This window comes from Pongo pygmaeus, chromosome 23 (assembly GCF_028885625.2).
Source record: "Pongo pygmaeus isolate AG05252 chromosome 23, NHGRI_mPonPyg2-v2.0_pri, whole genome shotgun sequence".
Lineage (NCBI taxonomy): Eukaryota > Metazoa > Chordata > Mammalia > Primates > Hominidae > Pongo > Pongo pygmaeus.
The window spans coordinates 17,812,262-17,956,440 of record NC_085931.1 but is presented as its reverse complement, the minus strand read 5'-3'; positions in this window follow the sequence as shown (position 1 = coordinate 17,956,440).

Below are 144,179 nucleotides of genomic sequence, written 5' to 3'. Positions count from 1 at the left end.
GTTCCATTCCACGATCCTTTCCATTGCATTCCACGTTCTATTCCACGTTCCACTCTTGATTTCATGCCACTTTTCATTAAACATTCCGTTCCACATTCCATTCCATATTGCATTCCATTGCAGTCCACATTCCATTCCATTTCATTCAAACATTCAAATCTATTCCATTCCAAATTCCATTCCACCTTCCTTTCCATTCAACTTTACATTCCACATTCCATTCCACAATCCATTCCAGACTCCATTCCATACCATATTACATTCCATATTTCATTCCATATTCCACATTCCATTCCATATTCCATTCCTCATTCTGTTCCATTCAATTTCACATTCTATTCCACATTCAATTTCACTTTCCTTTCCACTTTCCATTCCATTCCACATTCCATTCCACATTCCATTCCATTGCATTCCACATTCTATTCCACTTTCAAATCCACATTCCATTGCACATTCCATTTCATTCCATTCCACGTGCCGTTCCATTCCATTCAATTCCACGTGCCATTCCACTTTCCACTCCCCATTCCATTCCACTTTCCGTTCAACTTCCCATTCCATTCCATTCCACTTTCCATTCCACATTCCTTTGTACATTCCATTCCAAGTTCCATTCCACATTCCATTCCATCTTCCATTCCACTTTCCATTATATTCAAGTTCCTTTTCACATTCCATTTCATTCCATTCCATTCCACGTTCCATTCCAAGTTCCATTCCACATTCCATTCCACGTTACATTCCACATTCCATGGCCCATTCCATAACGTGTTCCTTTTCACATTCCATTCCATGTTTCATTACACATTCCACTCCATGTTCCATTCCATTCCATTCCACCTTCCATTCCCCCTTGCATTCCATTCCATTCCAATTTCCATTCCATATTCCATTCCATTGCATTACACATTCCATTCCACATTCAATTCCTTTTCATTCCACACTCATTTCCATTCCATTCCACATTCCTTTCCATATTCCGTTCTATTCAATTCCACATTCCTGTCCACATTCCATTCCATTCCATTCCATTCCACATTCCATTCGACATTTCATTCCATTCCATTCCACATTCCAATCAATTCCTTTGCATATTTCATTCAGTAATCCTTTCCACAATCTATTCCATTCCATTCCATATTCCATTCCATTCCATTCCACATTCCGTTTAACATTGCATTCCATTCAATTCCACATTGCCTTCCACTCCATTCAAAATTCCATGTTCCATTCCACGTTCCATTCCATTCCATTCTATGCTGCATTCCACATTCCGTTCCATTCCATTTCACGTTGAATTCTACATTCCTTTCCACATTCCATTCCAGATTCCATTCATCATTGCATTCCACATTCCATTACATATTCTATTTCGTTCCATTCCACATTCCACTCCACATTCCCTTCCATTCCACGATCCATTCCATTCCATATTCCATTCCATTCCACATTCCATTCCATTCCACATTCCATTGCACATTCCTTTCCATTGCGCATTCCATTCCATTCCACATTCCATTCCATTCCATTCCACATTCCATCCTGTTCCATTTCATATTCCATTCAATTACACTCCAATTTCCATTCCATTCCAGATTCCTCTGCATTCCATTCCACATTACATTCCATTCCATTCCACATTCCATTCCAAATTCCACTCCATTAAGTTGCACATTCCGTTCCACATTCCATTCCATTCCATTGCACTTTGAATTCCACATTCCATTCCTTTCCATTCCACATTAGATTCCATTTCAATCCATTCCATACCACATTCCATTCTATGCCAACAAATTCCACATTTCATTCCATTCCATTTCACATTCCAATCCATTCCATTCGATTCCATTCCATTGCACATTCAATTGCATTCCACGTTCCATTCCTTTCCATTCCATTACACATTCCATTACACATTCCATTCCATTCCATTCCACATTCCACTCCGTATTCCAGTCAAAATTCCATTTCATTCCACTCCACATTCCTTCCACATTCCATTCCTTTCAATTACACATTCCATTCCACATTCCCTTCCACATTCCATTCCATTCCATTCCATGATCCTTCCACAATCCATTCCATTCCCTTCCACATTCTGTACCACATTTCATTCCATTACATTCCACATTCCATTCCACATTCCACATTACATTCCGTTCCATTCCACATTCCATTCCACTTTCCATTCCACGTTTCATTCCACGATCCATTCCATTCCTTTCAACATTCCATACCATTGGATTCCATTCCATTCCGTATTCCATTCCATTCCATTCGACATACTATTCACTTTCCATTCCATTCCAGTCCACATTCCATTCCTTTCCATTCTATATTCCATTTCATTCAATTCCACATTTCATTCCAAATTCCATTCCACGTTCCATTCCATCCCATTCCATGCTCAATTCCACTTTCCATTGGATGTTCCATTCCACTTTCCATTCCGTGTTTCATTCCATTCCATTCCACGTTGCATTCCACATTCCTTTCCATTCCATTCAACGTTCCCTTCTTTTCCATTCCACATTGCATTCCACGTTCCATTCCACGATCCATTCTACGTTCCATTCCATGCCATTCTACATACCATTCCATTCCATTGCACATTCCATTCCATGCCATTCCATTTTCCACTTCATTCTATTCCACGTTCCATTTGACATTCCATTTCACTTTCCATTCCACCTTCAGTCCCATTCCATTCCTTCCATTCCACTACCCATTCCATTCCATTCCACTTCCCATTCCATTCAAATCCACCTTCCATTCCATTCAATATTCCATTCCATTCCATTCCGTTACATATTCAATTCCATTCCTTTCTAAATTTCATTCCATTCCATTCCACATTCCATTCTATTCCATTCCATTCCATTCCACATTCCATACCATTCAATTCCATTCCACATTCCATTCCACATTCCATTCCCTTCCATTGCACATTCCATTCCATTCGATTCCACATTCCATTCCACGTTCCATTCCATTTTCCATTCCAGGTTCCATTCCATTTCATTCCACGTTTCATTCCTCATTCCATTCCTCATTCCTTTCCATTCCATTCCACATACCATTCCACATTCCATTCCATTCCATTCCATTCCATTCCATTCCATTCCACATTCCAATCCACATTCTCTTCCACATTTCATTCCACACTCTGTTCCACAATCCATTCCACATTCCATGCCATTCTATTCCACATTCCATTCCATTACATTCCACATTCCATTACATTCCATTCCACGTTGCATTCCACCATCCATTCCACATTGCCTTCCTTTCCATTCCACATTCCTTTCCTCATTCCATTCCATTCAAATCCACATTTCATTCCACATTTCATTCCATTATTTGCCACATTATATTCCACATTCCATTACACATTCCATTCCACATTCCCTTCCACATTCCCTTCCATTCCATTCCACATTCCATTCCACATTCCATTTGATTCAATTCTACATTCCATTCCATTCCTTTCCATTCCACTCCATTCCACTCCTTCCATTCCACGTTCCATTCCACATTCTATCCCATTTCACTCCACGTTCCTTTCCACACTCAATTCCTCATTCCATTCCACATTCCATTACATTCCGTTACACAGACCATTCCACATTCATTTCCATTCCATTCCATATTAGATTCCCCATTCCATTTCTTATTCCCTTCCACGTTCCATTCCATTCCATTCCACATTCCATTCCATATTCCATTCCATTCTATTCCAAATTACATTCCATTCCACTTCAGATTCCATTCCATTCCATTCCATATTCCATTCCATTCCATTCCACATTCCATTCCATTCCATTCACATTCCATTCCATTCTACTCCAGGTTTCATTCCATTCCACATACCATTCCATTTCACTCCAGATTCCATTCCACTTCACATTCCATTACATTCCATTCGACCTTCCATTACAGTCCATTGCATTCAGTTGCGCATTCCATTCCACATTCCATTTCATTCAAATGCACATTCCATTCCATATTCCATTCCCTTCCATTCCACGTTCTATTCCATTCCAATCCATTCCATACCACATTCTATTCTATTCCATTACATACCACATTCCATTCCATTCCATATTCGATCCCACATTCCATTCAATTCCACATTCCATTCCAATCCATTCCAGATTCCTTTACTTTTCATTCAACATTCTGTTCCATGTTCCATTCAATCCCATTCCATTCCACATCCCTTTCCAAATTCCTTTCCATTCCTTTCCATTCCACTTTCCATTCCATTCCTTTCCACATTCCATTGCACATTCCATTTCATTCCATTCCACATTGTATTCCATTCCATGCCACATTCCATTCCTTTCCATTCCATATTCCATTCCACATTCCATTCCATTCCATTCCACATTACATTGCACACTCCATTCAATTCCATTCCATTCCATTCCACATTACATTCCATTCCATTCCACATTCCATTTCTTTCCTTTCCACTTTCCATTCCACGTTCCATTCCAAATTCAATTCCACGTTCCATTTCACGTTGCATTCCACGTTCCATTCCAAGTTCCATTCTACGTTCCACTCCATTCCATTCCACGTTCCATTCCATTCCATGCCACGTTCCATTCCACTTTCCATTAGACGTACCATTGCGTTCTATTCCACGTTCCATTCTACCTTCCATTAGAGGTTCCATTCCACGTTCCATTTCATTCCATTCCTAGTTACATTCCATATTGCATACCATTGCATTGAACATTCCATTCCATTCCATTCAACATTCCATTCCACATTCCATTCCAATCCATTGCATTTAACATTCCATTCCATTCCATTCAACATTCCATTCAATTCAATTCCACGTTCCTTTCCACTTTCCATTCCGCGTTGAATTACACGTACCATTCCACGTTGCATTCCTTTCCATTGCATGTTCCATTCCACGTTCCATTCCATTCCATTCCACATCCCATTCCATAGCATTCCACATTCCATTTCATTCCATTCCACTTTCCTGTCCACATTCCATTTCACATTCCATTCCACCTTCCATTTCATTCCATTCCTTTCCATTCCACATTCCATATCTTTCCAATCCTCCTTCCATTCCATTCAATTCCACATCCCATTCCATTCCATTACATTCCATTCCACATTCCACTGCATAAATTTCTGCATTCCCTTCCATTCCATTTAATTCTACATTCGATTCCATTCCATTCAAATTTGCATTCCATTCCATTCCACATTCCATTCCATTCCATTACGTTCCAAATTCCATACCATTCCATTAAATTCCACATTCCATTGCACATTCCATTACACATTCCATTCCATTGCATTCCGTTCCTTTCCATTCCATTCCATTACACATTCCATTCCAAATTCCATTCCCTGTCCATTCCACATTCCATACCATTACATATTCCATTCAACATTACATTGCACATTCCATTCCATTCCATTGATACATTCCGTTCCATTCCATTCCATGTTCCATTCCATTTCACATTTCATTCAGCATTCTATTCCACATTCCATTCCACGTTCCATTCCACATTCCGTTCCATTCCATTCCACGTTCCTTTCCACATTTAATTCCACATTCCATTCCATTCCACTCCACGTTCCTTTGCACTTTCCATACCAAATTCCATTCCACGTTACTTTCCACTTTCCAATCCATTCCACTTTCCATTCCACTTTCCATTCCATTCCATTCCACGTTCCTTTCCACATTCCGTTGTACACTCCATTCCAAGTTCAATTCCACATTCCAATCTACATTCCATTGCATGTTTCATTCCACATTCCATGCCATTCAAGTTCCATTCCACATTTCATTTCACATTCCATTGCACGTTCCATTCCACATTCCATTGCACATTGCATTTCACGTTCTATTCCACATTTCATTCCACGTTCCATTTCACTTTCCAATTCACGTTCCATTTCATTCCATTTCATGATCCATTCCTCATTCCATTCCATTCCATTCCACTTTGCATTCCACATTCCATTCAACATCCCATTCCACGTTCCATTCCACGTTCCATTCCATTACATTCAACGCTCCATTCCACGTTCCATTCCACAGTCCTTTCCACCTTCCTTTTCACTTTCCATTGCAGGTTCTTTTCATTCCATTTCACGATCCTATCCTTATTCCGTTCCATTCCATTCCACTTTCCATTCCACGTTTCATTTCAAGTTCCTTTCCACGTTCCATTCCAAGTTCCTTTCCACGTTCCATTCCATTCCATTCCGTGTTCCATTCCACACTGCATTCCATTACACGTTCCATTGTACTTTCCATTCCACATTCCATTCCATTGCATTCCACATTCCATTCCACATTCCATTCCACATTTCTTTCCAATTTCCATTCAACGTTCCATTCCACATTCCATTCCATTCCCTTCCACTCCATTCCATTCCACATGCCATTTCTCATTCCATTCCATTCCATTCCACATTTCATTCCATTCCATTCCATTCCACGTTTTATTCCACACTGCATTCCACATTGCATTCGACATTCCCTTTCACATTCCATTAAACATCCCATTCCACATTCAATTCCACATTCCATTCCACGTTCCATTGCATTCCATTCCACGTTCCATTCTACATTCCATTAGACGTTTCAATCCATTCCATTCCACTTTCCATTCTACGTTTGGTTAGAGGTTCCATTCTGAATTCCATTCCACGTTACATTCCATTAAATTCCACGTTACATTCCATATTCTATTCCATTCCATTCCACATTCCAATCCACTCCGTTCAACATTCCATTCCATTGCATTCCACGTTCCATTCTACTTTCCATTCCATGTTCCATTCCAGGTTCCATTCTTTTCCATTCCACGTTCCATTCTATTCCATTCCACGTTCAATTTCATTGCATTCCAGGTTCCATTCCACATTATATTTCACATTCCATTCCACCTTACATTCCAATAGATTCCGTTCCACATTCTATTCCTCTCCATTCCACATTCCATTCCATTCCATTACACATTCCATTCCACATTCTATTCCCTTCCAATCCATATTCCATTCCATTCCATTCCACATTCCATTCCACATTCCACTCCACTTTCCATTCCACGTTCCATTCCATTCAATTCCATTCTATTCCGTTCTGGATTCTTTTCATTCCATTCCAAATTATATTCGACATTCCATTCCATTCCATTCCACATTCTATTCCCTTCCATTCCACATTCCATTCCTTTCCATTCCACATTACATTCCACTTTACATTCTATGCTCCATTCCACATTCCATTCCTCGTTCCATTCTACGTTCCATTCCATTCCATTCCACGATCCGTTACTTTCCATTCCATTTCCATTACCTTCCATTCCACAATTTTTCCGTTCCATTCCACATTCCATTCCACATTCCCTGACCATCCATTCCACATTATTTTCCATTCCATTACACATTGCATTCCATTCCATTCCACTTTCCATTCCACATTCCATTACCTTCCCTTCTCATTCTTTTGCATTCCATTTCACTTTCCATTCCACGTTCCATTCCACGTTCCATTTCGCGTTGCATTCCATTCCATTCCATTCCATTCCACATTGTATTCTACATTCCATTCCATTCCATTCCACATTCCATTCAATTCCATTCCATATACCACTGCATTCCATTCCACATTCCATTCCATTCCATTCCACATTCCATTCCACATTCCATTGCATGTTCCATTCCATTCCATTCCATTACATTCCATTACATTCCACATTCCATTCCCTCCAATCCACATTCCATTCCATTCCATTCCACATTCCTTTCCATTCCATTCTATATTCCATTCCATATACCATTCCATTCCATTCTACATTCCGTTCCATTTCAGCCCACATTTGATTGCATTCCATTCAACATTCCATTCCATTCCATTCCACATTGCATTCCACATTAAATGCCATTCCATTCCTATCCATTCCAAAGTCCATTCCATTCCATTGCACATTCCATTCCACATTGTATCCCATTCCATTCCATATTCCTTTCCGCAATACTTTCCACTCCATTACAGGTTCCATTCCATTCCATTCCATACCACATTCCATTCCATTCCATTCCAGAATCCATACCATTACATTCCATTCCACATTGCATTCCGCATTCCAATCAATTTCTTTCCATTCCATTCCACTTTCCATTCCTCATTCCAATCCATTTCATTCCACATTCCATTCCACATTCCATTCAATTCTGTTTCTCATTCTTTTCCTCATTCCATTCCACATTCCAATCCATTCCATTCCACATTCCATTCCACATTGCATCCCATTCCATTCAATACCCCATTCGACAATCCTTTCCATTCCATTCCACATTCCATTCAACACCATTGCATTTCACATTCCATTCCATTCCACTGAACATTCCTATCCACATTCCTTTCCACTGAATTCAGCAATCCATTACACATTGCATTAAAGTCTTGTCCACATTCCGTTCCACATTCCATTCCACATTCCATTCAATTCCATTACACATTGCTTTCCATTCCATTTGATTGCATTCCACATTACATTCTACTTTCCGTTCCATTCCATTCCACGTTCCATTCTACGTTCCACTCCATTCCATTGCACATTCCATTCCATTCCATTCCACATTCCTTTCCACATTCCATTCCATAATCCATTCCACACTGCCCTCAAAGTTCCATTCCATTCCATTCCGTGTTCAATAATACGTTCCAATCAATTCCATTACACGTTCCATTCCACATTCCATTCCTTTGAATTCCACGTTCCATTCCACATTCAATTCCTCATTCCATTCCACAGTGCATTCCATTCCATTGCATATTCTATTCTTCAATCCATTCCACTCCATTCCACAATACATTCCACATTCCATTCCACATTCCATTCCGCTTCCCATTTCATTCCATTCCGCATTCCATTCCACATTCCATTCCATTCCATTCCACATTCCATTCCATATTCCATTCCATTCCACATTCCATTACGTTCCATTCCAGAGTCCATTACACAATGCATCCCATTCCATTCCAAATTCCATTCCACAATCCTTTCCATTACATTCCGCATTCTATTCCATTCCATTCCATTCAACATTCCATTCCATTACATTGAATTCCACATTCCATTCCATTCCACATTCCATTCCATTCCATTTCATTCCACAATCCATTGCACATTCCAATTCATTGCATTCCACATTCCCTTCCACATTCCATTCCTTTCAATTTCTCATTCCATACCACATTCCATTGAATTTCTTTCGACATTCCATTCCACATTCCATTTCACATTCCATTCCAGACTCCATTCCACATTCCATTCCATTTCATTTCACAATCCTTTCCATTCCGTTCTATATTCCATTCCACATTCCATTCCGTTCCATTCCACATTCCACTCCATTCCATTCAGCATTCCTTTCAATTCAATTCCATTCCAAATTCCATACCAATCCATTCCACATTCCATTCCTTTCCATTCCACATTCCTTTGCCTTCCATTCCACATTCCATTGCATTCCATTCCACATTCCAAAACATTCCCTTCCATTCCACATTCCATTATATTGCATTCCACTTTCCATTCCATTGCATTCCATTCCACATTGCATTCCATTGTATTGCACATTCCATTCCACATTCCATTCGACATTCCATTCCATTTCATTCCAATCTTCATTCCATTCCATTCCATTCCACATTCCATTCCATTCCATTCCACATTCCATTCCATTTCATTCCACTTTCCATTCCATTCCATTACACATTGCATTCCATTCCATTACACATTCCATTCTACGGTCTATTGCATTCGTTTCCACATTCCATTCCTTGTTCCTTTCCATTAGTTTCCACATTCCGTTCCACTTTGCATTGCAGATTCCATTCCACATTCCATTCCACATTCCATTCCAGACTCCATTCCACATTCCATTCCATTCTATTCCACATTCCATTCCACATTTCACTCCACATTCCATTCCATTACATTCCATTCCAATTTCCATTCCACTTTCCATTCCACATTCCATTCCACATACCATTCCATTCCACTCCACGTTACATTTCACGTTCCATTCCATTCCATTCCACTTTTGATTCCACATTCCTTTCCACATACCTTTACATTCCACATTCCATTCCAAATTCCATTGCATTCCTGTCCACATTCCATTCCACTTTCCATTCCATTCCTTTCCAGATTCCCCTCCATTCCAATCCACATTCTTTTCCACATTCCATTCAATGGCATTGCTCATTCCATTCCACATTCGATTCTGTTCCATTCCACGTTTCATAACACACTCCATTCCATTGCATTCCACATTCCATTCCACGACCAATTCCACATTCCATTACACGTTCCTTTCCATTCTATTCCACGATCAATTCCACGTTCCTTTCCATTACATTCCACGTTCCATTGCTCATTCCGTTGCACATTCCTTTCCACCTTCCATTCCACCTTCCATTCTATGTCCCATTTCATGTCAATCCACGTTCCATTCCATTCCATTCACGTTCCATTTCATTCAATTCCACATTCCGTTCATCATTCCATTTCACATTCCATTCCACATTCCATTTCACCTTCCATTCCATTCCATTCCATTCCATTACACATTCCATTGCATTTAATTCGACTTTCCCTTCCATTCCATTCCACATTCCATTCCACGTTACATTCCATATTCCATGCCACTTTCCATTCCACGTTCCATTTCACTTTCCATTCCATTCCATTCCACATTGCATTCCACATTCAATCAAATTCCATTCCTCATTCCATACAAACCAATTCCATTCCATTCCACATTCCATTGCATTCCATTCCACATTCCATTCCACATTCCAATCCATTCCATTCCACATTGCATTTCTCTTTACATTCCACAATCCATTGCATTCAATTTCCATTCCAAATTCCATGCCATTCCATCCCTCATTGCGTTCCACATTCCATTCCATTCCTTTCCACTTTCCTTTCCATTCCATTCCACTTTCCCTTCCACATTTCATTGCATTCCATTCCACTTTCCATTTCACATTCCATTCCATTCCGTTCCACAATCCATTCTATTCCTTTCCACGATCCATTCTACGTTCCTTTCCACATTCCATTCTACCGTCCATGCCACATTCCATTCCATTCAGTTCCATGATCCATTAAATATCATTCCACGATCCACTTCATTCCATTCCACATTCCAATCCACTTTCCATTTCACATTCCATTACACATTCCTATTCTCATGCAATTTCATTCCATTCTATTCCATTGCACATTACATTAAATTCCATTGCACATTCCATTCCAAATACCATTCAATTCCATTCCACAATCCATTCCATTTCATTCCACATTTCATTCCATTCCATTCCACATTTCATTCCATTCCATTCCAAATTCCATTCCATTCCATTCCACATTCCCTTTCATTCCATTCTATTCCACATTCCATTCCATTCCGTTCCACATTCCACTCCATTCCATTCCACTTTCCATTCCATTTTCAATTCCATTCCACATTGCACTCCACGTTCCATTCCACATTCCATTCCACGTTGCATTCCATTCCATTCCACGTTCAATTCCATGTTCTATTCCATTCCATTCCACATTCGATTCCACATTCTATTCCATTCCATTCAACATTCCATTCGACATTCCTTTCCATTCCACTCCACATTCCATTCCACATAGCATTCAATTCCATTCCACATTCCATTCCATTTCATTCCACATTTCATTCCCTTTCATTCCACATTCCATTCCACGTTCCAATCCACATTCCATTGCATTCCTTTCCACGTTCCACTGCCCTCCATTCCACGTTCCAATTCATTGCATTGCATATTCGTTTCCACATTCCATTACACATTCCATTTCACATTCCATTCCATTCCATTCTAATCCACATTGCATTCAATTCCAATCCACATTCCATTCACTTCCATTCCACATTCCATTCCATTCCACATTCCATTCCATTCCACATTCCATTCCATTCCACATTCCATTCCATTCCATATTCCATTCCATTCCACATTCCATTCCATTCCATATTCCATTCCGTTACATTCCACATTCCATTCATTTCCATTCAACATTCAATTCCAAATTCCAATCCACATTCCATTCCATTCCATTGTATTCCATATTCCATTCCATTCCATTTCACTTTCCATTCCATCCTATTCCACATTCCATTCCATATTCCATTTCACATTCCATTCCACGTTCCATTCCTTTCCATTCTACATTGCATTCCATTCAATTCCACATTGATTTCCCTTCCATTCCATTCCTCGTTCCATTCCATTCCATTCCATTGCATTCCATTCTATTCCATTCCACGTTCCATTCCACATTCCTTTCCACGTTATATTCCACGTTCCATTCCACGTTCCATTTCAAGTTCCATTCCACATTACATTCCGTTCCATTCCACATTACATACCATTCCATTCCATAGTCCATTCCACGTTTCATTCCATTACATTCCACGATCCGTTCCATCTTCCTTTCCACATTCAATTTCACATTCCATTCAATTCCATTCCACTTTCCATTCCTTTCCATTATTCATTCCATTTCACTTTCCATTCCATTCCATTCAATATTCCATTTCTCGTTCCATTCCATTAAATTCCACATTCCATTCCACCTTCCATTCCACATTCCATTTCACATTCCATTCCACTCCACTACAGATTCCATTCCATTCCCTTCCACTTTCCATTCCACATTTCATTCCACATTCCATTCAACATTCCATTCCATTCCATTCCACATTCCATTGCACATTCCATCAAATTCCATTCAGCATTCCATTCCACGTTCCATTCCACGTTAAATTCCATTCCGTTCCATTACATTCCACTTTCCATTTCCTTCCATTCCACATTCCATTCCACATTCCATTTCACATTCCATTCCATTCCATTACACATTCCATTTATCATTGCATTCCACATTCCATTTCACGTTCCTTTCCACCTTCCATTTCACATTCGATTCCATTCATTTCTATTCCACATTCCATTCCACTTTCGATTCCTTTCCATACCACATTCCAGAAGACATTCATTTCCATTTCATTCCACATTGCATTCCACCTTCCCTTCTATGTTCCATTACCTGCTGTAGTCCATTCCATTCCACGTTCCATTCCTTTCCATTCCACATTGCATTTCATTCCATTCCACATTGCATTCCACATTACGTTTCACATTGCATTACAAATTCCAATTCACATTTCATTTCACATTCCATTACATTATATTCCATTACAATCCACATTCCTTTACATTCCAATGCACTTTCCATTCCTTTCCATTCCACGTTACATTTCATTTCACATTCCATTCCATTTCATTCTACATTCCATTCCATTACATTCCACATTCCTTTCCACATTCCATTCCATGTTATATTCTATGCCATTCCACATTCCACTCCATTCCATACCACATCCTATTCTATTCAATTCCACATTCCCTTCCATTCCATTCCAATCCGAATTCCATTCTAGATTCTATTCCACGTTGCATTCCATTTCATTCCACATTCTAATGCAGTCCATTTAACAATCCAGTCAATTCAATTCCACATTCCATTCCATTCCATTCCATTCTATTCCATTCCGCAATGCATTCCACTCCATTGCGCATTGCATTCCATTCCATTCCATTCCATTCCATTCCAAATTCCATTCCATTCCTTTCTATTCTATTCCATTCCACATTCCATTCCATTCCATTCCACATTGCATTCCATTCCGTTCCACATTGCATTCCATTCCATTCCACATTCCATTCCATTCCATTTCACATTCCATTTCCTTCCGTTCCATTCCATTCTGCATTCCATTCTATTCCATTCTGCATTGCACTTCAATCCATTCCATTCCATTCTAAATTCCGTTCCTTTCCATTCCATTCCACAGTCCATTCCATTACATTAAACATTCCACATCATTCCATTCCACAATTCATTCCATTTCTTTCCAAGTTCCATTCAACATTCCATTCCATTTCATTTCATTCTATTCTACATTCCATACCATTCCATTCCATTCCATATTCTATTCCTTTCCATTCCACATTCCATTCCGTTCCATTCCACATACCTTTCAAATCCACTGCACATTCCATTCCACTTTCCTTCCCGCATTCCATTGCACTTTCCATTCCACGTTCCATTCCGCGTTGTATTCCATTTCATTCCACATTCCATAACATTCCATTCCATTCCATTCCAAATTCCATTCCAATTTCCATTCCATTCCATTCCATTCCTTTCCACATTCTATTCCTTTCCATTCCACATTCCATTCCACATTCCACTTAACGTTCCATTCCAAATTCCATTCCACATTCCATTCCACGTTCCATTCCATTCCTTTCCATGTTCCACTCAACGTTCCATTCCGCTTTGAATTCCAGTTTGGATTCCACGTTCCATTCCATTCCATTCCACGTTCCATTCCATCTTCCATTCCATTACTTTTCATTCCAGATTCCATTCCGTATTCCATTCCACGTTCAATTCCTCATTCCATTCCACGATCTTTTCCACTTTCCATTCCACATTACATTTCACTTTCCATTCCATTTCATTCCACATTCCATTCCACAGACTATTCCACATACCATTCCACATTCCATTCCATTCCCTTCAATATTCCATTCCACATTCCATTCCATTCCACATTCCATTCCATTCTATTCAATATTCCATTCCACATTCCATTCCATTCCATTCCAATTTCCTTTCCACTTTCCATTACACTTTCCTTTCCACATAACATTCCGTTCCATTTCACATTACATTCCACGTCCCATTCTATTCCATTCCACTTTCGATTCCACATTCCACTCCACATTGCTTTCCATTCCACATACAATTCCAAATTCCATTGCATTCCTGTCCACATTCCATTCCTAGTTGCATTCCATTCCATTCCACATTCCCCTGCATTCCAATCCACATTCCATTCCACATTCCATTCGATTCTGTTGCTCATTCTATTCCACATTCCATTCCATTCCATTATGCATTCAATTCCACATTCCATTCCATTCCTTTCCACATTCAATTCCACATTCCATTCCATTCAATTTCACTTTCCATTCCACGATCACTTCCATATTCCATGCCTTTCCATTCGACATTCCATTCCGCATTCCATTGCACATTCCATTCCACGTTCCATTCCAACATCCATTCCACATCTCATTTCATTCCATTCCACATCTCATTTCATTCCATTCCACATTTCATTCCATTCCATTCTACATTCTGTGTCATTCAATTCAACATTCCAATCTACATTGCATTTCACATTCCATTCCACATTCCATTTCACATTCCATTTCACATTCCATTCAATTCCATTCCAATTTCCTTTCCACATTCCATTCTATTCCATCCCACATTGCATTCCACATTCCGTTCCATTCCTTTCCGCATTCCATTCCATTCTATTCCACTTTCCATTCCACATTCCTTTGCATTTCCTTTCACTTTCCATTCCACATTCCATTCCATTCCTTTCCACGTACCATTCTGCGTTCTATTCCATGTTCCATTCCACAATCCATTCCATTCAATTCCACATTCCTTTCCATACCATTCCACGACCCACTTCATTCCATGCCACATTCCAATCCACGTTACATTACATATTCCATTCCACATTTCATTTTGCATACCAGTTCATTCCATTCTATTTCATTGCACATTCCATTCAATTCCATTCCACATTCCATTCCAAATAACATTCAATTCCATTCCACATTCCATTGCATTACATTGCACATTCCATTCCATTTCATTCCACATTTCTTTCCATTCCATTCCACTTTCCATTCCACATTCAATTCCATTCCATACCACATTCCCTTCCACATTGCACTCCACGTTCCATTACACATTCCATTCCAAGTTTCATTCTATTCCATTCCACGTTCCATTCCATTCCATACCACGTTCCATTCCATGTTCTATTCCATTCCATGTTCTATTCCATTCCATTCCACTTTTGATTCCACTTTCCATTCCCTTCCATTACACATTCCATTCGACATTCCATTCCATTCCACTCCACATTCTATTTCACATTCCATTCCATTCCACAGTCCATTCCACATTACATTCCACGTTCCAATCCACATTCCATTACATTCCATTCCACGTTCCACTACACTCCATTCCACGTTCCACTACACTCCATTCCACGTTCCAATTCATTCCATTGCACATTCGTTTTCACATTCAATTACATATTCCGTTACACTCCATTCTAATCCACATTGAATTCATTTAAAATCCACTTTCCATTCCATTCCTTTCCACGTTTCACTCCATTCCACATTCCATTCCACATTCCATTCTCTTCCATTCCACATTCCATTCCATTCCATTCCCCCTTCCATTCCACATTCCATTCCACATTCCATTCCATTCCATTCTATTCCACATTCCATTCCATTCCATTTCACTTTCTATTCCATTCTATTCCACATTCCATTCCACATATCATTTCACATACCATTCCACGTTCCATTCCATTCCATTCTACATTCCATTCCATTCAATTATACTTTCTTTTCCATTCCATTCCATTCCTCATTCCATTCCATTCCATTCCGCATTCCTTTCCATTCCATTCCATTCCACGTTCCATTCCACATTCCATTCCATGTTCCATTCCACGTTCCATGCCACGTTCCTTTCCACGTTCAATTCCACATTCCATTCCATTCCCTTCCAGGTTTCATAAAATTCCATTCCATAGTCCATTCCACGTTTCATTCCATTCCATTCCACGTTCCATTCCACCTTGCTTTCCACATTCCTTTTACATTCCATTCGATTCCATTACAAATTCCATTCCTTTCCATTATACATTCCATTCCACATTCCATTGCATTAAACATTCCATTCCTTTCTATTATACATTGCATTCCACATTCCATTCCATTGCATTCCATATTCCATTCTTCGTTCCATTCCATTCCATTCCACATTCCATTCCACCTTCTTTTCCACATTCCATTTCACACTCCAATCAATTCCATTCCACATGCCATTGCATTCCATTCCACATTCCATTCCACGTTCCATTCCATGTTCTATTCCATTCCATTCCACATTCCTTTCCACATTCCATTCCATTCCATTTTACATTCCACTCGACATTCCATTCCATTCCACTCCACATTCCATTTCACACTACATTCCATTCCATTCCACATTCCATTCCACGTTCCAATCCATGTTCCATTGCATTCCATTCCACGTTCCACTGCACTCCGTTCCACGTTACAATTCATTCCATTCCACATTCGTTTACACATTCCTTTACGCATTCAATTTCACATTCCATTCCATTCCATTCTATTCCACATTGCATTCAATTCCAATCCACATTCCATTCCATTCAATTTCACGATCTATTCCATTCCACATTCCATTCCATTCCCTTCCACCTACCATTCCGTTCCATTCCACATTCCATTACAATCTATTCCACATTCCATTCCATTCCATTCTATACCACATTCCATTCCTTTCCATTCCACTTTCCATTCCCTTCTTTTCCAACTACCATTCCACATTGCTTTTCACATTGCATTCCACGTTCCATTCCATTCAATTCCACATTCCATTCTATTCCATTCAATTCCTCATTCCATCCCATTGCATTCCGCGTTGCATTCCATTGCATTTCAATCCATTCGACATTCCATTCCATTCCATTCCACGTTCCATTCCAAATTCCATTCCGCTTTCCATTCCGCTTTCCATTCCACGTTCCATTCCATGATCTATTCCACATTCCATTCTATTCCATTCCACATTACATACCACATTCTATTCCACATTCCATTTCACATTCCCTTTAATTCCATTCCTCATTCCGTTCCATTCCATTCCGCATTCCATTCCACATTCCATTCCATTCCGTTCCACATTCCATTCAGCATTCCATTCCACATTCTATTTCATATTCCTTTCCTCACTCCATTTCACATTCGATTCCATTCCATTCCATTCCCCATTCAATTCCACATTCCATTCCACTTTCCATTCCACATTCCATTCCACGTTCCATTCTATGTTCCATTACATGTTGCATTCCATTCCATTCCACGTTCCATTAAATTGCATTCCATGTTGCATTTCTTTCGTTTCCACGTTTCATTAAACATTCAGTTTCACATTCCATTCCATATTCCATTTCACATTCCCTTACACATTCCATTCCATTACATTGCATTACAATCCACATTCATTTACATTCCAATCCACTTTCCATTGCTTTCCATTACAAGTTACATTCCATTCCACATTCCATTCAATTCCATTCCACATTCCATTCCATTCCATTCCACATTCTTTTCCACAGTCCATTCCACCTTCCATTCTACGATCCATTCTATTCCATTCCACATAGCATTCCTTTCCTTTACACATTCCATTCTGTTAAATTCCACATTCCTTTCCATTACATTCCATTCCGAATTCCATTCCACATTCCATTCTACATTCCATTCCATTTCATTCCATATTCCATTCCATTCCATTCCACATTCCGTTCCATTCTATTCCATTCCACATTCCATTCCAATCCATTCCACTTTCCTTTCCACATTCCATTCCACATTCCATTCCAAGATCCATTCTATTCCATTCCACATTCCATTCCATTCCATTCCACATTCCATTCCATTTCATTACACACTCCTTTCTATTAAATTCCACATTCCTTTCCATTCCATTGCATTCCGAATTCCATTCCACATTCCGTTCTACGTTCCATTCCATTTCATTCCACATTCCATTCAGTTCCTTTCCACATTCCATTCAATTCAATTCCACATTCCATTCCATTCCATTCCACTCCGCATTCCGTTACATTCCATTACGCTTTGCATTCCATTCCATTCCATTCCTTTCCATTCCAAATTCCATTCCATTCAATTCCATTCCATTCCATTCCATTCCACAGTCCATTCCATTCCATTCCGCATTCCATTCCATTCCATTCCATTCCAAATTCCATTCCAAATTCCATTCCTCTTTCCATTCCATTCCATTCCACATTCCTTTCCATTCAATTCCAAATTCCATTCCTTTCCATTCCAGTCCATTCCATTCCACATTCCATTCCATTCAATTCCAAATTCCATTCCTTTCCAATGCATTCCATTCCGCATTCTTTTCCTTTCCATTCTGCATTCCATTCCATTCAATTCCACAATCCATTCCATTTCATTTCACATTCCATTCCATTCCATTTAATTCTATTCTATATTCCATACCATTCCATTCCATTCCTCATTCCTTTCCTTTCCATTCCACATTACATACCATTCCATTTCACATTCCATTTCAATGCACTCCACATTCCATTCCACGTTCATTTCCACAATCCATTGCACGTTCCATTCCACGTTCCATTCCACGTTCTATTCCATTCCATTCCACATTCCCTTCCACATTCCATTACGTTTCATTCCATATTCCATTCCACATTCCATTCCATTCCTTTCATCATGCCATTCCACATTCCATGACATTCCATTCCATTCCACATTCCATTTCACTTTCCTTTCCACATACCATTTCACATTTCATTCCATTCCATTCCACATTCCATTCCACATTCCATTCTACATTCCAATCCATGTTCCACTCCATACAATTCCACGTTCCATTCCGTTCCATTCCACATTGTATTTCATTCTATTCCATGTTCCATTCCACATTCCATTCCACATTCCATTTCGCATTCCATTTTGCTTTCTATTGCTTTCCATTCCATTCCATTCCACATTCCATTCAATTCCAACCCACATTCCTTTCCATTCCATTCCACGTTCCCTTCCATTCCACATTGCATTCCATTCCATTCCACATTCCATTTCACATTCCCTTCCTTTCAATTCCACAGTCCATTCCATTCCATTCCATACCATTCCATATTACATTCCACGTTCAATTCCATTCCATTCAACATTGCTTTCCACGTTCCTTTCCACATTCCATTACACGTTCCATTCCACTTTCCATTTGACATTCCATTCCATTCCATTCCACGTTCCACTCCTTTTCATTCCACATTCCAATCCTTTTCATTCCACGTTCCATTTCATTCCACTCCACATTCAATTTCATTCCATTCCACTTTCCATACCTCATTCCATTTCACTTTCCATGCTACATTCCATTTCGCATTCCTTTCTGTTCCAATTCATATTCCATTGCATTCCATTCAACCTTGTATTCCATTCCACATTCCATTGCATTCCACATCCCATACCATTCCATTCCACATTCCATTCCATTCCATTCCACATTCCATTCTACATTCCATTCCATTCCATTCTATTCCACATTCTATTCCACATTCCCTTCCACATTCCATTCCATTTTCGATCCACGTTCCACTCCATATTCCATTCCATGTTCCAATCCATTCCATTCCATTCCATTCCGCATACCACATTCCATTCTATTACATTCCATTCCACATTCTATTCCACATTCCATTCCATTGCATTCCACATTCCATTCCACATTCCATTCCATTACATTCCCCATTCCACAACATTGCATTCCACATTCCATTCCATTCAATTTCACGTTCCATTCCACGTTCCACTGCACGTTCCATTTCACTTTCCATTAAAAGTTCCATTCCACTTTCCGTTCCACCTTCCATTCCATTCCATTCCATTCCATTGCACATTCCATTCCATTCCATTCCACTTTCCATTCAATTACATTCCACATTCCATTCCACATTCCATTCCACATTCCATTCCGTTACATTCCACATTTCATTCCACACTTCATTCCATATTCCATTCCACATTCCATTCTGTTCCATTCCACATTCCATTCCACATTTCATTCCACATTCCATTCCACATTCTATTTCACACTCCATTCCACATTATATTTCATATTCCATTCCATTCCATTCCCCATTCCATTCCATTCCATTCCACATTGCATTCCATTCCTTTCCACATTTCATTCCACATTCCATTTCACTTTCCATTTCATCACATTCCACATTCTATTAAACATTCCATTCCATGTCCCATTACTTTCCATTCCACGTTGAATTCCACGTTCAATTCCATTTCATTTCACTTTCCATTCTACATTCCATTCCACATTCCATTCCGGTCCATTCAACATTCCATCCCACACTCCAATCCGTTCCATTCCACATTGCGTTCCAAACTCCATTCTTCGTTCCATTCCACATTCAATTACACAATTCATTCTGTTCAATTCCACATTCTATTCCACACTCCTTTCCACATTCCATTCCACATTCCATTCCTTTGCATTTCTCATTCCTTTCCGCATTCCATTCCACAATCCATTCCCCATCCATTCCACATTCCTTTCCATTCCATTCCATTCCTTTCCACATTCCATTCGATTCCATTCCACATTCCTTTCCACATTGCATTCCACGTTTCATTCCAATTTCCATTCCGCATTCCATTTCATTCCATTCCACATTCCATTCCATTCCATTCCACTTTCCATTCCATTCCATTCCATATTCCTTTCCAAATTCCATTCCATTCCATTCCACATTCCATTCCACATTCCTTTCCACGTTCCATTCCATATACTATTACATTCTATTCCACATTCTGTTCAATTCCATTACATATTCCATTTCATTCCATTCCGCATTTCACTCCGCATTCCATTCCATTCTGTTCCACATTCCATTCCATTCCATTCCATTTCAGTCCACATTGCATTCAATTACATTACATTGAACATTCCATTTCATTCCATTGCACATTCCATTTCATTCCATTCTATTCAACATTCCATTCGATTATCTTCCACATTCCATTCCATTCCATTCTATTCCACATTCCATACCATTCCATTTCACATTCTCTTCCATTCCATTCCACATTCCATTCCTCATTCCATTATATTCCATTCCACCTCCTATTACACTTTCCACTCCACGTTCCATTCCGCGTTCCAATCCATGATTCATTCCACTTTGCTTTCCACATTCCATTCCATCCCTTTCCATTCCATTCCACATTCCATTCCATTCCATTACACATTCCATTCCATTCCTTTTCACATTCCATTCCATTCCACATTCCATTCCAGATTCCATTCCATTCCATTATACTCCTTTCCATTCTATTCTATTCCTTTCCATTCCATTCCACATTGCATTTCATTCCATTACACCTTCCCTTCCATTCCACTGCATTCCAGTCCTCATTCCATTTTGTACTCCATTCCAAGTTCCTTTCCACGTTCCATTCCCCATTGCATTCCATTGCCTTCCATTCCACTCCATTCCATTCCGCAATCCATTCTACATTCCATTCCATTCCATTCCATTCCATTCCACTACATTCCACTTCACATTCCTTTCCGCATTCCATTCCATTCCATTCCACCTTTCTTTCTACACCTTTCCACATTCCATTCCATTCCATTCCCTTCCATTCCACATTCCATTCCACTTTCCATTCCACATTCCGTTCCATATTCCATTCCATTTTGCATTCCACATTCCATTCCACATTCCATTCCATTCCATTCCATTCCACATTCCATTCCACATGGCATTACATTTTTATTCCACATTCCATTCCACATTCCGTTCCATTCCATTCCACATTCCATTCCACGTTCCATTCCATTTCACTCCACATTCGATTCCACGTTGCATTACACTTTCCATTGAACGTTCCTTTCCACTTTCCATTTGACATTCCATTCCATTCCATTCCACGTTCCACTACTGTGCATTCCACCTTATATTTCATTGCATTCCACATTCCATACCACATTCCATTTCACATTTCATTCCACATTCCATTTCGCCTTCCATTCCATTCCATTCCATTCTACATTCCTTTCCTTTCCAATCCATATTCCATTCCATGCCATTCCACATTGCATTTCATTCCCGATTTCATTCCATTCCACATCCCATTCCATTCCGTTCCACATTCCATTCCTGTCCAGTTCACATTCCATTCCACATTCCTTTCCATTCCATTCTATTACACATTCCATTCCTCAATGCTAGTTTCATTCCATTCCATTCCACGTTCCATTCCATTCTACTCCGCATTCCAGTCCATTCTATTCCATATTCCATTCCAAGTTCCATTCCACGTTCCATTGCTCCTTCAATTCCAAGTTCCGTTCCACGTTCCTTTCAATGAACCATTCCAAGTTTCATTCCATTCCATTCCACATCGCATTCCATTCCATTCCAAATTCCATTCCACATTCCAATCCATTCCATTCCGCACTCCATTCCACATTACATTACATTCCATTCCACCTTCCTTTCCACTTTCCTCTCCATTTCATTCCATTCCACATTGCATACCATTCTAATTCACGATCCATACCACATTCCAGTCCATTCCATTCCACCTTCCTTTCCACATTCCATTCTTTTCCATTCCAAATTCAATTCCACATTCCACTACATTACATTATATTCCACATTCCATACCGCATTCCATTCAATTCCATTAAACATAGCATTCCATTCCATTTCACATTCCATTCCATTCGATTACATTCCATTCCAACTTCTTTTCCACATTCCATTCCATACCATTCCATTCCACATGCCATTCCATATTCAATTCCTTTCCATTCCACATTCCATTCCATTCCATTGCACATTCCATTCCACAATTCATTGCACATTTCATTCCACGTTCCAATTCACATTCCCTTCCACATTCCATACCACATTCCATTGCATTCCATTAAACATACCATTGCATTCCATTCCATTCCACATTCGATTCCGTTCCATTCCATTGCACACCAACTTCTATTCCACATTCCATTCCATACCTTTCCATTACACATGCCATTCCACATTCCATTCCTTTCCATTCCACATTCCATTCCATTCCATTTCACATTCTGTTCCTCTTTCCATTCCACATTCCATTCCTTTCTATTCCACATTCCATTCCATTGCATTCCACATTCCATTCCATTCCATTCCACTTTCCATTTGACGTTCCATGGCATTCCAATCCCCATTCCATCCCACATTCAATTCCATTCCGCATTCCATTCCACATTTACACCCACATTCCGTTCCATTACATTTCACATTCCATTTTACTTTCCATTCCATTCCACTCCAAATTCCATTCCACATTCTATTACATTCCTTTCCAAATTATATTTCACTGCATTCCACATTCCAATCCCCATTGCTTTCCATCTTCTATTTCATCCCATTCCACGTTTCATTCCAACTTCCATTCCACATTCCATTCCATTCCATGCCACACATCATTCCACATTCCATTCCATATTCCATTCCACATTCAATTCCGCATTGCATTCGGCATTTAATTCCTTTCCATTCCATTCCATTCCACATTCCATTCCATTCCATTCCACATTCCATTCCACATTCCATTCCACATTCCATTCCGTTTCATTCATGTCCATTCCACATTAAATTCCACATTCCACATTCCATCCATGTTCCACTCCTTTCCATTCCACATTACATTCCATTTATTTCCACATTCCTTACCACTCCATTCTGCATTCAATTCCATTCCATTCCGCATTCAAATCCAGATTCCATTCCATTCCACACTGCATTAAATTCCAAATTCCATTGCATTCCTTTCCACATTCCATTCCATTCCTTTCCATTCCACATTCCATTCCATTGCATTCCACATTCTATTCCTCATTCCATTCCATTTCATTCCACATTCAATTCCACATTCCTTTCCTTTCCACTCCACATTCCATTCCATTCCATTGAACGTTCCATTCATTTCCATTCCACATTACATTCCACATTCAATTCCATTCCTTTCCACATTTCATTCCACATTCCATTCAACATTCCACTTCACATTCTATTCAACATTCCATTCCGCATTCCATTCTACTACATTCCATTCCATTTCACATTCCATTCCACACTCCATTCTGTTCTGTTCCACATTCCGCATTCCATTCCACTCCATTCCATTCCATTTCACATTCCATTCCACACTCCATTCTGTTCTGTTCCACATTCCATAACACATTCCTTTCCACATTCCTTTCCACATTCCATTCCATTCCATTCCATTTCACATTCCATTCCACCTTCCATTCCACATTCCATTCCATTCCATTCCAAGTTTCATTCCACTTTCCATTCCACGTTACATTCCACATTGCATTCCATTCCACATTCCATTCCACGTTCCATTCCACATTCCTTTTCATTACTTAACACATTCCATTCCATATTCCATTCCACATTCCTTTCCATGATCCATTCCTTTGAATTCCACATGACACTCCACATTGCATTCCACATTCAATTCCACATTCTCTTCCACATTCCAGTCCACATTCCATTATATTCCATTCCACATTCCATTCCATTCCTCATTCTTTACAACATTCCATTCCACATTCCATTCCATTCCATTCCAGATTCCTTTCCACATTCCTTTCCATTCCAGTCCACATTCTATTCAACTTTCCATTCCATTCCATTCCAAATTCCATTCCACATTCCATTCCACATTCCCTTCCACTTTCCATTCCATTCCGTTCCACTTTCCATTCCACATTCCATTCCATTCCATTCCACATTCTATTTCACATTCCATTCCAGAATCCATTCCACTCCATTCCACATTCCATTCCATTGCATTTCACATATCATTACATTCCATTTCACATTCCATTCGACATTCCATTGCATTCCAATCCACATTACATTCCACATTCCTTTCAATTCCATTCCCAATTTCATTCCACATTCCATTCCACATTCCATTCCATTCCATTCCGCATTCGATTCCACATTCCACTCCACATTCCTTTTCACATTCCATTCAATTCCATTCCACATCCCATTCCACATTCCACTCCACATTCCATTCCACATTTTATGACATTCCTTTCCACATTCCATTCCATCCCATTCCACATTCCATTCCACATTGCATTCCACTCCACATTACATTCCACCTTCTATTCCATTCCATTCCACGTTTCATTCCACCTTCCCTTCCAGGTTCCATTCCACTTTCCATTCGACGTTCCATTGCGTTCCATTCCTCGTTCCATTCCAACATTCAGAAAACGTTCCATTCCATTCCACCTTCCATTCCACATTCCATTCCATTCCGTTACACTTTCCATTCCACATTCCATACCACGTTCCATTCCACTTTCCATTATGTTCCATTCCACATTAAATTCCACATTCCATTTCACATTCTATTCCACTTTCCATACCACATTCCATTCGATTCTATTCCACATTCCATTACACTTTCCTTTCCACAGTTCATTCCACATTCTATTCCATTACATTCCATTCCACATTCCATTCTATGTTGCATTCCACGTTCCTTTCCATTCCGTTCCACGTTCCGTCCCACATTCCATTCCACATTCCATTCCACATTCCATTCCACATTCCTTTCCGTTCCATTCCACGTTCCACCCAAATTTGCATTCAATTCCATTGTACGTTCCATTCCACGTTCCATTCCTCATTCCATACCACACTCCATTCCATTCCTTTCCATATTCCATTCCATTCCACATTCCAAAACATTCCATTCCACATTCCGTTCCACCTTCCTTTCCATTCCATTCTATTGCACATTCCATTCCTATCCTTTCTATTAGACATTCCATTCCAGTCCATTACACATTCCTTTCTATTCCATTCCATATTCCATTCCACATTCCATTCCACGTTCCACTCCACGATCCATTGCTTTCCATTCCACATTCCATTGCATTCCATTCCACGTTGCATTCCATATTCCATTCCATTCCTTTTGACATTCATTTCCATTCCATTCCACATACTATTCCACATTCCATTGCACATCCCTTTCCATTCCACATTACATTCCCCATTCCATTCCATTCCATTCCATATTCCATTCCACTTTCCCTTCCATTCCATTCGTCATTCCATTCCATTCCGTTGCACATTCCATGTTCCATTCCACGTTCCATTCCAAGTTCCATTCCAAGTTCCATTCCATTCAATTCCACATTCCATTCCACAATTCATTCCATTCTATTTCACATTCCATTCCACATTCCATTCCACGTTCCGTTCATCATTCCATTCCTCATTCCGTTCCATAATACATTACATTCCATTCCACATTGCATTCCTTATTCCAATGAATTCCACATTCCATTCCATTCCATTCCACGTTCCATTCCACATTCCATTCCATTCCACATTGCATTACACATTCGTTTCCACACTCTATTCCACATTCCATTCCATTCCATTCCACATTCCATTCCACATTCCAATCCATTACATTCTAGTCAATTCCACATGCCATTCCACATTCCAATCCATTCCATTCCACATTCCATTCCACATTCGATTGCATTCCTTTCCACATTCCATGCCATTCCATTCCACTGTCCATTCCACCTTCTATTCCATTCCATTCCACATTTCATTCCACCTTCCACTGCACGTTCCTTTCCACTTTCCATTCTACGTTCCATTGCTTTCCATTCCACGTTCCATTCCAACTTCGGTTCCACATTCCGATCCTTTCCATGCCATTCTGGTCTACATTCCATTCCATTCCATTCCACATTCCATTCCATTCCTTTCCACATTCCTTTCCTTTCCATTGAACATTCCATTCCACATTCCATTTCACTTTCTATTCCACATTCCCTTCCATATTCAAATCCACTTTCCATTTCATTCCATTCCACTTTCCATTCAATGATCCTTTCCCCATTCCATTCCACCTTCCATTCCATTCCATTCCATGTTCCATTCCACGTTCCATTCCACATTCCTTTCCACCTTCCATTTGCTGTTGCATTCCAAGTTCCATTCCAAGTTCCATTCCATTCCACCTTCTATTCCACATTCCATTCCTTTCCATTACACTTTCCGTTCCACATTCCATACAACATTCCATTCCACTTTCCGTTACTTTCCATTCCACATTAAATTCCACATTCCATTTCACATTCTATTCCACATTCCATTCCACGTTCAATTCCGTTCTATTCCACGTTCCATTACACATTCCTTTCCACATTCCATTCCACATTCTATTCCATTACATTCCATTGTACATTCCTTTCCACATTACATTCAACATTCCATTGCATTCCATACCGCGTTTCATTCCACATTCCATTTCACTTTCCATTCCACCTTCCATTACATTCCATTTCATGTTCCATTTCATTCCATTCCACATTTCATTCCACATTCCATTTCATATTCCATTCCACCTTCCATTCTATTCCATGCGTTTCCAATCCTCATTCCATTCCATTCAATTCCACTTCCCATTCCATTCAATTCCTCATTCCATTCCATTCCTTTCCACTTCCATTCCATTCCATTCCTCATTCCACAGCATTCCATTCCTTTCCAATTTTAATTCCACATTCCATTCACATTCCATTCCCTTCCATTCCACATTCCATTCTCCGTTCCATTCCATTCCACTCCAAATTCCTTACCACTCAATTCCATTCCATTCCATTCCATTCGACTTTCCATTCCACATTCCATTCCATTCCATTACAAATTCCATACTATTCCCTTCCATTCCATTCGAAATTCCATACCATTCCATTCCATTCCATTCCTGATTGCTTTCCACTATGTTTCACCTTCTATTCCACATTCCATTCCATTCCTTTCCATTCCACATTCCATTCTACATTCCATTTCCTTCCATTTCACATTCCATTCCTTTATATTCCACATTCCATTCCATTCCATCCCACATTCCATTCCACATTCCATTCCATTACATTCTGTTCACATTCTGTTCCATTCCACATTCCATTCCTCATTCCATTACACATTCCGTTGTATTCCACTTCACATTCCATTCCACAATGCAATCTATTCCATTCCACGTTCCGTTCCACATTGCATACCACATTCCATTCCATTCCGTTCCACATTCCATTCCGTTCCAATGCACATGCCATTCCATTCCATTCCACATTCCATTCCACTTTCTATTCCTCCTACCATTCCGTTCCATTCCACGTTCCGTTCCACATTCCATTCCAAATTCCATTCCGGTCGATTCCACATTCCATTGCATTCAATTTGACATTGCTTTCCACATTCCATTCCATTCCATTCCACATTCCATTCCATTCAATTCCACATTCCACTCCACATTCTATTCCACATTCCATTCCACATTCCATTCCATTCCATTCCACATTCTATTCCATTCCATTCCACATTCCATTCCACATTATATTCCACACTTCTTTCCATATTCCATTCCATTAAATCCAAATTTCATTCAACTTTCTATTCCACTTTCCATTCCACAATGCATTCCATTCCATACCACTTTCCTTCCTCATTACATTCCACATTCCAGTCCACATTATATTCCATTCTATTCCACATTCCATTGCAGATTCCATTCCACATTCCTTGCCATTCCATTCCACATTCCATTCCACGTTCCATTCAACATTCCATAGCACATTCCATTCCATTCCATTCCACATTATATTCCACAAGGAACTCCATTACTTTTCACATTCCATGCCACATTCTTTTCAACATTCCAATCCATTCAATTCCACTTTCCAATGCAAGTTACATTCCATACCATTCCACGTTCCATTCCACGATCCATTCCACATTCCATTCCACATTCCATTTCACATTCCTTTCCATTCCATTTCACATTCCATTCCATATACCATTCCACTATATTGCATATTCCATTCCACATTCCATTCCTCTTTGCATTCCTTTCCATCCCACATTACATTCCACATTCCATTCGTTTCCCTTCCACGTATCAATCCACGTTCCATTCCACTTTCCATTCCACATTCCATTACACTCTATTCCACATTCCTTACCATTCCATTCCATTCCATTCCACAATCAATTCCATTCCATTCCACATTCCGTTCCACATTCCATTCCACATTCCATTCCATTCCAATCCACATTCCATTGCATTCCATTGCACATTCCTTTCCACTTTCCATTCCCTTCCATTCCACATTCCATTCCATTCCATGTTCCCTTCCAAATTCCATTCCACATTGCATTCCTCATTCCATTCCATTCCATTCCACATTCCACTCCATTACTTTCCATTCCATTTCAAATACCATTCCACTTTCCATTAATTTCTATTCCTTTTCATTCCACATTCCAATGCATTCCATTCCACATTCCATTCCATTCCAATCCACATTTCATTCCACATTTTATTCCATTCCATTCCACATTCCATTCCACATTCCATTCCACGTTTCCTTCCACATTCCATTCCATTCCTCATTCCATTTCACATTCCATTCCACATTCCATTCCATTCCTTTCCACATTCCTTTTCACTTTCCATTCCACTTTCCATTCCACAATCCATTCCACATTCCCTTCCATTCCATTCCACACTGTATTGCAAGTTCCATTCCATTCAATTACACGATACATTCCATGTTTCATTCCACATTCCATTCCACATTCCATTCCACCTTCCAATGCATTATATTACACATTCGTTTCCACTTTCCATTCCATTCCATTGCACATTTTGTTCCACATTGCATTACACATTGCATTCCACATTCCGTTCCACATTCCATTCCATTCCATTCCACATTCCATTCCGCATTGTATTCCATTCCATTCCATTCCATTTCACATTCCATTCCACCCTGCATTCCACATTCCAATCTATTGAATTCCACATTCCATTCCACATTCCATTACTTTCAATTCCACATTTCGTTTCACATTCCATTCCGCATTCCAGTCCACATTCCATTCCATTCCATTCCACATTCCATTCCATTCCTTTATATTCCTTTCCATTCCATTCCACGTGCCAGTCCACATTCCATTGATTCCATTCTACGTTCCATTGCAGATATCATTCCATGCCACTCCACGTTGCATTCCACATTCCATTGCATTCCATTTCAAGTTCCATTCCACACTCCATTCCACATTCCATTGCACATTCCTTTCCCTTCCTTTCCACATTCAATTCCACATTCCATTTAACATTCCGTTACATTCCACCTCACATTCCATTCCAGAATCCAATCCATTCCATTCCACATTCCATTCCACATTGCACGCCACATTCCATTCCATTCCATTCCACTTTCCATTCCACATTCCATTCCTTTCCTTCCCACATTCCATTCCACATTCCAATCAATTCCATTCCGCGTTGCATTCCACGTTCAATTCCAGGTTGCATTCCACGTTCCATTCCACTTTCCATTCCATTCAAATCCACATTCCATTCCATTCCATTGCACGTTCCTTTCCACTTTCCATTCCTCATACCACTCCGTTCCATTCCACATTCCATTCCACATTCCATTCCGTTCCATTCCACATTCCATTGCATTCCATTTGACATTGCTTTCCACATTACATTACATTCCATTACACTTTCAATTCCATTCAATTCCAGATTCAACTACACATTCTATTCCACATTCCATTCCACATTACATTCCATTCCATTCCACATTCTATTCCATTCCATTCCACATAACATTCCACATTATATTCCACACTTCTTTCAACATTCCATTCCATTCCCTTCCACGTGGCATTCCACATTCCATTCCATGTTCCATTCCACATTCCATTACATTCCATTCCACATTCCATTCCACATTATATTCCACACTTCTTTCCATATTCCATTCCATTAAATCCAAATTTCATTCAACTTTCTATTCCACTTTCCATTCCACAATGCATTCCATTCCATACCACTTTCCTTCCTCATTACATTCCACATTCCAGTCCACATTATATTCCATTCTATTCCACATTCCATTGCAGATTCCATTCCACATTCCTTGCCATTCCATTCCACATTCCATTCCACGTTCCATTCAACATTCCATAGCACATTCCATTCCATTCCATTCCACATTATATTCCACAAGGAACTCCATTACTTTTCACATTCCATGCCACATTCTTTTCAACATTCCAATCCATTCAATTCCACTTTCCAATGCAAGTTACATTCCATACCATTCCACGTTCCATTCCACGATCCATTCCACATTCCATTCCACATTCCATTTCACATTCCTTTCCATTCCATTTCACATTCCATTCCATATACCATTCCACTATATTGCATATTCCATTCCACATTCCATTCCTCTTTGCATTCCTTTCCATCCCACATTACATTCCACATTCCATTCGTTTCCCTTCCACGTATCAATCCACGTTCCATTCCACTTTCCATTCCACATTCCATTACACTCTATTCCACATTCCTTACCATTCCATTCCATTCCATTCCACAATCAATTCCATTCCATTCCACATTCCGTTCCACATTCCATTCCACATTCCATTCCATTCCAATCCACATTCCATTGCATTCCATTGCACATTCCTTTCCACTTTCCATTCCCTTCCATTCCACATTCCATTCCATTCCATGTTCCCTTCCAAATTCCATTCCACATTGCATTCCTCATTCCATTCCATTCCATTCCACATTCCACTCCATTACTTTCCATTCCATTTCAAATACCATTCCACTTTCCATTAATTTCTATTCCTTTTCATTCCACATTCCAATGCATTCCATTCCACATTCCATTCCATTCCAATCCACATTTCATTCCACATTTTATTCCATTCCATTCCACATTCCATTCCACATTCCATTCCACGTTTCCTTCCACATTCCATTCCATTCCTCATTCCATTTCACATTCCATTCCACATTCCATTCCATTCCTTTCCACATTCCTTTTCACTTTCCATTCCACTCCATTCCTTTCCACATTCCTTTTCACTTTCCATTCCACTTTCCATTCCACAATCCATTCCACATTCCCTTCCATTCCATTCCACACTGTATTGCAAGTTCCATTCCATTCAATTACACGATACATTCCATGTTTCATTCCACATTCCATTCCACATTCCATTCCACCTTCCAATGCATTATATTACACATTCGTTTCCACTTTCCATTCCATTCCATTGCACATTTTGTTCCACATTGCATTACACATTGCATTCCACATTCCGTTCCACATTCCATTCCATTCCATTCCACATTCCATTCCGCATTGTATTCCATTCCATTCCATTCCATTTCACATTCCATTCCACCCTGCATTCCACATTCCAATCTATTGAATTCCACATTCCATTCCACATTCCATTACTTTCAATTCCACATTTCGTTTCACATTCCATTCCGCATTCCAGTCCACATTCCATTCCATTCCATTCCACATTCCATTCCATTCCTTTATATTCCTTTCCATTCCATTCCACGTGCCAGTCCACATTCCATTGATTCCATTCTACGTTCCATTGCAGATATCATTCCATGCCACTCCACGTTGCATTCCACATTCCATTGCATTCCATTTCAAGTTCCATTCCACACTCCATTCCACATTCCATTGCACATTCCTTTCCCTTCCTTTCCACATTCAATTCCACATTCCATTTAACATTCCGTTACATTCCACCTCACATTCCATTCCAGAATCCAATCCATTCCATTCCACATTCCATTCCACATTGCACGCCACATTCCATTCCATTCCATTCCACTTTCCATTCCACATTCCATTCCTTTCCTTCCCACATTCCATTCCACATTCCAATCAATTCCATTCCGCGTTGCATTCCACGTTCAATTCCAGGTTGCATTCCACGTTCCATTCCACTTTCCATTCCATTCAAATCCACATTCCATTCCATTCCATTGCACGTTCCTTTCCACTTTCCATTCCTCATACCATTCCGTTCCATTCCACATTCCATTCCACATTCCATTCCGTTCCATTCCACATTCCATTGCATTCCATTTGACATTGCTTTCCACATTACATTACATTCCATTACACACTTCTTTCAACATTCCATTCCATTCCCTTCCACGTGGCATTCCACATTCCATTCCATGTTCCATTCCACATTCCATTACATTCCATTCCACATTCCATTCCGTTCCTTTCCACATTCCATTCTTTTCCGCATTCCATTCCACAACTTTTTCCATTCCATTACACATTCCATTCCATTCAATTCCACATTCCTTTACACATTCCATTCCACATTCCATTGCACGTTCCATTCCATTCCATTCCACATTGCTTTCCATTCCATTCCACGTTCCATTCCACTCAATTCCACATGTCATTCCATTGCACTGCATTCCACATTCCACTCCATTCCATTCGGCATTCCATTCCATTCCATTCCATTCTATTCCACTTTCCATTCCATTCCATTCCACATTCCATTCCATTCCATTCCACATTCCACACCACATTCCATTCCACATTCTGTTACACTTTCCATTCGATTTCATTCCTCGGTCTATTCCACTCCATTTGACATTCCATTGTACGTTCCATTCCATTCCATTCCACATTCCTTTCCATTCAATGCCTCATTTCTTTCCATTCCATTGCATTCCACATACCATTCCATTCCATTCCCATTCCATTCAATTCCTTTCCATTCCATTCCACATTCCATTTCATTCCATTCCACATTCCATTCCATTCCATTCCACATTCCATTCCATATTCTTTTGCACGCGCCATTCAGTTCACGATCCATTCCATACTACATTCCAGATTTCATTCCACATACCATTACACGTTCCATTCGAGCGTCCATTCCACTTTCCATTGCTCGTTGCATTCCATTCCATTTTGCGATCCATTTCACATTCCATTCCACGCTCCATTCCACATTCCATTCCGCATTCCATTCCACATTCAGTTCCATTCCATTACACATTCCATTCCAGATTCCATTACACATTCCATTCCATTCCATTTCTCATTCCATTCGGCATTCCATTCGACATTCCATTCCACATTCCATTCCACACTCTATTCCATTCCATTCCACATTTCATTTCCATTACATACCATTCCATACCACATTCCATTGCATTCCATTCTATTCCACATTCCATTTCTAATTGCATTACATTACATTCCTTATTCCATTCCACATTGCATTCCACATTCCATTCCACGTTCCATTCGATTCCATTCCATTTCACTTTCCATACCATTCCATTCCACATTCCATTCCACTCAGTTCCATATTCGATTTTAGATGGCATTCCATTCCATTCCATTCCACATTCCATTTCACAATCTATTCCATTGCATTCCACATTGCATTCCACATTCCTTTCCACATTCCATTCCACATTCCATTCCATGTTCCATTCCACATTTCGTTCCATGCTCCTTTCCAAGTTCCATTCCATTCCATTCCATTGCATTCCACGTTCCATTTTGCATTCCATTCCCCATTCCATTCCACGTTCCATTTCAGAATCCATTCCACATTCCATTCCATTCCACATTCCATTCCACATTCCTTTCCATTCCATTCCAGATTCAATTCCTCATTACAATCCATTCCATTCCACATTCCATTACACGTTCCATTCCACAATCCACTCCACATTCCATTTCACGTTCCATTCCATTCCATTCCACCTTCCATTCCACTTTCCATTCCATTCCATTCCCCATTCAATTCCATGTTCCATTCCACATTCCATTACAAATTCCATTCCATTGCATTACACATTCCATTCCACATTCTATTCCATTCTATTCCACATTCTATTCCATTCCATTCCACGTTGCATTCCATTCCATTTCATTCCACATTTCATTCCATTCCATTCCGCACTCCATTCCATTCCATATTCCATTCTAATCCATTCCATTCCATTCCACATTTCTTTTCATTTCATTCCATTCCACATCATATTCCATTCCATTCCATGTTCCATTTCTTTCCATTCCACATTCAATTCCATTCCATTCCTCATTCCATTTCACAGTCCATTCCATTCCATTCCACATTCCATTCCATTCCCCATTCTTTCAACATTACATTCCACGTTCCATTCAAAGTTCCATTCCACGTTCCATTCCATTTTCCATTCCATTGCATTCCATCTTCCATTCCTTTCAATTCCATATTCCATTCCATTTCGTTTCACTTTCCATTCCACTTTCAATTTCACATTCCATTCCACATTACATTCCACATTTCATTCCATTCCATTCCATTCCTTTCCATTCCACATTCCATTCCATTCCAATCCACATTCCATTCCATTCCATTCCACATTCCTTTCCATTTCATGTGACATTCCATTTCATTTTCCATTCCACATTCCTTTACATTCCATTCCACTTTCCATTCCATTCCATTCCACATTCGATTCCACATTCTGTTCCACGTTCTATTACTTTCCATTCCTTTCCAAATTCCATTCAATTCCATTCCTCATACCATTCCATTCCACATTCCATTCCATTCCATTCCATTCTACATTCCGTTCCACATTCCATTCCATTTCATTCCACAGTCCATTTCAAATTCCATTGCATTCTATTCCACATTCCATTCCACATTCCATTCCATTGCATTCCACATTCCATTCCATTTCGTTCCACATTGCTTTCCATTCCATTTCATTCCATTCCATTCCATTTCATTGCACATTAGATTCCTTTCCATTCCGTTCCACATTCCCTTCCATTCCATACTGATAACCATTCCATTCCATTCCACATTCCATTCCACATTGCATTCTTTTCCATTCCAGATTCCGTTGCACATTCCATTCCACATTCCATTCCACAATCCCTTCCGTTCCATTGCACATTCCTTTCCATTCGATTCCACTTTCCATTCCACATTCCATTCCATTCCTTTACACATTCTATTCCATTCCATGCCACATTCCATTCCATTGCACGTTCCATTCTAAAAGCCATTGCATTCCATACCACATTCCATTCCACATTCCATTCCGTTCCATTCCACATTCCATTTCACATTCCATACCATTCCATTTCACGTTCCATTCCACAGTCCATTCCATTCCATTCCACATTCCATTCCATTCCCTTCCACATTCCATTCCATTTCTTTCCATTCCATGACATTCCATATTCCATTCCACATTCTGTTCCATTCCACATTCCATTCCATTCCAATCCGTTCCACATTCAGTTCCGTTCCGCATTCCATTCCATTCCATTGCACATTCCATTCTGCATTCCATTCCATTCCGCATTCCATACACTTTTCCATTCCATTCCATTGCACATTCCATTCCATTGAATTCCGCTTTCCATTCTAATCCATTCTACGTTCCATTCCACTTTCCATTCCAATATCTATTACACTGCCATTCCATTCCATTTCATGTTCCATTACACTTTCTATTACAATACTTTCCACATTGCAGTCCACTTTCCATTCCACATTCCAGTCCACATTCCATTCCATTCCATTTAATTTCACATGCCATTCCATTCCATTCCACTTTCCATTCCATTCCATTTCACATTCCATTCCACTTCATTCCATTCCACATTCTATACCATTCCACATTCCATTCCATTCCTTTCCACATTCCATTCATATCCATTCCGTTGCATTCCATTCCACATTCCATTCCATTCCATTTCCTTCCACTTTCTAATCCATTCCACATTCCATTCCATTCCATTCCAGATTTCATTTCATTCCATTCTACATTGCATTCCATTTCAATCCATTCCACATTCTATTCCATTACACAGTACATTCCATTCCACATTCCACACCACATTCCATTCCACATTCCATTACATTACATTCCACCTTCCAATCGATTCCACATTCCATTTCATTACATTAAAGATTCCACTCCACATTCCATTCCATTCCCTTCCATTCAATCCCACATTCGATTCCATTGCATTCCACATTCCATTTCACATTCAATTCCATGTTCCTTTCCACATTCCATTCCTCGTTCTGCTCCACATTCCATTTCACATTCCATTCCATTTTCCTTTCCATTCAATTCCGTGTTTCATTCCACATTCCATTCCATTCCATTCCACTTTCTTTTCCACATTCCATTCCACATTCCATTTCACATTGCATTCTGTTCCATTCCACAATTCGTTACACAATCCATTCCATTCCATTCCACTTTCCGTTCCACATGCCATTCAACATTCCCTTCCACATTCCATTCCGTTCCACATTGCATTCCACATTCCTTTCCATTCCATTCAATTCCACATTGCATTCCACATTTCTTTCCATTCCATTTCACATTCCATTCCACATTTGATTCCACTCCATTCAACTTTCCATTCCACGTTTCATTCCACATTCCTTCCCACATTCCATTCCACTTTCCATTCCTTTCCATTCCACGTTCCATTCCACGTTCCATTAGACATTCCATTCCACGTTCCATTCCATGTTCCATTCCATTACATTCCACTTTCCCTTTCATTCCACATTCCATTCATTTCCATTCCACATTCCATTCCACAATACATTGCATTCCATTCCACATTCCATTCCGTATTCCATTCCATTCCATTCCATTCCACATTTCTTTGCACACTAAATGCCATTCCATTCCACATTCCATTGCACATTCCTTTCCACGTTCTGTTCCATGTTCCATTCCAGGTTCCATTGAACGATCCATTCCATGCCATTCCACCTTCCATTCCATTCCATTCCGCGTTCCATTTCATTCCCTTCCAAATTCCATTCCACATTCCGTATCACATTCCTTTCCACATTCCATTTAACCTTCTATTCCATTCCATTCCATTCCACTTTCCTTTCCCTTCCATTCCACATTCCATTCCATTCCACTACACATTCCATTCCACATTATATTCCACATTCCATTCCATTCCATTCTATTCCACGTTCCATTCCATTCCATTCCATTCAACATTGCAAACTTTTCCATTCTACATTCCATTCCATTCCACATTCTATTCCATTGCTTTCCACATTCCATTCCACATTCCATTCAACATCCATTCCATGTTCCATTCCATTCCATTCCACGTTCCTTTCCACTTTCCATTCCATTCCATTCCACTTTCCATTCTACATTCCATTGCACATTCAATTCCACTTTCCATTGCACAATCCATTCCACGTTTCAATCCAGGTTCCATTCCAAGTTGCATTACACATTCAATTCAATTCCATTCCACTTTCCAGTCCAAGTTCTATTCCAGTATACATTCCACATTCCATTCCACATTCCATACCCCATTGCATTCCATTCCATTCCACATTCCATTGCACATTCCCTTCCACATTTCACTCCATTCCATTCCACATTCCATTCCATTCCATTCCACATGATATTCCATTTCATTCCACATTGCATTACTCATTCAATTCCACTTTCCCTTCCACATTCCATTCCATTCCATTCCACCTTCCATTCCATTCCATTCCACGTTACATTTCATTCCGTTCCACATTCCATTCCACATTCCATTTCACATTCCATTCCACATTCTGTTTCAGATTCCATTCCATTCCATTCCATTCCACATTCCATTCCATTCTATACCGCATTCCATTTCATTCCATTTCACATTCCATTGCTTTCCATTCCACATTCCATTCCACATTCCATTCCACATTCCATTCCACATTCCATTCCATGTTCCTTTCCAGTCCATTCCATTCCACATTCCTTACCATTCCATTCCACATTCCATTCCACGTTCAATTGCATTCCATTCCACTTTCCATACCGTTCCATTCCACATTCCATTCCATTCCATTCCATCCATTGCATATTCCGTTCCATTCCACTCCATTCCACCTTCCATTCCACATTCTTTTCCATTGCATTCCACATTCCATTCCATATACCTTTCCACATTCCCTTCCACATTCCATTCCACGTTATATTCCACATTCTATTCCACATTCCATTAAATGTTCCTTACCATTTCCTTTCACTTTCCATTCCCTTATATTACACTTTCCATTTCATTCTATTCCATGTTCCATTCCAGATTGCATTTCACATTGCATTCCACCTTCCATTCCTTTCCATTCCCCAATCTATTCCCCATTGCATTGCATTCCACTCCACTTCAAAATTCCATTCAATTCCACATTCCTTTCCATTTCATTACTTTCCATTCCACATTCCATTCCATTCCACTTCACATTCCATTCTATTCCATTCCATTCCACATTCCATTAAATTTCATTCCACATTACACTACATTGCATTAGACATTCCATTCCATTCCATTCCACATTCCATATCATTCCATTCCTTTCCACATTATATTAAATTCCATTCCATATTCCATTCCATTCCAAATCATTCCATACCATTCCACATTCCATTCCACCTTCCGTTCCCTTCCATTACACATTCCATTTCATTCCATTACACATTCCATTCAGCGTTCCATTCCACGTTCCATTCCACGTTCCATTCCATTCCATTCCACATTCCATAAATTTCCATACCATTCCACATTCCATACCTTTCCATTCCATTTCATTCCCAATTCCATTCCATTCCATTACACATTCTATTCTAAATACCATTCCATTACTTTCTACATTCCATTCCACATTCCATTCCATTCCATTCCACATAACATTCATTTCAATTGCACATTCCGTTCCTTTCCAATCCACATTAAATTCCACATTCGATTCCATATTCCCTTCCACATTCCATTCCACGTTCCATTCCACTTTCCATTCCACGCTCCATCCCATTCCATTCCACGTTCCATTCCACGCTCCATTCCACATTCAATTCCAAGTTCCATTCTACGTTGCATTCCATTCCATTACCCTTTCCATTCCCAGTTGCATTCAATTCCATCCCACATTCCACACCACATTCCATTCATTTCCATTCCACATTCCATTCCACAATTTCCATTCCACACTGCATTCCACATTGCATTCCATATTCCATTCCATTCCATTCCACATTCCATTTCACATTCCATTCCGTTCCATTCCACGTTCATTCCGTTCCATTCCACATTCCATTCCACAATTTCCATTCCACATTGCATTCCACATTGCATTCCATTTTCCATTCCATTCCATTCCACATTCCATTCCACATGCATTCCATTCCAGTCCACATTCGATTCCACATTCCATTCCATTCCATTCCACATTCCAATCCATTCCATTCCACATTCCATTACATTCCATTCCTCATTCCATTGCATTCCATTTTACATTCCATTCCATACCACGTTCCATTTAATTCCATTCCATTACCTTCAATTCCTTTCCACATTCCATTCCTTTCCATTCCATTCCAATCCATTCCGCTTTCCATTCCATTCCACATTCCATTCCATTCCATTCCATTCCACATTCCATTCCATTGCATTCCACATTCCATTCCATTCCATTCCACATTCCATTTTTTGCATTGCATTCTACATTCCATTTCACATTCCATTCCACTCGATTTCAAATTGCATTCCATTCCATTCAACATTCCTTTCCACATTCCATTCCATTCTGTTCCACATTCCTTTCCACCTTCCATTGCATTCCATACCACATTCAATTACATTCCATTCCTTATTCCTTTCCATTCTATTTCACATTCCATTCCATTCGAAGTCCTATTTAATTCCAATCCTTTCCATTCCATTCCATTACACATTCCATTCCCTTCCACATTCCAACTCATTACATTCCACGTTCCATTCCACATTCCATTTCACATTCTTGTCTACTTTGCAGTACACCTTTCATTCCACATTATACTACATTCTATTCCACATTTCATTCCACTCCGTTCCACATTCCATTCCTTATTCCATTCCATTCGATTCCACATTCCATTCCATTCCATTCCACATTCCATTCCACTTTCCATTCCATTCCAGTCCACATTCCAGTCCACATTCCATCAGATTCCATTTAACATTTCATTCCACATTCCATTCCATTCCATTCCAATCCACTATCCATTCCTTTCCACATTCCATTCCTCATTCCATTCCATTCCATACCAGATTCCATTCCGTTCCAAATCCTGTTCAATTCCATTCCATTCCACGTTCCATTCAATTTTATTCCACGTTTGATTCCACTCCATTGCGCGTTCCATTTCATTCTACATTCCATTCCCGTTTGCATTCCATTCCATTCCACATTCCATTCCATTCCATTCGTCATTCCATTCCAGTCCATTTCACATTCCATTTCATTCCACGTTCCATTTAATTTAATAACATTACATTACATTGCTTTCCTCATTCAATTCCATTCCATTCCAAATTCCATTCCATTCCATTCCATTGCATTCCATTCTACATTCCATTCCATTCCATTCAACATTTCATTCCATTCCATTACATTCCATTCCACATTCCTTTCCAATCCATCCCACATTTCATTCCATTCCGCATTCCATTCCTTTACACATTCTATTCCACATTCTGTTCCATTTCACATTCCATTCCATTGCTTTCCATTCCACATTACATTCAATTCCATTCCATTCCACATTCCATTCCATCCCATTCCACATTCCAATCCATTCCATTACACTTTCCTTACCATTCCATTCTACATTCCATTCCACATTCCATTCCACTCCATATTCCATTCCACATAAGATTCCACATTCCTTTCCATTCGTTTCTATTCCATTCCGCATTGAATTCCACATTCCTTTCCATCCCATTCCACATTCCAATCCATTCCATTACACTTTCCTTACCATTCCATTCTACATTCCATTCCACATTCCATTCCACTCCATATTCCATTCCACATACCATTCCACATTCCTTTCCATTCGTTTCTATTCCATTCCGCATTGCATTCCACATTCCTTTCCACTCCATTTGACATTCTATTCCACATTCCATTCCATTCCATTCCACATTGCATTCTTCATTTCATTAAACTTTCCAGTCCACGTTCCTTTCCATTTTCCATTGCACGTTCCTTCCCATTACATTCCACGTTCCATTGCATTCGAAATTCCATTCCATTCCATTCCACTTTCAATGCCATTCCATTCCACATTTCTTTCCATTCAATTCCATTGTACATTCCGTTCCACATTGCATTCCATTCCATTCCACTTTCCATTCCATTCCATTCCACATTCCATTCCATTCCATTCCACTCCACGTTCCATTCCATTCCATTCCATTCCACATTCCATTCCATTCCGTTCCATTCCACATTCCATTACATACCATTCCATTCCACATTCCATTCCATTCCAATAAACATTCCACTCCACGTTCCATTCCATGTTCCTTTCCATTCCGTTTCGCGTTATATTACACATTCAATTCCATTTTATTTCACGTTCCATTGCAGATTCCATTATACATTCCATTCAACATCCCATTTCATTCCGTTTCACATTCCATTCCACATTCCATTCCATTCCACATTCCGTTCCACATTCCATACTATTCCACATTCCACTCCATCTCCCATTCAATATTCCATTCCACTCCTTTTCATATTCCATTCCACATTCCATTTCATTCCATTATAGATTGCATTCCTCATTCCATTCCACGTTGCTTTCCACATTCTATTGCATGTTCCATCTCTTTGCATTCCACGTTCCATTCCATTTCATTCTCCGTTCCATTCCATTCCATTCCACCTTCAATTCCATTCAATTCCACGTTGCACTCCACGTTCCATTCTACGTTTCTTTCCATTCCATTCCACGTTCCTTTCCATTCCATTCCACGTTCCATTACACATTGCCTTCCATTACATTGCCTTTCCTTTCCAGATTCCATTCCACATTCCATTCCACATCCCTTTCCAATCCATTCCACATCCCTTTCCATTCCATTCCACATTCCATTCCCTTCCATTCCACATTCCACTCAAATCCATTCCACATTCCATTCCACATTCTCTTCAATTCCATTCCACTCCATTCTACATTCCATTACACATTCCATTCCTCATTCCAATCCATTCGATTCCACATTACATTACATTTCATTCCACAATCCATTACATTCCATTCTTTATTCCATTGCATTGCATTTTACATTCCATTCCATTCCACGTTCCATTTAATTCCATTGCATTCCATTCATTTCCTTTCCTCATTCCATTCCTTTCCATTCCACATTCCAATCCATTGCACTCCATTCCAATCCATTCCACATTCCATTCCATTCCATTCATCATTCCATTCCACTCCATTCAACGTTCCATTCCACATTCCGTTCCAAATTCTAATCCACGTTCCTTTCTACATTCCATTCCACTTCCTACTACATTATATTTCACATTCCATTACAATCCGTTCCACTTTCCATTCTGTATTCCATTCCATTCAATTCCACATCCCATTGCATTCCATTCCACATTCCATTCCATTCCATTCTGCATTCCATTCCACATTCCATCAGATTCCATCACACATTCCATTCCACATTCCATCCAATTCCATTCCATTCCACATATCATTCGTCTCCATTCCACATTCCATTCCATTCCATTCCATTCCATTCACCGTTCCATTCCATTCCATTCCATTCCAAATTCCATTCCATTCCATTCCACATTCCATTCCGTTGCATTCCTTTCCATATTGCATTCCGTTCCACATTCCATACCATTGCATTTCACTTTGCATTCCATTCAATTCCATTCCTCATTCCATTCCACTTTGCATTCCATTCCATTCCACTTTCCATTTCATTCCATTCCACTTTCCATTCCATTCCATTCCATTCCACATTCCATTCCTTTCCACATTCCATTCCACTTTCCATTCCACATTCCCCTCCATTCCTTTCCACGTTCCATTAAACATTCTATTGCACATTCCATTCCATTCCATTCCACAATCTTTCAACATTCCATTCCACATTGCTTTCCATTCCATTCCACACACCATTCCACATTCCTTTCAACAATCCCTTCAACATTCGATTCCATTCCATTCCACAATCCATTCCACATTCCATTGCATTCCACTCCACATACCATTCCATTCCTTTCGACATTCCATTCCACATTTCATTCTATTCCATTCCACATTCCATTCCACATTCCATTCCACATTCCTTTCCACATTCCTATCCATTCCATTCCACACTCCATTCCACATTGAAATCCATTCCATTCCACATTCCATTTCACGTTCAACTGCACGTTCCATTGCACGTACCATTCCATTCCATTCCACGTTCCATTGCATTACATTCCATCTTCTCTGCCATTCCGTTCGACGTTCCATTCCACTTTCCATTCAACGTTCCGTTTTATATTGCATTCCACATTGCTTTCCACGTTCCATTCCATTCCATTCCATTTTCCATTGCACTTTCCACTGCGTTCCATTCCACATTCCATTTCTCGTTCCATTCACTTTCCATTCCATTCCATTCCATATTCCATTCCACATTCCATTACACATTCCATTCCATTCCATTCCACATTCCATTCCACGTTCCATTCCATTCCATTCCGCATTCAGTTGCATTCCATTCCACATTCCATTCCATTCTATTCCACATTCCATTGCATTCCTTTTAACAATCCATTCCACTTTCCATTCCATTCCACTTTCCATTCCACAATCAATTCCACTTTCCAATCCACGTTCCATTCCAATCAATATTCCATTCCATTCCATTCCACATTGTATTTCGTTCCACATTCCATTGCATTCCATGTCCCCTTCCATTCCATTCCACATTCCATTCCATTCCTTTCCACAATCCATTCCACTTTCCATTCCATTCCATTCTATTCTACAATCCATTCCACTTTCCATTCCATTCCATTCTATTCCACATTCTATTCCACATTGCATTCCACGTTCCATTCCATGTTCGATTCCACGTTCTACTCCATATTCCATTCCACGTTCCAATCCATTCCAATCCATTCCGGATTCCTTTCCTTTCCATTCCACATTCCACATTCCATTCCATTCCATTCCATTCCGCATTCTATTCCACATTCCAATCCAATCCATTCCACATTCCATTCCACATTCCATTCCATTCCATTCCACATTCCACACCATTGCATTCCACCTTCCATTCCATTCCATTCCACGTTCCATTCCACGTTCCACTCCACGTTCCATTCCACGTACCATTCCATGTTCCATTCCACTTTCCTTTCCATCTTTCATTCCATTCCATTAAATTACATTACACATTCCATTCCATTGCATTCCACATTCCATTCCACATTCCATTCCACATTCCATTCCGTTACATTCCACATTCCTTTCAACACTCCATTCCACATTTCATTCTACATTCCATTCCGTTCCATTCCACATTCTATTCCACATTCCATTCCATTACATTCCACATTCCGTTCCACATTCCATTCCATTCTATTAAACATTCCATTGCATTCCATTCCACTTTTCATTCCACATTCCATTCCACTTTACCTTTCACACTCCTTCCACATTACATGTCATATTCTATTCAATTCCATTCCCCATTCCATTCCATTCCATTCCACATTCCATTCCACATTGCATTCCTTTCCTTTCCACATTCCATTTCACTTTCCATTTCATCACATTCCACTCGCCATTCCATGTTCCAATCCAAGCCCCATTACATTCCATTCCACGTTCAATTCCATATTCAATTCCATTTAATTTCACGTTCCATTCTACGTTCCATTCTACATTCCATTCCGTTGCATTCCACATTCCATCCCACACTCCAATCCGTTCCATTCCACATTGCGTTCCAAACTCCATTCCACATTCCATTCCACATTCATTTACAAATTCCATTCTGTTCCATTCCACATTCCATTCCCCACTCCTTTCCTCATTCCATTCCACATTCTACCCCGTTGCATTCCTCATTCCTTTGCACATTCTGTTCCATGTTACATTCCATATTCCTTTCCATTCCATTGCATTCCACAGTCCTTTCCACATTGCATTCCACGTTTCATTCCACTTTCCATTCCACGTTCCATTTCATTCCATTCCACATTCCATTTCACAATCCTTTCCTCATTCCATTCCACATTCCATTCCATTGCATTCCTCATTCCTTTGCACATTCTATTCCATATTACATTCCATATTCCTTTCCATTCCATTCCACTTCTTTCCACATATCATTCCATTCCATTCCACATTCCTTTCCACATTGCATTCCACGTTTCATTCCACCTTCCATTCCACGTTCCATTTCATTCCATTCCACATTCCATTCCATTCCATTCCACATTCCATTCCATTCCATTCCACATTCCATTCCATTCCATTCCACATTCCATTCCACATTCCATTCCTCATACAATTACATTCCATTCCATTCCACGTTCAATTCAATTCATTTCCATATTCCATTTCATTCCATTCCGCATTTCACTCCACATTCCATTCCATTCCATTCCACATTCCATTCCATTCCATTCCATTCCAGTACACATTCCATTCAATTCCATTACATTGCCCATTCCATTTCATTCCATTCCATTCATCATTCCATTCCATTACATTCCACATTCCATTCCACTGCATTCCATTCCACATTCCATTCCATTCCATTCCACATTCCATTCCATTCCATTCCACATTCCATACCATTCCATTTCATAATAGCTTCCATTCCATTCCACATTCCATTCCATTCCATTTCTCATTCCATTCCTTTCCATTCCACGTTCTGTTCCACGTTCCACTCCACATTCCATTCCAGGTTCCATTCTTTGTTCCATTCCACCTTCTTTTCCACATTCCATTTGATTCCATTCCATTCCATTCCACTTTCCATTCCATTCCATTCCACATTTCATTCCACATGCCATTCCACATTCCATTCCATTCCACGTTCCATTCCACATTCCATTGCATTCCATATTCCATTCAATTCCATTTCATTCCACATTCCATTCCATTCCATTCCGCATTCGATTCCATTCCATTCCACATTCCATACCATTCCATTCCATTTCATTCTGTATTGCATTCTATTCGATTCCACATTCTATTCCACATACCTTTCCACTCCACTCCACATTCCATTCCATTCATTTCCACATTCCATTCCTTTCCAAACCACATTATATTTCACATTCCATTCTGTGTTCCATTTCACGATCTACTCCACGTTCCATTCCATTTCATTCCACGTTCCATTCCATCTTCCATTCCACTTTCCATTCCACATTCCATGACACGTTCCATTCCATTCCATTCCGTGTTTCATTCCACTTTCCATTCCATTCTATTTCACGTTCCATTCCACATTGCATTCCATTCCATTCCACATTCCATTCCAAATTCCATTCCTTTACATTCCACTTTCCATTCCACATTCCATTCCACATTCCATTCCATATTCCATTACATTCCATTCCAAATTGCATTTCACATTCCATTCCACATTCAATTCCATTCCATTCCACTTTCCTTTCCATATTGCATTCCATTCCAGACCACATTCCATTCCACATTCCATTCCATTCCATTCCTCTTTCCAATCCCTTCCATTCCACATTCCTTTCCACATTCCATTCCATTGGATTCCAGATTCCATTCTTCATTCCAATCCATTCCATTCCAAGTTCCACTCCATGTTCTATTCCACAATCCATTCCACATTCCATTCCACATTCCAATCCATTCCTTTCCACTTTCCATTCCACTTTCCATTCCATTTAAATTCCACTTTCCATTCCACATTCCATTGCCCATTGAATTCCACATTCCATTGCACATTCCATTCCACGTTCCATTCAACGTTCCATTCAACGTTCCGTTTCACGTTCCATTCCACTTTCCATTCCATTCCATTCCACGTTCCATTCCACATTCCATTGCCCATTCCATTCTACGATCCATTCGACATTCCATTCCACTTTCCATTCCATTCCGTTCCCCAATCCATTCCACATTATATTCCAATTCATTCCACGTTCCATTCCACATTCCATTGCACATTCCATTCCATTCCATTGCACATTCCATACCATTCCATTCCATTCCATTCCACAATCAATTTCATAACTTTCCACATTCCATTCCAGATTGCATTCCATTCCATTCCACATTCCGTTCCATTCCATTCCATATTGCATTCCATTCTATTCCACATTCCATTCCACTTCCCTTTCCACATTCCTTTCCTCATTACATTCCACGGTTCATTTCACTTTCCATTCCACGTTCAATTCCATTCAACTCCAAGTTCCATTCCTCATGCTATTCCATTACATTCCACTTTCCTTTTCACATTCCATTCCACATTCCATTCCACATTCCATTCAACCTTCCATTCCACATTCCATTCCATTCCATTCCACTTTCGATTCCAAATTCCATTCCATTCCGCATTGCATTAAACATTCCATTCCATTCCATTCGAAATTGCTTTGCACATTGCATTCGATTCCATTCTACACTCCATTCCACATTAGATTCCATTCCAATCCTCGTTCCATTCCACGTTACATTCCACATTACATTCCACGTTCCATTCCACATCACATTCCACATTCCATTCCACGTTCCACTACATTCTATTCCACGTTGTATTCAACATTCTATTCCAATCAATTTCATGATCCATTCCATACTACATTCTACATTCCATTCCACATACAATTCCACGTTCCATTCAACGATCCATTCCACGTTGCATTCCATTCCATTTCGTGTTCCATTCCACATTCCATTCGATGCTTCTTTCCACACTCCATTCCACATTCCATTCCGTTTCATTCCACATTCCATTCCACTTTCCATTCCATTCCATTTCTCATTCCATTCGACATTCCATTCCACCTTCCACTGCACATTCCATTCCACATTCTATTCCATTCCATTACACATTTCATTCTACATCCCATTCCATTCAATTCGACATTCCATTCCATTCCATTCTATTCCACATTCCATTCCTCATTTCATTACATTCCATTCCACATTCCATTCCATATTGCATTCGATTATATTCCATTCCCCATTCCGTACCATTCCATTCCACTTTCCATTCCATTCCATTCCATGTTCCATTGAACATTCCATTCCATTCCGTTCCATGTTCCATTGTACATTCCATTCCATTCCATTCCATTCCACATTCCATTTCACAGTCCATTCCATTGCATGCCACATTCAATTCCACATTCCATTCCACAATCCATTCCACGTTCCATTCCACATTACATTCCACATTCCATTCCACGTTCCATTCCATGTTTCATTCCATTCTATTCCACGTTGCATTCCACGTTCCATACCATTCCCTTCCACGTACCATTCCATTGCATTCCACGTTCCATTTCATTCCATTCCATCTTTCATTTCGCCTTCGATTTCACATTCCTTTCAACCTTCCATTCCTTTCCAGTCCCCATTCTATTCCCCATTCCATTCCTTTCCTTTCCACTTCCCATTCCATCCAGTTCCACATTCCTTTCTATTACATTACATTCCAGACCACATTGCATTCCATTCAATTCCGCATTCCATTCCATTCCATTCCAAATTCCATTAAGTTCCATTCCACTTTCCATTCCATTCCATTACATATTCCTTTCCATTACATTCCCTTCCATTTTCCATAACATTCCATTCAATTCCAGATTTTATTCCATTCCATTCCACTTTCCATTCCATTCCAATCCATTCCTTTCCATTCCACTTTCCATTCCATTCCATTCCGCGTTCCATTCCATTCGACATTTAATTCCAGCCCACTCTATTCCATGTTCCATTTCATTCCATTCCACTTTCCATTCCATTCCATTGCAAGTTCCACTCCATTCCATTCCAAGTTCCATTCCATTCCATTCCACTTTCCATTCCATTCCATTCCAAACCATTCCACATTCCATTTCATTCCACATTCCATTACACTCCAATTCATTATACGTCCCATTCCATTCCATTCCATTCCATTCCTGATTCCATTTCATTCCACATTCCATTCCACTCCACTTTCCATTCCATTCCACGTTCCATTCCATTCCAACTTCCATACCATTCAATTCAACTTTCCATTCCACATGCGATTCCATTGCAACTTCCATTCCATTCCATGTTCAATTCCATTCCACATTCCATTCCATTCCATTCAATTCCACATTCCATTCCATTCCACATTCCAATCCATTCCATTCCACATTCCATTCCACATTCCATTCCACATTCCATTCCATTGCATTCCAGTTTCCATTCCACATTCCAATCCATTCCATTCCACATTCCACTCCATGTTCTATTCCACAATCCATACCACATTCCAATCCACGTTCCATTCCATTCCATTCCACTTTCCATTCCACTTTCCATTCCTTTCCATTCCACGTTAAATTCCACAATCCATTGCCCATTGCATTCCAAGTTCCATTGTACATTCCATTCCACATTCCATTCAACGTTCCATTCCACGTTCCATTCCGCGTTCCATTCCACTTTCCATTCCATTCCATTCCACCTTCCATTCCACATTCCATTGCCCATTCCATTCCACGATCCATTCCACATTCCATAACACTTTCCATTCCATTTCGTTCCCCATTGCATTCCACATTATATTCCATTTCATTCCACGTTCCATTCCACATTCCATTCCACATTCCATTCCATTCCATTGCACATTCCACAACATTCCATTCCATTCCATTCCACAATCCATTCCATATATTTCCACATTCCAATGCATATTGCATTCCATTCCATTCCACATTCTGTTCCATTCCTTTCCACATTCCATTCCATTCCACTTTCCAATCCATTCCATTCCACATTCCATTCCACATTCCATTCCATTGCATTCCAGATTCCATTCCACATTCCAATCCATTCCATTCCACATTCCACTCCGTGTTCTATTCCACAATCCATCCCACATTCCCACCCACGTTCCATTCCATTTCATTCCACTTTCCATTCCACTTTCCATTCCTTTCCATTCCACATTCCATTCCACAATCCATTGCCCATTGCATTCCATGTTCCATTGCACATTCCATTCCACATTCCATTCAACGTTCCATTCCACATTTCATTCCGCGTTCCATTCCACTTTCCATTCCATTCCATTCCACTTTCTATTCCACATTACATTGCCCATTCCATTCCACGATCCATTCCACATTCCATAACACTTTCCATTCCATTCCGTTCCGCATTCCATTCCACATTATATTCCAATACATTCCACGTTCCATTCCACATTCTATTCCATTCCATTGCACATTATATAACATTCCATTCCATTCCATTCCACAATCCATTCCATAAATTTCCACATTCCATTCCAGATTGCCTTCCATTCCATTCCACATTCTGTTCCATTCCATTCCACATTCCATTCCATTCTATTCCTCATTCCATTCCACATTCCATTCAAGGTCCCTTTCCACATTTCTTTCCTCGTTACATTCCACCATCCATTCCACATTCCATTCCACGTTCAATTCCTTTCAATTCCAAGTTGCAATACTCATTCTATTTCATTCCATTCCACATACCTTTTCACATTCCATTGCACATTACATTGCACGTTATATTCTGTTCCAGTCAACATTCCATTCCACGTTCCATTCCACATTCCATTTAATCTTCCCTTCCACATTCCATTCCATTGCATTCCACTTTCGATTCCAAATTCCATTCCATTCCATTACGCATTGCATTAAGCATTCCATTCCATTCCATTCCAAATTGATTTGCACATTCCATTCCATTCCATTCTACACTCAATTCCACATTAGATTCCATTCCAATCCTCGTTCCATTCCATGTTCCTTTCCACATTAGATTCCACATTCCATTCCACGTTCCACTCCATTCCATTCCACGTTGCATTCAACATTCCATTCCATTCAATTTCCCGATCCATTCCATACTACATTCCACAATCCATTCCACGTTCCATTCGACGATCCATTCCACGTTGCACTCCATTGCATTTCGCTTTCCTTTCCACATTCCATTCCATGCTTCATTCCGCATTCCATTCCACATTCCATTCCATTTCATTCTACATTCCATTCCACATTCCATTCCATTCCATTTCTCATTCCATTCGACATTCAATTTCACATTCCATTCCACATTCCATTCCACATTCTATTCCATTCCATTCCACATTTCATTCTACATTCCATTCCATACTATTCCGCATTCCATCCATTCAATTCTGCATTCCATTCCACATTCTTTTCCACATTCCATTCCATTTCATTCTATTCCACATTCCATTACATTCCATTCCTCTTTGCATTACATTCCATTCCACATTCCATTCCACGTTCCATTCGATTACATTCCATTCCCCATTCCGTACCATTCCATTCCACATACCATTCCACTCCATTCCACATTCCATTGTACATTCCTTTCCATTCCATTCCATTCCACATTCCATTTCACAATCCTTTCCTTTGCATTCCACATTCATTTCCACATTCCATTCCACATTCCATTCCACGTTCCATTCCACATTCCATTCCACATTCCATTCCACGTTCCGTTCCAAGTTCCATTCCATTCCATTCCACATTACATTCCACGTTCCATACCATTCCCTTCCACGTTCTGTTCCATTGCATTCCACCTTCCATTTCACCTTCCTTTCCACCTTCCATTCCTTTCCAGTCCCCTTTCTATTCCCCATTCCATTCCATTCCTTTCCACTTCCCATTCCATCCAATTCCGCATTCCTTTCCATTGCATTTCATTAAATACTACATTGTATTCCATTCAATTCCGCATTCCATTCCATTCCATTCCATTCCAAATTCCATTAATTTCCATTCCACTTTCCATTCCATTTCATTACAGATTCCATTCCATTCCATTCCAAATTCCATACCATTCCATTCCATTCCACATTCCATACCATTCCATTCAATTCCACATTCTCTTCCATTCCATTCCGCGTTCCATTCCATTCCAATCCATTCCATTCCATTCCACTTTCCATTCAATTCCATTCCACGTTCCATTCCATTCGACATTTAATTCCAACCCATTCCATTCCACGTTCCATTCCATTCCATTCCACTTTCCCTTCCATTCCATTGCACTTTCCATTCCATTCCATTCCAAGTTCCATTCCATGCCATTCCACTTTCCATTCCATTCCATTCCAAACCATTCCACATTCCATTTCTTTCCACATTCCATTCCATTCCATTTCATTCATCGTTCCATTCCATTCCATTCCTGATTCCATTTCATTCCACATTCCATTCCATTACACTTTCCATCCCATTGCACGTTCCATTCCATTCCATGTCCCATTCCATTCAACTCAACTTTCCATTCCACGTACCATTACATTGCAGCTTCCATTCCTTTCCACCTTCTATTCCATTCCACATTCCATTCCATTCCATTCCATTCCACATTCCATTCCATTCCACATTCCCTTCCTCTTTCCATTCAATTACTTACCACAATTCATTCCATTGCATTACACGTTCCATTCCATTCCATTCCACGTTTCATTCCACATTCCATTCCATATTCCATTCCACGTTGTAATTGACGATCCATTCCACTTTCCATTACACATTCAATTCCACAACATTTCAGATTCCATTGAACATGCCACTCCATCCCATTCCTCTTTCCATTCCACTCTATTCCACACTAAAGACCACATTCCATTCCATTCCATGCCACATTTCATTCAACTTTCCAGTGCATTGCATTCCATTCGATTCCATTCCATTGAATTCCATTCCACATTATATTCAATTCCACAATCCATTCCTCATTCTGTTCCATTCCATTCTACATTCTATTCCATTCCATTAAACATTCAATTCCATTCCATTCAACATTCCATTCCATTCCACATTCCATTTCATTCCATTCCAAATTGCATTCAACATTCTTTCCCACATTCCATTCCATTCAGTTCCACATTACATTCCCGATTCCATTCCATTCAATTCCAGATTCCATTCCCCATTCCATTCCACATTCCATTCCCCATTCCATTCCATTCCATTCCACATTCCATTCCATAATCCATTCCACATTCCATTCCATTCAATTCCACATTCCATTCCCCATTACATTCGACATTTCTTTCCCCATTCCATTCCATTACATTCCACATTCCATTCCACAATCCATTCCACAATCCATTCCATTCCACTCCACGTTCCATTCCACAATTCATTCCACTTTCCATTCCTTTCTATTCGACATTCCATTCCACATTCCATTCCATTCCATTCCACATTCCATTCCATTCCATTCAACATTCGATTCCACTTTCCATTCCACTCCACTCCATATTCCATTGCATTGCATTCCAGATTCCATTCAACGTTCCATTCCGCGTTACATTCGACTTTCCATTGCACATTTCATTCCTTTCCATTCCACTTTCCATTCGACATTCCATTCCATTCCACTCAACTTTCAATTTAACATTCCATTCCACCATTCATTCCATTCCATTCCACATTTCTTTCCACATTCCATTCAACATTCCATTCCACATTCCATCCCATTCCATTCCACATTCCATTCAGCAGTCCATTCCATTCCTTTCCGCATTCCATTCCACATTCCTTTCCATTCCTTTCCACATTCCTTCCACGTTACATACCTCGTTCCATTCGACGTTCCATTCCCCATTCCATTCTATGTTCTATTCCATTGCATTCCAAGTTCCATTCCATTCCATTCCACGTTCCTTTTCATTCCGTTTCACATTCCATTCCACATTCCATTTCAGATTCCATTCCACATTCCATTTCACATTCCATTGCATTCCATTCCATTCCATTCCGCATTCCATTGCATTCCAATCCACATTCCATTCCATTGCTTTCCAAATTCAATTACATTCCTTTCCACATTCAATTCCATTCCATATCACATTCCATTCCATTCCAATCCATTAGATTCCACATTCCATAGCATTCCATTCCATTCCACATTCCATAATATTCGATTACATTCCACATTCCATTCTTTCCATTCCACTTTCCATTCCATTCCATTCCACATTCCATTGTGTTCCATTCTATTCCACATTCCATTAAACATACCTTTCCCTTGCCTTCCAGATTCCTTTTAATGCCGTTAGATTGCACTCTGCGTTGCATTCCATGTTCCATTACACTTTTCATTACACGTTGCATTCCACATTGTATTCCACGTTCCATTCCATTCCATTACAAATTCCAATCCACATTCCATTCCACTTGGCATTCCACATTCCATTCCATTCCATTCCACATTGCATTCCATTCCATTTCACATACCCATCAATTCCATTCCACATTCCACTCCATTCCATTCTACATTCTATTCCATTCCATTCCAGATTCCATTCCATTCCATTCCACGTTGCATTGAATTCCATTCCACATTCCATTCCATTCCATATTCCTTTCCATTCCATTCCATTCCATTCCAAATTCCATTCTATTTCATTCCATTCCATTCCACATTCCATTCCACTTTCCATTCCATTCCATTCCACTATCCATTCCATTCCATTCCATTTCACGTTTCATTTCATTCCATTACACAATCCATTCCATTCAATTCCGCAATCCATTCCATTATATTAGGCTCCAATCCATTCCAGATTTCATTCCATTCCATTGCATTCCGTTCCAATCCATTCCACATTGCATTCCATTCCATTCCATTCCACTTTCAATTCCATTTCATTCCATTCAATTTCACATTCCATTCCACATTACATTCCAATCCATTGCACAATCAATTACACATTACTTTTCTTTGCATTCCAATCCATTCCACATCCATTCCACATTCCATTCTATTCCAGTCCACATTCAATTCCAGATTCCATTCCAGTCCATTCAGCATTCCATTCGAAGTTCCATTCAATTGCATTCCACATTCCATTTCATTCCTTTCCGAATTCATTTCCATTATTTTACAAGTTCTATACCATTCCGTTCCACATTCCATTCCATTCCAATCCACTTTCCATTCCGTTTCAAATTCCATTCCTTTCCATTCAATATTCCATTCCATTCCATTCCACATTCCATTCTATTCCATTCCACATTCCATTCCATTCTATTTCACATACCCATCAATTCCATTCCACATTCCACTCCATTCCATTCTACATTCTACTCCATTCCATTCCAGATTCCATTCCATTCCATTCCATTCCATTCCACGTTGCATTGAATTCCATTCCACATTCCATTCCATTCCATATTCCTTTCCATTCCATTCCAATCCATTCCAAATTCCATTCCATTTCATTCCATTCCATTCCACATTCCATTCCTCTTTCCATTCCATTCCATTCCACTATCCATTCCATTCCATTCCGTTCCATTCCATTCCATTCCATTCCACGTTTCATTTCATTCCATTCCACAATCCATTCCATTCCATTCCACATTCCACTCCATTATATTAGGCTGCAATGCATTCCAGATTTCATTCCATTCCATTCCATTCCATTCCGTTCCAATCTATTCCACATTGCATTCAATTCCATTCCATTCCACTTTCAATTCCATTCCATTCCATTCAATTTCATATTCCATTCCACATTCCATTCCAATCCATTGCACAATCAATTCCATATTACTTTTCTTTCCATTCCAATCCATTCCACATCCATTCCACATTCCATTCTATTCCATTCCACATTCAATTCCAGATTCCATTCCAATCCATTCGGCATTCCATTCGAAGTTCCATTCAATTGCATTCCACATTCTATTTCATTCCTTTCCGAATTCTATTCCATTATTTTACGAATTCTATGCCATTCCATTCCAAATTCCATTCCATTCCAATCCACTTTCCATTCCATTTCACATTCCATTCCTTTCCATTACACATTCCATTCCATTCCATTCCACATTCCATTCCATTCCATTCCACATTGCATTCCATTCCATTACACATTCCATTCCATTACAAATTCCATTCCATTCCTTTCCATTAAATTCCAAATTCCAATCAACATTCCATTCCATTCCACTCCACATTCCATTCCATTGCGTTCCATATTCCATTCCATTCCATTCCATTCCATTTAATTCCATTGCATTCCAATCTAAGTTACATTCCAATTCCATTTCATATTCCATTCCATTCCATTCCACGTTCCGTTCCATTCCGTTACACCTTCTATTCCATTCCATTCCACATTCCTTTCCATTCCATTCCACCTTCCATTCCATTCCATTCCACTCCAATCCATATTCCATTCCCCATTCCATTCCATTCCACATTCCATTCCGCATTCCAGTCCATTCCATTCCACATTCCATTCCACTTTCCACTCCATTCCATTCCACATTTTCTTCCACATTTTTTTCCATTCTATTCCACATTGCATTCCATTCCATTCCATTCGGCATTTCATTCCATTCCATTCCACATTGCATTCCATTCCATTCCATTCCATTCCATTCCAATCCTCGTTCCATTCCATTCCATTCCAAGTTATATTTCATTCCATTGCACGACGCATTTTATTCCATTTCCCGTTCCATTCCATTCCATTCCATTCCCTTCCACATTCCATTCCATTCCATTCCCTTCCACATTCCATTCCATTCCATTCCACATTCCATTCCATTCCATTCCACATTCCATTCCATTCCCTTCCACATTCCATTCCACTCCATTCCATTCCATTACACATTCCTTTCCTTTCCTTTCCATTCTGCTTTCCATACCATTCCATTCCATTCCACATTCCATTTTTTCAATTCCACATTCCATTCCATTCCGTTCCACATTCTATTGCATTCCATTAAATTCCACATTCCATTCCACATTCCTTTCTCTTCCATTCCACATTCCATTCCATTCCATTCCATTCCACGTTCCATTCCACGTTCCATTCCACTTTCCATTCCAAGTTCTATTCCATTCCATTCCATTACACGTTCCATTCCACATTCCATTCCATTCCATTACGCTTTCCATTCCACATTTCATTCCACATTACATTCCGTTCCATTCCACGTTGCATTCAACATTGTATTCCACATTGCATTCCATTCCATTCCTCATTCCATTCCATATTCCATTCCTCATTCCATTCTATTGCATTCCACATTCCATTCCAAATTCCGTTCCATTCTATTCCACATTCCATTTAATTCCTTTCCACTTTCCATTCCATTCAATTTCGTTGCATATATCATTCCACTCCATTCTGCATTCCATTCCATTGCATTCTATTCCATTCCACATTCCATTCAAATCCATTCCACATTCCTTTTCATCCCATTCCACGTTCCATTCCGTTCCATTCCAAGGTCCATTCAATTCCATTCCAGATTCCATTCCATTCCATTCCTTTCCACATTCCATAGTATTGCATTCCATTCCGTGTTCCATTATTTCCATTCTGCGTTCCGTTCCGTTCCATTCCATTCTGCATTCCATTCCATTGTGTTCCACATTCCATTCCACATCCCTTTCCATTCCAGTCCGCATTCCATTTCGCGTTCCCCTCTATGTTCCATTCCACATTCAATTCCACGTTCCATTGTGCTTTCCATTCCACTTTCCATTACATATTCCATTCCATTCCTTTCCGCATTACATACCATGCCATTGCATTCTATTCCAGTTTCCATTCCATTCCATTCCACATTGCATTCTATTCCACATTCCCTACAATTCCTTTGCATTCAAAACCAAATTCCGTTGCACCTTCCATTCCATTCCATTCCACATTCCATTCCATTCCATTCCACATTCCATTCCATTCCATTCCACACTCAATTCTATTACATTCCACTTTCCATTCCATTTCATTACATTTCACATTTATTTCATTTATTCCACATTGCATTCCATTCCACTCTATTCTACGTTCAATTCCATTCCATTCCACATTCAATTCCATTCCATTCCGCATTGCATTCTATTGCATTCCACTCCATTCCATATTACATTCCATTCCATTCCACATTCCCTTCCACTCCATTCCTTTCCAATCCAGATTCCATTCCACATTCCATTCCTTTCCATTCCTTTCCTTTCCACGTTCCATACCACGTTCCATTCCAGATTCCATTCCATTCCATTCCATTCCAACTTCCATTCCATTCAATTCCATATTCCATTCCATTCCATTCCACTTTCCATTCCATTCGACATTCCATTCCAACCCATTCCATTCCACTTTCCATTCCATTCCATTCCACTCCACTTTCCATTCCTTTCCATTCCGCGTACCATTCCACTCCATTCCAGGTACCATTCCATTCCATTCCAAATGGCATTCCTTTCCATTCCATGTTCCATTCCATTCCATTTAAATCCTTTCCACGTTTCATTCCATTCCACATTCCATTCCATTCCATTCCATTCAATGTTCCATTCCATTCCATTTCATTCCACATTCCATGTCATTCCTCATTCCATTCCATTCAACGTTCCACTCCATTCCGTTCCATTCCAGATTCCATTCCTTTCCCCATTCCATTCCATTCCACGTTCCATTCCATTCAATTCCACATTGAATTCCACATTCCATTCCATTCCACCTTCCATTCCGTTCCACATTCCATTCCACTCCATTCCATTCCACATTCCATTCCATTCCACATTCCCTTCCTTTTTCCATTCCATTCCTTACCACATTCCATTCCATCCATTCCATTCCACATTCCATTCCATTCAATTCCACGTTGCATTCCACATTCAATTCCATTCCAACTTCCATTCCATTCCACATTCCATTCCATTCCAAGTTCCCTTCTTCTTTCCAATCCATTCCTTACCACATTCCATTTTTTTCCATTCCACGTTCCATTCCATTCCATTCCACTTTCCTTTTCACATTCCATTCCATGTTGAAGTCCAGGTTCCATTCCACTTTCCATTATACATTCCATTCCATTTCTTTTCACATTCCATTACACATTCCACTCTATTCCATTCGACTTTCCATTCCATTATTGTCCGCATTAGATTCCACATTCCATTCCATTCCATTCCACATTCCGTTCTGCATTCCATTCCATTTCATTCCATTTCATTGCATTCCAATATATTCCATTCTATTTTCCATTCCATTCCACCAACCATTTCTCATTCCATTCCATTCCATTCTACATTCCATCCCATTCCATTCCATATTCCATTCCATTCCACTTTCCCTTCCTCATTCCATTCCGTTCTATTCAACATTCCATTCAATTCCACTTTCCATTCCATTCCACATTCCGTTCTACATTCCTTTCCATTCCATTCCAGATTGAATTGTACATTCCTTTCCACATTCCTTTCCATTCAATTCCTCATTACATTCCCCATTCCATTCCATTCAGTTCCACACTCCATTCCCCATTCCATTCCACATTCCATTCCCCATTCCATTCCATTCCATTCCACATTCCATTCCTTTCCATACCATTGCATTCCAAATTCCATTGCACATTCCATTCCATTGCACCCAACATTTCATTCTATTCCACTCCATATTTCATTTCATTCCACTCCAGATTCCATTTCATTCCAATCCACATTGCAGTCCATTCCCCATTACATTCCACCTTCCATTCCATTCCATTCCTCATTTCATTCCACTCCATTCCATTCCACATTGAATTCCCTTCCATTCCATTCCATTCCATTGCATTACACATTCCATTCCATTCCAATCCACATTCAATTCCATTCCATTCCACGCTACATTCCGTTCCACATTCCATTCAATTCCGTTCACAGTGCATTCCATTCCATTCCACATTCCTTTCCGTTACATTCCACATTCCATTCCATATTCCATTCCATTCCATTCCATTCCACATTTCATTCGATTCCACATTCCATTCGATTCCAATCCATATTCCACTCCATTCCACATTTCATTCCACCTTCCATTCCATTCCATTCCATTCCACATCTATTTCATTCCACTCCACATTCCATTACATTCCATTCCACATTGCATTCCATTCCATTCCACATTCCATTCCATTCCACATTCCATTCCATTCCATTCCATTCCATATTCCATTCCACATTCCATTCCATTCCACTCCACATTACATTCCACTCCATTCCACATTCCATTCCATTCCATTCCATTCCACATTCCATTCCATTCCATTCCATTCCATAACATTCCATTCCGCGTTCCATTACATGTTCCATTCCACGTTCCTTTCCATTCCATTCCACGTTCCATTGAACTTTCCATTCCACGATCCTCTCTTTTGAATATCACATACCATTCCCTTCCATTCCACATTAAATTCCATTCAGTTCCACATTCCAATCCATTCCATTCCATATTCCTTTACATTCCATTCCACATTCCATTCCATTCCGTTCCATATTCCGTTCCCTTCCATTCCATATTCCGTTATATTCCGTTCCACATTAAATTCCATTGCATTCCATTCCATTCCACGTTCCATTCCACATTCTATTCCTCATTCCATTATATTCCATTCCACATTCCCTTACATTCCATTTCACATTCCACTCCATATTCCATTCCACATTCCTTCCATTGCATTCCACATTCCATTCCATTCTATTCAACATTCCATTCCATAACTTTCCACGTTTCATTTCATTCCATTTCATACCACATTCCATTCCTTTCCATTCCACATTCCATTGAATTTCATTCCACGTACCATTACATTCCACATTCCATTCCACATACATTTCCTTCCATTACAGATTACATTCCAATCCCTCCCAGATTCCATTCAACGTTGCATTATACATTCCATTCCACGTGCCATTCCTTTCCATTCCATTCCAGTCCACATTCCATTCCAGATTCCATTCCATTCCATTCCACATTCCACACTATTCCATTCCATTGCGTATTCCTTTCCATTCCATTCCAGATTGTATTCCACAGTCCATTCCATTCCATTCAACGTTGCTTACCACATTACATTCTATTCCATCCCACATTGCATTTCAAATTCCATTCCACATTCCATTCCACATTCCATTCAATTCCATTCCAAATTCCGTTCCACATTCCATCCCACATTCCATTCCATTCCATTCCACATTCCATTCCACATTCCTTTGCACATTCCATTCCATTCCATTCCTCATTCCATTCCACATTCGATTATGTTCCACATATCATTCCATTCCATTCCACTTACCATTCCATTCCATTCCACATTCAATTCCATATTCCATTCCATTCCACTCAACATTCCATTCCACATTCCATTCCACGTTCCATTAAATTCCATTGTGTTACTTTCCACGTTCCATTTCATTCCATTCCACATTCCTTTCCAAGTTCCATTAAACATTCCATTTCACATTCCATTCCATTTCATTCCACATTCCATTCTTTATTCCATTCCACATTCCATTGCATTCCTTTCCACATTCCACTCCATGTTCCTTTCAATTCCATTCCTCGTTCCATTCCACGTTCCATTCCACATTCCATTCCACATTTCATTCCGTTACATTCCACGTTCCATTGCACAATCCATTCCTCATTCAATTCCATTCAATTCCACATTCAATTCCATTCCTTTCCACACTCCATTCCTCATTCCATTGAATTCCCTTCCACATTCTATTCCACATTCCATTCCATACTATTCCACGTTGCATTCCATTCCATTTCACATTCCATTCCATTCCATTCCATATTCCACTCCACGTTCCATTCCACATTACATTTCACATTCCATTCCACATTCGATTCCATTCCAAATTCCTTCCTTTCCATTCCACATTCCATTAAACATTGCTCTCCACGTTCCATTCCACATTACACTCCACGTTTCATTCCCTTCCATTCCACCTTCCGTTGCATTCCATTTCACGTTCTGTTTCATCTTCCCTTCCATTCCATTCCACATTACATTCCACATTCTATTCTGCATTACATTCTATTCCATTCCACATTCCATTCCACGTTCCATTCCACATTCCATTCCACGTTACATTCCACATTCCATTCCTTTCCTTTCAACATTCCATTCCACATTCCATTCCATTCAATTCCACATTCCATTCCACATTCCATTCCCCGTTTCATTCCATACCATTCCACGTTCCATTCCATTCCATTCCATGTTGCATTTCATTCTATTCAACGTTTCAATCCACATTGCATTTCACATACCTTTTCGCATTCCATTTCGCATTCCATTGCTTTCCATTCCATTCCATTCCACATTCCTTTCACTTCCAATCCACATTCCATTCCATTCCATTCCACGTTCCTTTCCATTCCACGTTTCATTCCATTCCATTCCACTTTCCATTTCACATTGCCTTCCTTTCAATTTTACAGTCCATTCCATTCCATTCCATACGATTCCATATTACATTCCACGTTCAATTCCATTCCAATCCACTTTCCTTTCCACGTTCCATTCCACATTCCATTCCACGATCCATTCCACTTTCTATTTGACATTCCTTTCCATTCCATTCCAAGTTCCACTCCTTTTCATTCCACGTTCCATTTCCTTCCATTCCACATTTCATACCACATTCCATTTCACATTCCATCCCACATTCCATTTCACATTCTCTTCCATTTCATTACATTCCACTTTGCTTTCCATTCCAATCCATATTCCATTCCATTCCACATTGTATATCATTCCACCTTCCATTGAATTCCACATCCCATTACATTCCATTCCACATTCCATTCCATTCCACATTACATTCCACATTCATTTCCATTTCATTCTATTCCACATTACATTCCACATTCCATTCCATGTTCAATTCCACGTTCCACTCCATATTCCATTGCACGTTCCAATCTGTTCCATTCCATTCCACATTCCATTCCATTACATTCCGCATTCCACATTCCATTCCATTCCATTCCACATTCTATTCCACACACCATTCAATTCTATTCCACTTTCCATTCCACATTCCATTCCATTCCATTCCACATTCCACACCGTTGCATTCCACATTCCATTCCATTCCATTCCACGTTCCATTCCATATTCCATTTCACTTTCCCTTCCAACTTCCATTCCCATCCATTCCATTCCATTACAAATTCCATTCCATTCCATTCCACGTTCCATTCCATGTTCCATTCCACTTTCCCTTCCACCTTCCATTCCAATCCATTCCATTCCATTACACATTCCATTCCATTCCATTCCACAATCCATTCCATTCCATTCCACATTCAGTTCCTTTCCATTCCATTGCATTCCATTCCACATTCCATTCCACATTCCATTGCATTCAATTTCACATTTCTCTTCATTCTATTCCATTCCACTCCACATTCCATTCCATTCAATTCCATTCCACATTACATTCCATTCCATTCCAACTTCCATTCCACTTTCCATTCCACATTCCATTTCACATTCCATTCCATTCGATTCCACATTCCATTCCATTCCCTTCTATTCCATTCCACATTCCATTCCACATTCCATTTGAAATTCCATTCCATTCGATTCCACATTCCATTCCATTCCCTTCCAACACATTCCACATTCCATTCCACATTTCATTCCACATTCCATTTCACATTCCATTCCATTCCATTCCAATTTTCCATTCCACTTTCGATTCCAATCCATTCCATTCCACATTCCATTCCATTATATTCCACATTCCATTCCACTTTTCAACCCATTCCATTCCTCGTTCTGTTCGATTCCATTCCACATTCCATTCCATTCCACTCGTTTCCACATTCCTTTCCACTCCATTCCGTTCGTTTCCACATTTCTTTCGGCATTCCATTCAATTCCACGTTCCATTCGGCATTCCATTCTATTCCACGTTCCATTCCACATTCCCTTCCATCCCATTCCACATTCCATTCCATTGCATTCCACGTTCCATTCTAATCCATTCCACGTTCCATTCCACGTTGCATTCCTCGTTCCCTTCTAGGTTCTATTTCGCATGCCATTCCATTCCGCTCCAAGTTCCATTACACTTTCAATTCTAATCCACTCTACATTGCAGTCCACATTCCATTCCACAATGCAGTCCACATTCGGTTACATTCCGTTCCATTCCACATGCCATTTGATTCCGTTCCACGTGCCATTCCATTCCATTCCACACTACTTTCAATTCCATTTCACCTTCCATTCGATTTCATTCCATTCCACATTCTATTCCATTCCACATTCCCTTCCATTCCATTCCATTCCACATTCCATTTCATTCCATTCCAATCCATTCCATTCCACATTCCGTTCCATTCCATTTCGTTCCAATTTCTATTCCATTGCACATTCCGTTCCATTCCACTCCACATTCCATTCCATTCCATTACATTACACATTCCATTCCACATTCCTTTCAACATTCCATTCCAAATTTCATTCTTTCCATTACACATTCCTTTCCACATTCCATTGCATTCCGTTCCACATTCTATTACTTAATCCATTTCATTCCATAACACATTCCATTCCACTCGACATTCGGTTCCACATTCCATTCCAAATTCCATTCCACATTCCATTCCACGTTCCATTCCATTAGTTTCCACGTTCCATTCAACGTTTCATTCCACATTCCATTCCACATTCCATTCCGATCTATTCCACCTTCCATTCCACAGTCAATTCCACATTCCATTTCACATTCCATTCCATTCTATTCCACATTCCATTCCACAGTGCATTCCGTTTCATTAAACATTCAATTACACATTCCATTCCATTTAATTCCGCATTCCTAGCACATTACATTCCACGTTCCATTCCAACTTCCCTTCCACGTTCCATTCCGTGTTCCATTCCATTGTGTTCCATGATCCATTCCATTAAATTCCATATTCTATTCCATTCCGTTTTACATTCCATTCCACATTACATTTCACATTCCATTCCACATTCCATTGCGCATTCCATTCCATTCAATTCCAGATTACATTCAATTCCAATCCACATTCCATTCCATTCCATTCCACATTCCATTCCATTCCATTCCACATTCCATTCCATTCCATTCCACATTCCATTCCATTCCCTTGCACATTCCATTCCATTCCATTCCGTTACATTCCATTCCACATTCCATACATTTTCCTTCCATTCCACATTCCATACCATTCCATTCCATTCCACATTCCATACCTTTTCATTCCATTCCACATTCCATACTATTCCATTCCATTCCAGATTCCATTTTTTCAATTCAACATTCCATTCCACATTCCATTGCATTCATTCCATTCCATTGCATTCATTCCATTCCACATTTCTTTCCCTTATATTCCACATTCCGTTGCATTCCTTTCCGTTCCTTTACATATTCTATAGCATTTTATTCGATTCCACATTCCATTGCCTTCCGTTATGCATTCCATTCCATTCCATTCCGCATTCCATTCCATTGCATTCCACATTCCATTCCACATCCCTTTCGATTTCATTCCACATTCCATTCCATGTTCCACTCCACATTCCATTCCACGTTCCTTTTTACGTTCCCTTCCACATTTCAATACATATTCCATTGCATTCCTTTCCACACTACATACCATTGCATTGCCTTCTGTCCCACATTCCATTCCATTTCAATCCACATTCCATTCCAAATTCCATTCAATTCTATTCTACATTCAATTACATTCCATTCCACATTCCATTCCATTCAATTCCAAATTCCATTCCATTCCATTCCAAATTCCATTCCATTCCATTTCGCATTCCATTCTATTCCACATTCCCTTCCATTCCTTTTCATTCAATTCCAAATTCCATTCCATTCCATTCCAAATTCCATTCCATTCCATTTCGCATTCCATTCTATTCCACATTCCCTTCCATTCCTTTTCATTCAAATCCAAATTCCATTCCACATTCCACTCCATTCCATTCCACATTCCATTCCATTCCTTTCCACTTTCAATTCTATTCTATTGCTCATTCCATTCCATTCCATTCCACATTCTATTTCATTTAATCCAGATTGCATTCCATTGCATTCCACATTGCATTCCATTCCATTCTATTCCACTTTCTATTCCATTCTATTACAAATTCCATTCCATTGCATGCCATTCCAGTCCGTATTACATTCCATTCCATTCCACATTCCATTCCATTCTATTCCATTCCATTCCACATTTCATTGCTTTCCATTCCATTCCTTTCCACGTTCCATTCCACATACCATTCCACATTCCCTTCCATTCCATTTCATTCAATTCAACGTTCCATTCCATTCCACATTCCCTTCTACATTCCATTCCGTTTCATTCCACTTTGCATTCAACATTCCATTCCACATTCCATTCCTTTCAATTGCACATTTCTTTTCCCATTCCATTCCATTCAATTCCACATTCCATTCCCCATTCCATTCCCCATTCCATTCCTCATTCCATTACATTCCATTCCACGTTTCATTCCACAATCCATTCCAAGTTCCATTCCATTCCATTCCTCATTCCATTCTATTCAATTCCGCGTTGCATTCCACTTTCCACTCCACATTCCATTCCATGTTACATTCTACATTCCATTCAATGTTCCATTGCACGTTCCATTCCTCTCAATTCCATGTTCAATTCTACATTCCATTCCCTTACATTCTTTTTTCCACTCCACATTCCATTTCAAATTCCGTTCCCTGTTCCATTCCACATTCCATTCCACTTTCCATTCCACATTCCATTGCCCATTCCATTCCAAGTTCCATTCCACTTTCCATTAAACGTTCCATTCCATGATCCATTGCATTCTATTCCACGTTCCATTCCACATTCTACTGCATTCCATTGTACATTCCATTCAAGATTCCATTCCACATTCCAATAAATTCCATTCCACATTCCATTCCATTCCATTATACATAAAATTCCACATTCCATTCCATTCCATACCACATTCTATTCCACATTCCATTCCATTCCATACCACATTCCATGCCATTACATTCCACATTCCAGTCCACATTTCATTCCACATTCCATTCCATTCCATTCCACATTCCATTCAACATTCCATTCCAAATTCCATTCCATTCCACTCGACATTCAATTGCAAACTCCATTCCACATTCCATTCCGTTCCATTCCGCTTGCCGTTCCACATTCCATTCCATTCTATTCCATTCCATTCCAGATTCCATTCCACATTTCATTCCACATTCCCTTGCACATTCCATTCCATTCCATTTCACATTTCATTCCACATTCCATTCCGGTCAATTTTACATACCATTCCATTCCATTCCACATTCCATTCCATTCCATTCCACATTCCATTCCATTCCATTCCACATTCCATTCCATTCCATTCCACATTCCATTCTATGTTCCTTTCCACTTTCCGTTAAATTCCATTGCATTATATTCCACTTTCCATTTCATTCCATTCCACATCCCTTTCCGCATTCCTTTTCACATTCCATTGCACATTACATTTCACTTTCCACTCCATTCCATTCCACATTCCAATCCACATTCCATTCCACGTTCCCTTCCACGTTCCATTCCACGTTCCATTCCATAACATTCCACGATCCATTCCATTCCATTCCCTTCCACGTTCCATTTCATACTATTCAACGTTCCATTCCACATTCCATTCCACATTCAATTCCATTGAATTCCACATTCCATTCCACATGCCATTCCATTTCACATTCCATTCCACATTCCATTGCTTTCCATTCCACGTTACCTTCCACATTCCATTCTACGTTCCATTCCATAACATTCCACGTTCCATTCCATTCACTTCCTCTTTCCATTTCGTTTTATTCCATGTTCCTTTCCACTCTATTCCATGTTCCATTCCACATTCCTTTCCACATTCCACTTCGCATTCCATTTCCCATTCCATTGCATTCCATTCCATTCCACTCCACATTCCATTCCATTTCAATCTGCGTTCCATTCCATTCCTTTCCACTTTCCACTCCATTCCACATTCCATTCCATTCCATTCCACGTTCCCTTACTTACCATTCCGCATTCCATTCTATTCCATTCCATTCCATAAAATTCCACATAACCTACCAGATTCCATTCCATTCCATTCTACATTCCATTGCACGTTCCATTCCACATTCCATTCCAATTTCCATTCCACTTTCCATTTGACTATCCATTCTTTTAAATTCAACGTTCCACTCCTTTGCATTCCACGTTCCATTTCATTCCATTAAACATAACATTCCTCATTCCATTGCACATTCCATTCCACATTCCATTTCGCATTCCATTCCATTCCATTCCATTCCACTTTGTTTTCCATTCCATTCCAATTTCCATTCCATTTTATACATAAAATTCCATTTTATACATAAAATACATTTTCTACATAAAATACATTTTATACATAAAATTCCACATTCCATTCCATTCCATACCACATTCCATTCCACATTCCATTCCATTCTATAACACATTCTATGCAATTACATTCCACATTCCAGTCTACATTTCATTCCACATTCCATTCCATTGCATTCCACGTTCCATTCCACATTCCATTCCTCATTCCATTGCACATTCCATTCCATTCCATTCCATTCCATTCTACATTCCATTCCATTCCACTTTCCTTCCCATTCGACGTTCCATTCCATTCAATTCCATGTTCCGTTCCACATTCCATTCCATTCCACATTCTATTCCATTCCTCATTCCTTTTCTTTCCATTCCATTCCACTTTGCATTCCTTTCCGTATTCCCTTCCACGTTCCATTCCATTCCTTACCAGATTCCATTCCATTCCTTTCCACTTTTCATTCCATTCCATTCCACATTCCATCCCACATGGTATTCCATATTCCATTCCACGTTCTAGTCCACGTTGCTTTCCACTTTCCATTACAGATTCCACTGCATTCCATTCCATTGCATTCCGTTTGATTCCATTCCATTATATTACATTCCACATTCCATTCCTTTCCACATTCCTTTTCTCATTCCATTCCATTTCATTCCACATTCCATTCCATTCCATTCCACATTCATTTCTATTCCAAATTCCCTTTCTCATTCCATTCCATTCCATATTCAATTTCACGTTCTAGTCCACGTTCCATTCCTCTTTCCATTACACATTTCATTCCATTCCGTTTCACAATCCATTACACATTCCAATCCATTCCATTCCGCATTCCTTTCCACATTCCATTCCATTTTATTCCACATTCCATTCCACATTCCATTCCATTGCATTGCACTTTCCATACCACATTCCATCCCATTCCATTCCATTAAATTCCATTCCACATTCCATTTCATTCCACATTCCATTCCTCGTTGCATTCCATTCCATTCCAGATTCCATTCCATTCCACTCCACATTCCATTCCAAATTCATTTCCATTCCTTTCCACATTGCATTCCATTTTCCTTTCCACATTCCATTCCTTTCATTTCCACATTGCATTCCATTTTCCTTTCCACATTCCATTCCTTTCATTTCCACATTACTTTCCCCGTTTCATTCCAGTAAATTCAACATTCCGTTACCAAATGCATTCGACATTCCTTTCCCCATTGCATTCCCTTCCATTCCACATTCCATTCCACAATCCATTCCAAATTCCATTCCATTCAATTTCACATTTCATTCCCCTTTACATTACACATTCCATTCCTCATTACATTCCATTGCAGTCCACATTCCACTCCCAATCCATTCCGCAATCCGTTACATTCCATTCCACGTTCTATTCCACTTTCCATTCCATGTTCCATTCCACAATCCATTCCACATTCCATTCCATCACATTACACATTCCATTCCTTTCCATTCCACATTTCATTGTACGTTTCATTCCCTTACATTCCACATTCCATTCCATTCCATTCCAAGTTCAATTCCATGTTCCATTACATTTCTTTCCACATTCCATTACACATTCCATTCCATTTCTTTCCACATTCCATTCCACATTCCATTGCTTTCCATTCCACCTTACCTTCCACATTCCATTCCCCATTCCATTCCATAACATTCCACGTTCCATTCCATTCACTTCCACGTTCCATTTCATTCTATTCCATGTTCCATTCCACATTCCGTTCCACATTCCACTTCCCATTCCATTTCACATTTCATTGCATTCCATTCCATTCCACTCCACATTCCTTTCCATTTCAATCCACATTCCATTCCATTCCTTTCCACTTTCCTCTCCATTGCACATTCCATTCCATTCCATTCCACATTCCCTTACTTACCATTCCACATTCCATTCTATTCCATTCCATTCCATAAAATTCCACATAACATTCCATGTTCCATTCCATTCCATTCTACATTCCATTGCACGTTCCATTCAACATTCCATTCCACGTTCCATTTCACTTTCCATTTGACTTTCCATTCTTTTGAATTCGACATGCTGCTCCTTTGCATTCCACGTTCCATTTCATTCCATTAAACATAACATTCCTCATTCCGTTTCACATTCCATTCCACATTCCATTTCGCATTCTATTCCATTCCTTTCCATTCCATTCCATTCGACTTTCCATTCCATTCGACATTACATTGCAATGCATTCCATTCCATGTTATGTTCTATTCCATTCCAAGGTCCATTCAATTCCATTCCAATCCATTCCACTTTCCATTCTGTTCCATTTCATTCCACGTTCCATTCCATTCCATTCCATTCCATATTACATTCCATTCCACTTTCCATTCCATTCTACATTCCATTGCATTCCACTTTCCTTCCCATTTGACGTTCCAATCCATTCAATTACACATTCCATTGAATATTCCATTCCATTCCACATTCTATTCTGTTCCACATTCCTTTCCATTCCATTCCATTCCACATTGCATTCCATTCCACATTCCTTCCACATTCCATTCCATTCCTTACCAGATTCCATTCCATTCCATTCCACGATACATTCCATTCCATTCCACATTCCATTCCACATGGCATTCCGTATTCCATTCCACGTTCTATTCCACGTTCCATTCCACTTTCCATTACAGATTCCAATCCATTCCATCTCACATTCCATTACACATTCGGCTCCATTGAATTCCACATTCCATTCCACCTTCCATTCCATTCCGTTCAAAGTTCAATTCCATGTTCCATTACATTCCATTCCACATTGCATTCCACATTCCATTCCATTTCTTTCCACATTCCATTCCGCATTCCATTGCATTCCATTCCACATTGCATTCCAAGTTCCATTCCACGTTCCATTCCATTCCATTCCACTTTCCATTCCAGGTTCCCTTCCACGTTCCAATAGACGATCCATTCCAGGTTCCTTTCCACTCCATTCCAGGTTTCATTGCTTTGCATTCCACATTCCATTAAACATTCCATTTCACATTCCATTCCAAATTCCATTGCACTTTAGATTGCAATCCATTCCACTTTATATTCCATTCCATTCCACATTCCCTTCTACATTCCAATCCATTCCTTTCCCCGTTTCGTTCCACATTCCATTCCACATCCCATTCCATTCCATTCCACATTCCATTCCACAATCCATTCCATTCGATTCCACATTCCATTCAATTCCACATTCCATTCCATTCCATTCCACATTCCATTCCATTGCATTCCACATTCCATTCCATTGCATTCCACATTCCATTCGTCATTTGGTTGCATTCCAATCCACATTACATTCCACAATCCTTTCCATTCCACATTCCATTCGTCATTTGGTTGCATTCCAATCCACATTACATTCCACATTCCTTTCCATTCCACTTTCCATTCAATTCCAAGTTCCATTCCACATTCCATACCATTCCATTCCAAATTCCATTCCACATTTCCTTCGATTTTCTGTTCCATTCCATTCCACATCCCATTCCAGTTTCCATTCCATTCCATTCCACATTCCATTCCATGTTCGATTACATTCCTTTCCACATTCAATTCCATTGCATTCCACATTCCATTCCACATTCCATTCCATCTTCTATTACATCCCATTCCACGTTTCATTCCAACTTCCATTCCACGTTCCATTCCACTTCCCATTCGACGTTCCATTCCATTCCATTCCACTAACCATTCTAACATCCATTCCACATTCCATTCCATTCCATGCCACACTTCATTCCACATTCCATTCCACATTCCATTCCACATTCCGTTCCACATTTAATTCCACTCCATTCGATTCCATTCCACATTCCATTCCATTCCAGATTCCATTCCATTCCACATTTTATTCCATTCCTTTCCACATTCCATACCATTCCATTCCCTATTCCATTCCATTCCATTCCACATTCAAATCCAGATTCCATTACATTCCACTCCACATTCATTGCACATTCATTCATTGCACATTGCACATTCCATTGGACATTCCATTCAATATTCCATTCCACGTTGCATTCCATGTTCCATTCCTAATTCTATTCCATCCCATTCCACGTTCCATTCCATTCCATTAAACGTTCCATTCCACAGTCCATTCCACATTCCATTCCACAATCCATTTCTTTCCATTCCATTCCATTCCACATTCCATTCCACAGTTCACTCCGTTCCATTCCACATTCCATTCTATTCCATTCCCTTCCATTCCACATTCCATTACATTCCATTCCGCATTCAATTCCATTCCATTTCATTCCACATTTCATTCCATTCCGTTAAATTTCACATTCCATCAACTCCATTACACATTCCATTCCACTCCACATTCCATTCCATTCCATTCCATTCCACATTGCATACCTTTTCATTCTATTCCACATTCCATTCCTTTCCATTCCACATTCCATAACATTCCATTACATTCCACATTCCATTCCTTTCCATTATACATTCTATTCCATTCCATTCCACATTCCATTCCATTCCATTCCACATTCCATTCCATTTCACTCCACTTTCAATTTCACATACCTCTCCACGTTACATTCCATTCCATTCCACCTTACATTCCATTCCATACCACATTCCGTTCCATTCCTTTCCACATTCCATTCCATTCCACATTCCATTCCACTTTCTCTTAATCGTTCTATTCCACATTCCATTCCACGTTTGATTCCAATCCATTCCATGTTCCATTCTATGTTCCAAACCACGTTCGTTTCCATTTCATTCCACTTTCCTTACCACTGTCCATTCCATTCCATTCCACTCTCCATTCCATATTCCTTTCCATTCCATTCAACGTTCCTCTCCACATTCAATTCCATATTCCATTCCACATTGCATTCCATTTTATTCAACATTCCATTACACACTCCATTCCACATTCCGTTCCATGCCACTCCATTCCATTCCACTTTCCTTTCCACATTCCATTGCATGTCCCATTCCATGTTCCGTTCCATGTTCGATTCCACGTTCCATTCCACGTTCCATTGCACGTTCCATTCCACATTGCATACCATTCCATTCCACATTTCATTCCACGTTCCATTCCACATTATATTCCACATTCCATTCCATTCCATTCAACATTCCATTCCACATTCCATTCTCATTTCGTTGCATTTCATTCCACATTCTTTTACACATTCCTTTGCTTTCCAATTCAAATTCCATTCCAAAATCCATTGCATTCCATTCCATTCCACATTCAATTCCACATTCGATTTCGCAGTACATTCCACATTCCATTCCGCATTCCATTCCACATTGCATTCTCATTCCATTGCAATTCATTTCACATTCCATTCCACGTTCCATTGCATTCCAATTCACATGCCAATACACTTTCCATTCCATTCCATTCCAGATTCCATTCTACATTCCATTCCACATTCCATTCCGCAGTCCATACCATTCCATTCCACATTCCATTGCATTCCAGTACACATTCCATTCCATATTTCATTCCATTCTTTTCCACATTCCATTCCAAATTCCATTCCACATTCCATTCCATTCCATACCACATTCCATTCCATTCCATACCACATTCCATTATTTCCATTCCATTACATTCCATTCCACGCTCCATTCCTCTTTCCATTAAATTCTGTTGAACATTGCATTCCTTTCCATTCCACATTCCATTCCATTCTATACCACATTCCATTGCATTCAATTCCATTCCACGTTCCATTCCACTTTCCATTAAATTCTAATCCATATTCCATTCCATTCCTTTCCACTTTCCATTCCATTCCTTTCCATTCCGCATTCCATTCCACTGCATTCCACATTCTATTCCTCATTCCATTCCATTCCTTTCCACATTCAATTCCACATTCCATTCCACATTCAATTCCACATTCCATATCATTCCATTCCACATTCCATTCCATTCCACTCAACATTCCATTAATTTCCATTAGACATTCCAGTCCCAATTCCATTCCATTGCTTGACACATTTCATTCAACATTCTATTCAACATTCCACTCCGCATTCCATTCCACATTCCATTCCTCATTCCATTTTGTTCTATTCAACATTCCATAACACATTCCTTTCCACATTCCATTCCACATTCCATTCCATTCCACATTCCATTCCACATTCCATTCCATTCTATTCCACGTTTCATTCTACTTTCCATTCCGTGATCCATTCCACATTCCATTCCATTCCATTCCACATTACATTCCACCATCTATTCCATGCCATTACAAGTTCCACTCCAACATCTATTCCACATTCCATTCCATCACATGCCACACTTCTTTCCACATTCCATTCCACATTCCATTCCTCATTCCGTTCCACATTCCTTTCCACATTCCATTCTGCATTCCATTCCATTCCATTCCACATTCCATCCCATTCCATTATATTCCACATTGCATTCAATTCCATTCCATTCCACTTTCCATTCCACATTCAATTCCATTAAATTCCTGTCCATTCTACTTTAAATTCCACTTTCCGCATTCCATTCCACATTCCATTCCATGTTCCATTCCATTCCAGTCCACATTGCATTCCATTCCTTTCCACATTCCATACCATTCCATTCCGTATTCCATTCTTGTCCGCATTCTATTCCAGATTCCAATCCATTACACTCCACTTTCAATTCCAAATTCCTTTCCACTCCTTTCCACTTTCCATTCCATTCCTTTCCATTTGGCACTCCATTCCATTGCATTCCGCATTCTACTCCTCATTCCATTCCATTCCATTCCACATTCAGTTACATTCCATTCTATTCCATTCCACATTCCATTCCATTCCATTCCAGATTCAATTCGTTTCCATTCAACATTCCATTCCACGTTCCATTGCCTTCCAATCCATATTATATTCCACATTCCTTTCCATTCCATTCCACATTCCATTCCACATTATATTCCACATTCCATTTAACATTCCCCTCCACATTCCATTCCATTCCATTCCACATCCCATTCCACATTCCATTCCATTGCATTCCACATTGCATTCCACATGCCGTACTACATTCCATTCCCTCCCATTGCACATTCCATTACATTCCATTCCACGTTCCATTCCACATTCCATTCCATTTTCCATTCCATTCCATTCCACGTTCCATTCCACGTTCCATTGGACGTTCCCTTCCACGTTCCATCCCGCGTTCCATTCCACATTCCATTCCTTTGCTTTCCACGTTGCATTCTGTGTTCCATTCCATTCCACTCTATATTCCATTCCATTCCCTTCCACATTCCATTCCATTCCTTTCCACATTCCATTCCATTCCATTCGATGTTCCTTTACACTTTGCATTCCACGTTCCATTCCACGTTCCATTCCGTTCCATACCACTTCCCATTCCATTCCATTCCACATTCCGTTTCATTCCATTCCACGTTCCATTCCACACTGCATTTCACATTCCGTTAAACGTTCCATTCCATTCCATTCCATATTCCATGCCATTCCATTCCACTTCCCATTCCATTCAATTCCACATTCAATTCCATTCCATTATATTCCACTCCAAATTCCATTCCACACCAATCCGCATTCCATTCCATTCCATTCCATTCCACATTCCATTCCATTCCATTCCACATTCCATTCTGTTCCATTCCACATTGCATTCTATTTAATTCCACATTCCATTCCATTCCATTCCTTTTCATTCCACATTCCATACCATTCCATTCCATTCCAAATTACATTCCTTTCGATTCCATTCCATAGTCCTCACCACATTCTATTCCCTTCCATTCCACATTGCATTCCATTCCATTCCACATTCCATTCCATTCCATTCCATCCCATTCCACATTCTATTCCAAATTCTGTTCCCTTGAATTCCACATTCAATTCCATTCCATTCCACTTTCCATTCCTCCTTCCATTTTACGATCCATTCCATTCAATTCCATTCCACATTCCATACCATTCCATTCCATTCCATTACGAATTCCATTACATTCCATTCCGCATTCTATTCCACATTCCATTGCATTCCATTACACGTTCCATTCCACATTCCAATCCATTCCATTCCACATTCAATTCCATTCCTTTACAGATTCCATTCATTTCCATTCCACATTTCATTCCACATTCCATTCCACGTTCCATTACACATTCCATTCCACGTTCCATTCCACATTCCATTCCATTACATTCCACATTCCATTCTACTTTCCATTACATTCCATTTCCTGTTCCATTCCGCTTTCCATTGGACGTTCCATTCCACGTTCCATTCCATGTTCCATTCCATTCCATTCCATGTTGCATTCCATGATCCGTTCCACTCCATTCCACATTCCATTCCATTACTTTCCACGTTCCATTACATTCCATTCCACATTCTCTTCCACTTTGCATTACATGTTCCATTTCATTCCATTCCACGTTCCATTCGACATTCCGTTTCACATTCCACTAAATATGCCATACCATTCCACATTCCGTTCCATTCTAAACCACATTCCATTCAATTCCACTCCATATTCCATTCCATTCCACGTTCCATTCCATCCATTCCAAATTCCAATCCATTCCATTCCATTCAGTAGCACATTCCAATCCACATTCCTTTGCATTCAATTGCACTTTCCATTCCACTTTCCATTCCCTTCCAATCCACTTTCCATTCCATTCCAATCCATTCCATACCACATTCCATTATCTTCCATTCCATTCCGCATTCTACTCCATTTCATATTCGATTCCACATTCCACTCAATTCCATTCCATTCCATTTTTCATTCCATTTCATTCCATACAATTCCATTCCACATTCCATTCCATTCCATTCCATTCCACATTCCATTCCTTTCCATTCCATTCCACATTCCATTCCTTTCCATTCCATTCCACATTCCATTCCACAATCCATTCCATTCCATTCCACATTCCCCTACACATTCCATTCCACTTTCCACTCCATTCTATTCCACATTCCTTTGCACATTCCATTCCATTCCATTCCACATTCCATTCCACATTCCATACTACATTCCTTTCCTTTCCATTGCACATTCCATGCCATTCCATTCCACGTTCCATTCCACATTCCATTCCACTTTCCATTCCATTCCATTACACGTTCCATTCCACGTTCCATTGGATGTTCACTTCCACGTTCCATTCCGCGTTCCATTACACATTCCATTCCCTTGCTTTCCACGTTGCATTCCGTGTTCCATTCCATTCCATTCCACATTCCATTCCATTCCTTTCCACATTCCATTCCATTCCATTCCATGTTCCTTTCCACTTTGCATTCCACGTTCCATTCCACGTTACATTCCGTTCCAAACCACTTCCCATTCCATTCCTTTCCACGTTCCGTTTCATTCCATTCCACGTTCCATTCCACACTGCATTTCACATTCCGTTCCATGTTCCATTCCATTCCATTCCATTCCATTCCATATTCCATGCCATTCCATTCCACTTCCCATTCCATTCAATTCCACATTCCATTCCATTCCATTATATTCCACTCCAAATTCCATTCCATACCAATCCATATTCCATTCCATTCCATTGCATTCCACATTCCATTCTATTCCATTCCACATTCCATTCTGTTCCATTCCACATTGCATTCTATTCCATTCCACATTCCATTCCATTCCATTCCTTTTCATTCCACATTCCATTCCATTCCATTCCTTTTCATTCCACATTCCATAACATTCCATTCCATTCCAAATTCCATTCCTTTCCATTTGACATTGCATTTCTTTTTATTCCACATTCCATTCCATTGCATTGCACATTCCATTCCATTCTTTTCGGTTCCATTCCATATTCCTCACCACATTCTATTCCCTTCCATTCCACATTGCATTCCATTCCATTCCACATTCCATTCCATTCCATTCCATCCCATTCCACATTCCATTCCAAATTCTATTACCTTGAATTCCACATTCAATTCCATTCCATTCCACATTCCATTCCACTTTCCATTCCTCCTTCCATTTTACGATCCATTCCATTGAATTCCATTCCACATTCCACACCACTCCATTCCATTCCATTACGGATTCCATTACATTCCATTCTGCATTCTTTTCCACATTCCATTCCATTCCATTACACGTTCCATTCCACATTCCAATCCATTCCATTCCAAAATTCAATTCCATTCCATTACAGATTCCATTCGTTTCCATTCCACATTTCATTCCACATTCCATTCCACGTTCCATTCCACATTCCATTCCACGTTCAATTCCACATTCCATTCCACATTCCCTTCTACATTCCATTCCATTCCATTACACATTCCATTCCATTATATTCCACATCCCATTCCACATTCCATTCCAAGTTCCATTCCATTCCATTCCACGTTCCATTCCTCTTACCATTGGACATTCCATTCTACCTTCCATTCAATGTACCATTCCATTCCATTCCATTCCACATTCCGTAGTACATTCCATTCCTTTCCATTGCACATTCCATTCCATTACATTCCACGTTCCATTCCACATTCCATTCCACTTTCCATTCCATTCCATTCCACGTTCCATTCCACATTCCATTGGATATTCACTTCCACGTTCCATTCCGCGTTCCATTCCACATTCCATTCCTTTGCTTTCCACGTTGCATTCCGTGTTCCATTCCATTCCATTCCACATTCCCTTCCATTCCTTTCCACCTTCCATTCCATTCCATTCCATGTTCCTTTCCACTTTGCATTCCACGTTCCATTTCACGTTCCATTCCGTTCCGTACCACTTCCCATTCCATTCCATTCCACGTTCCGTTTCATTCCATTCCACGTTACATTCCACACTGCATTTCACATTCCGTTCCATGTTCCATTCCATTCCATTCCATTCCATATTCCATGCCATTCCATTCCACTTCCCATTCCATTCAATTCCACATTCCATTCCATTCCATTATATTCCACTGCAAATTCCATTCCATACCAATCCGCATTCCATTCCATTCCATTCCATTCCACATTCCATTCCATTCCATTCCACATTCCATTCTGTTCCATTCCACATTGCATTCTATTCCATTCCACATTCCATTCCATTCCATTCATTTTCATTCCACATTCCATTCCATTCCATTCCTTTTCATTCCACATTCCATAACATTCCATTCCATTCCAAATTCCATTCCTTTCTATTTGACATTGCATTTCTTTTCATTCCACATTCCATTACATTGCATTGCACATTCCATTCCATTCCTTTCGATTCCATTCCATATTCCTCACCACATTCTATTCCCTTCCATTCAACATTGCATTCCATTACATTCCACATTCCATTCCATTCCATTGCATCCCATTCCACATTCCATTCCAAATTCTATTACCTTGAATTCCACATTCAATTCCATTCCATTCCACATTACATTCCACTTTCCATTCCTCCTTCCATTTTACGATCCATTCCATTCAATTCCATTCCACATTCCATACCATTCCATTCCATTCCATTACGGATTCCATTACAATCCATTCCCCATTCTATTCCACATTCCATTCCATTCCATTACGCGTTCCATTCCACATTCCAATCCATTCCATTCCACATTCAATTCCATTCCATTACAGATTCCATTCGTTTCCATTCCACCTTTCATTCCACATTCCATTTCACGTTCCATTCCACATTCCATTCCACGTTCCATTCCATATTCCTTTCCACATTCCCTTCCACATTCGATTCCATTCCATTACACATTCCATTCCACATTCCATACCACATTCCATTCCATTACACATTCCATTACACATTCCATTCCATTATATTCCACATCCCATTCCACATTCCATTCCAAGTTCCATTCCATTCCATTCCACGTTCCATTCCTCTTACCATTGGACGTTCCATTCTACCTTCCATTCAACGTACCATTCCATTCCATTCCATTCCCCATTCCGTACTACATTCCATTCCTTTCCATTGCACATTCCATTCCATTACATTCCACGTTCCATTCCACATTCCATTCCACTTTCCATTCCATTCCATTCCACGTTCCATTCCTCTTACCATTGGACGTTCCATTCTACCTTCCATTCAACGTACCATTCCATTCCAATCCATTCCATGTTCCATTCCACGTTCCATTTCATTCCATTCCTTTCCATTCCATATTCCATTCCATTCATTTCCACTTTCCATTCCATTCAATTCCAAATTCCATTCCATTCCATTCCATTCCATGTTCCATTCCATTCCATTCCACGTTGATTCCATTCCATTACTCGTTCCATTCCATTTTCTATTCTACTTTCCATTCCATTCCATTCCACTTTCCATTCCAATCCATTCCACTTTCCATTTCATTCCATTACACGTTCCATTCCACATTCCATTTCACTTTCCATTCCACCTCCCATTCCATTCCATTCCACGTTCCATTTCATTCCATTCCACATTCCATTTCACATTCCATTCCACCTTCCATTTCATTCCATGCCTTTCCAATCCTCATTCCATTCCATTCAGTTCCACTTCCCATTCCATTCAATTCCTGATTCCAATCCATTCCATTCCACGTTTCATTCCATTCCATTCCATTCCATTCCACTCCACATTCCATAGTATTCCTTTCTTTCCACTTTTCATTCCACATTGCATTCCACATTCCATTCCACATTCCTTTCCACATTCCATTCCATTCCATTCTGTTCCACATTCCATTCCATTCCACATTCCATTTCACATTCCCTTACATTCCACTTCACATTCCATTCCACAATCCAATCCATTCCATTCCACATTCCATTTCACATTGCATGCCATATTCCATTCCATTCCATTCCACATTCCATTCCACATTCCATTCCTTTCCATTCCACATTCCGTTACACATTCCAATCCATTCCATTCCGCATTGCATTCCACGTTCAATTCCACGTTGAATTCCACGTTCCATTCCGCATTCCATTCCATTCCAATCCACATTCCATTCCATTCCGTTTCACATCCCATTCCATTTCCCATTCCTCATACTATTCTGTTCCATTCCACATTCCTTTCCACATTCCATTCCACGTTCCATTCCGTTCCATTCCACATTCCATTGCATTCCATTCCATTCCATTCCACATTCCATTCCACATTTCATTCCTCTTTGCTTTCCTTTCCATCCCACATTACATTCCACATTCCATTCCACTTCCTTCCACGTTCCATTGAACGTTCCATTCCACATTCCATTCCCTTCCTTTCCACATTCCGTACCATTCCATTCCATTCCATTCCACAACCCATTCCATTCCACATTCCATTGCATTGCATTGCACGCTCCTTTCCACTTTCCATTCCCTTCCATTTCACATTCCATTCCATTCCAGTTTCCCTTCCAAATTCCATTCCACATTTCATTCCATATTCCATTCCATTCCATTCCACATTCCATTCCACATTCCTTTTCACATTCCATTCCACATTCCATTCCATTCCATTCCACATTTCATTCCATTCCATTCCACATCCCTTTCCACTTTCCATTAAACCTTACATTCCATGTTCCAATCCACATTCCATGTTCCAATCGACATTCCATTCCATTTCAATCCACATTCCATTCCTTTCCATTCCACGTTACATTCCATTCCACATTCCATTCCTTTCCATTCCACATTGCGTTCCTTTACATTCCACATTTCTTTCCACATTTCATTCCACGTTCTGTTCCACTTTCCATTACATTCCATTCCACATTCCATTCCATTCCATTCAAAATTCCATTCTATTCAATTCCACTTTCTATTCCATTCATTGCCACCTTCCATTCCATTCCGCGTTCCATTCCATCTTCCATTCCACTTTCCTTTCCATTCCATTCCACGTTCCATTCCATGTTCCATTCCATGATCCTTTCCATTGAATTCCACATTCCATTCCATTCCTTTCCACATTCAATTCCATTTCTTTCCACATTCCATTCCATTCCATTGCATATTCCCCTCCATTCCATTCCTCATTACACTCCATTCAATTCCACTTTCCATTCCACATTCCATTCCGTTCCATTCCACATACCATTCCACATTCCATTCTATAACATTCCAAATTCCATTCCATTCAACAACACGATCTGTTCCGTTCCACATTTCATTGCATATTCCATTCAATTTCATTGCATTAAACTTTTAATTCCATTCAATCCACATTCCATTCCACGTTCCATTCCGCATTCCATTCGACGTTCCATTCCACATTCCATTCGACGTTCCATTCCACGTTCCATACCACGTTCCATTCCAATTTCCATTCCACATTCCATTCCATTCCAATGCAGATTCCATTCCACGTTCCATTCCATGTTCCATTGCAAGTTCTATTCCACGTTCCATTTCACTTTCTATTCCACGTCCATTTCCACTTCCCATTCCATTCCATTCCACATTCCATTCCACTTTCCATTCCACTTTCCATTCCACTTTCTATTGCCCATTCCATTTCACTTTTCTTTGCATGTTCCATTCCACGTCCCATTCCACGTATAATTCCAATCCATTCCATACTCCATTCTATTCAATTCCACATTTCTTTCCATTCAATACCATTCCATTCCACATTATATTGCATTCCATTCCATTCCATATTCGTTTCCATTCCATTCCAAATTGCATTGCATTAAGTTAAACATTCAATTCCATTACATTCCACATTCCATTCCACATCACATTCCCTTCCATTCCGCATTCCATTCCATTGCATTCCACATTCTGTTCCACTTTCCATTCCACGTTAAATTGCATGTTCCATTGCACGTTCCATTGCACTTTGCATTCCATTTAAATTCCACATTCCATACCATTACTTTCCATATTCCATTTCACATTCCATTCCATTACATTCAACATTCTATTGCAACTTCCATTCCACATTCTATTTCATATTGCATACAATTCCATTCCACATTCCATTCCGTTCCATTATTCATTTCATTCCACATTCTGTTCCATTCCATTCCATATTCCATTCTTCATTCCATTCCATTCCATTCCACATTCCATTCCACCTTCATCCCACATTCGAATTCACATTCCATTCTATTCCATTCCACATTCCATTCCACATTGCTATCCACATCCCATTCCATTCCTTTCCACATTCCATTCCACTCCATTCCACATTCTATTCCATTCCATTCCACATTCCATTCAATTCCATTCCACATTCCATTCCCTTCCATTGCACTTTCGATTACATTCCAATCCACATGGCATTGCATTCCATTCCATTCCACATTATAATGCACATTCCACAGCAATCCATTCCATATTCCATTCCGTATTACATTCCATTCCATTCCACATTCCATTCCATTCCATTCCCCATTCCTTCCACATTATATTCCAAGTTATATTTCAAGTTCCATTCCACATTCCATTCCACGTTCCATTCCATTTCATTCCATGTTCCATTCCATTCCATTCCATGTTCCATTCATTCCTTTTCACATTCCATTCCACATTCCAATTCACATTCCATTCCACATTCCATTCCACATTCCATTGCACATTCTGTTCCATTCCATTACATTCCATTCCACTTTCTATTCCATTCCAATCCACATTCCATTCCATTCCATTATACATTCCATTCCATTCCCTTCCACATTCCATCCCATTCCATTCCATTCCTTTAAATTCCATTCCACATTCCATGACTTTCTATTCCATACTATTCCATTCCTTTCCACTTTCCATTTTTTGAATTCCACATTCCATTCCTTTCCAGTCCATATTTCAATGTATTCCATTTCATTCCACATTCTATTCCACATTCCTTTACCTTCCATTCCACATTCTATTCCATTCCAATCCATTCCATTCCACGTTCCATTCCATGTTACATTCCACGTACCATTCCACGTTCCATTCCATGTTCCATTCCATTCCATTCCACATTGCATTCCACATTCCATTCCATTACTTTACACTTTCCATTCCACATTCCATTCTGCATTACACTCCCTTCCATTCCACTTTGCATTCCACATTCCACTCCACATTCCATTCTATTCAACATTCCATTCCATATTCCATTCCAAATTCCATTCCATTGCATTCCACTTTCCATTCCGCATTCCATTCCATTGGATTCCTCATTCCATTCCACATTCAATTCCATTTTATTCCACATTCCATTCCATTTCATTCCACGTTCCATTCCATTAAATTGCATTCCACATATCATTCCTTTCTATTCCCCATTCAATTCCATTGCATTCCATTCCATTCCACATTCCATTCCATTCGATTCCAAGTTCCATTTGATTCCATTCCAAATTACATACCATTCCATTCTAAGTTCCATTCCATTCCATTCCACACTCCATTCCATTCCATTCCATTCCGCATTCCATTCCATTCCACATTCCCTTCCATTCCATTCCTATCCATTCCACAATCCATTCCACATTCCATCACATTCCATTCCACATTCCATTCTATTCCACTCCACATTCCGTTCCATTATACATTTCCTTAAACATTCCATTCCGTTACATTCCAAATTCCATTCGATTCCATTTTACATTCTATTCCACATTCCATTGAATTCCATTCCCTATTTCATTCCACATTCCTTTCCACGTTCTCTTCCACCTTCCATTCCACGTTCCATTCCATATCATTTGACTTTCCATTCCATTCCATTCCACGTTACATTTCGTTCTATTCCACCTTCCATTCCACATTCCATTCCACATTCCATTTCGCTTTCCATTTCGCATTCCATTGCATTCCATTCCATTCCATTCCACATTCCATTGCTTTCCATTCCACATTCCATTCTATTCCATTCTACATTCCATTCCTTTCCACATTCCTTTCCATTCCACATTCCATTAAACATTCCATTCCATTCCATTTCACAATACTTTCCACATTCTAATCAATTCCATTCCACATTACATTCCAAAATACTTTCCACAATGCATTGCATTACATTCCAAATTCCATTCAACATTCCATTCCACTCGATTGCACATTCCATTGCATTCCATTCCACATTCCATTCCACATTCCATTCCACATTTCTTTGCCCATTAAATTTCATTCCATTACACATTCCATTCCACATTCCATTCCATATTCCATTCCACATTCCATTACATTCCATTCCACATAAGACTCCACATTCCATTCAGCATTCCGTTGCACACTCCATTCCATTCAACTCCACATTCCATTCCTTTCCATTCCTTTCCATTCCATATTCCACTCCATTCCCTTTCACATTCCATTCCATTCCTCTCCACATTCCATTCCATTTCACTTTCCATTCCATTCCGTTCCACTCCACATTCCATTTTATTCCATTCCTCATTCCATTCCACATTCAATTCCATTCCAATCCACATTCCAATAATTCCATTCCATTCCAAATTCTATTCTATTCCATTCCACATTGCATTCTACTTTCCATTCCATTGCATTTCACATTCCATTCCACATTCCATTCAATTGCCTTCCACATTCCATTTCACATTCCATTCCAAATTAAATTTCACATCCTATTGTACGATGCATTCCACATTCCTTTCCACATTCCATTCCAGTTTCCATTCCAGGTTCCAATCCATTCCATTCCACGTTCCATTCTACATTCCATACCACTCCATTACACTTTCCATTCCATTGCATTCCGCGATCCATTTCATTCCATTCCATGTTCCATTCTAGATTCCATTTCACATTCCATTCCACCTTCCATTCCTTTCCATTACCCATTCTGTTCCCCATTCTTTTCTATACCATTCCACTTCCCATTCCATTCAATTCCACATTCTTTGAACTCAATTACATTCCATTCCGCATTCCATTCCATTCCAGTCCGCATTCCATTCCATTCCACATTCCATTAAATTCCATTCCACATTCCATTCGATTCCATTCCACATTCCATTCCGTTCCAATCCATTCCATTCCATTCCACATTCCATTCCACATTCCATTCCCTTCCATTCTACATTCCATTTCATTGCATTCCACATTTCATTCCATGTTCCATTCCACGTTCCATTCCACGTTCCATTCCATTCCATTCCATTACACATTCCACACCAGTCCATTCCATTACACATTCCACACCATTCCATTCCATTTCATTCTGGATTCCATTACATTCCGTTTGACATTCTATTCCACACACCATTCCATTCCACTCCACATTCCATTCCATTCATTTCACATTCCATTCCTTTCCAATCCACATTATATTCCACATAAAATTCCCTGTTCCATTCCACAGTCCGTTCCATGATCCATTCCATTCCATTCCACGTTCGATTCCTCCTTCCATTCCACATTCCATTACACGTCCCATTGCATTACATTCCAAATTCCATTCCACTTTCCAATCGATTGCATTCCACGTTCCATTCCACATTGCATTCCATTCCATTCAACATTCCATTCCAGATTCCATTCCGTTCCATTCCACATTCCATTCCACATTCCATTCTGCCTTCCATTCCATATTCCATTACATTCCATTCCAAATTGCTTTCCACATTCCTTTCCACATTCAATTCCATTCCATTCCACTTTCCATTCAACCTTGCATTCCATTCCAGACGACATTCCATTCCACATTCCATTCCATTCCATTCCTCATTCCATTAAACATTCCAATCCATTCCATTCCACGTTCCATTCCATGTTCCATTCCTCGTTCCATTCCAGGTTCTATTTCACATACCATTCCTTTCCGTTGAACGTTGCGTTCCACATTAAATACCAATCCACTCCAATTTGCAGTCCAAGTTCCATTCCACGTTCCAGTCCACATTCGTTTACATTCCATTCCATTACACATGGCATTCCATTCCATTTCACATTCCATTCCATTCCGTTTCACATTCCATTCCATTTGATTACATTCCTCATTCTATGCCATTCCACATTTCATTCCATTCCAAATTCCACTTTATTTATTCCATATTGCATTCCATTACATTTCACATTGAATTCCATTCCATTCCATTCTATTCCACATTCAATTCCATTCCTTTCATTCCATTCCACGTTCCATTCTATATTCCATTCCAAGTTCTATTCCACATTCCATTCCAATCCATTCCACATTCCATTTCACATTCCATTCCAAATTCCATTCCATTCAAATCCACATTCCATTCCACATTCCGTTCCATTGCATTCCACTGTCAATTCCACCTTACATTTCATTCCATTCCATGTTCCATTACGCATTCCATTCCATTTCATTCCGCATTAAAGTCCACATTCCATTCCACATTGCATTCCACATTCCCTTTCACATTACATTCTACAGTCAATTCCACATTACATTCCATTCTATTTCACATTCCATCCCGAATTCCATTCCATACCTTTCCACTTTCCATTCCATTCCATTACACGTTCCCTTCTATTCTATTCCATGTTCCATTCCACATTACATTCCACAATACTTTCCGTTCCATTACATTGCATTTCATGTTACATTCCACCTTCCATTCCACATTCCATTCTACATTCCCATCCGTTCCATTCCACATTCTCTTCCACATTCCATTCCACGTTGCATTCCATTCCATTCCACATTCCATTGCATTCCATTCCACATTCCATTCCACATTAGTTTCCACATTCCATTCTATGTTCCATTCCACGTTCCACTCTACGTTCTATTCCATTCCCTTCTACGTTCCTTTCCATTGCATTCCACTTTCCATTTCATCCCATTCCACATTCCATTCCACATTCATTTTCACATTCCATTCCACATTAGTTTTCACCTTCCATTCCATTCCATTCCATTCCATTCCATTCCATTCCATATTCCATTCCCTTCCATATTCCATTCCATTCCATTCCACATTCCCTTATATTCAATTCCACATTCCATTCCATAATCCATTCCACATACCATTCCATTATATTCCACATTCCATTCCATTCCATTCCATTCCACATTCCATTCCATTCTTTCTCTTCCACATTCCATTCCATTCCATTCCACAATCCATTCCATTCAATTCCACATTCCATTCCACTTTCCACTCCAAGTTGCATTCCATGTTCCATTTCACGTTCCATTCCACTTTCCATTATTTTCCATTCCACATTCCATTCCATTCCATTCTGCTTTCCTTTCCATGTTCCATTCCATGTTGCATTCCACGTTCCATTGCATTCCACTCCACATTCCATTCCATTGTATTCCACTTTCCATTCCTTTCCATTCCATTCCATTCCACATTCCATTCCGCATTCCATTCGCTTACATTACAGATTCCATTCCATTCCATTCCACATTCCATTCCACGTGCCATTCCACGTTCCATTCCAAGTTCCATTCCATTCCATTCCACTTTCCATTCCATAATGCATTCCATTCCTGTCCATATTCCATTACACATACCATTCCATTTAAACATACCATTCCATTCCATTCCACATTGCATTCCACATTCCATTCCATTTCACACTCCATTCCACATTCCATTCCACATTCCAATCCATTCCATTCCACTTTGTATTCGACGTTCCAGTCCACATTCCATGCCACATTCCATTCCACATTTCATGCCCTTCCACTCCACAATCCATTCAACATTCCATTCCATTGCTTTCCACATTCCATTCCAGATTAAATTACACATTCCATTCCAAGTTCCATTGAATTCAATTTCTTTCCATTCCACATTCCATTCCACATTCCATTGCATTCCATTACACGTTCCATTCTACATTCCATTCTGTTCCATTCCTCATTCCATTCCACAATCAATTCCACGTTCCATTCCATTCAATTCCGCATTCAATTCCCCATTCCATTACAAATTCCGTTCCCCATTCCATTTCATTACATTCCACATTCCACTCCACAATCCATTCCAGAATCCATTCCATTCTGTTCCACGTTCCATTCCACATTCCATTGCACATTCCATTCCACGTTCCATTCCACATTCCATTCCATTCTATTCCACATTCCATTTCACATTGCATTCCTCTCTCCATTCCATTCCATTCCACATTCCTTTCCACATTCCTTTCCATTCCTTTCCACATTCCATTGCATTTCATTCCACATTCCATTCCACATTCCATTCCATTCCATTCTAATTTCGGTTCCACATTCCATTCCATTCAATTGCACATTCCATTCCACTTTCCTTTCCACATTCTGTTTCATTCCATTCCATGTTCCAATCCACATTCAATTCTACATTCCATTCAATGATACATTCCACGTTCCATTCCATGTTCCATTATTCGTTCCATACCAGGGTCCTTTCCACGTTCCATTCCATTTCATTCCACGTTCCTTTCAATACTCCTTTCCAATCCATTCTAATTTCCATTCCACATTCCATTCCATATTCTATTTCATATTCCATTCCGTTCCATTCGACATTCCATTCCACATTGCATTCCATTCCCTTCCAAATCGCTTTCCACATTCCATTCCATTCATTTCCACATTTCCAATCCATTCCACATTCTGTTCCATTCCACATTCCATTCAATTCCAATCCATTCCACATTCAGTTCCATTCCACATTCCATTGCATTCGATTCCACATTCCATTCTGCATTCAATTCCATTCCTCATTCCATACACTTTTCCATTCCATTCCATTCCACATTCCATTCCATTGCATTCCGCTTTGCATTCTAATTCATTCCACGTTCCATTCCACGTTCCTTTCCACTTTCTATTACACTGCCAATCCATTCAATTCCGTGTTCCACTACACATTCCATTCCAATAGAATCCATATTGGAGTCCACTTTCCATTCCACATTCCAGTCCACATTCCATGCCATTCCATTCCGTTTCACATACCATTCCATTCCATTCCACATTCCATTCCATTGCATTTCACTTTCCATTCCACTTCATTCCATTCCACATTCTATTCCAATCAATTTCATTGCATTCCATTCCACATTCCGTTCCATTGCATTTCGTTCCACTTTCTAATCCATTGCACATTCTGTTGCATTCCATTCCACATTCCATTCCATTCAATTGCAGATTCCATTCCATTCCATTCCATTTCATTCCACGTTCAATTCCATTCCAATCCACATTCCATTCCATTCCATGACAAATTCCATTCAATTCCATTCCACATTCCATTCCATTCTATTCCGCATTCCGTTACATTCCATTCAACATTGCATTCCATTCCATTCCATTCCAGTTTCCATACCTTTCCATTCCATTCCAAATTCCATTCTTTCCATTACACATTCCATTCCATTGCATTCCACATTACTTTCCATTCCATTCCCTTCCATTCCACATTCCATTCCACATATCATTCCATGTTCCATTCTTCGTTCGATTCCACGTACTATTCCACATTCAATTCAACTTTCCATTCCACGTTCAATTCAACTTTCCATTCCACGTTCCTTTGCAATCCATTCCACATTCCATTCCATTCCATTCCATATTCCATACCACTAAATTCCATTCCATTCCACATTCCATTCCATTCCATTAAACATTCCGTTCCACATTCCTTTCCATTCCATTCCACATTATATTCCTCATTCCATTCCACCATCTATTCCATTCCATTCCACATTCCATTCGATGTTCCATTCCATTCCATTCCACATTCTGTTGCATTCCATTCCACATTCCATTCCCTTCTGTTCCACATTCCATTCCATATTCCATTCCACATTCCATATTACATTCCATTCCACGTTCCATTCCATTCTTTCCCACATTCCATTCCATTCCATTCAACATTCCATTACATTCCATTCCACATTCCATTCCATTCCTTTCAATTCCATTCCACATTCCATATCATTGCATTCCACATTTCATTCCATTCCATTTCACATTGCATTCCGCATAACACTGAATTCCAGTCTACATTCCGTTCCACATTCAATTCCACATTCCATTCCATTCAACATTCCGTTGCATTCCAATCCACATTCCTTTCCACATTCCATTTCATCCTATAGCCCATTCAATTTCAAATTCTTTCCACATTCCATTCCATTCCATTCCCCGTTACAATCCACGTTCCATTCTACATTCCTTTCCAGGTTCCATTCAACGTTCCATTCCAAATTCCATTTCACATTTCCTTCCACGTTCCCTTCCACATTCCATACCACATTCCATTCCACTTTCTATTCCACATTCCATTCCACGTTCCATTCCATTCAAATCCACGTTCCATTCCAAATCCATTCCACTCCATTTTAGTCCACTGTGTTCCATTCCACTTTACATTCCATTCCACATTCAATTCTATTCCATTCCACATTCCATTCCTTTCCATTGCACCTTCCATTCCATTCCTATCCATTCCATTCCACATTCCATACCATTCCATTGCATTCCACATTCCATTCATTTCCATTAAACCTTCCATTCCTTTCCATTACACGTTCCATTTGATTCCATTCCACCTTCCATTCCATTCCATTCCACAGTGCATTACATTCTTTTCCATGTTCCATTCCACCTTCAATTCGAAGTTCCATTCCACTTTCCATTCCATTGCATTCCACCTTCAGTTAAACTTTCCATTCCACATTCCATTCCATGTTCCGTTCCACATTCCATGCCATGTTCCATTCCACGTTTCATTCCATTCTATTCCACATTCCATTCCATTCCATTCCACCTTCCATTCCAAATTCCACTCCATTACATTCCACATTCCATTCCACTTTCCATTCCTTTCAATTCCAAATTCCATTCCACATTCCCTTCCATTAAATTCTATTCCACATTGCATTCCTTTCCATTCCACAATCCATTCTACATTCCAGTCCATTCCATTCCACTTTCCGTTATATTCCATTCCAACTTCAATTCCACATTCCACTACATTACATTACATACCATATTCCATGCCACATTCCATTCCATTACATTACACATACCATTCCATTCCACTCCACATTCCATTCCATTCCATTCCATTCCAACTTCAATTCCACATTCCATTCCATTCCATTCCTTTCCATTCCATTCCATTCCATTCCACATTCCATTCCATAATCCATTACATTACATTCCACATTCCATTCCATTCCACATTCCATTCTATTCCATTGCACATTCCATTCTATGTTCCATTCCACGTTCCATTCCAAATTACATTCCACATTCCATTCAAAATTCCATTCCAGATTCCATTCAATTCCGTTCCACATACCATTCCACATTCCTTTTCATTCCATTCCACATTTCATTCCATCCCACTCCACATTCCATTCCACATCCCTTTCCGTTCCATTCCACGTTCCATTCCATGTTCCATTCCATTCCAATTTACGTTCCATTCCACGTTCCATTCCACATTCCATTCCATACTCCATTACGTTCTATTCTACATTGCATTCCACATTCCATTCCATTACATTGCACATTCCATGCCACATTCTAATCCATTCCATTCCACATTCCATTCCATAATCCATTCCACATTCCAGTCCGTTCCATTCCACATTCCGTTCAACATTCCATTCCACTCGATTCCACGTTCCATTCCATTCCATTCCACATTCCATTCCACATTCCCTTCCGCAATTCTTTCCCGATTGCATTCCATTCCATTCCACATTCCATTACACATTCCACTACACATTCCATTACACATTCCATTCCATTCCTTTACACACACCATTCCACATTCCATTCAAAATTCCATTCCCCTTTCCATTCCATTCAGTTCCACGTTCCATTCCTTTGCATTCAATTCCATTCCACATACCATTGCCTTCCGTTCCACATTCCATTCCTTTCCATTCCACATTCCATTACATTCCGTTGCACATTCCATCCCATTCCTTTCCTCCTTCCATTCCACATTCCATTCCATTCCATGTTCCATTCTGTTTCTTTCCACATTCGATTCCACATTTCATTCCATTCCATTTCACATTCCATTCCACCTTCCGTTCCATTCGATTCCACATTCCAATCCACATTCAATTCCACTCCATTCCACATTCCATTCCACATTCTATTCCTTTCCATTCCACGTTCCTTTCCATTCCATTCCACTTTCCATTCCATTATTTTCCACAATCCATTTCATTCAATTTCACATTCCATTCAATTACATTGCTTTCCACATTCCATTCCATTGTATTCCACTTTCCAATCCATTCCTTTATATTCCACATCCCATTCCGTTCCATTCCACATTCCATTAAATTACATTCCACATTCCACTCTACATTCCATTCCACTTCCTATTCAGAGATCCCTTCAACCTTGCATTCCACATTCCATTCCTTTTCATCCCACATTTCATTTCACGTTCCGTTCCATTCCATTCCACATTCCATTCCACGTTACATTCCATTCCATGCCATTTTCCTTTCCACGTTCCATTGCAAGTTCCAAGCCACGTTCCTTTCCATATTCGATTCCACATTCCATTCCATTTCATCCCATATTGCATACCATTCCATTCGATTCCATTCCACAATCCATTCCATTCCATTTGACATTGCATTCATATTCAATTCCACATTCCATTCCGTTCCATTCCACATTCCATTCCACATTCCATTCCGTTCCATTCCGCATTGCATTCCACACTTCATTCCACATTCCATTCCACATTCCATTTTGCATTCCATTCCATTCCATTTCATTCCACATTCCTTTGCATTCCAATCAATATTACATTCCATTCCATTCAATGTTGCATTCCATTCCACATTCCAATGCATTGCACTTCCCATTCCATTCCATTCCACATTCCATTCCACATTACCTTCCAGATTCCATTCCTCATTCCATACCATTTCATTTCAGATTCAATTCCACTTTCCATTCCTTTCCATTACACTTTCCATTTAAATTTCTATTCCAGATTCCATTACACTTTCCATTCCACAGTCCATTGCACATTCCATTCCATTCCATTTCACATTGCATTCCATTTCATTCCATTCCACATTCTATTACATTCCACATGCCATTCCATTGCATTCCACGTTTAATTCCACATTGCATTCCACATTCCATTCCATTCCATTGCACATTCCATTCCGCATTCCAGTCCACATTCCAGTCCACATTCCATACCATTCCTTTCCACATTCCATTCCACATTCCATTCCTTTCCACTGCAAATTCCTTATCACTTTCCATTACACATTCCATTCCTTTCCAATACAAATTCCTTATCACTTTCCATTCCACATTACATTCCACTTTCCATTGCACATTCCATTCCACATTCCATTCCATTACATTTCACATTCCATTCCACATTCCATTCCACATTCCATTCCACATTCCATTCCATTCCACTCCACATTCCATTCCATTCCACATTCCATTTCAAATTCCATTTCATTTCATTCCACATTCCATTCCACATTCCATTGCTCATTGCCTTCCACATTCCATTCCATTCCATTCCACATTCCATTCCATTCCAGATTATATTACTTTTCATTACACTTTCCATTCCTCTTTCATTTGCACATTCCCTTCCACATTCCATTACGGTACATTCCACATTCTATTCCACATTCTATTCCATTTCATTACACATTCCATACAACATTCGATTCCATTCTACTCCCCATTACATTTTATTACCTTCCACCTTCCATTCCATATTACATTCCACATTCCATTCCACTGCATTCCAATTTCCATTCCACCTTCCATTAGACTTTCCATTCCACCTTCCATTCCACTTTCCATTCCATTCCATTCCACTTTCCATTACACATTCCATTCCATTAATTATTCCATTCCATTCCATTCCACATTTCATTCCATACCATTCCGCATTGCATTCCATTCCATTCCACATTGCATTCCATTCCTTTCCAATTTCCCTTCAATTCCATTCCATTCAATTGCACATTCCATTCCACATTCCATTCCCTTCCATTCTGCATCCCATTCCATTCCATTCCATTCAATTGCACATTCCTTTCCCTTCCATTCTATTCCACATTCCATTCCCTTCCATTCCACATTCCATTCCATTCCATTTCACATTCTATTAAATTCCATTCCGCATTCCTTTCCACAATCCATTGGATTAAATTCCACATCCTATTCCATTCCATTTCACATTCTATTCCATTCCATTCCACATTCCCATCCACATTCCATTCCATTACATTGCGTATTTCATTCCATTCCAATGCACATTTCATTCCAAATTCCATTCCATTCCATTCCACATTCCATTCCACACTCCATTCCACATTCCATTCCATTCCACACTCCATTCCACATTCCATTCCATTCCATTCCATTCGATTACACATTCCATTCCATTCCATTTAACTTTCCGTTCGACGTTCCATTCCACGTTCCATTCAACTTTCCATTCCACATTCCATTCCACTTTCCATTCCAGTTTCTGTTCCACGTTCCATTCCATCCCATTTCACGTTCTATTCCATTGCATTCCACTTTCTATTCTACATTCCATTCCACATTGCATTCCACAATCCAATCCATTCCATTCCATTCAATTCCACGTTCCATTCCACATTCCGTTCCACATGTCATTCCGTTCCATTCCACATTCCATTCCACATTCCTTTCCACATTCCATTCCACATTCCATTTCATTCCATTCCTTTCCATTCCACATTCCTTTCCACATTCCATTCCACATTCCATTTCATTCCATTCCTTTCCATTCCATATTCCATTCCGCATTACATTACACATTCCATTCCACATTCCATTCCACATTCCATTCCACATTGCATTCCATTCAACTCCACATTCCATTGCATTTCATTCCTCTTTCCATTCCACGTTCCATTACACATTCTATTCCACATTCCATTCCACTTTTCATTCCATTCCTTTCCACATTCCATTCCAATTTCCATTCCATTACATTCCACGTTCCATTCCACATTCCACTGTCCATGCCATTCTAATTTCCTTGCCACATGACATTTCACATTCCTTTGCACGTTAAATTGCAAGTTCCATTACTTTCCATTTCACTTTCCATTCTAATTTCCATTCCACATTCCATTCCACTTTCCATTCCACGTTCCATTCCACATTCCATTCCACGTTCCCTTCCATGTTCCATTCCAAATTCCGTTGTACTTTCCATTCCAATTTCCATTCCACATTCCATTCCTCGTTCCATTCCAGGTTCCATCCCACATTCCATTCCATTCAGTTACATTCCAAATTCCATTCCATTCCATTCCACGTTCCATTCCACATTTCTTTAAACATTTCATTCCACGTTCCATTCCACATTCCATTGCACATTACATTCAATGTTCCATTACACATTCCATTTCACATTCCCTTCCACATTCCATTTCATATGCCTTTCCATTCCATTCTATTCCATTCCGTATTCCATTCAATTCCATTCCATATTCCATTCCATTCCTTTCCACATAACATTCCATTCAATTCCACATTTCATTCCACATTCCATCCCACATTCCATTCCACATTCCATTACCTTCCATTCCACTTTCCATTCCATTCCATTCCACGTTCCATTACACATACCATTCCTCATTGCATTCCATTCCATTCCACTTTCCTATCCACATTCCATTCCACATTTTGTTCCATTCCATTCCACATTCCATTCCATTCCATTCCACATTCCATTCCACATTCCATTACATTCCACATTCCATTTCAGTCTCTAATTCTTGTTCCATTCCTCATTCCATTCCACGTTCCATTCCAATCCATTCCATGTTCCATTTGATGTTCCAATCCACGTTCCATTCCCTTTCATTCAACTTTCCATTCCACTGTCCATTCCATTCCATTCCATGTTGAATTCCACATTCCTTTCCATTCCATTCGACGTTCCACTCCACATTCAATTCCATATTCCATTCCACATTGAATTCCATTTCATTCAATATTGCATTCCACATTCATTCCACATTCAGTTCCATTCCACTTCATTGCATTCCACTTTCCCTTCCACATTCCATTGCACATCCCATTCCACGATCCATTCCATGTTTGTTTCCACTTTCCATTCCACATTCTATTCCGCGTTCCATTCCACATTCCATTCAATTCCATTCCACATTCCTTTCCACATTCCATTTCATTCCATTCCACATTCTATTCCACATTCCTTTCCACATTCTATTCCACTTTCTTTTCCATTCCATTCCACATCCCATTCCACTTTGAATTCCAATCCTTTCCAATTTCCATTGCACATTCCACTCCACTCTCCATTACACGTTCCATTCCATGTTCCATTTCACATTCCATTCCACGTTCCATTCCATTCCTTTGCACGATCCATTCCACATTCTATTTCATTCCATTCCGCTTTCCATTCCACATTCCATTCTGCGTTCCATTCCATTCCAATCTACGTTCCATTCCACATTGCTTTCCATTCCATGTTCCATTTCACATTCTATTTCACATTCCATTCCACATTGCACTTCGTTCCATTCCACGTGCCACTCAAAATTCCACTCCACTTTCCATTCCACATTCCCTTGTATTCCATTTCATATTACTTTCCATTCCATCTCACATTCCGTTGCATTCCATTCCACATTCCATTTCACATTCCATTCCATTGCATTCCACATTCCATTCCACATTCCTTTCTGTTCCATTCCACATTCCATTCCACATTCCAATCCATTCCGTTCCACATTCCATTCCATTCAATTCCACATTCCGTTCTGCGTTCCATTCCATTCCATTCCACGCCCCATTCCACCTTCCATTCCACGTTCCATTCCGTGATCCATTCCATTCCATTGCACGTTCTATTCCACGTTCCACTCGAGATTTCATGCCACGTTCCATTAAACATTCGGTTGCACATTCCATTCCACATTGCGTTCCATTGCAGTCCACATTCCGTTCCACATTCCATTCCATTTCATTCAAACATTCAAAACTATTCCTTTCCATATTCCATTCCACTTTCCATTCTATTCCACTTTCCATTCCACATTCCATTCCACATTCCATTCCACACTCCATTCCATACCATTCCATATTCCATTCCACATTCTGTTCCATCCCATTCTACGTTCCATTCCACATTCAATTCCACATTCCATTCCACATTCCATTCCATCCCACATTCCATTCCGCATTCCATTCAACTGCATTCCACATTCTATTCCACATTCAAATCCACCTGCCATTGTACATTCCATTTCATTCCATTCCACGTGCCGTTCCATTCCATTCCATTCCTCGTGACATTCCTTGTTCCATTCCCCATTCCATTCCACTTTCAATTCAACTTCTGATTCCATTCCATTCCACTTTCCATTCCACATTCCATTGTACATTCGATTCCATGCTCCATTCAACATCCCATCCCACATTCGATTCCATTCCATTCCACACTCAATTCCATTCCATTCCACTTTCCTTTCCACATTCCTTTCCATTCCATTCCACATTCCTATCCACATTCGATTTCATTCCATTCCATTCCACATTCCATTCCATTCCATTCCATTCCACATTCCATTCCACATTCCTTTCCACATTCCATTCCATTCCACATTCCATTCCATTCCATTCCATATTCCATTCCATTCCATATTCCATTCCATTCCATTCCACATTCTGTTCCACATTGCATTCCATTAAATTCCACGTTGCATTCCACGTTCCATTCCAAATTCCATGTTCCATTCCACGTTCCATTCCATTGCTTTCCACGCTCCATTCCACATTCCGTTCCATTCCATTTCACATTGAATTCTACATTACATTCCAGATTCCATTCATCATTGCTTTCCACATTCATTCCATGTTCCATTTCGTTCCATTCCACATTCCATTCCACATTCCATTCCATTCAATTCCACATTCCGTTCTGCGTTCCATTCCATTCCATTCCACGCCCCATTCCACCTTCCATTCCACGTTCCATTCCGTGATCCATTCCATTCCATTGTACGTTCTATTCCGCGTTCCACTCCAGATTTCATGCCACGTTCCATTAAACATTCGGTTGCACATTCCATTCCACATTGCCTTCCATTGCAGTCCACATTCCATTCCACATTCCATTCCATTTCATTCAAACATTCAAAACTATTCCTTTCCATATTTCATTCCACTTTCCATTCCATTCCACTTTCCATTCCACATTCCATTCCACATTCCATTCCACACTCCATTCCATACCATTCCATATTCCATTCCACATTCCGTTCCATCCCATTCTACGTTCCATTCCACATTCAATTCCACCTTCCATTCCACATTCCATTCCATCCCATATTCCATTCCGCATTCCATTCCACTGCATTCCACATTCTATTCCACATTCTATTCCACATTCAAATCCACATGCCATTGTACATTCCATTTCATTCCATTCCACGTGCCGTTCCATTCCATTCCATTCCTCGTGACATTCCTTGTTCCATTCCCCATTCCATTCCACTTTCAATTCAAATTCTGATTCCATTCCATTCCACTTTCCATTCCACATTCCATTGTACATTCGATTCCATGTTCCATTCAACATCCCATCCCACATTCGATTCCATTCCATTCCACACTCAATTCCATTCCATTCCGCTTTCCTTTCCGCATTCCTTTCCATTCCATTCCACATTCCTATCCACATTCCATTTCATTCCATTCCATTCCACATTCCATTCGACATTCCATTCCATTCCACATTCCATTCCATTCCATTCCATATTCCATTCCACAATCCTTTCCTCATTCCATTCCATTCCATTCCATATTCCATTCCATTCCATTCCACATTCTTTTCCACATTGCATTCCATTAAATTCCACGTTGCATTCCACATTCCATTCCAAATTCCATGTTCCATTCCACGTTCCATTCCATTGCATTCCACGCTCCATTCCACATTCCGTTCCATTCCATTTCACATTGAATTCTACATTCCATTCCAGATTCCATTCATCATTGCTTTCCACATTGCATTCCATGTTCCATTTCGTTCCATTCCACATTCCATTCCACATTCCATTCCATTCCACGATCCATTCCATTCCATATTCCATTCCATTCGACATTCCATTCCATTCCATTCCACATTCCATTGCACATTCCTTTCCATTTTGCATTCCATTCCATTCCACATTCCATTCCATTCCACATTCCATTCCATTCCATTCCACATTCCATTCCATTCCATTCCACTTTACGTTCCATTCCAGATTCCATTGCATTCCATTCTACATTACATTCCATTCCATACCAAGATCCATTCCATTCCATATTCCATTCCATTTGACATTCCATTCCATTCCATTCCACATTCCATTGCACATTCCTTTCCATTGTGCATTCCATTCCATTCCACATTCCGTTCCAGTCCATTCCACATTCCATCTTATTCCATTTCACATTCCATTCCATTCCAATCCACGTTCCGTTCCATTCCAGATTCCATTGTATTACAATCCACATTACTTTCCATTCCTTTGCACATTCCATTCCATTCCTTTTCAAATTCCATTCCATTAAATTTCACATTCCATTCCACATTCCATTCCATTCAATTGCATATTGATTTCCACATTCCATTCCCTTACATTCCACATTAGATTCCTTTTCAATCCATTCCAGACCACGTTCCATTCTATACCAACAAATTCCACATTTCATTCCATTCCATTTCACATTACATTCCATTCCATTGGATTCCATTCCATTGCACATTCCATTACATTACATTGCACAATCCATTCCACATTCCATTCCATTCATTTCAACTTTCCTTTCCACGTTCCATTCCACTTTCCATTATACGTTCCATACCATTACATTCCTATTTCCATTCAACGTTCCATTCAATTCCAATTCACTTTCCATTCCATATTCCACTTCACATTCCATTCCATATAACATTCCACGTTCCATTTCACGTTCCATTCCACGATGCATTCCACGATCCTTTCCACGTTCCATTCCATTCCATTCTACATTCCATTCTGCATTCCATTCCAATCCATCCCACGTTCCATTCCATTTCATTCCATTCTACGTTCCATTCCACATTCCATTGCAAATTCCATTACATTCCATTCCCCATTCCATTCCTGTCCATTCCACATTAAATTCCACATTCCATTCCACGTTGCATTCCATGTTCTATTCCTTTACTTTTCACGTTACTTTACGTTCCTTTCCACTTTCCATACCATTCCATTCCGCATTTCATTCCATTCCATTCCACATTCTATTCCAAATACCATTCCACTTCACACTTAATTCCAAACACCTTTCCATTCCTTTCCACATTCCTTTCCATTACTTTCCATTCCGCATTCCATTCCATTGCATTCCACATTCTATTCCTTATTCCATTCCATTCCATTCCACCATCAATTCCACATTCCATTCCATTCACTTCCACATTCCATTCCATTCAATTGAACATTCCATTCATTTCCATTCCACATTCCTTTCCACATTCCATTCCATTCCTTTCCATATTTCACTCCACATTAAATTACATTTTCCAATCCACATTCCATTCCACATTCCATTCTGCATTCCATTCCATTCCATTCCATTCCATTGCACATTCCATTCCACATTCCTTTCCATTCCATTGAACATTCCATTCCAGGTTCCTTTCCATTCCATTCCACATTCCATTCCACATTCCATTCCATTCCATTACTGTCCGTTCCACATTAAATTCCACATTCCACATTCCATTCCAAGTTCCATTCCATTTCCCATTCCATTCCATTCCACATTGCATTCCATTCCATTCCATTCCACATTCCATTCCATTCCATTCCATTTCGCTTTCCATTCCATTGCATTCCACATTCTATTCCTCATTCCCTTCCATTCCATTCCACATTCAATTCCATATTCCATTCCATTGAACATTCCATTCCATTCCTTTCAACATTCCATTCATTTCCATACCACATTCCATTCCACATTCCATTCCACTTTCCATTACACTATCCATTCCATTCCATTCCACCTTAAATTCCATGTTCCATTCCACATTCCATTCCACATTCTATTGCACGTTCCATTCCATTTCATTCCATATTCCTTACCATTGAATTCTTTGCATTCCGCAATCCGTTCCATTCCATTCCACGTTCTCCTCCACATTCCATTCCATTCCATTCCACATTCCATTTCACATTCCATTCCACATCCCATTCCACATTCCATTCCACATTCCATTCCATTCCATTCCGCTTTTCTTTCCACATTCCATTCCACGTTGCATTCCACGTTCCATTCCATTCCACTCCACATTCCATTCCATTGTATTCCACTTTCACTTCCTTTCTATTCCATTCCATTCCACATTCCATTCCGCATTCCATTCCCTTACATTACAGATTCCATTCGATTCCATTCCACATTCCATTCCACGTGCCATTCCGTGTTCCATTCCAAGTTCCATTCCATTCCATTCCACATTCCATTCCATTCTACTTTGCAATCCATTCAACATTCCATTCAATTTCATTACATTCCACATTCCATTTCATTTATTCCACATTGCATTCCATTACCTACCACATTGCATTCCATTCCATTCTATTCCACATTCAATTCCATTCCATTCCACATTCAATTCCATTCCATTACACCTTCCATTCCATTGCATTCAATTGCATTCCTTATTCCATTCCATTCCATTCCACATTCCATTCTATTCTATTCCATTCAATTCCATGTTCCATTCCACATTCCATTCCTTTCCATTCCATTCCTTTCCACGTTCCATTCTACTTTCCATTCCACATTCCATTCTATTCCATTCCACGTTCCATTCCATTCCATTCCTTTTCCATTGCAATCCATTCCAATTTACATTCCATTCCATTCGACTGTACATTCCATTCGACATTCCATTCCAACCCATTCCGTTCCAAATTCCATTTCATTCCATTCCACTTTGCATTCGATTCCATTCCAAGTTCCATTAAATACCATTCCAATCCATTCCACATTCCATTCCATTCCATTTCATTCCACGTTCCATTCCAGTCCACTCCATTCCAGATTGCATTCCATTCCACAATCCATTCCGTTCCACATTCCATTCCATTCCACCTTCCATTGCATTCCACGTTCCATTCCATTCAATTCCACATTACATTCCACGTTCCCTTCCATTCCACATTCTATTCCATTCCACATTGCTTTGCATTCCATTCCATTCCACATTCCATTCCATTACACATTCCCTTCCTCATTCCATTCTATTCCTTACCACATTCCATTCTATTCCATTCCACTTTGAATTCCATTCCATTCCACATTCCATTCCACATTGCATTCCATGTTGCATTCCACGTTCTTGTCCACGTTCCATTCCACTTTCTATTACGCATTCCATTGCATTCCATTTCACATTCCATTACACACTCCACTCCATTCAATTCCACATACCATTCCACATTCCACTAAATTCTATATCACACACCATTCCACATTCCATTCCTTTCCATTCCACATTCCATTCCATTCCATTCCATTGGATTCCATTCCATTATATACCGTTCCATATTCAATTCCATTTCACATTACATTCCTCATTCCATTCCATTGCATTCCACATTCCATTCCATTTCTGTCCACATTGCATTCCATTCTACATTCCCTTCCTCACTCCATTCCTTTCCATTCCACATTCCATTCCATTCCACATTCCATTCCATTCCACATTCCATTCATTCGATTCCATTCCACATTCCATTCCATTCAGCATTCTTTTCCTCTTTCCATTCCATTTCTTTGCACATTCCATTCCACATTCCATTTCATATTGCATTCCGCATTCTAGTCCACGATCCATTCCACTGTCTATTACACATTACATTCCATTCCATTTCACATTCCATTGCACACTCCACTCCATTCAATTCCAGATTCCATTACACATTCCATTCCCCATTCCATTTGACATTCCACTCCCCATTCCATTCCATTCCCTTCCACATTCCATTCCACAATCGATTCCACATTCCATTCCATTCTATTCCACATTCCCTTCCTCATTCCATTACACATTCCATTCCCAATTACATTCCATTATTTTCCACATTCCACTCCACAATCCATTCCACAATGTATTCCATTCCATTCCACGTTCCTTTCCACATTCCATTCGTCATTCCATTATTTTCCACATTCCATTCCACATTCCATTCCACATTCCAATCCACTTTCCATTCCATTGCATTCCACATTCCATTCCATTCCATTCCATTCCACATTATATTCCACGTTGCTTTCCGTGTTCCATTCTACTTTCCATTGCACATTTCATTCCATTACATTCCACTTTCCATTGTACGTTCCATTCCATTGCACATTCCATACCACAATCCTTTCCATTCCATTCCATTAAATTCCAGTCCGCATTCCTTTCCATTCCACGTTCCACTCCTCATTCCATTCCATTCCATTTCACTTTCCATTCCATTCCATTACACATTCCATTCCAAATTCCATTCCATTCCATTCCAGATTGCGTTCTGTATTGCTTTCCACAACCCATTCCATTCAATTCCACGTTACATTCCCCATTCCATTTGACATTCCACTCCCCATTCCATTCCATTCCATTCCACATTCCATTCCACAATCCATTCCACATTCCATTCCATTCTATTCCACATTCCCTTCCCCAATCCATTACACATTCCATTCCCCATTCCTTTCCATTATTTTCCATATTCCACTCCACAGTCCATTCCACAATCCATTCCATTCCATTCCAAGTTCCTTTCCACATTCCATTCCTCATTCCATTGTTTTTCACATTCTATTCCACATTCCAATCCACATTCAAATCCACTTTCCATTACATTGCATTCCACATTCCTTTCCATTCCATTCCATTCCACATTCCATTCCACGTTGCATTCCGTGTTCCATTCCACATTCCATTGCACGTTTCTTTCCATTCCATTCCACTTTCCATTGTACATTCCTTTCCATTGCATTCCACCTTCCATTCCATCCCATTCCACATTCCATTTCACATTCCTTTAAACATTCCATTCCATATTCCTTTCCATTCCATTCCACATTCCATTCCTCATTCCGTTTCATTCCATTCCACATTCCATGCCATTCCAGTCCACATTCCATTCCACATTCCTTTCCATTCCATTACACATTCCATTCCAAAATGCATTCCAAATTCCTTTCCATTAAATTCCACATTCCATTCCATTCTTTTCCACGTTCCATTCCACGTTCCATTCCACATTCCATTCCGCAATCCATTCTGTTCTCTTCCACATTCGATTCCGCAATCCATTCTCTTCTGTTCCACATTCCATTCCACATCCCATTCCACATTCCATACATTCCATTCCTAATCCCATTCCATGGTTCTTTGCCTTCCTTTCCCCATTTTACGCCACATTCCATTCCATTCCATTCAACATTCCTTCCACATTACATTCTGTGTTCCATTCCATGTTCCATTCCATGTTCCGTTCTATGTTCCATTCCAAATGCCATTACATATTTCATTCCATTCCTTTCCACATTTCATACCATTCCATTACATTCTATTCCACTTTCCATTCCATTCCATTCCGCTTTCCATTCCAAATTCCATTCCATTGTATTCCACAAAACATTCCATACCATTCCACTTTCCATTCCATTCTATTCCACATTCCATTCCTTCCCATTCAACATTTCATTCCACTTTCCATTCCACATTCCATTCCACATTCCATCCCACGTTCCATTCCATTCAATTTCGAGTTTCATTCCAAGTTCCATTTCGATGCATTCCACATTCCATTCCACATTCCATTCTATATTACATTCCACATAACATTCCACGTTGCATTTCATATTCCATTCCACATTCCATTCCACGTTCCATTCCCTTCGATTCCACAATCCATTCCACATTCCATTCCATTCCATTCCACATTCCGTTGCACATTACGTTCCACATTCCAGTCTATTCCATTGCAGATTCCATTCCACATGTCTTTGCTCATTCCATTCCATTCCATTCCACATTCCATTCCATTCCATTTTACATACCATTCCATTACATTGCACATTCCATTGCACATTCCATTCCATTCCATTCCACATTCCATTCCACGTTCCATTCCACGTTCCATTAAATTCCATTGCATTACATTCCACTTTCCATTTCATTCCATTCCACTTTCCTTTCCAAGTTCCTTTTCACATTCCATTGCACATTCCATTTCACGTTCCATTCCATTCCATTCCACATTCCATTCTTCATTCCATTCCACATCCCATTGCATTCCATTCCACGTTCCATTCCACATTGCATTCTACATTCCATTCCAAATTGCATTACGTCCCATTCCACATTCCATTCCATATTCCATTCCACATTCCATTCCATATTCCATTCCACTTTCCATTTGACGTTCCAATCCATTCCATTGCATGTTCCACTCCTTAGATTTCCACGTTCCATTTCATTCCAATCCACATTCCATTCCACATTCCATTTCACATTACATTCCATTCCATTACAATTTTTATTCCATTCCATTCCAATCCATATTCCATTAAATTCCATTGAGCGTTGCATTCCATTCCACATTCCATTCCATTACATTCCACATCCCATTGTACGTTCCATTCCATTCCATTCCGCTTTCCATTCCATATTCCATTTCACATTCCATTCCACGTTCCATTCCACATTCCATAACATTCCATTCCACATTACATTCCATTTCATTCCACATTCCATACCATTCCATTCCATTCCATTCTGCATTCCATTCCATTTCATTCCAGATTCTATTCCACCTTTCATTCCATTCTATTGCACATTTCATTCCACATTCCATTCCATTCCTTTCCACATTCCACATTCCATTTCACGCTGCATTCCACATTCTATTCCACGTTCCATTCCACGGTGCATTCCAAGTTCCATTATACGTTACTTTCCATTCCATTCCACGTTCCATTGCACAATCCATTCCATTCCGTTCCACTTCCTATTCCACATTCCATTCCACTTTCCATTCCACATTACATTCCTTTTCAAACCACATTCCATTCCATTCCATTCCAGATTTCATTCCACATTACATTATATTCCATTCCACATTACATTATATTCCATTCCACATTCCATTCCATTCCATTCCACATTCCATTCCCCATTGCCAGGCACTACTTTCCACATTCCATTCCTCTTTCCATTCCACATTCCAATCCAATACATTCCACTTTCCATTTCATGTTCCATTCCACATTCTATTTCACTTTCCATTCCACAATCCATTCCCTTCCGTTCGCATCCATTCCACGTTGCATTCCACATTCCATTGCACATTCCATTGCACGTTCCATTCCATGTTCCATTCTGCGTTCCATTCCATTACATTCCACGTTCCATCCCGCATTCCATTCCACATTCCATTCCTCAATCCATTCCGTTCCATTCCATTCCATTCCACATTCCATTCCACATTCCATTCCATTCCATTCCACATTCCATTCTATTCCATTCCCTTCCATTCCATATTCCATTACAATCCATTCCGCGTTGTATTCCATTCCATTCCATTCCACTTTCCATTCCATTCCGTTATATTCCACATTCCATCCATTGCATTCCACATTCCATTCCATTCCATTCCACATTGCATACCATTTCATTCTATTCCACATTCCATTCTGTTCCATTCCATTCCACATTCCATTCCTTTCCATTATACATTCTATTCCATACCATTCGACTTTCCATTTCATTCCATTCCACATTCCATTTCACATACCATTCCACTTTGCATTCCATTCAATTCCACATTCCATTCCACCTTCCATTCCATTCCATTCCACATTCCATTTCTCTTTCTATTCCTCGTTCTATTCCTCATTCCATTCCACGTTTGATTCCAATCCATTCCATGTTCCATTCCACGTTCCAGTCCACTCCATGTTCCATTCCACGTTCCAATCCACGTTCCTTTCCATTTCATTCCACTTTCCGTTCCACTGTCCATTCCATTCCATTCCACTTTCAATTCCAGATTCCTTTCCATTCCATTTGACCTTCCTCTCCACATTTATTTCCATATTCCATTCCACATTGCATTCCATTTCATTCAGCATTCCATTTCGCATTCCATTCCACATTCCGTTCCATTCCACGCCATTCCATGCCACTTTCCATTCCACATTCCATTGCACATCCTATTCCACGTTCCATTCCATGTTTGATTCCACGTTCCTTTCCACGTTCCATTAAACGTTCCATTCCACATTCCATTCCATTCCATTCCACATTCCATTCCGTTCCATTCCACATTCTATTCCTCATTCCATTCGTTTACATTCCACATTCCATTCCACATTCCATTCCACGTTCCATTCCACTCTCCCTTTCATTCCATTCCACATTCCAATCCATTCCATTCCATTCCACATTCCATTTCACATTCCATTCCACATTCCATTACATTCCATTCCACATTCCTTTCCACATTCCATTAAACATTCCTTTTCCCATTCCATTCCATTCCATTCCACATTGCATTCCATTCCAGTCCACATTCCATTCCACATTCCATTCCATTCCATTTAAACATTTCTTTCCATTCCTTTCCACATTCCATTCCACATTCCATTCCATTCCACATTCCATTCCACATTCCTTTCCCTTCCATTCCACATTCCATTCCACATTCCATTCCTCATTCCATTCCACATTCCATTCCATTCCATTACACGTTCTATTGCGCGTTCCATTCCACATTCCATTCCACATTCCATTCCACGTTCCATTCCATTCCATTCCATTCCATGATCCATTCCACATTCCATTCCACATTCCATTCCATTCTGTTCCACATTCCATACCATTCCATTTCATTCCACTTCGCATTCCATTCTCTTCCATTCCACATTCCGTTCCACATTCCATTCCATTCCATTCCATATTCCATTCTACATTCCATTCCATTTCATTCCATTTCATTGCATTCCACGTTCCATTCCACATTCCTTTCCATTTCATTCCACGTTCCATTGCATGTTACATTACACATTCCATTACATTCCGTTCCTCGTTCCATTCCACACTCAATTCCACATTCCATTCCACATGCCATTCGGTTCCATTGCACATTCCATTCCGCATTCTATGCCACGTTCAATTCCACATTCCTTTCCACGTTCCATTCCACGTTCCATTCCACGTTCCATTCCATGTTCCATTCTATTCCATGTCATCTTCCATTTCACTTTCCATTCCACGATCCATTGCATTTTATTCCATTCCACATTCCATTCCACGTTCCATTCAATTCCATTTCACTTTCCGTTCGATTCCATTCCACGTTAAATTTCATTCCATTCCACATTCCTTTCCACATTCCATTTCACATTCCGTTCAACATTCTATTTCACTTTCCATTCCATTCCATTTGACATTCCATTCCATCACATTCCTTATTCCATTCCATTCTATTCCACATTCTTTCACATTCCATTCCACATTCCATTCCATTCCTTTCTATTCCACATTCCATTCCATTCCATTGCACTTTCCCCTCCAATTTGCATTCCACATTCCATTACTCATTCCTTTCCATTCCATTCCACATTCCATTCCATTCCATTCCTCATTCCATTCCATTCAATTCCTTTCCATTCCACATTCCATTGCAGAATCCATTCCACATTCCACTCCATTCAATTCCATTGCACATTCCAATCCATTTCATTCCACATTCCATTTCTTTGCATTCCACATTCCATTCCACGTTCCATTCCACGTTGCTTTCCATGATCCATTCCACATCCCATTTCACGTTCCATTCCTTTCCCTTCCACATTGCATTCCATTTCATTCCACATTCCATTCCATTACATTCCGCATTCCATTCCACGTTCCATTAAACGGGAAATTCCACGTTCCATTCCATTTTCCATTCCATTCCATTCCACGTTCCTTTCCACATTCCTTTCCATTCAATTCCACTTTCCATTGCACTTTCCATTCCACCTTCCATTCCACATTACCTTTCCACATTCCACTAACCATTCCATTCCACCTTCCATTCCATTCCAATCCACATTCCATTCCACATTCCATTCCACATTCAATTCCATTCCATTCCGCATTCCATTCCACATTCCTTTGCATTCCATTCCTTATTCCATTCCATTCCACTAAATATTCCATTCCACCTTCCAATCCATTCCATAACAAATTCCATTGTCCATTCCATTCCACAGTGCATTGTATTCAATTCCACATTCATTTCACGTTCCATTCCACGTTCCATTCCACATTCCATTCCACAGTCCATTCCAATCCATTCCACATTCAATTCCACGTTCCATCCCACGTTCCATTCCACATTAAATTCCACATTCAATTCCTAATTACTTTCCGTTCTATTCCACATTCCATTGCACAATCCTTTCCATTCCATTCCACATTCCATTCCATATTCCATCCCATTGAATTCTGCATTCCATTCCACATTCAGTTCCACGTTCTATTCCACGTTCCATTCCATGTTCCATTCTATTTCATTCCATGTTACATTCCATTCGTTTCCACGTTTCATTTCACTTCATCCCACATTCAACTTCATTTTCCATTCTATTCCACATTCCATTTCATTCCAATCCACATTGCATTTCATTGCAGTCCACCTTCCATTCCATTCCATTCCACATTCCATTCCACATTGCATTCCACATTCCATTGTTTCCGCATTCCATTCCACATTCCATTCCATTCCATTCTATTCCACGTTACATTCCATTCCATTCCACATTCCATTCCATTCCACATTACATTCCTTTCCACATTCCATTCCATTCCACATTTCATTCCACATTCCATTCCACTTTCCATTCCATTCCATTACATATTCCATTCCATTCCATTGCATTCCACATTCCGTTCCACTCAATTCTACATTTCTTTCCATTACGTTGCATTTCACTTTCCACTCCATTCCATTTCGCATTTCATGCCATTCATTTCCATTCTATTTCACATTCCATTACATTCCATTCCACATTCCAATCCATTCCATTCCACATTCCTCTCCACATGCCATTCCAGATTCCATTCCACATTCTATTCCACATTCCATTCCATTTCATTCCACGTTGTATTCCTTTCCAGTCGACATTCCATTCTATGTTCCATTCCATTCCATTCCACATTCCTTTCCATTCAATTCCTAATTTCTTTAAATTCCATTGCATTCCACTTTCCATTCCATTCCAATCCCATTCCATTGCATTCCATTCCCATTCCATTCAATTCCATTGCATTCTATTCCACATCCCATTCGATTCCATTCCACTTTCCATTCCAATCCATTGCACTATCCTTTCCACATTCCATTCCATATTCTTTTCTATGTTCCATTCCATTTCACTCCAAATTTCATCCCATTCCTTTCCACATGTCATTCCATTCCATTCCACATTCCATTTCACACTCCATTTCATTACATTCCACATTCCATTCCAATCCATTGCACTATCCTTTCCACATTCCATTCCATATTCTTTTCTATGTTCCATTCCATTTCACTGCAAATTTCATCCCATTCCTTTCCACATGTCATTCCATTCCATTCCACATTCCATTTCACACTCCATTTCATTCCATTCCACATTCCATTCCATTCCATTCCATTCCATTCCACATTCCATTCCACATTCCATTCCACATTCCATTCCATTAAATTCCACATTCCATTCTTTTCCTTTAAAATTTGCCTTCCACATTCCATTCCATTCCATTCCACATTCCTTTCCACATTCCATTCTGCATTCCATTCCACATATCATTCCATTCCATTCCACATTCCATTCCATTCCACATTCCCTTACACATTCCTTTGCATTCCTGTCCACAATCCATTGCACATTCCATTCCACATTCGATTCTATTCCATTCCACATTCCATTCCACATTCCTTTGCATTCCAGTCCACATTCCTTTCCAAGTTCCATTCCATTACATTCCACATTCCATTACATTCTAAACCATATTCCATTCCACATTCCATTAGACGTTCTATTCCACATTGCATTCCTCCTTCCATTACATTAAATTCCAAATTCCATTCCACATTCCATTTCAAGTTGCAATCCATTGCATTCCACGTCCCATTCCACATTCTATTCCTCATTGCATTCCACTTTTGATTCCATTGTATTCCACGTTGCTTTCCATTCCATTCTACATTCCATTCCACTTTACATTCCACAATCCATTCCACGTTTCACTCCACGTTGCATTCGATTCCATTCCACTTTCCATTTCACGTGCCATTCCATTCCATTCCATTCCACATTCCATTCCATTCCATTCCACATTCCATTCCACTCAATTCCACATTTCATTCCATTGCATTGCATTCCGCATTCCCCACCATTCCATTCCACATTCCATGCCATTCCATTCCATTCTATTCCACTTTTCATTAGATTGCATTCCACATTCCAATCCATTCCATTCCACATTCCATTCCACATTCTATTCCACATTCCATTCCATTTCATTCCACGTTGTATTCCTTTCCAATCGACATTCCATTCCACGTTCCATTCCCCGTTCCATTCCATTCCATTCCACCTTCCGTTGCACATTCCACTCCACGTTCTATTCCACTTTCCATTCCATTCAATTTGATGTTCCATTCCATCTTCCATTCCATTCAATTCCACGTTCCATTCCACATACCATTGCACATTTCATTCCACGTTCCATTCCACATTCCATTCCATGTTCCATTCCATGTTCCATTCCACTTTCCATTACATTCCATTCCACATTCCATTTCACGTTAAATTCCATTCCATTCCACGTAGAATTCAACATTCCATTCCACATTCCATTCCACATGCCATTCCATTGCACTCCACATTCCATTACATTGCATTACAGTCCATTCCACATTCCATTCCACATTCCATTACATTAAATTCCACATGGCATTCCACATTCCATTGCACTTTCCATTGCACGTTCCATTCCACATTGCATCACACGTTCCATTCCAAGTTCCTTTCCATTCCATTCCATTCCACGTTCCATTCCACTTTCTATTCAACATGCCATTCCACATTCCATTCCTTTCCTTCCTTCATTCCATTCCATTCAACATTACATTCCACATTCCATTCCACATTCCGTTCCACTCTTCATTGAATTCCTTTCCATTCCACATTGCATTCCACATTCCGTTCCAATCCATTCCATTTCTTTGCACATTCCATTCCACATTTCATTCCATTCCATTCTATTCCATATTCCATTCCACTACATTCAAAATTCCATTCCATTGCATTCCACATTCCATTCCACATACCATTCCACATTCCATTCCATGTTCCATTCCATTCCTTTCCACATTCTATTCCATTCCCTTCCACATTCCATTCCATTCGATTCCATATTTCATTCCATTCCATTGCATTCCACATTCTATTCCATTCCATTCCGTATTCCATTCCTTTCCATTCCATTCCCTTCCATATTGCATTCCATTCCATTCCTCATTCCATTACATTCCATTCCACTTTCCATTCCACATTCCGATCCACATTCTAATCCACTTTCCGTTCAATATCTTTCCGCATTCCATTGCATTCCATTCGACATTCCATTCCATGTTCTATTCCATTAAATCCCACATTCCATTCCACTCCATTCCACATTTCATTCATTTCAATTCCTCGTTTCATTCCATGGTATTGCGTTCCATATTCCATACTATTCAATTCGTCATATCATTCCATTCCATTGAATTCCACATTCCATTCCGATTCCATTGCAATCCATTCTGTTCTATTCTACATTCCTTTCCATTCCCTTCTGTTCTATTCTACATTCCATTCCATTCCATTACACATTCCTTTCCACATTCCATTGTACATTACATTCCAATCCATTTTGTTACACATTCCCTTCCATTCCATTCCACCTTACGATCCATTACATTCCACATTCCATTTCACATTCCCTTCCGCATTCCATTCCATTCCATTATATTCAATTATACATTCCATTCCATTCAGTTCCACATTCCATTCGATTCGATTCCATTCCATTCCACATTCGATACCCTTCCATTCCAATCCACATTCCAATCCACATTCCATTCCCTTCTATTCTACATTCCATTCCATTCTATTCCACATTCAATTCCACTCAATTCCACATTCCAGTCCATTCCATTTCATTCCACATTTCATTCCACTCCATTCCGCATTCCATTCCATTCCATTCCATTCCATTCCATTCTATTCTGCATTCCATTCCATTCCATTCCACATTCCACTCCACATTACATTCCACATTCTATTCCATGTTCCATTCTATTCCATTCCACCTTCCATTCCATTCCACATTCCATTCCATTCCATTACACTTTGCATTCCATTCCATTCCGCATTCTAATCCATTCCATTCCACATTCCAATCCATTCCATTCCACATTGAATTCCATTCCATTCCATTCCACATTGCCTTCCACGTTCCATTGCATTCCATTCCGCATTCCATTTCATTCCATTCCACACTCCATTCCAAATTCCATTTTAATTTCCATTCAATTCCATTGCATTCCACATTCCATTCCATTCCAATCCACATTCCAATCCATTCCATTCCAAGTTAAATTCCATTCCATTCCATTACACATTCCGTTCCACATTCCATTGTACATTCCATTCTATTCCATTTTATTACACGTTCCATTCCATTCCATTCCACATTCCATTCCATTACATTCCACTTTCCATTCCATATTCCATTCTCCAATCCATTCCCTTCAATTCCATGTTCCATTCCAATGCATTCCATTCCGCATTCCATTACATTCCAATCCATTCCACATTCCATTCCATTCCATTCCTCTTTCCATTTCACTTTCCATTCCACATTCTATTCCACGTTCCATTCCATTCTATTCCACATTGCATTCCATTCCATTCCACATTCCATTCCATTCAATTCCACATTCCATTCGATTCCATTCCATTCCATTCTACGTTCCATATCATTCCATTCCAATCCACATTCCATTCCTTTCGATTCCACGTTCCAATCCATTCCAATCCACATTGCATTCCATTCCATTCCACGTTGCATTTCATTTTCCATTCCATTCCATTCCACATTCCATTCCATTGCATTCCACATTCCATTCCAATTTCCATTCCACTTTCCATTCCACTTTCCATTCAACAATCCATAACACATTCTATTCTATTCCATTCCACTTTCCATTCCACATACCATTTCACTCCTTTCCACATCGCATTCAACATTCCATTCCATATACCATTCCTTTCCATTGCACAATCCATTCCACGTTCCATTCCTTTCATTTCTACGTTCCTTTCCACGTTCCATTCCACTTTCCATTCCACTTTCCATTCTACGTTCCATTCCATTACATTCCTATTTCCATTCAGGGTTCCATTCATTTGCAATTCACTTTCCATTCCATATTCCATTCCACATTGTATTCCACATAACATTCCACGTTCCATTCCACGATTCATTCCACGATCCTTTCCACGTTCTACTCCGTTCCACTCTACATACTATTCTGCATTCCATTCCAATCCATTCCACGTTACATTCCATACCATTCCATTGTACTTTCCATTCCACTTTCCATTGCAAATTCCGTTACATTCCATTTCAAATTCCGTTACATTCCATTCCAATTTCCCTTAAACATTCCCTTCCACATTGCATTCCATTCCATTCCACATTGCATTCCACATTCCAATCCATTCCATTCCACGTTCCATTCCACATTCCATTTCATTCCATTCCACATTCCAATCAATTCCATTCCATGTTACATTTCACGTTCCATTCCGCGTTCCATTCCATTCCAATCCACGTTCCTTTCCAATCCACTTTCCATTCCATTGCATTGCACGTTCCATTTTATGCCATTTCACATTCCATTCCACATTCCATTTCACATACCATTCCATTACATTCCATTGCATTCCACATTCCATTCCATTCCAATCCACATTCCATTCCTTTCCATTCCACGATCCATTCCATTGCACATTCCATTCCATTCCATTCCACATTCCATTCCACCTTCCATTCCATTCCATTCTGTTCCATATTCCATTCCATTACCCTTCACATTCCATTCCATTGCATTCCACATTTCATTCCACATTCCATCCCATGTCCTATTGCATTCCATTCCACATTGCATTCCACGTTCCATTAGGCTTACCGTTCCACTTTCCATTCCATTCCATTCCAAGTTCCATTCCTTATTACATTCCATTCCTTTCCACATTCTATTCCATTCCATTCCACCCTCCATTCCTTTCCATTATAAGTGCCATTCCATGTTCCATTCCAAGTTCAATTCAAAGTTCCATTCCATTCTATTCCACGTTCCATTCCACTAAATTCCATGATCCATTTCATTCCATTCCACTTTCCATTCCACATTCCATTCCACGTTCCACACCACCTTCCTTTCAATTCCATTCCATTCCACTCCTCTTCCCATTCCATTCCATTCCACTCCTCTTCCCATTCCATTCCATTCCACATTCCATTCCAGTCCATTCCATACCATTCCACATTCCATTCCCAATTCCATTCCCTTCCATTCTACATTCCATTCCCTTCCATTGTACATTCCACACCATCCCATTCCACATTCCATTCCACGTTCCATTCCGCGTACCATTGCACGTTCCATTCCATTGCATTCCACATTGCTTACAGTTCCATTCCAATCCATTCTGGATTCCATTCCATTCCAATCCTCATTCTATTCCACATTCCATTACTTTCCATCCCACATTACATTCCACATTCCATTCCACTTTCCATTCCAAGTTCCATTCTGTTCCATTCCACGTTCCATTCCGCATTTCATTCCACATTCCATTCCACATTCCATTCCATTCCATTCCACGTTTCATTCCACATTCCATTCCATTCCGTTCCATGTTCCATTCCACATTCCATTCCACTTTCCATTCCACGCTCCAATCCACTTTCCATTCCATGTTCCATTCCACGTTCCATAACAAGTTCCATTCCACATTGCATTCCATTGCATTCAACGTTCCATTCGACATTCCTTTCCAATCCATTCCACTTTACATTCCACATTCCATTCCATATTCCATTCCACATTCCATTCCGTTCCTTCCCACGTTCCATTCGACATTCCATTCCACAAACATTCCATTCAATTCCTTTCCACATTCCTTTCCACATTCCATTCCGTTCCATTCCACGTTCCATTCCAGTTTCCATTCAACATTCCATTACAAATACTTTCCACGTTCCATTCCATTCCATTTCACCTTCCATTCAACTTTCCATTCCATTACATTTCATGTCACATTCCACATTCCATTCCACTTTCTCTTCCACATTCCAATCCGTTCCATTCCATGTTCCATTCGACATTCCATTCCATGTTCCATTCCAGGTTCCATTCCACATTCCATTCCATTCCAATCCACATTCCATTCCATTTCATTTCACGATGCATTCCATTGCACATTCCATTCCATTCCACATTCCCTTCAACTTTCCAATCCACCTTCCATTGCATTCCATCGTATTCCATATTCCATTCCATTCCATTTCACATTCAATTCCATTACGTTCCACATTCCATTTCACTTTTCGTTACTCTTTCAATTCCAGATTCCATTCCACACTGCATTCCATTCAATTCTATTCCATTCCACATACCATTGCACATTCCATTCAATATTCCATTCCACCTTCCATTCCATTCCACAGTCCTTTCCACATTGCATTCCATTGCTGTCCACATCCCATTCCTCATTCCATTCCATTCCTTTCCACATTCCATTCCATTCCATTACACATTCTATTCAACGTTTCATTCCACCTCCCATTCCAGATTCCATTCCGCTATCCATTCCATTCCATTCCAGGTTGCTTTCCACTTTCCATTCCATTACATTGCACGTTACATTCCACATTCCATTGCCCATTTCATTCTACATTCCATTCCACGTTCCGTTCCACCTTCCTTTGACATTTCATTGCATTCCTTTCCACGTTCCATTACACGTTCCATTCCATTACATTAAATGTACCATTACACATTCCATTCCACATTCCATTCAGTTCCTTCCCACATTCCATTCCACATTCCATTCCACATTCCATTTCTGATTCCTTTCCACTTTCCATTCCATTATCCATTCCACTCAATTCCACCTTCCATTCCACAATCCATTCAATTCCATACCACTTTCCTTTGCACATTCCATTCCACATTACATTTCACATTGCATTCTGTCCATTTTACATTCCATTCCACGTCCCATTCCACATTCCATTTCATTCCATTCCACATTCCATTCCATTCCATTCAAGTTTGCTTTCCACATTCCATTCCACATTCCATTCCACTTTCCATTCCATTCCATTCCATTCCACATTCCATTCTGCATTCCATTCCGTTCCATTTCACATTCCATTCCACGTTGAATACCACATTCCATTCCGTTCCATTTTACATTCTATTCCACGTTGAATTCCACATTCCATTCCAGACTCCATTACACTTTGCATTACATTACATTCCACGTCCCATTCCACTTTTCATTCCCTTCCATTTCTCGTTACATTCCACATTCCATTCCACATTCCATTCCATTCCATTCCAGCTTCCATTCCATTCCACAATTCCCTTCCGCATTCCAATCCATTCCCTTCAACATTGCATTTCATTTTCCATTCCACTCCAGTCCACATTCCATTCCACATTCCATTCCATTTAAACATTCCATTCCATCCCATTCCACATTCCATACCACATTCCATTCCATTTCATTCCACATTCCATACCACATTCCATTCCCTTTCATTCCACTTTCCATTCCATTCCATTTCACATTCCATTCCACGTTCCCTCTCATTCCATTCCACTTTCCATTCCACATTCCATTTCAGACTCCATTCCACGTTCCATTCCACATTCCATTCCACGTTCCTTTCTATGTTCCATTCCATGTTCCATTCGTTTCCATTCCACGATCCATTCCACATTCCATTCCGTTCCATTTCACTTTCCATTCCACATTCCATTCCACGTTCCATTCCACTTTCCATACCATTCCATTGCGTTCCATTCAATCCATTCTGGATTCCTTTGCATTCCATTCCAAATTATTTTTGACAATCCATTCCATTCCGTTCCACATTCCATTTAACATTCCTTTCCATTTCATTCCACTTTCTATTAAATTCTATTGCACATTTCATTCCTTTCATTTCCACATTACATTCAACTTTCCATTACACACTGCATTCCACATGCTATTCCACGTTCCGTTCCAAGTTCCGTTCCATTCCATTCCATGTTCCATTCTAGGTTCCATTCCATTCAATTCCACATTCCATTGCACATTCTATTGTACATTCCTTTCCAAGTTCCATTCCACATTCCATTCCGCTTTCCATTCCACGTTCAATTCCACGTCGCTTTCCATTCAAGTTCCATTCCACATTCCACTCTTTTGCATTCCACGTTCCATTCCACATTCCATTCCATTCCATTCAACGTTCCATTCCAAGTTCCATTACATGTTCCAATCAATTCCATTTCACGTTCCATTGCACATTCCATTCCTTTCCATTCCGCTTTCTATTCCACATTCCATTCCCTTCCATTAAACATTCCTTCCCACATTCCATGCCACATTCCATTACATTCCATTCCACATTCCATTCAACATTCCATGCCACATTCCATTCCATTCCATTCCACATTCCATTCCACATCCTGTTCCATTCCATTCCATAGTCAATTCCACATTCCATTCCATTCCTTTCCATATTCCATTATGCATTCCATTCCATTTCATTCCACATTCCTGTGCACATTCCATTCCAGATTGCATTCCACTTTCTCTTTCACATTCCATTCCATTCCTTTCCACATTCCCTTCCACATCCCATTCCATTACGTTCCATATTCCATGCCACATTCCATTCCACATTCCATTCCATTCCATTCCACATTCCATAATACATTCCATTCCATTGCATTCCATGTTCCATTCCATTCCATTTCACTTTCCATTCCACATTCCATTCCACGTTCCGTTCCATTCCATTCCACATTCCATTCAACATTACATTGCAGACTCCATTCCACGTTCCATTCAACACTACATTGCGGACTCCATTCCACGTTCCTTTAAACTTTCCATTCCACGTTCCGTTTTATGAACCATTCCATGTTCCATTCCATTCCATTCCACGATCCATTCCACATTACATTCCTTTCCATTTCACTTTCCGTTCCACATTCCATTCCACGTTCCATTACACATTCCATTCCACGGTCCAATCCACGTTCCATTCCATTCCATTCCACTTACTTTTCCACATTGCATTCCATTCCGCATTCCATTCCACATTGCATTCCATTGAATTTCACATTCCATTAAACATTCCACCTTCCATTCCAGATTCCATTCCACATTCCATTCCACGTTCCATTGCACATTCCATTCCACATTCCATTCCACTTCCCATTTCACGTTCCATTGCACTTTCCATTCCACATTCCATTACACATTCCATTCCATTCCATTCCACTTTCCTTTCCATTCCTTTCCACATTCCATTCCATTCCATTCCACATTGCATTCAATTCAATTCTACATTGCATTCAATTACTTTCCTTTCCACATTCCATTCCACATTCCATTCCATTCCATTCCACATTCTATTACAGATTATATTCCATTCCATTCCACAATCCATTCCATTTAATTCCATCCCACATTCCATACCACATTACATTCCATTCCACTTTTCATTCCATTTAATTCCACATTCCATTCCATTCCACATTCCATTCCATTCCGTTCCACATACCATTGCGTTCCTTTCCACATTCCATTCAATTCCATTGCATTCTTTTCCATATCCCATTCCGTTCCATTCCACTTTCCATTCCATTCCATTACACTATCCATTCCACATTCCATTCCATATTCTTTTCTACGTTCCATTCCATTTCACCCCAGAATTCATTCCATTCCTTTCCACGTCATTGCATTACATTCCACTTTCCATTACTCACTCCATTTCATTCCATTCCACATTCCATTCCAATGCATTCCACATTCCATTCCACATTCCATTCCATTCCATTCCGCATTCCATTCCTTTCCTTTAAACTTTGCCTTCCCCATTCCATTCCATTTCATTCCACATTCCTTTCCACATTCCATTCTGCATTCCATTCCTCATAGCATTCCTTTCCATTCCACATTCCATTCCATTCCACATTCCATTCCGCATTCCATTGCATTCCTGTCAGCAATCCATTGAACATTCCATTTCACATTCTATTCCACATTCGATTCCATTCCATTCCACATTCCATTCCACATTCCTTTGCATTCCAGTCCACATTCCATTCCAAATTCCATTCCATTCCATTCCACTTTCCATTACGTTCTAAACCATATTCCATTCGACATTCCATTACACGTTCCATTCCACATTCCATTCCTCATTCCTTTCCATTACATTCCAACTTGCATTCCACATTCCATTTCAAGTTGCCATCCATTACATTCCACGTCCCATTCCACATTGCATTCCTCATTGCATTCCACTTTTGATTCCATTCTATTCCACTTTGCTTTCCATTCCATTCTATATTCCATTCCACTTTCCATTCCACATTCCATTTCACATTTCACTCCAGGTTGCATTCCATTCCATTCCACTTTCCATTTCACGTGCCATTCCATTCCATTCCATTCCACATTCCATTCCATTCCATTCCACATTCCATTCCATTCCATTCCACATTCCATTCCACTCAATTCCACATTTCATTCCATTGCATTCCATTCCACATTCCCCACCATTCCATTCCACATTCCATGCCATTCCATTCCATTCTTTTCCACTTTTCATTACATTCCTTTCCACATTCCAATCCATTCCATTCCACATTCCATTCCACATTCTATTCCACATTCCATTCCATTACATTCCACGTTCTATTCCTTTCGAATCAACATTCCATTCCACGTTCCATTCCCCGTTCCGTTCCATTCCATTCCAACTTCCATTCCACATTCCACTCCACGTTCAACTCCACTTTCCATTCCATTCAATTTGAGCTTCCATTCCATCTTCCATTGCATTCCATTCCACTTTCCATTCCACATACCATTGCACATTTCATTCTACGTTCCATTCTACATCCCATTCCACGTTCCATTACACGTTCCATTCCATGGGCCATTCCACTTTCCATTACATTCCATTCCACGTTCCATACCACATTAAATTCCATTCCATTCCACATAGAATTCAACATTCCATTCCACATTCCATTCCTCATGCCATTCCATTGCACTCCACATTCCATTCTATTGCATTCCAGTCCATTCCACATTCCATTCCACATTCCATTACATTAAATTCCACATTGCATTCCACATTCCATTGCGCTTTCCATTCCACGTTCCATTCCACATTGCATTACACGTTCCATTCCAAGTTCCATTCCATTCCACGTTCCATTCCACATTCTATTCAATATTCCATTCCACATTCCATTCCTTTACTTCCTACATTCCATTCCATTCAACATTCCATTCCACATTCCATTCCACTCTACATTCAATTCCATTCCATTCCACATTCCATTCCACTCTACATTCAATTCCATTCCATTCCACATTGCATTCCACATTCCATTCCAATCAATTCCATTTCTTTCCACATTCCATTCCACATTCCATTCCACATTGCATTCCATTCCATTCAATTCCATATTCCATTCCATGACATTCAAAATTCCATTCCATTATATTCCACATTCCATTCCACATACCATTCCACATTCCATTCCACATTCCATTCCATGTTCCATTCCATTCCTTTCCACTATCTATTCCATTCCGTTCCACATTCCATTCCATTCAATTCCATATTTCATTCCATTCCATTGCATTCCACATTCTATTCCATTCCATTCCGTATTCCATTACTTTCCATTCCATTCCATTCCATCTTGCATTCCATTCCATTCCTCATTGAATTACATTCCATTCCACCTTCCATTCCACATTCCGATCCACATTCTAATCCACTTTCCGTACAATTTCATTCCGCATTCCATTGCATTCCATTCGACATTCCATTCCATGTTATATTCCATTAAATCCCACATTCCATTCCACTCTATTCCATATTCCATTCATTTCAATTCCTTGTTTCATTGCATGGCATTGCGTTCCATATTCCATTCCATTCCATTCGTCATATCTTTCCATTCCATTGAATTAAACATTCCATTCCGATTCCATTGCATTCCATTCTGTTCTATTGAACATTCCATTCCACTCCATTCTGTTCTTTTCTATGTTCCATTCCATTCCATTACACACTCCTTTCCACATTCCACTGTACATTTCATTCCAATCCATTTTGTTACACATTCCATTCCATTCCATTCCACATTACATTCCCTGACATTCCAAATTCCATTTCACATTCCATTCCGCATTCCATTCCATTCCATTATATTCAATTATACATTCCATTCCATTCCATTCCACATTCCATTCGATTCCATTCCATTCCTTTCCACATTCGATACCATTCCATTACAATCCACATTCCATTCCCTTCCATTATACATTCCATTCCATTCCATTCCACATTCCATTCCACTCAATTCCACATTCCATTCCATTCCATTTCATTCCACGTTTCATTCCACTCTATTCCGCATTCCATTCCATTCCATTCCATTCCATATTATTCCGCATTCCATTCCATTCCATTCCACATTCCACTCCGCATTACATTCCACATTCTAATCCACGTTCCATTCTATTCCATTCCACATTCCATTCCATTCCACATTCCATTCCATTCCATTACACATTCCATTCCATTCCATTCCTCATTCCAATCCATTCCATTCCACATTGAATTCCATTTTATTACACATTCCATTCCATTCCATTCCATTCCGCATTCCATTCCACTACATTCCACTTTCCATTCCACATTCCAATCCATATTCCATTCCCCATTCCATTACCTTCAATTCCATGTTCCATTCCAATCCATTAAATTCTGAATTCCATTCCATTCCATTCCATTCAATTCCACATTCCATTCCATTCCATTCAATTCCACATTCCATTCCATTCCATTCCACATTCCATTTCACTTTCCATTCAACATTCTATTCCATGTTCCATTCCGTTCTATTCCACATTGCATTCCATTCCATTCCACATTCCATTCCATTCCATTTCATTCTACATTCCGTTCGATTCCATTCCATTCCATGCCACGTTCCATACCATTCCATTCCAATCCACATTCCATTCCTTTCCATTCTACATTCAATTCCATTCCATTCCACTTTGCATTGCCTTCAATTCCACATTCCATTCCATTCCATTGCATTCCACATTTCTTTACATTCCCTTCCGCTTTCCATTCCGTTCCATTCCTTTCTATTCCGCATTCCATTCCATTCCATTCCGCATTCCATTCCATTCCATTACACATTCCATTCCATTCCATTCTACATTCCAATCCATTACAATCCACGTTGCATTCCATTCCATTCCACATTGCATTTCATGTTCCATTCCATTCCATTCCATTCTATTCCAATAAACATTCCATTCCACATTCCATTACATTCAATTCCACATTCCATTCTATTACATTCCACAATCCATTCCACAATCCATTGCATTCCACTCCACGTTCCATTCCACATTGCATTCCACATTCCATTCCGTTCTATTCCACATTCCATTCCACATTCCATTCCTCTTTCCATTTGTTTCCATTCCACTTTTCATTCCATTCCATTCCACATTCGATTCCACTTTCCATTCTTTCCATTCCACTTTCCATTCCATTCCATTATATATTCCATTCCATTCCATTAAACATTCAATTCCATTCCAGGCCATATTCCATTCCACTCCATTCTACATTCAATACCATTCCATTCCACATTCCATTCCATTCCATTCCATTACATAGTCCATTCCATTGCATTCCACATTCCATTCAATTCCATCCCATTCCATTCCACATTCCATTCCACATTCCATTCCATGATCCATTCCATTCCACCTTCCATTCCACATACCATTCCATTCCATTCCAAAATCCATTCCACATTCCATTCCATTCCATTCCATGTTCCGTTGCCTTCCATTTCATTCCACATTCCACTCCACATTTCATTCCATCCGATTCCACATTCAACTCCATTCCATTAAACATTCCATTGCATTCCATTCCATTGCACACTCCATTACATTCCATTCCACATTCAATTCCATTCCTTTCCATTCCATATTGCCTTCTATTCCATCCACATTCCATTCCATTCCTTTCCACATTCCATTCCATTCCATTCCATTCCACATTGCATTCCCTTTCATCCACATTCGATTTCATTCCGTTCCACATTCCATTCCAATCTATTCCACATTTCATTTCATTCCATTCCACATTCCATTACAATCCATTCTACATTCTGTTCCATTCCATTCCACATTCCATTCAATTCCACATTCCATTCCATTCCACATTCCACTTCATTACTTTCCATTGAATTAAAATTCCATTCCACATTCCATTCTACATTCCATTCCATTCCATTCCACATTCCATTCCATTCAATCCCAAATTCTATTCCTCATTACATTCCACGTTCCATTCCCCATTCCATTCCATTGCATTCCACATTCCGCTCCACATTCCAATCCACATTCCATTCCATTGAATTCCACTTTCCACTCCCCATTGCATTCCACTTTCCAGTCCACATTCCATTCCATTGCATTGCACATTCCACTCAACAATCCATTAAACATTCCATACCATTCCGTTCCACATTACAGTCCATTTCATTCAACATTCTATTCCACTTTCCATTCCATTCCATTTCACATTCCATTCCACATACCATTCCGCGTTCCTTTCTACTTTCCATTGCACATTGCATTCCATTCCATTCCACGCTCCATTCCACATTTCATTATATTCCATTCCACTTCCCATTCCACATTCCATTCCACATTCCATTCAACATTCCTTTCCACATTCCATTCTATTCCATTCCCGTCCACATTCCATTCCTCATTGCATTTTATTTCATTCCACATTCCATTCCATTCCTCTCCACATTCGATTCCACATTCCCTTCCATTGCATTACACATTCCTTTCCAAATTCCATTCCACATTCCATTCCATTCCCCTTTCCTTCCACATTATGTTCCACGTTCCATTCCAACTTCCATTCCACATTCCATTCCATTTTCCGTTCCATTGCGTTCCATGTTCTATTCCATTCAATTCCATATTCCATTCCATTCCATTTCACATTCCATTCTACATTCGATTGCACATTCCATTCCACATTCATTTGCACATTCCATTTCATTTCATTCCATTGGTTTCCATTCCACATTCCATTCCATTCCAATCCACATTCCATTCCACATTTCATTCCATTCAATTCCACATTCCATTCCATTCCCTTCCACGTTCCACTCCATTCCATTCCATTCCATTACTTTCCATTCCACATTCCATAACTTTCCACTCCATTCCACATTCCATACCATTCCATTGCATTCCATAATCCATTTTAATAATTCCACATTCCATTCCATTCCACATTCCATTGCATTCCATTTCATTACACATTCCATTCCACATCCCTTCCCCTTCCATTGCACATTGCTTTCCATTCCATTATATTCCTTTCCACATTCCATAGCATTGCATTCCTTTCCACATTCCATTACTTTCCGTTCTGCATTCCATTCCATTCCATTCTGCAATCCATTCCATTACATTCCAATTTCCATTCCACATCCCTTTCCATTCCGTTCCACATTCCATTCCGTGTTCCATTCTACATTCCATTCCACTTTCCATTACTTATTGCATTCCGTACCTTTCCACACTACATACCATTCCATTGCCTTCTATTCCACTTTCCATTCCATTCCAATCCACATTCCATTCCACATTCAATACCATTCAATTCCTCATTCCATTCGTTTCCATTCCACATTCCTTTCCATTGAATTCCACTTTCCATTCCGTTCCATTCCACATTCCATTCCATTCCATTCCACATTCCATTCCATTCCATTCCACATTCCATTCCATTCCATTCCACATTCCATTCTATTCCACATTCCCTTCCATTCCTTTACATTCAAATGCAAATTCCATTACATATTCCATTCCATTCCATTTCACATTCCATTGCACTCCATTCCACATTCAATACTGTTCCATTGTCCATTCTATTTCATTCCATTACATTCCACATTCCATTTCATTTAATCCACATTGCATTCCATTACGTTGCACATTGCATTTCAGTCCATTCTATTCCACATTCAAATCCATTCCATTCCACATTCCAGTCCATTGCATTCCATTCCATTTCATATTACATTCTATTCCATGTCGCATTCCATTCCACATTCCATTCTTTTCCATTCCATTGCTTTCCACCTTCCATTCCACGTACCATTCCACATTCCATTCCATTCCATTCCATTCCACGTTACATTCCATTGCATTCCATGTTCCATTCTATTGCATTCCACGTTCCATTCCATTCAATTCCATTCCATTCCACGTTCCTTTCCATTCAATTCCATGTTCTATTCTATTGCATTCCACGTTCCATTCCATTCCATTCCACGTTCCATTCCATTCCACATAACATTCTAACCCATTCCATTCCACGTTCCATTCCTCATTCCATTCCATTCAATTCTACATTCCATTCCATTCCATTCCATTCCACATTCCCTTCCTCATTCCATTCCATTGCATTAAACACTCCATTCCATTCCACATTCCATTCCACTCCACATTCCATTCCACTTTCCAATCCATTCCATTCCACATTGCATTCAACATTGCTTTCCATATTCCATTCAATTCAATTCCGCATTCCATTACCCATACCTTTCCATTCAATTCAACGTTCCATTCCAAATTCCATTCCACATTCCATTCCCCATTCCATTCCATTCCATTTCACAATCCATTCCACAATCCATTCCAGTCAATTCCACATTCCTTTCCTCATTTCATTGTACATTCCATTCCCCATCCCATTCCATTTCATTCCACATTCCATTCTACAATCCATTCCACAATCCATTCCATTCTACTACATGTTCCATTCCACATTGCATTCCACATTCCATTCCGTTCTATTACACATTCCATTCCACATTCCATTTCACATTCCATTCCTTTCCATTCCACATTCCATTCCATTCCATTCCACATTAGATTCCACTTTTCATTCCTTTCATTCCACATTCCATTCCATTCAATTCCATTCCAGATTGCATTGCACGTTCCATTCCACCTTCCATTCGACATTCCATTGCACGTTTCATTGCATTCCATTCCACTTTCCATTGCACATTCCATTCTATTCCACTCCACTTTCCATTTAACATTCCATTCCACCTTCCATTCCATTCCATTCCAGATTCCATTCCACATTCCATTTAACATTCCATTCCACATTCCATTCCATTCTGATCCACATTCCATTCCTCATTCCATTTCATTCCATTCCACATTCCGTTCCATTTAACTCCCCATTCCATTCCACATTCCATTCCATTCCATTCCACATTCCATTCCAAAATCTATTCTAAATTCCATTCCATTCCATTACACATTCAACCCATTTCTTTCCACGTTCCATTTCACGTTCCATTGCACATTCCATTCCACATTCCATTACGTCATATTCCACATTCCATTGCACATTCCATTCCATTCCATTCCTCATCCCATTCCACATTCCATTCCATTCCATTCCACATTCCTCACACATTACATTTCACGTTCCTTTCCAAGTTCCATTCCACGTTTCATTATATGTTCTATTCCCTTACATTCCATGTTCCATTCCATTCCATTGCACGTTGCATTCCAGTCCGTTCCACGTGCCTTTTCATTCCGATTCACATTTCATTCGACTTTGCATTTCACATTCCATTCCACATTCCATTTCACATTCCATTCCATTCCTTTCCATTCCATTCCACATTCCATTGCATTCCAATCCACATTCCATTCCATTCCTTTCCACATTCCATTCCATTCCTTTGCACATTTCATTCCATTCCAATCCATTACATTCCATATTCCATACCATTCCATTCCATTCCATATTCCATACTGTACCATTACATTCCACATTCCTATCTTTCCATTCCACTTTCCATTCCATTGCATTCCACATTCCATTGCATTCCATTCTATTCCACATTCCATTCCACATTCCTTTCCCTTCCATTCCAGATTCCATTCCATCCCATTAGCTTCCATTCCGCTTTCCATTCCAATTTCCATTTCACCTTCCATTCCATGTTGCATTCCACATTTTATTCCTAGTTCCAGTCCATTCCATTACACTTTCCTTTCCACATTCCATTCCACATTACATTCCGTTGATATCCACTTTGCTTTATATATTCCATTCCTCATTCCATTCAATTCCATTGCACATTCCATTCCATATTCCATTCCACATTCCATTGCATTGAATTCCACATTCCATTCCAAATTCCGTTCCATTGCATTCCACATTCCATTCCACATTCAAATCCATTCTATTCCACATTATATTCCGTTCCATTCCACGTTCTATTCCATTCCATTGCATTCCACATTTCATTCCATTCCATTCCGCACACCATTCCATTTCCATCCATTCCATTCCACGTTCCATTCTATTCCATTCCTTTCCACATTTCATTTAATTTCATTCCATTCTACATTCCATTCCAAGTTCCGTTCCATTCCATTTCACATTCCATTCCATTCCATTCTTCGTTCCATTTCACAGTCCATTCCATTCCATTCCACATTCCATTTAATTCCATTCCCCATTCCTTCCACATGTAATTCCACGTTCCATTCCACGTTCCTTTCCAAGTTCCAATCCACGTTCCATTCCATTTTCCATTCCATTACATTCCATGTTCCATTCCAGTCAATTCCATATTCCCTTCCATTCCGTTTCACATTCCATTCCACATTCCATTTCACATTCTATTCCACATTCCATTGCACATTCCATTCCATTCCACATTCCATTCTTTTCCAATCCTCATTCCATTCATTTCCAATCCACTTTCCATTCCATTACATTCCACACTCCATTCCATTGCATTCCACACTCCGTTCCACATCCCTTTCCATTCCATTCCACATTCCATTCCGCGTTCCACTCTACGTTCCATTACACGTTACATTGTATGTTGCATTCCACATTCCATTACTTATTCCATTCCATTCCTTTCCACACTACATACCTTTCCATTGTGTTCTATTCCACTTTCCATTCCATTCCAATCCACATTCCATTCGAAATTCCATTCCATTCTATTCCACATTCCATTCAATTCCATTCCACATTCCATTCCATTCAATTCCACATTCCATTCCATTCCATTCCACATTCCATTCTATTCCATTCCACATTCGATTCTATTCCACATTCCCTTCCATTTCTTTCCATTCAAATCCAAATTCCATTACACGTTCCATTCCATTCCATTCCACATTCAATTCTGTTCCATTCCGCATTCTATTCCATTCCATTCGACATTCAATTCTGTTCCATTGCCCATTCCATTCCATTCCATTACTTTCCACATTCCATTTCATTTATGCCACATTGCATTCCATTACCTTGCACATTGCATTTCAGTCCATTCTATTCCACATTCAATTCCATTGCATTCCATTCCATTCCATATTACATTCTATTCCATTCTTCTTTCCTTTCGATTCCATTCCATTCTATTCCACATTCCATTCCACATTCCATTCCTTTCCATTCCATTCCTTTCTGCGTTCCATTCCACGTACCATTCCACATTCTATTCCAGTCCACGTTCCATTCCATTCTATTCCACATTACTTTCCAACCCATTCCATTCTAAGTTCCATTACCTTCCATTCCATTATATTTCATTCCATATTCCATTCTAATCCACATTCCATTCTTCATTCCATTCTGTTCTACATTCCATTTCATTCCATTCCACATTCTATTCCATTCCAGATTCCATTCCATTCCACATTCCCTTCCGAATTCCATTCCATTCCATTAAACATTCCATTCCATTCCACATTCCATTCCACTTTCCATTCCATTCCATTCCACATTGCATTCTACATTGCTTTCCACATTCCATTCCATTCAATTCCGCAGTCCATTCCCCATTCCATTCCATTCAATTCCACGTTGCATTCCCCAATCCATTCCACATTCCATTCCATTCTGTTCCACATTCTATTCCTCATTTTGTTTCATTCCATTCCACATTCCGTTCCATTTCACTCCACTTTCCATTCCACATTCCTTTCCATTCCATTCCACATTCTATTCCACTTTCCATACCATTCCATTCAATATCTTTACATATTCCTTTCTATTTCATTCTACGCTCCATTCAATTCCCTTCCACATTCCATTCCATTCCATTCCACATTCCATTCCATTCCGTTCCACATTCTATTCCTCATTCTACTTCATTCCATTCCACATTCCGTTCCATTTCACTCCACATTCCATTCCAGATTCCTTTCCTTTCCATTCCACATTCCATTCCACTTTCCATACCATTCCATTCAATATCATTCCACATTCCTTTCTATTTCATTCCACACTCCATTCAATTCCCTTCCACATTCTATTCCATTCCATTCCACATTCCGTTCCATTCCTTTCCACATTCCTTTCCATTCCATTCCACATTCCATTCCACATTCCATTCTATACCATTCCTCATTACATTAAATTCCATTACAAATTCCATTCCCCATCCGATTCCATTACATTCCACATTGCATCCCACATTCTATTCCACAATCCATTCCATTCCACTCCACGTTCCATTCCACATTGCATTCCACTTTCCCTTCCATTCTGTTCCGGATTCCATTCCACGTTCCATTCCACATTCCATTCCACCTTGCTTTTCTTTCCATTCCACATTCCATTAAACTTCATTCCACATTCGATTCCACTTTCTATTCCTTTCCATTCCACATTCCATTCCATTCCTCATTCCATTCCTCGTTGCAATCTGCCTTCTATTTGACTTTCCACTGCACGTTTCATTCCATTCCATTTCACTTTCCATTCCACTTTCCATTCCATTCCACTCCACTTTCCATTTAACATTCCATTCCATTCTATTCCACATTCCATTTAACATTCCATTCAACATACCATTCCACACTCCATTCCATTCCGTTCCACATTATATTCATCATTCTCTCTCATTCCATTCCACATTCCGTTCCATTTCACTCCACATTCCATTCCACATTCCATTCCATTCCATTCCACATTCCATTCCAAAATTCATTCCAAATTCCATTCCATTCCATTCCACATTGCATTTAACATTCCATTCCTTTTCTTTCCACGTTCCATTTCACGTTCCCTTCCACATTCCATTCCACATTCCATTCCATTCTATTCCACATTCCATTCCACGTTCTATTCCAGATTCCCTTCCATTCCATTCCTCATTCCATTCTACAGTCCATTCCATTCCTTTCCACATTCCATTCCACATTACTTTCCATTCCATTCCACATTCCTCCCACATTACATTCCACGTTACATTCCAAGTTCCATTCCACGTTCCATTATATGTTCTATTCCCTTGCATTCAGTGTTCCATTCCATTGCATTGCAAGTTCCATTCCAGTCCATTCCACGTTCCTTTTCATTGCAATTTGCATTCCATTCCACTTGCATTTCACATTCCATTCCACATTCCATTCCATTCCATTCCATTCCATTCTATTCCACACTCCATTCCATTCCATTCCATTCCACATTCCATTCCATTCCACTTTGCATTCCATTCCAATCCTTTACATTCCACTTTCCATACCATTCCATACTGTTCCATTACATTCCACATGGCAATCTTTCCATTCCACTTTCCATTCCACTGCATTCCACATTCCTTTGCATTCAATTCCATTCCACATTCCATTCCACGTCCCTTTTCCTTCCGTTCCAGATTCCATTCCATTCCATTAGATTCCATTCTGCTTTCCATTCCATGTTCCATTCTACCTTCCATTCCACGTTGCATTCCACATTGTATTCCAAGTTCCTTTCCAATCCATTACACCTTCTTTTCACATTCCATTAAACATTACACTCCCTTGCTTTCCACTTTGCATTCTGTAATTCATTCCACATTCCATTCCGTTCCATTCCACATTCCATTTCATATTCCATTCCACATTCCATTCTATTGCATGCGACATTCCATTCCGAATTCCATTCCATTGCTTTCCACATTGCATTCCACATTCCATTCCACGTTCCATTCCATTATATTCCACATTGCATTCCATTCCATTCCACGTTCCATTCCATTAAATTGCATTCCACGTTTCATTCCTTTCCATTCCACATTCAATTCCACTCCATTCCATTCCATTCCATTCTCTTCCATTCCATTCCACATTTCATTTCATTTCATTCCATTCCACATTCCATTCCATTCCATTCCACGTTCCATTCCATTCCATTCCACATTCCATTCCATTCCTTTCAACATTCCATAACATTCCATTACATTCCACATTTTATTAGTTTCCTTTCTGCATTCCATTCCTTCCATTCCCCATTCCATGCCATTGCATTCCACATTCCATTCCACATCCCTTTCCATTCCATTCCACATTCCTTTACACGTTCCCTTCTACGTTCCATTCAACATTTCATTTCATATTCCATTCCATTCCTTTCCACATTCCTTACCATTCCATTACATTCTATTCCACATTCCATTAAATTCCATTCCACATTCCATTTCAAATTCCATTCCATTCTATTCCACATTCCTTTCCATTCCATTCCACATTGATTGCATTCTATTTCACATTCCATTCCTTTCCATTTTACATTTGATTCCACATTCCATTAAACTTTCCATTCCACATTCCATTCTCCATTCCATTACAAGTTCCATTCCATTCCATTCCTCGTTCCATTCTATTCCATTTCAATTTCCATTCCATTCCATTCCTCGTTCCATTCTATTCCATTCCACGTTCCATTCCACTTTCCATTCCACATTCCATTCCACATTCCATTCCACGTTCCATTCCATTCCATTCCACGTTTCATTCCATGTTCCGTTCCATTGTATTCCACATTCCATTCCACATTCCATTCTACATTCCATTTCACGTTCCATTCCAAGGTCCATTCAATTCAATTCCATGTTACATACAACATTCCATTACATTCCATTCTACATTCCACTTCACATTGCATTGCAGGATCCATTCCACGTTCCATTCCACCTTCCATTCCACATTCTATTCCACGTTCCATTCCATGTACCATTCCACTTTCCATTCATGTTCCATTCCACGTTCCATTCCACATTCCATTGCACATTCCATTCCACGTTTCATTCCACTTACCATTACACGTTCCATTCCACATTCCATTCCATTCTATTCCGCATTCCATTCCACATTCCACTGCATTCCATTCTACATTCCATTCAACATTCCTTTCCACATTCCATTCCACTCCATTCCAAATTCCATTGCATTCTATTCCACATTCCATTCATTCCATTCCACGTTCATTCCATTCTGTTCCAGATTTCATTCCTTTCATTTCCACATTTGATTCCACATTCAATTAAACGTTCCATTCCTCATACCACTCCATTCCACATTCAATTGCCTTCCATTCTACTTTACCTTCCACATTCCATTCCACTTTCCATTCCACGATCCATTCCATAACATTCCACGTTCTATTCCATTCACTTCCACATTTCTTTTCATTCTATTCCACATTGCATTCCACATTCCAATACTCATTCCATTTCGCATTCCATTGCATTCCATTCCATTCCATTCCAAATTCCATTCCACATTCCTTTCCTCATTCCACTTCGCATTCTATTTCGGATTGCATTGCATTCCTTTCCATTCCATTCCACATTCCATTCCTTTCCAACCAACATTCCATTGCATTCCATTCCACTTTACTTTCCATACCAAAATCCATTACATTACATTCCACCTTCCTTTCCATACCACAATCCATTCATTTCCATTCCACATTACATTCCACATTCCTTTCCTTTCCATTTCATGTTCCATTCTATTCCATTCTGCATTCTGTTCCATATTCCCTTCCTTTCCATTCCACATTGCATTCCATTCCATTCCACATTCCATTCCACATTCCATTCCACATTCCATTCCATTCCATGCCACGTTCCATTGCACGTTACATTCCACAATCCATTCCATTACTTTCCACGTTCCACTCCACACTCAATTCCACATTCCATTCCACATTCCATTGCGTTGCATTGCACATTCCATTCCACATTCCATGCCACGTTCCATTGCTCATTCCTTTTCAGGTTCCATTCCTCGTTCCTTTCCATTCCATTTCACTTTCCATTCCATTCCATTTCAAGTTTCATTCCACATTCCATTTTATTTCCATTCCACATAACATTCCATTCCATTCCACGTTCCATTCCACGTTCCATTCCATGTTCCTTTCGACATTCCATTGCATTCCATTCCAAGTTCCATTCCGCACTCCATTCCACATTCCATTCCACCTTCCATTCCGTTCCATTCCACATTCCATTCCATAATCAATTGTACTTTCCATTCAACTTTCCATTCCACATTCCATTATAGTCCATTCCACATTACATTCGGTTCCATTCTACATTCCTTTCCACATTCCACGTTCCATTCCATTCCATTCCATTCTAGATTCCTTTCCATTCCATTCCACATTATATTAGCATTCCATTCCATTCCATTCCACATTCCATTCCATTCCATTCCACGTTCCATTCCATTCCGTTCCACATTCCATTCCATTCCATTCCACATAGCATTCCACTATCCATTACACATTCCATACCACCTTATAATCTACGTTCCATACTACGTTCCACTCCATTCCATTCCACGTTCCATTCCGCGTTCCATTCCTCGTTCCATTCCACGTTCCATTCCGTTCCGTTCCATTCCGTTCAACTTTGCATTGCACGTTCCATTCCATAACTTTCCACATTCCAGTCAATTCAATTCCGTTCCATTCCATTCCACATTCCTTTGCCTTCCAGTCCGCATTTTTTCCATTCCATTCCACTGTCCATTCAACGTTCCAATCCACGTTCAAGTTCGCGTTTCATTCCACTTTCCATTCCATTCCATTACACTTTCCATTCCGTTCCATTCTAGTTTCCATTGTACGTTTCATTCCACATTCCGTTCCGTTCCACTCCATTACATTCCTTGTTGCATTCCACACACCTTTCCACATTTCATTCCGATCCTTTTCACATTCCATTCCACATTCGTTTCCACAAACCATTCCACATTCCATTCCATTCCATTACATTACATTACACATTCCATTCCACATTCCTTTCCACATTCCATTCCACATTCCATTACATTCCATTACCCATTCTATTCTGCATTCCATTGCACATTCCATTCCACGTTCCATTCCATATTCCATTCCACGTTCCATTCCACATTCCATTCCACGTTCCATTCCACATTCCATTCCACGTTCCATTCCATTCCTTTCCATGATGCATTACACATTCCTCTCCATTCCATTCCGCTTCCCTTTCCACATTCCATTCCGTGTCCCATTCCGCATTCCATTCCATTGCAATCCACGTTCCATTCCACATTGCCCTTTATTCCACGTTCCATTTCACATTCCATTCCACATTCCATTCCACATTGCACTCCGCTCCATTCCACGTGCCAGTCCACATTCTATTCCACATTCCATTCCACATTCCATTCCAGTCCATTCTACATTCCACCGCATTCCATTCCACATTCGATTCCTCTTTCCATTCCATTCCATTCCACATTCCATTACATATTCCATTCCATTTCATTCCACATTCCACTTCTCATTCCAGTCCATTCCATTCCATTCAAAATTCCATTCCGCATTCCTTACCACATTCCATTCCATTCCATTCCACGTTCCATTCCACATTCCATTCCACATTCTATTCCACGTTCCTTTCCATTCCATTGCACTTTCAATTCCACTTTCCATTCCATTATATTCCACGTTACATTCCACATTCCACTGCGTATACCATTCCTCATTCCATTCCAAATTCCATTCCATTCCATTCCACATTCCATTCCATTCCATTCCACATTCCATTGCATTCCATTCCACATATCATTCCACATTCCATTCCATTCCATTCCACATGCCATTACACATTCCGTTCCTTTCCATTCCACATTCCATTCCAAATTCCATTCCGCTTTCCGTTCCATTCCATTCCACAATCCATTCCAACTCCCATTCCTCGTTCCATTCCACGTTCCATTCCACGGTCCATTCCATTCCATTCCCCGATCCATTCCACGTTCCAGTCTACATTTCATTCCACATTCCATTAAACATTCCATTCCACATTCCATTACATTCCATTCCACATTCCACTGGATTCCATTCCACATTGCATTCCACTGCAGCCCACATTCCATTCCACATTCCATTCCATTCCATTCCACATTCCATTCCACCTTCCATTCCATTCAACATTCCATTCAACTTTCCATTCCACATTCCATTCCACACTCCATTCCATGCATTCCACAATCCATTCCACACTCTATTCCATAACATTCAACATTCAATTCTACATGCCATTCCACATTCCATTCCATTCCATTCCATTCCACATTCCATTCCACATTCCATTCCACATTCCACTCCAGATTTCATTCCATTCCGCTCCAAGTTCCATTCCACATTCCATTCCACATTGATTCCACGTTCCATTCCACGTTCCATTCCAATCGATTCCACGATCCATTCCACTTTCCGTTCCATTCCATTCCACTTTCCATTCCACATTCCGTTGTACATTACATTCCAACTTCTATTTCAAATTCCATTCCACGTTCCATTCCACGTTACATTCCACGTTCCATTCCATGCAAGTTCAATTCCACATTCTGTTCCATTCCATTCCACGTTGCATTCAACATTGCATTCCACATTCCATTCCACAATCCTTTCCACTTTCCTTTGCACATTGCATGCCACGTGACATTCCACATTCCATTCCAAGTTCCATTCCACAATCCATTCCATGTTCCATTCCATTGAATTCCACGTTCCATTCCACATTCCATTCCACTCCATTCCACGTTCCATTCCACATCCCATTACACCTTTCATTCCACATTCCATTCCATTCCACATTCCTTTCCATTCCATTCCATTCCACATTTCTTTCCACATTCCATTCCATTTCATTCCACATTCCACTCCACATTCCATTCCTTTTTATTCCACGTAGCAGTCCACAATCCATTCCATTCCATTCCATTCCAGATATCATTCCACATTCCATTTCATTCCATTCCGCATTCCTTTCCACATTCCTTTCCAATCCATTCCACCTTCCATTCCACATTCCATTCCATTTGATTCCACATTCCAATCCGCATTCCATTCCACATTGCATTCCACGTTCCCTTTCACATTCCATTCGGCATCCCATACCACATTCCATTCCACATTCCATTCCATTCTATTCCACATTCCATAACACATTCCATTCCATTCCATTCCACGGTACATTCCATTACACTCCACATTCCATTCCACATTGCATTCCACGTTCCATTCCATTCCATTCCACGTTCCATTCTACTTTCCATTAGATGTTCCATTCCTTTCCATTTCACTTTCTCTTCTGCATTCCATTAGAAGTTCCATTCGGCTTTCCATTCCACGTCCCATTCCATTCCATTCCACGTTACATTCCATATTCCTTTCCATTCCACATTCCATTCCTTTCCATTCAACATTCCATTCCATTCCATTCCTCGTTCCATTCGACGTCCCATTCCACATTCCATTCCATTCCATTGCACGTTCCATTCCATTCCTTTTCATGTTCCATTTTATTCCATTTCATGTTCCATTCCAGGTTCAATTTCACATTCCATTCCACCTTCCATTCCATTCCATTCCATTCCACATTCCATTTCAATCCATTCCACTTTACATTCCATTCAATTCCACATTCAATTCCATTCCATTCCATTCCATTCCACCTTCCATTCCATTCCATATTGAATACCATTCCATTCCATTCCACATTCCATTCCACATTGCATTCCGTTCCATTCCAGATTCCGTTGCACATTCCATTCCACATTCCTTTCCAGAATGCTTTCCATTCCATTACACTTTCCTTTCCATTCCATTCCACTTTTCATTCCGCATTCCATTCCATTCCGTCTTCCATTCCATTCCAGTCAACATTCCATTCCACATTCCGATCCATACCATTCCACATTTCATTCCACTTTCGATTCCATCCCATTTCAGATTGCATTCCATTCCATTCCACATTCCATTCCACATTCCATTCCATTGCTTTCCATTCCACATTCCATTCCACATTTCATTCCATTCCATTCCACATTGCATTCCATTCCATTCCATTCCACTTTTCAATCCATTTTCCATTCCATTTCATTCCACATTCCATTCCACATTTCATTCCATTCCATTCCACATTTGATTCCACATTCCATTCCATCTTCTATTCCGTTGCATTCCACATTCCATTCCACGCTCCATTCCATTCCATTCCACCCTCTGTTGCTTTCCATTCAACATTCCATTCCATTCAATTCCACATTCCATTCCATTCCATTCCATTTCATTCGACATTCTGTTCCATTCCAATCCACATTGCGTTCCATTCCTTTCCACATACCATTCAATTCCATTTCACATTCCTTTCCATTCTGTTCCACATTCCAGTGCATTCCGTTTCACGTTCCATTCCAATCCATTCCATTACAGTTTCGATACCTTTCCATTCCATTCCATATTCCATTCATTCCATTACACATTCCATTCCATTCCATTCCCTTCCATTCCACATTCCATTCCATTCCATTCCACATATCTTTCCATGTTCCATTCTTCGTTCCATTCCATGTTCCATTCCACGTTCAATTGCACGTTCCAATCCACGTTCCATTGCATTCCATTCCACATTCCATTCCACATTCCATTCCATGGCATTCCACTTTCCATTCCTGTTTCAATTCCATTCAATGCCACATTCTATTCCATTGCTTTGCCTTCAAGTCCACACTTCATTCCATTCCATTCCGTTCCACATTCCATGCTATCCCATCCCATTCCACATTCCATTCCATTCTATTCCACATTTCCTTCCATTTCATTCCACATTCCATTCCATTCCATTCCACAATCCATTCCATGCTATTCCACATTCCATTCCATTCCTTTCCACTTTCCTTTCCATTCCTTTTCATTCCAGTCCACCTCCATTCCATTCCATTCCATTCCATTCCACATTCCATTCTACTGTATGGCACATTCCATTCCATTCCATTCAATATTACATTCCATTCCATTCAGCGTGGCATTCCAATGCAATCTTCATTCCATTCCATGTTCTATTCTACGTTCCATCCCATGTTCCGTTCAGTTCTATTCCACATTACATTCTACGTTCCATTGAATTCCATTCCACTTTCCATGCCACATTCCATTCCATTGCATTCCATTCCACATTCCATTCCACATTCAATTAAATTCCATTCGAATCCATATAGCATTCCATTCCATTCCATTCCCTTTCCGTTCCATTCGATTCTACATCCCGTTCCATTCCAATCCAAATTGCATTCTGTACGATTCCACATTCCATTCCATTCCACCTTCCATTCCATTTCATTGCATTCCACGTTCCATTCCATTCCACATTCCATTCCACATTCCATTCCATTCCATTCCACATTTCTTTCCATTCCATGCCGTTACACTTTCCATTCCATTCCATTCAATTCCAATCTACTTTCCATTCCATTCCATTAAACATTCCATTGTACTTTCCATTCCACGTTCCATTCCAATTTCCTTTCCAATCCATTGCATATTCCGTGCACATTCCACTCCATTCCATTCCATATTCCATTCCATTCCATTCCACATTCCATTCCTCATTCCATTCCATTCCATTCCATTCCACATTGCCTTCCACTTAGCACTCCATTGCATTCCACATTCCATTCCATTCCATTCCAAGTTCCATTCCATTCTATTCCCCATTCCTTTCCATTCCATTCCACATTGCATTCCATTCCATTACTTTCCACATTTCATTGCAAATTCCATTCTACATTCCATTCGATTCCATTCCACATTCCATTCCATTCCATTTCACATTTCATTCCACTCGACATTCCATTCCATTCCACTCAACATTCAATTCCATTCCATTCCACATTCCTTTCCATTGCATTTCACATTCCATTCCGCATTGCATTCCATTCCATTCCACATTGAATTTCACATTCCATTCCACTCCATTCCCCATTCCATTCCATTACATTCCACCTTCCATTCCACTTTCAATTTCATTCCATTCGATGTTCCATTCCATTCTATTCCACAGTCCATTCCATTCGATGTTCCATTCCATTCTATTCCACAGTCCATTCCATTCCACGTTCCATTTCACATTGCATTCCATTTCATTCCAAATTCCATTCCACATTCCATTCCATTCCGTGACACATTCCATTCCATTCAATTACACTTTCCTTTGCATTCCAATCCTCATTCCACATTCCATTCCACTTTCCATTCCACGTTTGATTCCACTTTCCATTCCATTCCAAATTCCATTCCACTTTGCATTCCATTCCGTCTTATCTTCAATTCCACATTCCATTCGAAATTCCTTTCCACATTTCATTCCATTCCATAACACATTCCATTCCATT